General features: G+C 34.3%; 6 protein-coding genes and 1 long non-coding RNA gene across 8 annotated transcripts; 1 reads left to right on the top strand and 6 right to left on the bottom strand.

Moving 5' to 3' along the window:
- Positions 1 to 30,225: 30,225 nt before the first annotated feature.
- On the bottom strand, positions 30,226 to 31,767 carry fam181b (family with sequence similarity 181 member B). The gene has a single exon (XM_030152316.1). The coding sequence runs from the start codon at positions 31,299 to 31,301 to the stop codon at positions 30,333 to 30,335; it is 969 nt and encodes a 322-aa protein (XP_030008176.1). The 5' UTR covers positions 31,302 to 31,767; the 3' UTR covers positions 30,226 to 30,332.
- A 29,053-nt stretch (positions 31,768 to 60,820) lies between these two features.
- prcp (prolylcarboxypeptidase (angiotensinase C)) lies at positions 60,821 to 94,441 on the bottom strand. Its single transcript, XM_030153146.1, has 9 exons — positions 93,989 to 94,441; positions 82,833 to 82,973; positions 82,648 to 82,749; positions 81,498 to 81,679; positions 76,818 to 76,975; positions 72,544 to 72,716; positions 68,726 to 68,893; positions 68,420 to 68,607; positions 60,821 to 61,158 (listed from the first exon to the last, which is right to left on the bottom strand). The coding sequence occupies exons 1-9, from the start codon at positions 94,148 to 94,150 to the stop codon at positions 60,954 to 60,956; spliced, it is 1,479 nt and encodes a 492-aa protein (XP_030009006.1). The 5' UTR covers positions 94,151 to 94,441; the 3' UTR covers positions 60,821 to 60,953.
- A 1,762-nt stretch (positions 94,442 to 96,203) lies between these two features.
- LOC115431510 (uncharacterized) lies at positions 96,204 to 99,915 on the bottom strand. The gene is made up of 2 exons (XR_003937109.1): positions 98,600 to 99,915; positions 96,204 to 98,343 (listed from the first exon to the last, which is right to left on the bottom strand). It is a non-coding gene; the product is annotated as an uncharacterized LOC115431510 (long non-coding RNA).
- A 269-nt stretch (positions 99,916 to 100,184) lies between these two features.
- On the bottom strand, positions 100,185 to 104,362 carry rab30 (RAB30, member RAS oncogene family). Of its 2 annotated transcripts, none has more exons than XM_030151913.1 (5): positions 104,209 to 104,362; positions 103,164 to 103,262; positions 102,997 to 103,080; positions 101,347 to 101,530; positions 100,185 to 100,910 (listed from the first exon to the last, which is right to left on the bottom strand). In XM_030151913.1, exons 1-5 carry the CDS (start codon positions 104,248 to 104,250, stop codon positions 100,660 to 100,662), a joined length of 660 nt encoding a protein of 219 aa, XP_030007773.1. In that variant the 5' UTR covers positions 104,251 to 104,362; the 3' UTR covers positions 100,185 to 100,659. The 2 variants fall into 2 exon arrangements, with proteins under 2 accessions (XP_030007773.1, XP_030007774.1); XM_030151914.1 differs by having other exon boundaries at positions 103,164 to 103,257; positions 104,209 to 104,341.
- A 1,339-nt stretch (positions 104,363 to 105,701) lies between these two features.
- Positions 105,702 to 107,893, top strand: ndufc2 (NADH:ubiquinone oxidoreductase subunit C2). Its single transcript, XM_030151916.1, has 3 exons — positions 105,702 to 105,951; positions 107,130 to 107,273; positions 107,699 to 107,893. Exons 1-3 carry the CDS (start codon positions 105,813 to 105,815, stop codon positions 107,746 to 107,748), a joined length of 333 nt encoding a protein of 110 aa, XP_030007776.1. The 5' UTR covers positions 105,702 to 105,812; the 3' UTR covers positions 107,749 to 107,893.
- A 1,287-nt stretch (positions 107,894 to 109,180) lies between these two features.
- Positions 109,181 to 110,028, bottom strand: thrsp (thyroid hormone responsive). The gene has a single exon (XM_030151915.1). It carries the CDS (start codon positions 109,832 to 109,834, stop codon positions 109,271 to 109,273), a length of 564 nt encoding a protein of 187 aa, XP_030007775.1. The 5' UTR covers positions 109,835 to 110,028; the 3' UTR covers positions 109,181 to 109,270.
- A 3,986-nt stretch (positions 110,029 to 114,014) lies between these two features.
- guca1c (guanylate cyclase activator 1C) lies at positions 114,015 to 121,831 on the bottom strand. Its single transcript, XM_030151912.1, has 4 exons — positions 121,486 to 121,831; positions 120,983 to 121,132; positions 118,798 to 118,885; positions 114,015 to 114,886 (listed from the first exon to the last, which is right to left on the bottom strand). Exons 1-4 carry the CDS (start codon positions 121,804 to 121,806, stop codon positions 114,753 to 114,755), a joined length of 693 nt encoding a protein of 230 aa, XP_030007772.1. The 5' UTR covers positions 121,807 to 121,831; the 3' UTR covers positions 114,015 to 114,752.
- Between the last annotated feature and the right edge of the window lie 22,348 nt (positions 121,832 to 144,179).

Here is a 144,179-nt window from a genome sequence, read left to right as displayed (position 1 = left end):
TACATTTAAACAATAAAAAACGTTTTATCAGATATATTACTCAGGTTTCAGGGAATACATTTTACAAAATATGGTGCCCCTTCTTGGTATTTTATGAGAAACCCACAACAACAGTCCCCCTTTTTTAAATAAATAAATAAATTTTTATGTATTATTAAATTTTTTATATTATTTATTTTCTTTTCCCTTGCTCTTTTTTTCTATTGTCTTTTTTTCTATTGTTCTTTTATACTACACTTATTAATGCTGTTTAAACATGGTTGTTGTTTTTTGGTTTTTTGATAATTTTCATTATGTCTTTTCATACATTTTTTCAGTGGTTGTTTGTATCTGTTCATGTCTGGGTAGGGTTCTGTGTTGTGTCACGGGTGGATGTTGTTTAGAAAATCAAAAATCACCGTCCTGTATCGTGAATGTCTTATTCATGTTCTGTTAATAATAAAAAAAAGACCTTTGAAAAAACAAACAAAAACAATAAAAATGTTTCCACAGTGCTGCACATCATAAAAACAATTGAACAACTAAAAGGAATACACCAAAAACAATAAATTAGTACATAAAACTACAACCATGCTCTAAATCCTTAAATACTTAAATATTTATTAAGTGAGGACTGCGGATGAAAATTAGCACTAACGCTAACTCCAGCGTATTTACATGTTTATACTGAAATTAAATGTGCACTGTCCCACCTAAATAAAGATATAATAATAATAATAATAACAACAACAACAACAACAACAATAATAATAATAATAATAAAATCAAAATAGTTAAAAGTAATAAAATAAATAAAAATAAATACATACATACATACATAAGTAAAAGACACAGTGGACCATATAACTCTTGTGGATTTATCACCATTTATTCTACTACTACCCTCTGTATTTTGCCTTTTTTTCAGTGAAAATCATGTATTTTCCTATATTTTATTCACTGATCATGTAGATGTTCGTTAAAGTTCACATGAAAGTTGAGGGTTATTCAATCAAAAACTGAGAAAACTGAAGAAAAAAAATGACTTTTTCTGCAAAATATATCATTAATTGAACATAAAATCAAGCGTCTCCATCCACTGTCATTGATCCAACTCCATGGGTCTTACTGGTGAATCAATGTTGTAGAAGATGACGGTGTTTCCACGGTAACTACGGAGTCTCTGAACATCCAAATGGGATGACCATGAAAAGATGACAAACTGTATTGATAGATTAATGGATCGACAGGTATTAAACAGTTTTGATCACTACATGGTTTTGGTCACCAGCGGCTGTTTGGGTCTTTATGGGTTAATACTAATACTAATAATAATAATAAAAGGACTTTTCTGAAATCAGTGCACAGTTGTTGTTTTTTTATTAGTGTCGTGCTGCAGAAGACATCCTTCATTTTCTACATGTTCTTTGCACAGTCTTCTGAAGTATATACCTAATTTCCAGCAGTACATGTTCTGTACGTGCGCATAAATATAAAAATATCCTGCCTGACAATAATAAATAAGTCATTAATAATTCACAACTGTTTCAGAGAGCAGGGTAGGCTTGCTTTTTCAGGTTCCACAGCAGCTGCTTGTTGAAAAAAAAACACCCACTATCAACCAAAATCATGTCATCTTTTACACGGAAACATAAGTCAGGAAGATTTTTTATTCAAACCCACAATAGCAAGAACATTATGGACTAGGAGGATTTCATTTATAACATTTAGAACCATCCAAAACAGGATTAGATATGGGTCAAATTTGACACGAATCAGCATCAGTGTACAAGAACTATTCGCACTGGTACAAAAAGTTTACCGTATTTCAATAAATTAAATTTCTTTGCATCAAATTTGAGGTTAAAATTCAATTTATGGTCTATTTATTAACATAGAATTCAGTCAAACTTCACCAAAATGTTACATATGCATTAATCATCACCTAAAACGTAACTGTTTTTGACAAGGGGTGTAAGAAAATATACTTTCTGCAATATATCACGATATTGAGATTCATGATACTGTGTCAATATTAAAAAGTACGGTATCAATATTTAAGGTATTTATTCAAATGCAGACAAGGTGGGGGTTCATTAGTGTTTTGGGAATCTTGTGAGCTCTTTTATTTCTATATTCCCATGGGTATTTTGCTCTTTTATTTCTATATTCCCATGGGTATTTTGCTTTTATATTTCTATATTCCCATGGATATTTTACTCAATTATTTCTATATTCCCATGGATATTATGCTGTTTTATTTCTATATTCCGGTGGGTATTTTACTCAATTATTTCTATATTCCCATGGATATTTTGCTCTTTTATTTCTATATTTCCATGGATATTTTCCTCAATAATTTCTATATTCCCATGGATATTTTGCCCTTTTATTTCTATATTCCCATGGATATTTTGCTCTTTTATTTCTATATTCCGATGGATATTTTGCCCTTTCATTTCTATATTCCAGTGGATATTTTGCCCTTTTGTTTCTATATTCCCATGGATATTTTGCTCTTTTATTTGTATATTCCGGTGGATATTTTGCCCTTTTATTTCTATATTCCCATGGATATTTTGCTCTTTTATTTCTATATTCCCATGGATATTTTGCCCTTTTATTTCTATATTCCCATGGATATTTTGCCCTTTTATTTCTATATTCCCATGGATATTTTGCTCTTTTATTTCTGTGATACAGCATTCGATCATGTTCTGATCACATACACATGTGTTTAGTATTTGTGCATGTTTCTGGTGTAATTCAATTTTTTCCAGGAAATAATCTTTTAAAAAAAGAAACAAAACAAACAAAAATATTGCCTGGTTAACAGTATCATGATATATTGCGATCTATCGTATCATGATCCTAGTGTTGTGATTTGTATCATACTGCCATCTCCGTACCAGTACACAGCCCTAGTTTGGACTGGTATGAACCTGGAGGAGCCCAGTGTAATCCTTTGGATTTACTGTCATAGTTCCATCCTGACCTTCACCTGTGGTCACATGCTTCTGACACTGACTGAGAGGCAGTGACCAATGGAAGAACACTGAAGGAAGAGGGGGGCGTCATTGATGAGAGATGACATTCCCATCCTAAAGCCCCCCCCCCCCCTTTGTCAAAGTGCATGGCTCTGAGACAACATTCGGTGGGAAGGACTCCCCAGTATTCAGTGCGCTTAAAAAATTTGTTTAGCTGTCGTCATGAGGCCCAAAAGTTGTAGCTGATGCTCTGATGGAGCAGAACCAACGATAAGCAGAGGAACCCGAGGAAGAGGCTGGTACAAAAACACGTCCTGGATACTGAGCTCCTCCAAGCATGACCCTGACTTGGATAGGCAGCAGAAAAAAGGATGGATGGACAGATGGGCTTCGGAAAGTGACAGAATTTGTGGTTTTTTTTTCCCCTCAGTAAGCACCCCATCCTCCATGAAGTGGTCAAAATTACAGTCATTAAATTACTTTGAACTGAACTGTTGGTTCTAGTGTGGAGGGTACAAATCACCCAGTGAGTGGCAGAACTTTTGAGTGACAGTGTGACGCCTCGAAGCTGTGAAAACACACACTAACCTGTTCAAATATGTGTCATGTGGCGGAAATTTCACATTTGCATTTCACCGTAACACTTCATACACACACTTTTTTTAAGTAGCAGTAAGCTAACAGCTAACACACACATACATACGGTGATTAATGTTTAGAGTTTGATGCCTTTTACCTCATATTCGATTACATTTAACCACATTAATGGAAATGAGAAGCATCAAAAGTCATGACATTACTTTCCCCAGATTTTACAGTGTGTTCTGTGAAATTTGTGTTGGAGTCTTTTTTCTAAAACCCTCATATTTAAATACATTTCATACCTAGTATTTTGTATTTCATATTTTGTAAGATTATACATAATTGTATTGTTATATATTATTATTATATTGGTATTATTGTTATGTATAGCCTATTTGCACTGCAAAAATCTAAATCTTACCAAGTGTATTTTTCTCATTTCTAGTCCAAATATCTCATCACACTTAAAATAAGACATAATCACCAAAAGAGTAACTTTTCAGTGAGATATAAGAACTGATTTTTAGACAATAGATCTGGAAAATCTTATCAAGATAATTTTCACTTCTTCTATATATATACATACATACACACACACACATATATATATATATATATATATATATATATATATATATATATATATGAGAATTTTTTTTTTTTTTTGCTTAATTCAAGCTTAATTCAAGATTTTTTTTTTTTGCTTAATTCAAGCTTTTTTTTATTTATTCAAACAAAAAAAAATCTTGAATTAAGAAAAAAAAAAAAAAATCTGCTAATGGAACAAATGTAAATTATCTTGGTAAGATTTCTTGAAATAAGATTTTCCAGATCTATTGTCTAAAAATAAGTTCTTATATCTCACTGAAAAGTTACTCTTTAGGTGATTATGTCTTATTTTAAGTGTGATGAGATATTTTAGCTGGAAATGAAAAAAATACACTTGGTAAGAGTTTGATTTTTTCAAGTGTGTATTATTATTATTATTATTGTTTTATTGTGTTCAACAGCCTATGTATACATTATATAGTTTTATTTTTGCCCTTTGCTGTGTTTTACATTTATTCTATGCTACACTCATCACCATTTAGCTGCTGTGACAAACTGAATTTCAATAAAATCTGAACTTAACTTAATTTTACTACTTTAGACCTTTTTCTCAGTTGCCTGGAGGAAAAACTCTCACAAACTCACAATTAGTTTTGCTTAATTCAAATCATTCCAGTAAAGTACTGTAGTGTGTAGAATCCCTAAAAAGGAGCTGCCAGGTCCATTTTTCTATTTCTTGTTTACAAATGATCTATTTCTTGTTTAGAAACACACTGTATTAATGATGTACGCAGATGATGCTACAGTATATGCATCTGCAGTAACATCTGCTGATCCACTGACTCGATTAAACATGGAGGTCGTATGTCTGAAAAATGGCAAAACAAACCCATACTTAATTCATTCAACACAACACATATTTGCCTCAAACTATTCCCTAAAGAATGAGCCAAATATTAAAGAGTTTATAAATAATACATCCATAAAGGAACTGAAAGGAATTAAGCTACTGGGCATCAGTGTTGATACTAAACTGTCCTGGCCAAAAACGCATCAACATAATCATGAATAAAACAGCTGTGTTAATGTTATGTAGAGAATATTTGACATATGAATTAATTAAACTTGTAATAACTAGCCTTATTATTTAAAAATTGGATTGTTGTCAAATAATATGGGTATACATGCCAAAAAGAAAGAATCTAAGCGGACTCCAGCTGGTACAGGGCAAAGCCGCACATCTTGCTCTCCATTATCCATATGACACTGTTAATAGCATGCGTTTTCATCTTGACAGGTTGAAAATTGAGGATAAGATGACTGCTGCACCGCTGCTTGGAGAAGTTTTACAATCTAGAACTGCATCACATCAGCAGAGTCAGTTCAAATAGAATATATAGTCCAATACATATGCCTTTAGACAAGAACTGAGGGTTGATTTTTATCCTAAAGCCAACATCAATGTCCTACATTTACATACAATTACGACATAAAACAATAAAAACATGTCATTTTTTAATTAAAAAATTAATCTATAATGTGAATTAGGAAATACAATGGTGCACTATGTTTCTAAAGTATGGGAATCTGTTGTGTAGGTGCCACTATTTCAGAATCAAAGTTTTATGCTTAACCCCTAAAGAACCAGCACGACTTGTGTATCAGTTCCCAAATCAAATTTTCTCTTTATCTAACCTTTCTTAAGTGATTTATCACCATTTATTATAATATTATCTTCTGTATTTTGCATTTTATCAGCGTAAATCAGGTATTTTCCTATATTTAATTCATTAATCATGTAGATTTTCATAAAAGCTCAGATTAAAGTTAAGGGATATTATATCAAAAACAGAGAAAACTGAAGAAAAGTGACTTTTTCAGAAAAATATATCATAAAATGAACATAAACCAAGCGTCTCCATCCACTGTCATTGATCCAACTCCATGGGTTTTACTGGTGAATCAGTGTTGTAGAAGATGACGGTGTTTCCACGGTAACTACAGAGCCTTTGAACGTCCAAATGGGTCATATCTGATGACCATGAAAAGACGAATAACTGTATTTTACAGCAATTATTTACATGTATTGACAGGATTAGTGGATCAACAGGTATTAAACAGTTTAGATCAGTAGATGGTTTTGGTCTGTGATGGACGTTTGGGTCTTTATGGGTTAAAATCTTCATGTATGTACTCACTGTAAAGTTTAATATTATCTCAAATGTATCGAGTTGTGGCAAATGTAGGATTTAATGAATTTATATGTGTTAACTTTAATTGGCTGTGTTAAGTAAACTGAAACAAAATTGATGTTTTTATAGACATTTGATATTTTGCCTATTATAAATAAATGGGAGGGGGGAAAAAGGATTTAAAAAAAAATAACTTTGACCTACTTTCCCCCAAAATATAGTCACAATTTCATATACACAAAAATAAATATACCAAAACCTTTCCAACTGAATTTGAAAAATGTATTAAATCAATGGAATTTGTCTTTAACAAAGAAAGCACTAACACTGGCAATTTATGAGGAATTCTTCAAAATGGACTGAACTTACTCTCTGATGTATTTATTTGTTTATTTTTCTTAGATCTGTATATTTTAAGTTTTTATCATTATTATTATTTGTCTATTCTTCTTTGTGTTTCTAAGTCTTTGCATTATTTGTATTTATTTGTTTAAATGCTTTTTTCCTTTTTGACATTTTGATGTTTTCCTTTTTGACATTTTGATGTTTGTTCACTATAAGAAAAAAAAGTGAACAGCCTAAAAAATTATCCACAATAAGAAAAAAAAGAGAACAGTCCCAAAAATATTCACTATAAGAAAAAAAGAGAAAAGGCCAAAACATTATCCACTATAAGAAAAAAAAGAGAAAAGGCCCAAAAATTATCCATTTGTTCAAAAAATTTCTCTTTTTTGTATACAAATATATTTTCAATAAAGTGTGAAAAAAGAAATCATACATACACACACACACATACACACACACACACATATATATATGTGTGTGTGTGTGTGTGTGTGTGTGTGTATATATATATATATATATATATATATATACATACATACATACATACATACACTATATTGCCGAAAGTATTCGCTCACCAAATAATCAGAATTAGGTGTTCCAATCCCTTCCATGGCCACAGGTGTATAAAATCCAGCACCTAGGCATGCAGACTGCTTTTACAAACATTTGTGAAAGAATGGGTCGCTCTCAGGAGCTCAGTGAATTCCAGCGTGGAACTGTGATAGGATGCCACCTGTGCAACAAATCCAGTCGTGAAATTTCCTGGCTCCTAAATATTCCACAGTCGACTGTCAGCTGTATTATAAGAAAGTGGAAGTGTTTGGGAACGACAGCAACTCAGCCACAAAGTGGTCGGCCACGTAAACTGACGGAGCGGGGTCAGCGGATGCTGAGGCGCAAAGTGCGAAGAGGTCGCCAACTTTCTGCAGAGTCAATCGTTACAGACCTCCAAACTTCATGTGGCCTTCAGATTAGCTCCAGAACAGTGCGCAGAGAGCTTCATGGAATGGGTTTCCATGGCCGAGCAGCTGCATCCAAGCCATACATCAGCAAGTGCAACGCAAAGCGCCGGATGCAGTGGTGTAAAGCACGCCGCCACTGGACTCTAGAGCAGTGGAGGCGCCTTCTCTGGAGTGACCAATCACGCTTCTCCATCTGGCAATCTGATGGACGGGTCTGGGTTTGGCGGTCGCCAGGAGAACGATACTTGTCGGACCGCATTGTGCCAAGTGTAAAGTTTGGTGGAGGGGGGATTATGGTGTGGGGTTGTTTTTCAGGAGCTGGGCTTGGCCCCTTAGTTCCAGTGAAAGGAACTGTGAATGCTTCAGCATACCAAGACATTTTGGACAATTCCATGCTCCCAACTTTGTGGGAACAGTTTGGAGCTGGCCCCTTCCTCTTCCAACATGACTGTGCACCAGTGCACAAAGCAAGGTCCATGAAGACATGGATGACAGAGTCTGGTGTGGATGAACTGGACTGGCCTGCACACAGTCCTGACCTCAACCCCATAGAACACCTTTGGATGAATTAGAGCGGAGACTGAGAGCCAGGCCTTCTGTCCAACATCAGTGTGTGACCTCACAAATGCGCTTCTGGAAGAATGGTCCAAAATTCCCATGAACACACTCCTAAACCTTGTGGACAGCCTTCCCAGAAGAGTTGAAGCTGTTATAGCTGCAAAGGGTGGACCGACGTCATATTGAACCCCATAGACTAGGAATGGGATGGCACTGAAATTCATATGTGAGTCAAGGCAGGTGAGCGAATACTTTTGGGACTATAGTGTATATATATATATATATATATATATATATATATATATATATATATATATATATATATATATATGTATACACGACTACTGTTAGCTTAGAAATGATGTAAGCTAATGTCAAAGTACAGATTCTTTGATCCTCACATATAAAACTTTTAATCACATGTTTGTCAGTTAGTGCTGGTACTAACACAGTCTAATTTAATATATTATGTTTTCTTTCAGTTATAATTACAAAAGCAACTGCCCCAATTAAAGCCTGTCATGTGAAGACAGAACTGCTTTTAGACAGACAGTTATTAAAGTGATTTTCATGCGAGAGCTGTTTCTGTCAATATGGTTAACATCTGCTGTGGATGAAAAATTCGAGGCAGTATTGTCTTTAATCTAGCCAGGACTTTTGTCAGCTGCACAGTTTGCAATTGTTATCACACTGACAAAAACACACAGATGTAAGCAAGCATACTCACAACAGCCCGAGGAGGAAAACAGTGCATCATAGCTGCTGAAAATGAATGCAGACTTAAATGGAAAGCGGTGAGACATGAAATGCACGCTGAAGAAAAAAAAAAAAATTCTGTGCTTTAAGCGAATTGTCTTTTTGGGTAATCTTACTTCCATAGACATGAAAGGATCAGGCAGGCATACATTATTAATTTAACATTAATGCTCACTGATACTAACAGCTATCAGTAGTCAGGGCCTTGCGATGCAGCATATGAGAAATCCAGGGTGTAGTGGGAAGTCCTATCTGTGCTCTGACCTTGTTTGCAGCCTTTTGGAAACTTGCAGTGGGAGGCCTTTGAAAGGTGGGAAGCATCAGCCTACAGCAGCCTTTATGATGAAGTTGGAGGAAGCCTGGTGCTGACAAAGGAGTCGAATACAAGGCAGGAGTGTTATTTTCAGGGTTGGCAAGTAACATGTTACATGTAACGCCTTTATATAAGGAAATTACAAAATAAAAGCAGATATACAGGGTGGGGAAGCAAAATTTACAATGAACATTTAGTTGTTTTTTCTCAGCAGGCACTACATCAGTTGTTTTGAAACCAAACATATATTGATGTCATAATCATACCTAACACTATTATCCATACCTTTTCAGAAACTTTTGCCCATATGAGTAATCAGGAAAGCAAACGTCAAAGAGTGTGTGATTTGCTGAATGCACTCGTCACACCAAAGGAGATTTCAAAAATAGTTGGAGTGTCCATAAAGACTCTTTGTAATGGAAAGAAGAGAATGACTATGAGCAAAAGTATTACGAGAAAGTCTGGAAGATACTATTAAAGAAGAATGGGAGAAGTTGTCACCCGAATATTTGAGGAACACTTGCGCAAGTTTCAGGAAGTGTGTGAAGGCAGTTATTAAGAAAGAAGGAGGACACATAGAATAAAAACATTTTCTATTATGTACATTTTCTTGTGGCAAATAAATTCTCATGACTTTCAATAAACTAATTGCTCATACACTGTCTTTCAATCTCTGCCTCAAAATATTGTAAATTTTGCTTCCCCACCCTGTAGAAGCTATGTTTACTGGTAAAAATGAGCCTTAACCCTGTAAAGCCTGAACAATTAAATGATTGACAGAAAATTCCAGTTCTTTGAAACTGGAGCCTTTATTGGTCCTTCTGAACAACCAAAAAAAAAATTTCTTTCAAATATCCATTTCCATGTATGACTTTGAATTTTGTGTCCTATTTGATACACCGGGTCTCAATGCTCAAATATAATAGTAATAATAACGCATCAGTTTTATATAGCGCTTTTCTAAGTACCCAAAGACGCTTTACACTAAACAGCCAAGGGACGAACACAAATCAAACGGGTATGGAGTTAATAGTAAATGGCAATCAAAGAACAAATACAGAGACAAATACGGAAAAAGAAAACACACGAGAGAAGGTCGATGAGGGTGGATGAGGTGGAACAGGCAGTCAGTTTTCGAATGATGATCTGCAGAAGTGAGATCTGAGTTGGCATTTGAATGAGGTGAATGTGTCGGGAGTTCCGGATATGAAGGGGTAGGGAGTTCCAGAGGGTTGGGGCGGTGATAGCAAAAGCTCTGTCACCCACGGTACGGAACTGAGCCTTGGTGATGGGGGTAAGAATGTTAGCATCAGCAGAGCGGAGGCGACAAGTAGGGGAGTGGCGGTGCAGTAAATCAGTCAGGTAAGAGGGGGCCAGGTTGTGTAGGGCTTTGTATTATTATTTTTGAACAAACAAAAACATAATATAACACAAACATGTCCAGAAAAGCACTCAGAGAGCGCCGATCACCATCAAAATTTCATCATTTGTTCCTTGTGCCAGTATCAGCATTTCCTGAAAATTTCATCTAAATCTGTCCATAACTTTTTGAGTTATCTTGCTAACAAACAAACAAACAAACAAACAAACCCTGATGAAAACATAACCTCCATCGTTCCTTGGCCGAGGTAACACATTGGTAATTCCTTTTCAAAATCAGCAAAGTTCTGCCTCCTTCCTCATTAATAACAATCTTAGTGTCACTGGAAAGGTTCTGGTGAATGAAGTCCTCCCCCCTGGTGGATTATCTGTGTATTACATGTATCTAATTGTATACATCAGGTTTTTCAAGAAAAAAAATATCACACTGATCATGTAGAGGGCTTCAAAACTCATGTATCAAATATGATACATTTGGCGTTATAGGGTTAAAGACCTAAACCAAAAATATCTACTGATCCAAAATGTTTAATAACTTGAGCCACTAATCCTAGAGAGCACATTTTGGCACCTACGGGGCTAATTTTTTACATTTTATCATTTTATCAGTACGTGCCAAATTTGGTGAGTTTTTGAGCATGTTTAGGGGGTAAAATTCCAGTTGAAAGTGGAGGCAGTATAATAATATAAAAACAAACGGCTCAGCTTTCAGGCTCAGTCCCTAAATATGCACATCAAGTAGTGATGGGAATCGAGAACCGGTTCTTTTTGAGAACTGGATCCCTGTAGCTCAATTCCTTGGAATTGTTTGCCTGCCTGCTTAACGATTCTGCTTATCGATTCTGCCTTCGTTGCGTATGCCGATGACGTCATGCGTATGTTGCATTGTTTTGGTCAGAACGTAGCCAACATGGCAATGAGGTGGAACGGTCTAAAAAGACGACACCAGGTCCACTGGAACACTGTCAAAGCTTCCCTGTCTTCAAAAGGGTGGAATCCCTCCAATCTGTTCAAACTTTTGTCCACAGCATGTGATTCATTTACAGGAATGTCACGTATTTGATACGCTACTTAGTGGCGCTTGTGAATGGAGCGGCTGAGTGAACACCAGGCCATCATCTGGACCCAGTTCCGGTTTGGGCAGCAAACGTCGAACCCCCTCAAATACAAGTTTCCGAAGGGAGAGGAAAGGAAATTAGGTGCACAACAACGGGAGACGGGCCGAGTCCAACCGGTTCCACATAGTAGAAATGCGGCAATAGATGAATTAGTAAAAAAGCGTCTTTAGTTTCACTTTCACTCTACCCCCCCCCCAACCCCCCCACCCCAAACCGGGCCCACCGTCATCTGTTATTATTATTTGTACATATTGTATATGTTATATTTTCTGTGCTGAGATGGAAATATAAAAGGCAGTTAATGCAAACACACCTGTTTGTACTCTTTTATTCCTTCACCCAGTGAGAATTGCTAAGGAATCGGATCAATAAGCAAATCGATAGTGGAATCGGAATTGTTATATTCTTATCGATTCCCATCCCTAGCATTAAGACTCGGTTCATCATATATAAGACAAAAGTGTAAAAACACAGTATGTACAGCACAGTAAAACAGTGTGTGCACTTTGAATGTAATTTGTGAGCAAATAAATAGCAGATGTCATCTTCCAACCTGAAAAAACTCCCCACCCCTCTAAGTTTGCATACAGGACTAATACATCTGTGGAGGATGTGATCAGTCTTGCCCATTGCAACATTTTTCAACACCTGGAATCCCCCAACATGCCTGGATTGCTACTGCTTTCAACACCATCAACCAGCCAACCTCTTCAATAAACCTACGGACATGGACATCAGTCTCTGCTACTGGATCCTTCATTTCCTGTCAGAGAGATGACAGAGAGTCAGGAGTAGCAGCCTCTTATTTCATCCACTGACCCTCCGCACAGGCGTCCCCCAGGGATGCATCCTTTCCCCCTGGCTCTTCTCCTTATACACAAATATCCTCACATCAGCCCAGAAGCCCAGTCCCCATCCTCCAGTACAGCGCAAAAAATTATTCATAGAAGAAAAAAAAAAAAAAAAGAACAGCCCAAAAAATTATGAACTACAAGAAAAAAAAAGAACAGCCCAAAAAATTATGAACTACAAGAAAAAAAAGAGAACAGCTCAAAAAATTATCCACTAGCCCAAAAAATGCGAATAAAGTGACTTTTTCAGCAAAGATATCATTAAGTGAATGTAAAGACAAGTGTCTCCATCCACTGTCATTGATCCAACTCCATGGGTTTTACTGGTGAATCAATGTTGTAGAAGATGATGGTGTTTCCATGGTAACTACGGAGCCTCTGAACATCCAAATGAATCATATCATACCATGAAAAGATGACAAACTTAATTTCACAACAATAATTTCAACGTAATAATAGTTTTAGTGGTTCAGAAGTTATTAAACATTCAGTAGATGTTTTAGTTGCCAGTGGCTGTTTGGGTCTTTTTGGTTAAAATTGAAATTTGGAATTTCAGAGTATTTCTATGAGTGCCCTGTAAAGCAGTGGTTCCAAACCTTTTTTGGCTCATGACCCCACTTTAACATCACAAATTTCTAGCAACCTCAGACATTCGAAACAGAGACTTTTTTTTCTCTTGGACGTGTCTTAAGAAAGAAATCTTTCCGTTCTCTGTTCAGTCGGGTTTTCTGACTGCGACTGTGTCCAGGCAGGTTGAAGCGTAGTTTCGCACACGGTCACATGATCGGGCCAATCAACATATGCTCTCTCAGATATTATATTCTGCATTTTATTTGAACTTGATTTTTATTAGGAAAAGTGTGTGGTGTTTTAATTATAGTGAAATATATATTGACTAACTAAAAAATCTTTTTTATTAGTAATTTTTTTTTTTTTTTTTTTTTTATCAACAACTAGACATTTCAGGTGACCCCATCTGAATTCTAGGCGACCCCTCACAGGGACCAAGGTTATAATAGTTTTGGATTTTTCATTATAGTTTAGTTTTATTTAGTCGTTACTTTTTTTCTTTAATTCAGTTAATTTTAATTTGTTTTTAGAGCAGGTTTGCTAGTTTTTATTAGTTTTCGTGTTTTTCTAAATGCTTAGTTTTAGTATTAGTTTTAGTTTTTTCTTATCTTTTATCTTCCTCGCTGTCGTATTCAAATAAATCCCAGACAGGACTCTGCTGCTTTCTCCCAACTTTAGTCTCCATGTTTCCAGGTAGAGTGGGAACGAGAAGACGACTCTAAACCACAAGTGATGAGAAGTGATGGACGGTGATGTGTCAATGGTGCTGCTAGCTAAAATTGCTTGAGTGAAATAAATCAACTTCACATCAATCCGACATTGACAAAGACGAAAACAAAGGGAATTTTATCCATAATTTTTATACGTTATAGTTAGTTTCGTAAGTACACAATACAGTTTCAGTTAGTTATCATTTTTTTCTTTTAATTATAGCTTTTATTTATTTCAGTTGATGAAAATGTTTTTTCAATTCTAGCTTTCATTATTTCATTAGTTTCCGTTAACGATAATAACCTTGGTGGGGACGCGACCCCAAGGTTGAAAAACACTGCTGTAAAGGGTTGATTAGAGAAAATAATATCATCCAATCCACTTTATTTCTATAGCACATTTATACAACAAGAACGTTCCCAAAGTGCTGCACATCATACCAACAATAGAACAATTAAGAGAAATACTAAAAACAATAAATAAGTACATAAAACTACAGGAATGCTCTAAATAACACAAAACCAAATAGTTAAAATGTAATAAAATCAATAAAAGTAAATAAATAAAGGACACAGAGGACCACACAACTCATGCAACTATAGTTTTAAAAGCCCACTCCTGCTGTCATAGATCCTGCCCTGTATAGAACCGAGTTAGAAAATAATATCCACAGACTTGAGCTGAGAGACAAAAGTTATATGTCACTGCGAAAGGCGAGACAGACTTGTGAATATCATGAAGCCGAGCGCTGCAAACCCGACGGTGTTAACAAGACATGAGGACTGGCTGTGAAAGGTCAGAAGGAGGGCAAGAATGGACGGATAGTCTTTTATTCCGGTGTACAGCCAAGAAAACAACTCAAAAATGCATAGCTTCTTTGCAGTGGAGTTCATTCCGGAGCTGGTTGTATTTTCCTCCTGTGTGTCTGCATATACAAGGCATTATAGACTCATGAGTGTTTACACCTATTTTCTTCGCATTACAGGCTTTCGTATGCCATTCCATGCATTATCTAGTTAAACTCGATATCTGGCGCTGGTTCTCCACGTCTGTGCCAACACAGAGCTAATGCTAATCGCTTGGACAAACACTGCATCTTCTGTACGCTATAAATCAAAGTCGGATACTGTTGTATCAGTAGGGCCTGATCTGGATACATCAACTGGTTTCATCCCACAGACATGAAAACATTCGCCTTCTGTGTCTCTACTTGGCATATTGTAGGTTGCCAGGTTGTTTTGGGTTGTGTTCGACAGAGGTTAGCGCTAAATAACAAGATAAGAACAGCTTGGCAGATGATACAAGCATCATATGCACTATTTTATAATACAGGAGGAAACATTTAACCATATAATACCTAACGCAGTGGTTCCCAACCTTTGTTGGCTCGTGACCCCATTTTAGCATCACACATTTCTGGCAAACCCAGACTTTTTTTGCTGAAATTAATTCAATTTTCCTTGGTCAGGATATGTACAGGGTGGGGAAGCCAAATTTACAATGAACATTTAGTTGTTTTTTCTCAGCAGGCACTACGTCAGTTGTTTTGAAACCAAACATATATTGATTTCATAATCATACCTAACACTATTATCCATACCTTTTCAGAAACTTTTGCCCATATGAGTAATCAGGAAAGCAAACGTCAAAGAGTGTGTGATTTGCTGAATGCACTCGTCACACCAAAGGAGATTTCAAAAATAGTTGGAGTGTCCATAAAGACTGTTTATAATGGAAAGAAGAGAATGACTATGAGCAAAACTATTACGAGAAAGTCTGGAAGATACTATTAAAGAAGAATGGGAGAAGTTGTCACCCCAATATTTGAGGAACACTTGCGCAAGTTTCAGGAAGCGTGTGAAGGCAGTTATTGAGAAAGAATTCAATTCAATTCAACTTTATTTGTATAGCCCAATATCACAACAAGGTTATCTCAAAGGGCTTTACAGAGTCAGTTAGAGTAAACAACAGTCAATTACAGAAGGAGGACACATAGAATAAAAACATTTTCTATTATGTCAATTTTCTTGTGGCAAATAAATTCTCATGACTTTTAATAAACTAATTGGTCATACACTGTCTTTCAATCCCTGCCTCAAAATATTGTAAATTTTGCTTCCCCACCCTGTACAGTCAGTCCAGCTTGTATTTACAAAGCTGACAATTAAAACTGAACAAACAAGAACTCAAAATGTGAATTATGAAAGAGCTGCAGCGTCTGAACCGTTAGGGGTCTGAGCCTATTTTGGCTGTTTTTGAGTTCTTTTGATTTTGCCTTTATATACTATATAAACAAATGTTCATCTATCTCATCTGCCTATTATTTTTTTCACTTTAACCTACTATATCAACACAAAAGGACAAGAAAAAATACACTAAAAATATAAAATCCGATTTGAAATGTATATAATTTATTGCATAAATAACACAAAGATGTTTAACAAACCTTTTCAAAGACTTTAAAAGTAAACATTGGTTCCAAATATTAAGTATATAAAAGCAAAATTGTAATAAATTAAAAATATGCTCAAATATTTGACCTAAAAGCGTATCTTTACATAGGCATTTTCTCTGGTTTTCTTAATAAATTACTAGAAATTTCAGGTGACCCCCATTTGAATTCCAGGCGACCCCATGTCAGGTCCCGACACCAAGGTTGAAAAACACTGACCTAACGTATACTATTTGATACATGAGTTTTGAAGCACTCTGCATGATAAGTGTGATATTTTTTGTCTTGAAAAACCTGATGTATACAATCAGATACATGCAGTACACAGATAATCCACCAGGGGGAGGAATTCGTTCACCAGAGGCCTTTCCAGTGACACCACAAGACTGTCATTAATGAGGAAGGAGGCAGAACTTTGGCGATTTTGAAAAGGAATTACCAATTTGTTAGACATATTTGTGTTATATTATTTAGTGATATATTCCGAACTTGCAATGAAATTTAACATATATGCAAACAAGCAAAACGTGAATCATGATACAAATATCAACAATCTTAGACAGATCTAAGACAGCACAATAGTTCCATTTACATGCCCGAAATCCCCATTTATCACCATTTATTACAATATTATCCTCTGTATTTTGTGTGTTTACAGTAAAAATCTGTCATTTTTCTGTATTTAATTCACTGATCATGTACATGTTCATGAAAGCTCAGGTTATAGTTGTGGGATTTTTATATCAGAAACAGAGAAAACTGAAGAAAAAGTGACTTTTTCTGCAAAATATATCACTAACTGAACATAAAACAAGTGTGTCCATCCACTGTCATTGATCCAACTCCATAGGTTTTACTGGTGAATCAGTGTTGTAGAAGATGACGGTATTTCAGTGTTCACTACGGAGCCCATATCTGATGACGATGACAAGCTGAGAAACTGCACTGAGCCCAAATTATTTACATGTATTGATAGGATTAATGGGTCAAGTCATTAAATGTTTTTGATCAGTAGATATTTTTGGTTTAGGTTTTTAACCCTATAACACCAAACGTATCATATTTGATACATGAGTTTTGAAGCTGTCTACATGATCAGTGTGTTAGTTTTTGTCTTGAAAATCCTGATGTATACAATTCGATACATGCAATACACAGATAATCCACCAGGGGGAGGAATTCATTCACCAGAAGCCTTTCCAGTGACACTACAAGACTGTCATTAATGAGGAAGGAGGCAGAACTTTGTCAATTTTGAAAAGGAATTACCAGTTTGTCAGACATGTTTGTGTTTTTGTTTGTTCAAAAATAATCATATTTCAGCATTGAGACCCAGTGTATCAAATTTGACACAAAATTGAAACTCATGCATGGAAAGTGATATTTGAAAAAACATTTTTTTTTTTTTTTGGTTGTTCAGAAGAACCAATAAAGGCTCCAATTTCAAAGAAGTGGAATTTTCTGTCAGTGATTTAATGGTTCAGGTTTTACAGGGTGAACTGCAAGTGGGTGGGAATTCATTTGTTGTTTTTCCTCTATATGTAACTTGTCTCAAATGATTTTGATTTTGAGTTAGTGATTTATTCTGAACATGCAACGGAATTTAACAGATTTTGCTGGAAATTATGAATACAACTTGTATGTGTATTTTAAATGATTTTTAAATAAAATGTGAACTAAATGAGAACTAAACTATTATGCCTGATGTCACAAATTTGCATCACACCCAAATTTCTTTTCAGTTTATGTGTTATCGTCAATTTATCTCCACTTGATTTAACATCGTGAAAATATTTTTGGGGTTGTTCAGAAGGACCAATAAAGGCTCCAGTTTCAAAGAATTTTACCATACCATACCATACCATACAGACGTTATTACCTCTGCCAGGAGGTATTGTGATCGCTTTGCTTTGTATGTTTGTTTGTTTGTTTGTTTGTTTGTTTGTTTGTTTGTTAGCAAGATACCTCAAAAAGTTATGGACGGATTTGCATGAAATTTTCAGGAAATGTTGATACTGGCACAAGGAAGAAATGATTAAATTTTGGTGGTGATTGGGGGGGGCACGGGGGCCCACTGATCTGCCTTGGCAGAGGTCTGCGCTCTCCAAGTGCTTTTCTTGTTTATAAAGCACTTTAAGAACATTACAGCTGGCCAAAGTGCCATACACAAATCATAAAACAAGGAATTAAATAAGTAAATACGTAAGTAAAAACCATGATACACAGGGTGCAAAGTGGGCAAAGAACAACAAAATGCAACCATCATAAAAACTAAGACAAATTAAAATCTGATAAAAAAAAAAAAAAACCCCAGCATAACAAATACAGGGTGGGGAAGCAAAATTTACAACATTTTGAGGCAGGGATTGAAAGACAGTGTATGACCAATTAGTTTATTGAAAGTCATGAGAATTTATTTGCCACAAGAAAATGGACATAATAGAAAATGTTTTTATTCTATGTGTCCTCCTTCTTTCTCAATAACTGCCTTCACACACTTCCTGAAACTTGCGCAAGTGTTCCTCAAATATTCGGGTGACAACTTCTCCCATTCTTCTTTAATAGTATCTTTAAGAACGTTGACATTGCTGTGTGATGTTCTATTGGTAGCATGCTCTAAAACGCCCCAAATAGCAGAATCCAGAGGGTTTAGATCTGGGCTAGAAGGCGGCCATAAACATGATTCCCAAAAATTGCTAAAGTTGGATTTGTTGCTGTTGTCAACAAGTGTTTTGGTGTTCTTGTGTAAGATTTTAACTTCAAATCATATTTTACTGCATTTCTAACGGTCTTGTTGTCTACCTCAAGTTCAATTGCCATTTTTCTCATGGATTTGGTTGGATCCTTTAGGATTTTGGATTTGAGAGCTTTAATAAAAGCTTTGGTACGTTTTTTGTTGCTTCCTCCACTTCCAGACTTTCTCGTAATAGTTTTGCTCATCGTCATTCTCTTCTTTACATTATAAACAGTCTTTATGGACACTCCAACTATTTTTGAAATCTCCTTTGGTGTGACGAGTGCATTCAGCAAATCACACACTCTTTGACGTTTGCTTTCCTGATTACTCATATGGGCAAAAGTTTCTGAAAAGGTATGGATAATAGTGTTAGGTATGATTATGACATCAATATATGTTTGGTTTCAAAACAATTGACGTAGTGCCTGCTGAGAAAAAACAACTAAATGTTCATTGTAAATTTTGCTTCCCCATCCTGTACAAAAAAGAAACATGTCACTCATTGATTAAAAGCCAATGAGAAAAAGTGCATTTTTAGATGTGATTTAAAGACAGGCACAGACTGAGCCTGCCCAACATCTAAGAGCAACTGGTTCCACCACAACTTTGGGGCAACAACAGAAAAAACACGGCCCCCACGAAGCTTCTTTTTTTAGTTTTTGGAACCTCAAGCTGCAGCTGATCTGCTGATCTGAGAGCATGGGGGGGGGGGATCAGGTCAGACAGGAAATAATAATAATAATAATAATAATAATAATAATAATAATAATAATAATAATAATAATAATAATAATAATAAACTTTATTTGTATTGCACCTTTCATACAGAAATTGTAGCCCAAAGTGCTTCACATTGATTGAAAAAATACAATATTAAAATACATTAAGATTTGATTATACATCAAGAAATACAATGAAATTTGAGAGAAATACAATAAAATAAAAAATAAAAACAGCGCACATTAAAATATTTGATTACAATAAAATAAAAATAAAACAGTGCACATTAAAATATTTGATTATGCATAGAATTTTTGAAGTGCAAGAAATAAGATGAAATTTGAAATACAATAAAATAAAAAAAATGAAAACAGAAATACAATAAATAAAATAAAAATAAAAACAGCGCACATTCCTGGTTCCTGAATTGTGACCCCATTTTTATCTCCTTTCAAAGGCTAATGAGAATAAAAATGTTTTTAATTTGGTTTTAAATATATTCAGTGAACTGGCTTCTCTAATGTCTTTTGGAATTGTATTCCATAACTTTGGTGCATAGTTAGTAAAGGCTGCGTCCCCCATTTTCTTTGTAATATTTCTGGGAGTCACTAGTAACCCTGCGTTTGATGACCTCAGTGTTCTAGTTTGTACATAATTGATCAGTGAGTTTGCAATGTAACTTGGTCCGGTAGGTAGGAGGGGGCAAGGCTATTCAAGCATTTAAAAGCAAATAGAAGAATTTTAAAATCAACTCTGGCAACCAATGGAGTGAAGCTAAACCCGTTAAGATACGTTCATGTTTCCGTGCCGAGCTGCACCATTTTGAACAAGCTGCAGTCGGCAAAGTGCATTTTCACTCAACCCGGCATAAAGTGCATTATAATAGTCAAGTCTAGCAGTGACAAAAGCATGGATCACAGTTTCAAACACATCCCTAGGCGAGGAAGGCAATGATTTAATGGTTCAGGCTTTACAGGGTTAACTACAAGTGGGTGGGAATTCATTTGTTGCGACCCCCCCCCCCCCCCCCCCCAAAGGATTGTACGCAACATAGTAAATTCACGACAGGTTTATTTTATGGAAAGTGCCACTCACAGGTTTTCCACTGTTTCATACATAATCTTCCATATTAGACTGGGATGACTTTGAGTTTTGATGGGAGTGGTGGAAATCAGGGTTTCAATAGAACATTACTGCCATCTAGTGTCGCCATTAAACAACTACCAATGGGTCGGACACATTTATGGTCCTCTGCCAGGTTTCTTTTTTTTTTTTTTTTTCCCCTTGATTGAAAATTGGACAGTAGATCACTAAATGGAAACAAGTGCAGAACAGCTCTCAATATCTTCTTGTCGGTTTCAACAAGGAATGGCACGACTGTCGTTAAGTGAATCTGAAGTGAAGCTGTGAACGAGTGTCGAGCGCTGAAACAGATGCCTTTCTAAAAATATGCACGTGAGGCTTTTTAAAGTGTGCGTCGCAGCATTGTTCAACAGCTGTGGTAGAGAATGCACAGTCAAAAAGTAAAGTAGGAAGAATTAATCAAATAAGAGTGATTAAAGCTCCTGATCTATATTAAAATAACTGGATATCACACCCAGTTTTAATGGAAGTCAGGGTTAAAGCATAGAATCCAAAAGGATCAAAGGTCATATGAAGATTTAACCACAGTTTAATGGAATGTCAGAATAAAACCACACTATTTATAAAATAAAAGTGGGGAAAAGAGTTGAATGCCACGATTTACAACGTGTGAAAACCTACAGACACCAACAAACTCACTTACATGGAGAGAAGTGTTTAGTATATGTTTATTATTCTCTTGGTTTTTAAAGTTATTTATTTAGGACTACCTCATTAGTATTTTATATCAGATGTTTTTGTTTTTTGTTTTTTTTTTTTTTGGTTTTGTTTTTAGTGTTGACCCTCCGTCCGTCCGTCCGTCCGTCCGTCCGTCCGTCCGTCCGTCCGTCCGTCCGTCCATCTATCTATCTATCTATCTATCTATCTATCTATCTATCTATCTATCTATCTATCTATCTATCTATCTATCTATCTATCTATCTATCTATCTATCTATCTCAACTGGAAAAATTTAACCTGTTTCTTTTTATTACACCAAATTCAAAAAGCAATTATTAAAAGACCAAACATGTTGGAGACAGTCTGGTCAAATAAATGCAAACCATACTCATATCTTCTGGTGTTTCCCCAAAATAAAATCAAAACTCTGTGTTAAATGAGGTACTAGGATATACAGTTACTAAGAATTGCTCCTCCTTATTTTATTTTTTATTTTTTTAGTTCAGTTTATTTCGAATATGCAACAAGACAAAGTAATCTTACTTAGTCCTTAGAAATAAAACAGGTGGTAAGAAATCATGGATGGAAGAAAACAAAACAAAAACAAAACTTATACATATACGTGACTTCATTTGCACATTCAAAAAGGAGTGGGAGGAAGTATAATGTATTTAATCCCACCCCTTCTCCACACAACAGTCTGTCCTTTAGCTTCCCATCAGCAGAATATATGAAAAGTCAAGTCCTTTATTTGGGAAATATAAGTACAGTTGTACTGAAAGAAGATAATTATTTGGTCAAAATTCTTCTCACGGCCGGCAGGAAGGCCTTAACAAGAAACTGGCTTACTACGGACCCCCCAGATACAAACAATGGTTATATATAGAACAGGAAATATGGGTGATGGGAAAAATGAGTTATACCTGAAGATTTAAAAAAAAAAAGTGAGTTTGATAGAAAACAGGACAAATGGATTGGATTAAAAACAAAGACATGTGCGCTGAAATGGTCATGTGATACCCTTGTTTTCCTCTTATTGCAGTGTTTTTCAACCTTGGGGTCAGGACTCCACATGGGGTCGCCTGAAATTTCTAGTAATTGATAAAAATTAAAACTTACTAATAAAAAATATATGGTAAATTGACAGAGACAATCCCAATGCTTAAAAGACATGACAAAACTGTGAAGCTGAAACTGAAGCACTGTGGTTCTGTTTATCTGTCAAATGTTCATTGTGGTCGGTTTCAGATGCTGCAGCTCTTTCATAATTCATAGTTTGAGTTCTTGTTTGTTCAGTATTAATTGTCAGCCTTGTAAATCCAAGCTGGACTGACTGTACATATCCTGACCAAGGAAAATCAAATTCTCACTTTGTGCAGTAATCTACACCTGGCTTTTCTGCCTCCGTCCAGAATAATATACATTATATAGACTAAATGTCGTCTAAAATTAACATTTATTTGCAACATAGTATAGCAAACTGTTAACTGATCAAAAACAAATTCATTTTAGCACAAAAAAAAGTTTCTGTTTTGAATGTCTGGGGTTGTTAGAAATTTGTGATGTTAAAATGGGGTCATGAACCAAAAAAAAATTGGGAACCACTGGTTTATTGTATTATTTATGGAAATCTTTTGTTGAATATTGTAACCCTCAAATGGCCTTGCTGTACTTTTTGTTGCATTTTATGTTCATGAACATGTGAAAAAGAAATAAAAATAAATAAATAAATAAATAATAATAATAATAATAATAATAATAATAATAATAATAATAATAATAATAATAATAATAATAATAATAATAATAACTGGATATCACAAGCCATAGGGCAAAAAAAAAAAGACAACATATATGATTATTGTTTAAAAATTCTCAATATGATAACCACCATCCCCCCTTTCAATGCAACAATACATCTAAAAAATTATATATTCAGCTTGAGTATGACTGTTCCGATGAGACGTTCCAGGCTCCAGTTAAACCCAGATACTTGACCATAATGAGATTTCAGTCCGTGTTAGAAGGTAAATGAATGACCCTTAAGCTGCCAGCAGAGGGAGATAATAATGTGTGCTCCTGGGGAGACCCTGGCCTTAAAATCTACAGAGAAATCTCATATGAGAAAGTTATATTATGGAGAAAAAAAAAATGGAGGCAGTGTAAAAGATGGTATGGAAAGTGTAAGATAAGGAATAAATTATGGATAATTACTAACATGGACAATATGTGAATGTACTTTTGGAGGTTAGGTTTTGTCTTCAGGGAGTCAAAAAGTCTCCAGTGTGTCTCTATTGTATGATGTTTTTGATTGTTATGTGTTTATTCAGGGACAAACTGCATAATAATAATAATAATAATAATAATAATAATAGCCAGACATTAACCCATACAGACCCAGTGCTACTTTCGTGGCAGGTCCAAAACAGTTTTTTTCTCTGTATTTAACTTTTCTTAATTGATAGATCACCATTTATTCCAAGATGATTTTCTGCATTTTGCGTTTTTTCAGTGAAAATCATGTATTTTCCTGTATTTAATTTATTGATCATGCAGATGTTCATAAATGCTCACATTAAAGTTGAGGAATATTAGATCAGAAATAGTACAAACTCAAGAAAAAGTAACTTTTTTAATAACTGAATGTACAAACATCCACTGTCATTTATTCAACTCCATAGGTTTTAATGATGAATCAATGCTGTAGAAGATGACGGTGTTTCCATGGTAACTACGGAGCCTCTGAACGTCCAAATGGGTCATATCTGATGACCGTGAAAAGATGACAAACTGTATTTTACACCAATTATTTACATGTATTGACAGAATTAGTGGATCAACAGGTATTAAACATTTTAGATCAGTAGATGCTTTTGGTCATCGGTGGATGTTTGGGTCTTTATGGGTTAAATTTGACAGTAAAACGTAGAAACAGAGAAACCAGACAGAACAGGAAGAACATACAAAGCAAGACAGTGTAAAGAACTGAAATGAAAATGTAATATTGTGGGGAAAAAAGTTAAATAAAGTCATTCACAAATGCAACTATGCAAGAAACTGATGCCTAAAGCTTAAAAGAGCCAAACACCATACAACGTAAAATAAAACAACAACTGATAAATGAGTTAATACATATATAAACAGAAAAAGTACATAATATGAATGACAAAGTGACTCCAAAAGACAAGTATAATGATGTGTGTGGTGACTTTTTAACCACATTTGAGATAAAAAAAAAATAAAAATAAAAAAAAAGAGATAAAAATCCATTGTACAGGGTGGGGAAGCCAAATTTACAATGAACATTTAGTTGTTTTTTCTCAGCAGGCACTACATCAGTTGTTTTGAAACCAAACATATATTGATGTCATAATCATACCTAACACTATTATCCATACCTTTTCAGAAACTTTTGCCCATATGAGTAATCAGGAAAGCAAACGTCAAAGAGTGTGTGATTTGCTGAATGCACTCGTCACACCAAAGGAGATTTCAAAAATAGTTGGAGTGTCCATAAAGACTGTTTATAATGGAAAGAAGAGAATGACTATGAGCAAAACTATTACGAGAAAGTCTGGAAGATACTATTAAAGAAGAATGGGAGAAGTTGTCACCCCAATATTTGAGGAACACTTGCGCAAGTTTCAGGAAGTGTGTGAAGGTAGTTATTGAGAAAGAAGGAGGACACATAGAATAAAAACATTTTCTATTATGTCAGTTTTCTTGTGGTAAATAAATTCTCATGACTTTCAATAAACTAATTGGTCATACACCGTCTTTCAATCCCTGCCTCAAAATATTGTAAATTTTGCTTCCCCACCCTGTATATTGTTATTGTATATCAATATTGTATATTATTGCTGTAAGCATGTATTTAATTAACATGACAGATGTTTGATCAAAGGATGTTCTCCTTGTTTTAACCTCCTGAGACTCAGCGATGCGTTTCTGTCCTCTGTAGGGGACAAAAGTTGGACAGTTTTACTTAAAAAATGCTGTCCATAGCGAAGTGCATTCCATTAACCTGTTTAACCCTGACCATATTTTCAGGGGAAAAAGGCCTAAAAAGACATACCCAAAGTAAATGAAGAATTACTTCACAATAATAAGGTTCATATGGATGTTCTTGGTGTCTATGGACATTTAGAGACCTCACAGAATCTATTCCCATTGTCTAAAATATTGTATCTGTTACTGAGCCAGAGTAAACTGTAACAAACTAAAAGAGAAATTAGAATTTTTTATCCTCGCCTGTTTTTTTTCCGGCTGGATTGACGATGATATGCATAAATTAATTGTTTGTGTCGGAGATTTTCAATAGCTTATATTTCACCCCACAAAGATTAAAAATCATGTTTGAACATTAAAGTTTGCACTAAAATGCACTTTTGATGTACTTTTATTAACATTAGGGTCTAAACTTTGAGCAAAAGTTGAAAAAAAAACATCCATTGTCCTGATTTATTATATTTTTATAGTAGATGAATATTAATATAATTTTTTCGGCCCACTGGCAGGCTGATAGGGCTAAAGGGGTTATTAAACAAACAAACAAACAAACAAACAAACAAATAAATAAATAAACATAATTTTAAAAATCTTTCTGAAAAAAACTGCTGCATTATGCAGTTTCCAAACAACACAATTGTTTAATGTAAAAAAGCTAAAACTTTCACTTTCCTGGGTCTCAGGAGGTAAAGACCATGTTAATCTACCAACAATTGTTTTTCTGAAATAGAAAAAGTGCTAAATGATGAAAAACACTATTAGACCACCCCTTGTTTTCTTCCATTTCTTGTTCATTTTAATGCCTGGTACAACTAAAGGTACATTTGTTTGGACAAATATAATGATAACAACAAAAGTAGCTCATAACAGTTTAATTTCAGAGCTGATATCTATCCATTTTCCATGTTTTTTTGATAATAACCAAAATCACTTCAGTTCTTACATCAATATCTATGGCATTGTACTGACAAAACCAGTGCTTTTAGGCATTCTATGTTTTCTTTTCTGTCTGTTTTAGTCACATGATACACACAGGAGTTAGTACTGGATTGCATAACCATTGTTTTTGATGACTTTTGAGGGTCTAATAATTTTTTCTGCAACTGTTATCCAGGATTGGTCCATTTCTAAGTATAACGCAGCAGTAGGAGGCCAATTAATATTGTTGGCCATTAGAAACATATGATGCATAGTGTATAAACAGGCCCTTAGGATACAACAATTAATTTTGCACAACTTGTTATCTTTGTGACATTGCAAAAACAGCAGTGATCCACCTCCTGCAGGATGTGAACAGTGAAGCAGTGTTAAGGTTGATGCATGTGGTGTCATTTTTTTCATGCAGTACATACAATTGCGGAAAAAATTATTAGACCTCTCTTGTTTTCTTCAATTTCTTGTTCATTTTAATGCCTGGCACAACTAAAGGTACATTTGTTTGGACATATATAATGATAACAACAAAAATAGCTCATAGTAGTTTAATTTCAGAGCTGATATCTATCCATTTTCCATGATTTTCTTGATAATAATCAAAATCACTTCAGTTCTTACATCAATATCTATGGCATTGTACTGACAAAAACAGTGCTTTTAGACATTCCATGTTTTCTTTTCTGTCTGTTTTAGTCACATGATACACACAGGAGTTAGTACTGGATTGCATAACCATTGTTTTTGATGACTTTTGATGGTCTAAGAATTTTTTCTGTGACTGTGTATGGACAAAAAATATATAATGTTCAATTCAGATGTTTGTTTTCTAACAGAGGTCTGGGCTAAAAAACAAAAATGAGAAATATCATAATATAGTTTTATATTTGGATAAATATCATTGCATTGGTTGGTTTTGTTTAAATTGTTATCTTTGCTTCCTAAACGCATCAGAGATGGTTTTACTTAATTTCTCTCAGTTAATGTAGAGCTGAACTTGTGAAAATCACAGGCAAAAAGTTTAGTTTTTTTATCGTTTTGTACATTGAAGATTTTTATGAAGTGTCCAGTGTTTTAACCAGTTCAGTCTGTTTGATCTTTGTACAGTTCACTCCTGTATATATGACATAATACATTCTAACATTGACTCATACTTCACTTATTTTCTGTGTTGTTAGATAGCGGAACAATTGTCAAATTGTAAATAATAATAATAATGATAATAATAATAATAATAATAATAATAATAATAATAATAATAATAATAATAATAATAATAATAATAATAATAAAGTTTCTTTTACTGAGTCAGAATGCTAGCACTTAGCATCCGCGACTGTAGCTTTGTATTTATTTACATGCACTGTGTCACCTTATGGAAGCAAATTCAACAAAACCCAACAGCCGTACAAATCAGTGTTGTCTTTTCAGTGCACAGTCTTGCATAATACTCTGACAAGAAACACCTTCATCATCTAATGCATTAATTATCCAGCAATGTAATCCAATTAATAGATAATATCCTACTTCAAATTCTACTTACTGCCTGTGTGTAAGCATTTATGTTATTATTATTATTATTATTATTATTATTATTATTATTATTATTATTATTATTATTATTATTATTATTACAGCAAGTGCATTAGATGGGATTTTTCTATTTAAATATTACTGGTTTTATGTGTTATGTGCAAGCAACACAGTTCCAAGTTTGTAGAGATAGCCCACAATTGTATTTAAAGGTTACGTCTCGCCACCGATAATAAGCAATGAATAGAAAAACACATGGACACTGCTGTCAGAATAATAAAGGCCAGCTTTATTTCATTGTCTTACAATGGCTAGATACATTATAGTCTTTTAAAAAAAAACAACAACATACAAATGCTAAAATACTCGTCTAAAAGTCTTTTCGGATGGTGGCGTCATGGCACATCGCATGTTTGTTTTCATAATTCCAGACAAATGAGATTTTCATTCATGCGTCTGAGCAGAAGTGAAATTGACCCATAAAGACCCCAATTTTTTTTTTGTCCATATGTAACCATTCTTAAGTGATTTATTACCATTTATTATACTATTATCTTCTGTATTTTGCATTTTTTTTCTGTGAAAATCATATATTTTCCTATATTTAATTCAGTGATTATGTAGATGTTCATTAAAAGTTCAGTTTAAAGTTGAGGATTATTGTATCAAAAACACAGAAAAACTGATGAAAAAGTGACTTTTTCATAAAAATATATCATAAACTGGACATAAACCAAACATTTCCATCCACTGTCATTGATCCAACTCCATGGGTTTTACTGGTGAATCAATGTTGTAGAAGATGACGGTGTTTCCACGGTAACTACGGAGCCTCTGAAGAATCTGATGACCATGAAAAGACGACAAACTGTATTTAACACCAATTATTTACGTGGATTGATAGGATTAGTGGATCAACAGGTATTAAACAGTTTAGATCTGTAGATAATTTTGGTCTGTGATGGCTGTTTGGGTCTTTATGGGTTAGTAAAAACGAAAGTAAAAATAAAGTACGTACTGACTGTAACATCTAATATTATCTCACATGAATGGAGTTGTGGCAAGTATAAGATTTAATGAATTTATATGCGTTAGCTTTAATTAGCTGTGTCAAGTAAATTGAAACAAAACTGATATTTTTATAGACATTTGATATTTTGCCCATTATAAGTAAATGGGAGGGGAAAAACAGATTTTTAAAAAAATTACTTTGACTTATTTTAATTTATAGTAAATTGAAACAAAATTGATGTTTTTACAGATGTGTAAAATCTCAGCCATTAAACGTAAATGGGAGAAAAAAAAGAAGTAAAAAATTTATTTAAAAAAATTTGAACTTTGACCTACTGTTCCCAAAATGTAACCACATCTATTCTGGGTCACTGCCAATCTATCTATAAACCCAATTTGGTATGAATTCAACCAGAAGTTTTGCTGCTACAGACATGTGAAATTTCACCTATTATAAGTAAATGAATTTTTTTTTTTTTTTTTTTAAATCATAAAAAGTGCATTTTACACCAATTATTTACATGTTTTGATTGGATTAGTGGCTCTAGAGTTATTAAACATTTTAGATCAGTAGATGGTTTTGGTTGCCAGTGGATTGTTTGGGTCTTTATGGGTTAAACAAGAAATAGGGGGACAAAAAAAGAAGTGCTGTTCTGGAAGACTATGAGCATGTGTTGTCAAATGTGGCAAAAAAAGATCTAGAATAACAGCTTCTAGCAATAACTGAACTGAACTGAACTGAACTGAACTGAACCGAAATGAAATGAAATGAAATGAACTGAACCGAAATGAACCGAACCAAACTGAACTGAACTGAACTGAACTGAACCGAAATGAAATGAAATGAAATGAACTGAACCGAAATGAACCAAACTGAACTGAACTGAACTGAACTGAACTGAACCGAACTGAACTGAACCGAAATGAAATGAACTGAACTGAACCGAAATGAACCAAACCAAACTGAACTGAACTGAACTGAACCGAACTGAACTGAACCGAACTGAACCAAACTAAACTGAACTGAACTGAACCGAACTGAACCGGCGACTATTTGTGCAGCTCGATGCCTCTGACATGAAAAAAATCAAACACAGTGGGATGTAGGAAAGTCCATGGGTTATCGCTGCACATTTTACGATATAAAACCTTCTTTTCTTCCGTACGCTGTCGAGAAGAGGCGATAGTCGACTTCGGCAAACACGCCGACGATACAAACAGCAACGTCAAACTCTCTTAGACTACAGTTAAAGTTCTAAACACCAGAAGAGTCAGTGTCTCATAGAGATGAATAATTAGCTCTGTTAAATCCACCACTTAAATCGTAAGTGACCTGAGGTATGGAACAGTCTGTGAAGAAGTTCGGGAAGGCCAAAGTGCACAGTGTGTTGTCCTCCACAGGCCCGGATGTAGCCTCAGAGTGACAGAAGACCGGGGGTTGGGGGGGCCCCGATCGGAGACCGTCCCCGTGTTTCTTCATAGCGGCTCCAGAGCAGTTACTCCAGGGTTCCGAGTACAGAACCCCCCCGACTAGATGGTGAGCGTCGTAGGAAACCGGGTCTAGGCCTCCCATGTCGGCGGGTTGCACTCGGACCGGCATGCTCTGGTACAGGTCCTGCTCCGTCACCATGTTGCTGTAATCGGGGCCCAAGAGCTCAAAGAAGTCTACGGCCTCGGGGTTACCTCGTTCCAAGTCCTTGAGGGTCATTCCCGATGTGGAGCTGACTTTGGAGCAGTTGGCAGGCTCGGTGAAGAAAGACGGAGGCAGATTTCGGTGCCTCAGGGGCGGTTTTTTGGCTTTTTCGCCCCTTACATCCTGCACCGGGCTGAAGAGGGCTGCCAAGCTTTTGCTCTGTAAGTTGGCGTGGACCCCGTCGCGCTTCGCCAGGGTTTTGCTCTGTAAAGGTCCGGGTTGAGCCAGGGGGGAGTTTTGTCTTTTCACCGGGGCTTCCGCTACATTCCCTGGCGTGATGATGCCGGTGCACCTTTTGATTTGTTTCTGCAGATACTTCCGGTGGTTGACTTTCCTCTTTGACTTCACCGGCTTGTCCAGAGCCAGTTTGATATTGCTAGAGGCCGAGTCTATGAAGCTCAGCAGGTCCCTGGTGGTCTCTTTGTAGTCCTCATCATTTTCTGCCTCACCCAGAAGACTTCCATCCAGACTTTTCTCTATGTCGTACTCCATCACAGAACCAGGGAAGCAGAAATTCATGAACTGAGGGTTCATGATTGCAGTCTGAACAGCCATTACTCTGTTGAGCCCAGAGGCTACACCTATGGCATCCGCTGTGATCCCCTGAAACCCCCCCCTCAAAAAAAAAAAAAAAAAAAGTTTCTTCAAAGCATGTCTTTTCCCTTCTCCTGACAAACACTCTCTGTCTTGACGCCGCTCACGAGGTTCCTGCTGTAAACATTTCAGAAGTAGAAAGTGACGGGCTCTGAGGAAGGAGAGGAGATCTTTCAGGGGGCCGGACTAATGATGTCAGAACATCAAAGAGGAGGAGCAAAGGGAGCGCAGGACTTAACTCTTTGCTTGTGCCCGACCACCTGCATCTAAGAGGGATTTGTCTGAAATTCCCTGCTGAGTTGAAGACAATAACCTCTGTCAAAACTCCCCCCTCTAGTTTAACTGTTTGTGTATGCACTCAGGGAAAAGCTCTTTCATGAAACAGGAGCAGATTACTGTAACACTGTGCAGACAAATGTGGAAAACCCACTTAGAGAGAGCATTTAGAAACATCTCTGCAAACCAGAGCTCGCAAAGTGTATTTTTAAAGGGTTAAAATGATCTTATTTGTATCATTAAATAAGTAAAAGACACAGCAACGACTGCACTAACTTAAAGAAAATAAACGAAAACTTTTCATAAATGAAGATGCAAAATGCTAAAATACAGTCAACAGTTAAGGTAAAATGAAGAAGATTTGTGTAAAATACTTAGATTACATTAGACTTTATTGATCCCATAGCGGGGAAATTTAACAGTCGAGGCTACAACAGAATAAAGTGCAAGAAAAAAGTGTACATGCATAAGGATAGTGCAAAAAAACAAGAGCCAACAATACAAAATAAAAGAAATAATAACAGTAATTCACTTTCTCACCTGCATGTATATAACGTACATTTGCATGTATATTTACTTCCATTTCCTGTAGATTTGTACAGATGCAAATGTTGTATTTTTTAGTGTATTTTATTTATTGCTTTTATCTCTTCACATTTATTTTCCTTGATAGATAGATAGATAGATAGATAGATAGATAGATAGATAGATAGATAGATAGATAGATAGATAGATAGATAGATAGATAGATAGATAGATAGATAGATAGATAGATAGATAGATAGATAGATAGATAGATAGATAGATAGATAGATAGATAGATATGTGTGTGTGCAACTGAGCTATTGTGACCAAGTAATTTCCATTGTGGATCAATAAAGTTTGTCAAATTCTAGTCATAAAAAACTATTACACTGCAAATATCTAAATCTTACCAAGTGTATTTTTCTCATTTCACTCATTTCTACTCAAAATATCTCATCACATTTAAAATAAGACATAATCACCTAAAGAGTAACTTTTCAGTGAGAAATAAGAACTCATTTTGAGACAATAGATCTGGAAAATCTGATTTCAAGAAATCTTACCAAGATAATTTCCACTTGTGCCATTGGCAGATTTGTTTTGCTTACTTCAAGATTGTTTTTTTTTTTTTTTTTTTGCTTAATTCAAGGTGTTTTTGTTTTGTTTTTGTTTGTTTGTTGGTTTTTTTTGCTTAATTCAGGATTTTTTGTTTAATTCAAGTTTTTTTTTTGCTTAATTCAAGATTCGTTTTGGCTTAATTCAAGACTTTTTTTTTTTGCTGAATTCCAGATTTTTTTTTTGTTTGTTTGTTTAATTCAAGATGTGTTTTTTTTTTTTTTTTTGCTTAATTCAAGAATTTTTTTTCCTTAATTCAAGATTTTGTTCTTTGCTTAATTCAAAATTTTTTGCTTAATTCAAGATTTTTTTTTGTTTAATTCAACTTTTTTTTTTTTGCTTAATTCAAGATTCGTTTTGGCTTAATTCAAGATTTTTATTTTTTTTTTTGCTGAATTCCAGATTTATTTATTTATTTATTTATTTATTTTTGTTTAATTCAAGACGGGTTTTTTTTTTTTTTGCTTAATTCAAGAATTTTTTTTTCCTCAATACAAGATTTTGTTCTTTGCTTAATTCAATTTTTTTTTGCTTAATTCACAATTTTTTTATTTTTTTTTTACTCAATTCAACATTTTTTTCCCCTTAATTCAAGCAAAAAAAAAATCTGCCAATGGAATAAGTGAAAATTATCCTCTTCTTTTTTTTGTTTTTTCTTTATGCGGACGCTTTTTTCCAAAGCGACTTACAGGGGAAAACCAATCAAATCACTCAATCAATCAAATTTTATTTATATAGCGCCAGATCACAACAAAAAAATTAAAAATTATCTTGGTAAGATTTCTTGAAATAAGATTTTCCAGATCTATTGTCTAAAAATGAGTTCTTATATCTCACTGAAAAGTTACTCTTTAGGTGATTATGTCTTATTTTAAGTGTGATGTAATATTTTGAGTAGAAATGAGAAAAATACACTTAGTAAGATTTCAATTTTTGCTGTGCATAGTTTTTTTAAGACTAATTTTATTGATCCACAATGGAAATTACTTGATCACAGTAGCTCAGTTATAGTGTGATTATTCTAAACATCTAATTATTTTACACAAATCTTTTTCATTTTTGCTTAATTGACTAGAAAGTAGAAAAATACACTTGGTAAGATTTGGATTTTGGCAGTTTACAGACTATATACAGATTTACAACATGAGGGAAATTGCAAAAACTGAGCTTCAAGATGAGTTTTGAAAGTGTGTAAAAAGGTATGAACCACAGGTCAGCTGCACAAAAAGCCAAATCAGCCTAAATAGAAGTGAACTTGTTATCTAATTACAGTTCATTTGAGCGGTGAAACAAACCCAGACGCCAAATCGAGCCCATACGGTGGAAAAAAAAAAAAAAAAAATGAGAAAAGCTTCATTCTGTGGGAAAATCTTTGTGCCCAAACAGATGCCACCATTTAGGAGAATCTTCCCAACTGCTTGCTTGTGTCTTAATCTGCTCATGGCAAAAGTTGATTTCTAGTGCATTCCCAGGCCAGTGGGAATTTCTGCCCTGGCCTGACAACTATTATGGGCTGCCTTTGACATAAAACCCTACAGGGTCTAAATAGCCTCTATTCTTCGGCCGGCAGTGAAAGGGAGCTTTGTGCCAGAGATTCATTAAATTGCACCTCACAGCCCCTTCGTAAAATGGGTCTCAATAATGAACAGTCGATTTAACTAGAAAAGCTGCCGGAGCTGTTAAATTAAAGGGGAATAAAGTGCAGTTCAGGCTCAGTGTGCCAGAAGAAATGTTGAACTTAAGAAATGCCGGGTATGAAACTTCTGTTGTAAACAATAACGCATTTACAGGAAGTTTCTGGGCCAGCAGTGAATACAATGGAGGATGTGTGCGGCCGCCAGACTGTGACGCTGCCAGCACTTACCACCATTTAAGTGGAATTTCAAGTGAATTTGAGCGATGGAAATGTTGGAAATTGTTAAACTAGACAAGAAAAATTGAAGTTACTGTGCATATTTTCTGTTTTTACCAGTATATGTTAGTGTCTATTTGTGTCAGATATATGTAAAACTTAAAATTAAAGGATAATATCTGTAAAAAAAAAAGTGTCTCTTCATGGTAGATATGATGCAGTGATTTATTTTGGTGTTTTTAATGCATGCTAAAGATATTTATTTGGTTAAAAAAAGAGGTGAGATGTGAATTTGAGTCATGGAAATGTAAGAAAATGTTAAACTACACAAGAAAAGTGGAACTCACTGTGTATATTTTCTGTTTTTACCAGTATATGTTTGTGTCTATTTGTCTCAAATACATGTAAAACTTAAAATTAATAGGTGAATAACTGAAAAAAGTGTCTCTTCATGCAAAAGTGCAGGAGATATGATGCAGTGATTTATTTTTGTCGTTTTAAATGCATGCAAAAGATATTTATTTGGTTAAAATAGAGGTGAGATGTGAATTTCAGTATTTGAAATGATAGAAAATGTTAAACTAGACCACAAAAGTAGAACTCAACCTGCATATTTTCTGTTTTTACCAGTACGTGTTAGTGTCTATTCATCTCAAATACATTTTCTGTAAATTTGATTTGATTTTGATTTGATTTGATAAAGTACTTTATGACTCTGTCTATGAAAAGTGCTCTATAAATAAAATTTACTTACTTACTATGTATAACTTAAAATTAATAGGTGAATATCTGTAAAAAAGTGTCTCCTCATGCAAAAGTGCAGGCAGATACGATGCAGTGATTTCTTCTGGTGTTTTAAATATGTCCTGAGCATATTTATTATATTAAATACAGAAGTGACACATGGATTTCAAGTGAAGGAAAAGTTAGAAACTGTTCAACTAGACAAGATATTATCTATTTTTATGAATGTATATCTGTCTGAAATACATTTATTATTTACCAATAACAGGTGAATAACTAAAAAAAAAAAAAAAAAAAAAAATATATATATATATATATATATATATATATATATATATATATATGTATATATAGTCATACAAAATGCAGATTAACATGAAGCTGTGATTCATTTTGATGGAATTTCTAGTGAATTTGAGTGGCAGAAAAGTTAGAAATTCTTAAACTAGATAAGATATTATCTGTTTTTATGAATGTATGTTTATATCTGTCTCAAATACATTTATTATTTACCAATAAGAGGTGAATAACGGAAAAAAAGAGTCTCTTCATACAAAAATACAGGTTAACATGAAGTTGAGATTCATTTTGATGGAATTTCTTGTGAATCTGAGCGGCAGAAAAGTTAGAAATTGTTAAACTAGAAAAGAAAAGTGGAGCTCATTGCACATATTTTCTGTTTTTACCAGTATATGTTAGTGTCTATTTGTCTCAAATACATTTAAATCTTAAAATTAATAGGTGAATATCTGAAAACAAGTGTCTCCTCATGCAAAAGTGCAGGCAGATACGATGCAGTGATTTCTTCTGGTGTTTTAAATACGTCCTGAGCATATTTATTATATTAAATACAGAGGTGACACATGGATTTCAAGTGAAGGAAAAGTTAGAAATTGTTCAACTAGACAAGATATTATCCGTTTTTATGAAAGTATGTTTATATCTGCCTCGAATACATTTATTATTTACCAATAAGAGGTGAATAACTGAAAAAAAAAAAAAAAATCATACAAAATGCAGATTAACATGAAGCTGTGATTCATTTTGATGGAATTTCTGGTGAATTTGAGTGGCAGAAAAGTTAGAAATTCTTAAACTAGATAAGATATTATCTGTTTTTATGAATGTATGTTTATATCTGTCTCAAATACATTAATTATTTACCAATAAGAGGTGACTAACGGAAAAAAAGTCTCTTCATACAAAAATACAGGTTAACATGAAGTTGAGATTCATTTTGATGGAATTTCTTGTGAATCTGAGCGGCAGAAAAGTTAGAAATTGTTAAACTAGACAAGAAACGCAGAACTCATTGTGCATATTTTCTATTTTTGTTCAAATTTAAGAGGCAAATAATTGAAAAACTAGCAAAATGTAGGCAGACATGAAACTGTGATTCATTTGGTGTTTTAAATAAGTCCGAAACATATTTATTTTGTTATAAAAAAGAGGTGACACCTGTATTTCAAGTGAATTTGAGTAATTGAAATGTTAGAAATTGATAAAATAGACAAGAAGAGTGGAACTCATAGCACATGTTTTCTGTTTTTACCAGTATATATGTTAGTGTCTATTTGTTCTCAAATACATATAAATCTTAAAATTAGTAGGTGAATATCTGTAAAAAAAAAAAAAAAAAAAAAAGTGTCTCCTCATGCAAAAGTGCAGGCAGATATGATGCAGTGATTTCTTCTGGTGTTTTAAATACGTCCTGAGCATATTTATTATATTAAATACAGAGGTGACACATGGATTTCAAGTGAAGGAAAAGTTAGAAATTGTTCAACTAGACAAGATATTATCCGTTTTTATGAAAGTATGTTTATATCTGCCTCGAATACATTTATTATTTACCAATAAGAGGTGAATAACTGAAAAAAAAAAAAAAAAATCATACAAAATGCAGATTAACATGAAGCTGTGATTCATTTTGATGGAATTTCTGGTGAATTTGAGTGGCAGAAAAGTTAGAAATTCTTAAACTAGATAAGATATTATCTGTTTTTATGAATGTATGTTTATATCTGTCTCAAATACATTAATTATTTACCAATAAGAGGTGACTAACGGAAAAAAGTCTCTTCATACAAAAATACAGGTTAACATGAAGTTGAGATTCATTTTGATGGAATTTCTTGTGAATCTGAGCGGCAGAAAAGTTAGAAATTGTTAAACTAGACAAGAAACGCAGAACTCATTGTGCATATTTTCTATTTTTGTTCAAATTTAAGAGGCAAATAATTGAAAAACTAGCAAAAATGTAGGCAGACATGAAACTGTGATTCATTTGGTGTTTTAAATAAGTCCGAAACATATTTATTTTGTTATAAAAAAGAGGTGACACCTGTATTTCAAGTGAATTTGAGTAATTGAAATGTTAGAAATTGATAAAATAGACAAGAAGAGTGGAACTCATAGCACATGTTTTCTGTTTTTACCAGTATATATGTTAGTGTCTATTTGTTCTCAAATACATATAAATCTTAAAATTAGTAGGTGAATATCTGTAAAAAAAAAAAAAAAAAAAAAGTGTCTCCTCATGCAAAAGTGCAGGCAGATATGATGCAGTGATTTCTTCTGGTGTTTTAAATACGTCCTGAGCATATTTATTATATTAAATACAGAGGTGACACATGGATTTCAAGTGAAGGAAAAGTTAGAAATTGTTCAACTAGACAAGATATTGTCTGTTTTCATAAATATATGTTTATATCTGTCTGAAATACATTTATTATTTACCAATAAGAGGTGAATAATGGAAAAAAAAAAAAAAAAAAAAATCATACAAAATGCAGATTAACATGAAGCTGTGATTCATTTTGATGGAATTTCTAGTGAATTTGAGTGGCAGAAAAGTTAGAAATTGTTAAACTAGATAAGATATTATCTGTTTTTATGAATGTATGTTTATATCTGTCTTAAATACATTTATTATTTACCAATAAGAGGTGAATAACTGAAAAAAGAGTCTCTTCATACAAAAATGCAGGTTAACATGAAGTTCTGATTTATTTAGATGGAATTTCTTGTGAATCTGAGCGGCAGAAAAGTTAGAAATTGTTAAACTAGACAAGAAAAGTGGAACTCATTGTGCATATTTTCTATTTTTGCTCAAATTTAAGAGGTGAATAATTGAAAAACTAGCAAAAATATCGGCAGACATGAAACTGTGATTTATTTGGTGTTTTAAATATGTCCCAAACAAATTTATTTTGTTATAAAAAGAGGTGACACCTGTATTTCAAGTGAATTTGAGTAATTGAAATGTTAGAAATGGATAAACTAGACAAGAAAAGTGGAACTCATTGCACATATTTTCTGTTTTTACCAGTATATGTTAGTGTCTACAGTATTTGTCTGAAACACGTTTGATATCCAAGATTAAGACATAAATAAATGGAAAAACACATTTCTTTTTGCAAAAGTGCAGGTTGACTTGAAGCAGTGATTTATTTTGCTTAAAGCAATAAAGAAACAAATCTACTTTCATAATTTTTCGTGGAGTTCCAAAAATGTCCAATCCGCTGGACACCATGTGTTTAATTTTTTGACACAGAGAATGTAATATCAGAAAATGATATACTGTGTGAAAAATATAAAATCAAAACATTTTTAATGCAGCTAATCTGATGTTTTCTAGCATTTTATTATAGTCCCAATTTTTATTAGCAATTGATTTACACTCAAACATATTACTGCAGATCAGGTTTATCAAGAACGGCAAAGTTACAGTGATGGTGTGAATGTCAGTGTATTATTATGGGATGGTGCATGAACATCCCACTGTGTCGGCTGATATGGAACTAAAACAACAAAACCCATGAATATACAAGAGAACAGATGTAGAATAGCTGTCCACAGGAGTGACCAGTATGCATGAAAGGGTTAAACTGTAATTAACAGGTTTTTTTTTTTTTTTTTGTTGCTTCTTTAAACAAAAAGTTGGGGTTTTTTGCATATCATCTCCATGAAGTGAGTCATAACTAGTATTAGAGTGTGTTAAAATGTGAGAAAACATCAGATTAGCAGAATTAAGTGTGTTTTTATTTCATAGTTTTCACACAGTATATCAGTAAATACATGTTTTTTTGTTTCTAAAATTAAACACATGGTGTCCAGGTGAGTGGACATTTTTGTAACTGCATGAAAAATTGGTTAATAAAAAAAATAAAAACTCTATTTTTTTTGTTTGTTTGTTTGTTTTTTGGGGGGGGTCATGCCCTAAGAGGAATAAAAATCACTCAGGGAAAAAAAAATCTTGATCAAGGTTCTCATAATTCATACATGAACGGGTTAAGTTACATTTTTAATTCTTGTATTTCCGTCACTCAAATTCACTTGAAATTCCACATAAATGAGTTACAGCTTCATCTCAACCTGCAATTCTGCATGAAAATCAATTATACACTCATTATTTTCAGAAATAAATGTGTTTAGGACAGATGGAAACTGCAGTGAAGTGGGAAAAAAAACCTGAATATATGAATAATTTTGCTTCCAGATGTAAAATTATACATGATTAAAGTCTAAAACAGAAACAATGTGCACAGAAAATATAATGAACATGATGACATAAGAGCAGTAAGGTACTTTTTTAAATATATAATATTATATTTTAGGAAGAGTATGTTGAACCGCATTATGTAATAAATTCCCATTATGTAATAAAAGTTCAAAATGTAATAAGAATGTCACAGCACCTTGTAATAAAGCCGCATTATGTAATAAACTGACGCATTTTGTAATAAACTGCCTCAATTCATTATATAGTACATTTTTTTTTACATTACGTAGTAAGTTATTAAATTTTGAGAAATTTATTACAAAATGCACTTGACACATTTTTATAAAAAAAAAAAAAAAAAAAGTAATAACATGGCTCATTATGTAATAACAATCCAAATTAATATAATTTCAGAGCAATTTAGAAGAAATTAGTCACAGGAGCTACAGGTAATGGAATCAGAACTTTAACCACACAGTTTAAAGATTAATTTAGCACATTACATTTTCCTGAAAATAAAAACGTGTCAGTGCATTTTGTAATAAATTTCTCAAATTGTAATAACTTAGTACATGATACGAAAAAATTTACTACATAATGCATTGATGTAGTTTTCTTGCTTTATTACAAGATGACGTGATATTCTTATTACATTTTGAACTTTTATTACATAATGGGAATTTATTACATAATGCGGCTCAACAAGAGTAACAAAAAAAACAACAAAACAAGTGGTTCCAAGTACAACAAACCCCGCCCCTCGCACATATCGTAGCTTATTTTAACATCGGTCCAGCTGCTGTCATCATGTTTGTGCATTTGCTGAAGTCAGCGTATCAGTTGCCTCTGTATATGTGCCAAGTTTGAAGTAAATTGAAACAAAATTGATGTTTTTAATAGACATTTGAAATTTCACCCATTATAAATGAATGGGAGAAAAAAAAAATATTTGAAAGATTCATAAAAAATGTAAACTTAGACCTACTTTTCCCAAAATGTTAACAAACAAACAAAAAACAATACCCCTTGCCTCCCTTTTGGGGGGGCGGGGTAAAAACCTACCTCATAAAGAAATGTACATAGATTTTAAGTAACTAAAACATTAGAATTCAGACTAAAAACACTAAAAATGTAGTAGTATTAGTTTTATTTCGAGCACATAGAATCATCAGATAACAAAGAATCATACAATGTGGTCAAAACAAATAAATACGATTTTTTTGCGCTCGAAAAGGAGTAGGAAGAAGTATAACTTATTGACTCTCACCCCCTTTTTACAAACTAATAATCAAACTAAATCCACTTCCTTTGCTTTGTTAACACACATTTTCCTCTGTATATTTTTTACAATAACACAAAACATCCATAAAAACCATTCATATACAGGGTGGGGAAGCAAAATTGACAATGAACATTTAGGTTTTTTTTCTCATGCAAAATGAAATGCGATTAATATAGATTAAAAAAGAATGATATTTAAATGTGATTAATTGAAATTAATCGCAACCCTGTGATTAATCTGATTAAAAATTTTAATCATTTGACAGCACTAATTTAAACATAAAACTACAGTGTTAGTGCATTACAGATGTATCCAGTGTTTGTAAAAGTGGATGGATGGTTTGGATCAAGGTAGTAAAATAACACTATTATGCGAGGAATCCTTAAACGTAAAGGTTCAAAATGTAAATGCTCATCTGATTATGTTATATTAAAGTCATTTGTACAGGGTGGGGAAGCAAAATTTACAATGAACATTTAGTTGTTTTTTCTCAGCTGGTACTACGTCAATTATTTTGAAACCAAACATATATTGATGTCATAATCATACCTAACACTATTATCCATACCTTTTCAGAAACTTTTGCCCATATGAGTAATCAGGAAAGCAAACGTCAAAGAGTGTGTGATTTGCTGAATGCACTCGTCACACCAAAGGAGATTTCAAAAATAGTTGGAGTGTCCATAAAGACTGTTTATAATGGAAAGAAGAGAATGACTATGAGCAAAACTATTACCAGAAAGTCTGGAAGTGGAGGAAGCAACAAAAAACGTACCAAAGCTTTTATTAAAGCTCTCAAATCCAAAATCCGAAAGGATCCAACCAAATCCATGAGAAAAATGGCAATTGAACTTGAGGTAGACAACAAGAGCGTTAGAAATGCAGTAAAATATGATTTGAAGTTAAAATCTTACACAAGAACACCAAAACACTTGTTGACAACAGCAACAAATCCAACTTTAGCAATTTTTGGGAATCATGTTTATGACCGCCTTCTAGCCCAGATCTAAACCCTCTGGATTCTGCTATTTGGGGCGTTTTAGAACATGCTACCAATAGAACATCACACAGCAATGTCGACTTTCTTAAAGATACTATTAAAGAAGAATGGGAGAAGTTGTCACCCGAATATTTGAGGAACACTTGTGCAAGTTTCAGGAAGCGTGTGAAGGCAGTTATTGAGAAAGAAGGAGGACACATAGAATAAAAACATGTTCTATTATGTAAATTTTCTTGTGGTAAATAAATTCTCATGACTTTCAATAAACTAATTGGTCATACACTGTTTTTCAATCCCTGCCTCAAAATATTGTAAATTTTGCTTCCCCACCCTGTAGGTCAAAGTTCAAATTTTTAATGAAATTTTTACATCTTTTTTTCTCCTTCCATTTACTTATACGCTCGAGTCCTCACTAAGACCAAGAGAGTGGACCACATCAGTCCAGTTCTGAGGTCTCTACACTGGCTCCCTGTCTCTCAGAGAATAGACTTTAAAATTCTCTTGCTAGCATATAAAGCACTGAATGGTTTAGGCCCAAAATAACATCAGAGACCTTCTAGTCCAGTATGAACCATCCAGACCACTCAGGTCATCTGGTGCAGGTCTGCTCTGTGTTCCCAAAGTCAGAACTAAACATGGAGAATCAGCGTTCAGTTTCTATGCTCCGTATATCTGGAACAAACTACCAGAAAATATCAGGTCTGCTGAGAGTCTGAGTTCTTTTAAGTCCAGGTTAAAGACTCAGCTGTTCACTGCTGCCTTTGACTAAAAGGATTTTGACTTTTTCAATTTTATATTCTCTTTTGAAACTCTGCACTGCAACTCTTACTTTAATATGTGTGTTTTTATTTATTTATTTATTTATTTATTTATTTTGGATTTTATGTGTTGTTTTCTTACTTGCTGTTTTTAATCACCTCTTACATGTTTCTTTTATAAAGTTTTAAATGTGTTTCTTTTTATTTCAATGTCCTGTGTGAAGCACCTTGAATTGCCTTGTTGCTGAAATGTGCTATATAAATAAAGTTGCCTTTCCTTGTAATGGCCATGATTTCACGCATCTATAAAAACATCAATTTAGATTAAATTTTCTTCAAACTTGGCACATATATACAGGGTGGGGAAGTAAAATTTACAATGAACATCTAGTTTTTTTTTCTCATGCAAAATGAAATGCGATTAATATAGATTAAAAAAGAATATTTAAATGTGATTAATTGAAATTAATCGCAACCCTGTGATTAATCTGATTAAAAATTTTAATCATTTGACAGCACTAATTTAAACATAAAACTACAGTGTTAGTGCATTACAGATGTATCCAGTGTTTGTAAAAGTGGATGGATGGTTTGGATCAAGGAAGTAAAATAACACTATTATGCGAGGAATCCTTAAACGTAAAGGTTCAAAATGTAAATGCTCATCTGATTATGTTATATTAGAGTCATTTGTACAGGGTAGGGAAGCAAAATTTACAATGAGCATTTAGTTGTTTTTTCTCAGCAGGCACTACGCCAATTGTTTTGAAACCAAACATATATTGATGTCATAATCATACCTAACACTATTATCCATACCTTTTCAGAAACTTTTGCCCATATGAGTAATCAGGAAAGCAAACGTCAAAGAGTGTGTGATTTGCTGAATGCACTCGTCACACCAAAGGAGATTTCAAAAATAGTTGGAGTGTCCATAAAGACTGTTTATAATGGAAAGAAGAGAATGACTATGAGCAAAACTATTACGAGAAAGTCTGGAAGATACTATTAAAGAAGAATGGGAGAAGTTGTCACCCCAATATTTGAGGAACACTTGCGCAAGTTTCAGGAAGCGTGTGAAGGCAGTTATTGAGAAAGAAGGAGGACACATAGAATAAAAACATATTCTATTATGTCAATTTTCTTGTGGCAAATAAATTCTCATGACTTTCAATAAACTAATTGGTCATACACTGTCTTTCAATCCCTGCCTCAAAATATTGTAAATTTTGCTTCCCCACCCTGTATTTTTCCCAAAATGTAATCACATTCAGTCTGGGTCACTGGCAATCTATAAGCCCAATTTGGTATGAATTTAACCAATAGTTTTGCTGTTACAGACATGAAATTTCACCCATTATAAGTAAATCAAGAAAAAAAAAAAAAATCCATTAAAAATGTTAAGTTTGACCTACTTTTCCTAAAATGTAATGAGCTCTATTCTGGGTCACTGGCAATATGTAAACCAAATTTGGTAAGAATTCAACCAGTAGTTTTACTGTTAGAATGTTAACAAACAAACAAACTGAACCAAAACCAATACCCCTTGCCTCCCCTTCGAAGGGTGGGTAATAAAGGAAATCAACTGTACACTGAATAAATCAGTAAAATAAAATAAAGTGAATACTTTGTGCAAAGGGTAAGTGTATCAGGTGCAAAACCAAAAAAAAAAAAAAAAAGATTGATTGTGCAAGATACAAAATGCTGCCACAGTGGTAAGACACTGAGTGCAAATATTAGAAAAGTTATTATTTCATATTCCAGGTATTCCTCAAAAAACATCTTAATGACATCATGCTATTTTAATTTTAAACTCACCTTTTATAGATTTTTATGAAATTGTAGTTTTTCTTTTACTGCCCCATACTTCCATAAGTGGGTCAAAATGACCCACATTCATTTTCAATGGAATTTAATCTGAACCTTTGATTCATTTTACAGCAAAAACAAAGAACTCACTCACTAAATGGATGTGGACATAATTCTATAGCTGTTATATACTATATATTATATATTACTTTGCTTTTCGAATTTTCACAATATTTAAAAAAAAATAATAATAATTTAAATATTAAAAATGTCTAACCCATAAAGACCTAAACAGCCACTGGTGATTAAAACCATCCTCTGATCTAAACTGTTTAATACCTGTAGATCCATTAATCCTACCAATACATGTAAATAATTCAGGTAAAATACAGTTATTCATCTTTTCATGGTCATCAGATATGGCCCATTTGGACATTCAGAGGCTCCGTAGTTACCATGGAAACACCGTCATTTTCTACAACATTGATTCACCAGTGAAACCCATGGAGTTGGATCAATGACAGTGGATGGAGAGACTTGGTTTATGTTCAGTTAGTGATAGATTTTGCCGGAAAAGTCACTTTTCCTTCAGTTTTCTTTGTTTCTGATGTAATATCCCTCAACTATAATCTGAGCTTTTATGGACAGCTACATGATCAGTGAACTAAATATAGAAAAATGATTGATTTTAACTGTAAACACACAAAATACAGAGGATAATATTATAATAAATGGTGATAAATCACTTAAGATAAGTTAAATATAGAGGATAAAACTGCCACATAAGAAGCACTGGGTCTTTATGGGTTAAGAAAGGAAAAATGAAACAAATTTCAAACAAGAAATCAGTCTTTTGTGGACCAAAATATAACAAATGATTATTCTTAACATGACAAAATGACAAAAATGGCATGAAAAGACAAAGAGTCATTTTTGACCCATTTGTGGAAGAGTGGAGGGTCCAAACACTTGTACATCTACAGGTTATGAATAGGTTATAAATAGTTATAAATAGGTTATGAATGGGTTATAAATAATTATAAATAGGTTATGAATAGGTTATAAATAGGTTATAATAGGTTATAAATAGTTATAAATAGGTTATGAATAGGTTATAAGTAGGTTATAAAGAGGTTATAATAGGTTATAAATTGGTTATGAATAGGTTATAAATAGGCTATAAATAGGTTCTGAACAGGTTATAAATAGTTATGAATAGGTTATAAATAGGTTATGAATAGGTTATAAATAGTTGTAAATAGGTTATAAATAGTTATAAACAGGTTATAAATAGGTATAAATAGTTATAAACAGGTTATGAATAGGTTACAAATAGTTATAAATAGGTTATAAATAGTTATAAATAGGTTATGAATAGGTCATAAATAGCTATAAATAGATTATAAATAGGTATAAATAGTTATAAATAGGTTATGAATAGGTTATAAATAGTTATAAATAGATTATAAATAGGTCATAAATAGGTATAAATAGATTATAAATAGGTATAAATAGTTATAAACAGGTTATAAATGCAAAGCTGTCATTTTATCTGTGGTGGAAACGCAGCCATATTTCTCGCTGCATCTCCTGGATCCGGCCTTTTAACGCCTGCCTGAGCTGATTTAGTCCCCTTCTCTTTCCTCCGATTTTGGCAAAGTGACATCATCACAGCCGTGGCAGCCATAATAGCCCCCCCCCCCTTTTTTTTTTCCCTTAGTCGAGGGGCTTTGGCTTTTGTGCTGGTGGGTCATTCACTTCACAGATCCTGACGCACGGAGCCCGGAAACAAGTTTCTATTGTTGCCTGAAGACTGAGAGGGCGAGAGGGGATGGGCGAGCTCGGAAAAAAATGAAGAAAAAAAAAAACTGAGGGGGTTTTGACTCATTTCTGCACTGAACACTATTGGTCACATATAGAAATACTCTGAAATTCATCATGTCTGCCTTAGTGTGTTACTGGAGGACTTAACAAGACTTTATTACTTGTGTGAATTTTTTTTTTTTAATTTAATGTCATGTAGAAAATCAAGGTTAATCAAGTTACCATATTTGGTTCCTTGCCTGCAAGTGGCAAATAATAATAATAATAATAATGATCCAAGAAGTATATATAAAACACACACACACACACAAAAAAACACATATGAAGTGGCATGTATTTTAGAACATTAGAACATCAGTTTGAGAACATTACAAGTGCTAATACCAGGGTTCCTACAAGTTAAATTTAAGACTTTTTAAGACTTTTTTTAAGACTACTTAGAACAGAATTTAATGCCTATTTTATGACCATACTGGAAAAAATTTGTGACTCCTAAAATTTAGGAAAATGTATTTATTTACTCCAACACCTTAATTCTCATGCAAAATGAAATGCGAGTAATATAGATTAAAAAAGAATGATATTTAATTATGATTAATTGAAATTAATCGCAACCCTGTGATTAATCTGATTAAAAATTTTCATCGTTTGACAGCACTAATTTAAACATAAAACTACAGTGTTTAGTGCATTACAGATGTATCCAGTGTTTGTAAAAGTGGATGGATGGTTTGGATCAAGGAAGTAAAATAACACTATTATGTGAGGAATCCTTAAACGTAAAGGTTCAAAATGTAAATGCTCATCTGATTATGTTATATTAGTCATTTCTACAGGGTGGGGAAGCAAAATTTACAATGAACATTTAGTTGTTTTTTCTCAGCAGGCACTATGTCAATTGTTTTGAAACCAAACATATACTGATGTCATAATCATACCTAACACTATTATCCATACCTTTTCAGAAACTTTTGCCCATATGAGTAATCAGGAAAGCAAACGTCAAAGAGTGTGTGATTTGCTGAATGCACTCGTCACACCAAAGGAGATTTCAAAAATAGTTGGAGTGTCCATAAAGACTGTTTATAATGTAAAGAAGAGAATGACTATGAGCAAAACTATTACGAGAAAGTCTGGAAGATACTATTAAAGAAGAATGGGAGAAGTTGTCACCCGAATATTTGAGGAACACTTGCGCAAGTTTCAGGAAGCGTGTGAAGGCAGTTATTGAGAAAGAAGGAGGACACATAGAATAAAAACATTTTCTATTATGTCAATTTTCTTGTGGCAAATAAATTCTCATGACTTTCAATAAACTAATTGGTCATACACTGTCTTTCAATCCCTGCCTCAAAATATTGTAAATTTTGCTTCCCCACCCTGTATATATCAGATAACTCTACTTCTAAACCAATCACTGCCTCGGTTGCCAACATCAGAGATGACAGCCTATAATCTGATTACTATGTAGAAGACTTAGGCTCATTTTCCCACAAAAATCCTGTGATTAATCAAAATTAATCCATACCAACCCCGTGATTAATCTGATTAAAAATTTTAATCCTTTGACAGCACTAATTAGAACGTAAGTGCTGATCCAGATCCCTGTCCACATCAACATTCTCCCTTTGAACATCATTCCTTACATTAGTACCATTACTTCATGGTACCGAACAAAGCAGGTACACTCACTGTTCTTGCAGAGGTGGACCTTACAGACCCTGTAGACCACATTGGACCTGAGACTGGTGACTCACTCTAAACCAGTGGTTTCCAACCTTTTTTGGTTTATGACTCCATTTTAACATCAAATTTCTGGCAACCCCAGACATTCAAAACAGACTTTTTTTTGCTAAAATTAATTTGTTTTTGATCATGTAATAGTTTGCTATACTATGTTGCAAATAAACGTTAATTTTAGACGACATTTAGTCTATATAATGTACAGGGTGGGGAAGCCAAATTTACAATGAACATTTAGTTGTTTTTTCTCAGCAGGCACTACGTCAGTTGTTTTGAAACCAAACGTATATTGGTGTCATAATCATACCTAACACTATTATCCATACCTTTTCAGAAACTTTTGCCCATATGAGTAATCAGGAAAGCAAACGTCAAAGAGTGTGTGATTTGCTGAATGCACTCGTCACACCAAAGGAGATTTCAAAAATAGTTGGAGTGTCCATAAAGACTGTTTATAATGGAAAGAAGAGAATGACTATGAGCAAAACTATTACGAGAAAGTCTGGAAGTGGAGGAAGCAACAAAAAACGTACCAAAGCTTTTATTAAAGCTCTCAAATCCAAAATCCTAAAGGATCCAAGCAAATCCATCCAGATACCAGGCACTGCCATGGCTTAAAGCAAACTACCCAGATGGAAATTATGTATGGACACAGGATGGTGCTCCAGCCCACACAGTTATTAAATACAAGATTTCTGCAAATCCAACTTAAGCAACTTTTGGGAATCATGTTTATGGCCGCCTTCTAGCCCAGATCTAAACCCTCTGGATTCTGCTATTTGGGGCGTTTTAGAACATGCTACCAATAGAACATCACACAGCAATGTCGACTTTCTTAAAAATACTATTAAAGAAGAATGGAAGAAGTTGTCACCCGAATATTTGAGGAACATTTGCGCAAGTTTCAGGAAGCGTGTGAAGGCAGTTATTGAGAAAGAAGGAGGACACATAGAATAAAAACATTTTCTATTATGTACATTTTCTTGTGGCAAATAAATTCTCATGACTTTCAATAAACTAATTGGTCATACACTGTCTTTCAATCCCTGCCTCAAAATATTGTAAATTTTGCTTCCCCACCCTGTATATTATTACTCTGGTCAATAACAGATTTATTGTTTAAGTTTTTTTGAGCTGATTTAGGATAATTTTGGTGTGCTGAATCCAAAAATCACATTAATTTTGCTCAATCAGGTCAACTTTCTGAACTATGCTACATATTGGCTTTTTAACATTTTTGCTTACATTTATGGGCATTTTCACATCATATGATACAAAATTCTTTCATATTTCTTGCAATAAACGAGTTCTGAAGATTTTACTTTTGCCAATTTATGATTAATGTTTTTTTTTAATATTACAGTTGAATGAAATGGCTTCGACTAGAAGATCTTGCAAAAATAAGCCTGACGTATTCTGCTACATCTGCGGTGAATACACCATTGTACCTAACAGGAATCAAGTCACAAGTTTCATAAAGTGTGCTTACCAATCTTATTTTGGTATTAATTATTATAATTGGTGAGAAGATTAAATTTTTCAAAATCAAATTAGCAAAAAAACCTGACCTGATTGAGAAAAACAGATGTCATTTTTGGATTTAGCGGTGCAAAATGGTCCTAATTCAGTTGAAAAAAACCTAGACAACTTGCAAAAAACATTTTTTTGTAACCCAGTGTTATTATGGACGGAGGCAGAAAAGCCAGGTGTAGATTACTGCACAAAGTGAGAATTTTATTTATTTTTTATGTACAGTCAGCCCAGCTTGTATTTCCAAGGCTGCAAATTAATACTGAACAAACAAGAACTCAAAACTATGAATTATGAAAGAGCTGCAGCATCTGAAACTGACCACAATGAACATTTGACAGATAAACAGAACCACAGTGCTTCAGTTTCAGCTTCAGAGTTTGTCTTATATGTGTTGTGATTGTCTCTGTCAACTCACCGTATATTTTTTATTAGTAAGTTTTTCGGGTTTTTTTTCAATTACTAGACATTTCAGGCGACCCCACGTGGGGTCCCGACCCTAAGGTTGAAAAACACAACTTCTAACTGTTACCGTCACTGTTTTGTAATGTGTGCAGAAATGACCAAAAATAGTCACTTGCCCGATAAAGTGTTCTTAATTGGGACGTTATGGGCTAAATTCTAGTGATGATCATGGTTTAAACTACAGTATGGATTGAATTTGAAAGAAGAAAAAAACCTCATTATGTTGGGACCTTGGGGAAAATGTTTAATTTAGAGAAAATCATTAGTAATCTGCTGAGTCTGTTCACACAACCAGCAAGTTGTAAAGTACACGGATCCATATTGTTGAGGTATTGTTAAACATTAGCAGCGCAGCATCCGTTCTGGAGAATTCACTTATTCAGCACGGCCCAACCCCGAGGGAAAGGGCTGCTCATTGCAACGTGATGTGACACACACAGGCTTAATCTCTTCCTACTGGTGTGTGGTCTCCTTCCGAGCAGAGACGTACCCAGAGTTTGGGGTCGAGCGAATACTAATAACACCTTTGATTGATGGCCGGTGTCAGAGACTTAGAAAAGGCCGGCAAAATTAATTACCCCTCAAAGTCCTGAGAAAAGTTTAAGGAGGGCATTTAGCCCAACACACCCCGTCCTCCCCCATGTTTAGCTGTGTGTTTCTTTCTACACAAGTGTCTGAAATTCACTCAAGCCTGTGACAAAATGTGGCGGAGTCGGAGGCTTTTGTGTCCGCCGGTCGAAAATCAACCCACATACCAGCGCAGGACATGTTCCCCATCTGCTTCACAAAGTCCTGTCATGTCACCAACTCTGGCTTCAAAAGACGAAGGGGGGGGGACGGAACTAGACGGAATAGTTGCAGAAGTCATTTTAGTTCAGGGGCCACATATGACGTCAAACGGACCAAGTGAAAAACAGATTAAATTTAGTATGGAAGTGTTTACGTTGACAAAGTTTCCTTAACCCTCCGGTATCCGGGTGTGCTTTTTAGGCACACTTTGCACTTCGTGTTAAAAAATTTCATATTATTTTTCACAATTTAAATAAGGTTAGAATTCAAAAGTTGTTCATTTTTGCATGGTCTTTAAAATTCTGGCCACCAACTAAAATTTGCACATTGTAAACAAAAGAAAATCACAAGACTAGCATCTGTCTCCCAAGTGTGCCTAAAACGCACTATTTCTTCCATTATAACCACTGTTTTTGATCCGAAAGGCATTAAGGCATAAATCCTGCTTTTACTGATATCTGGGCTTCATTTGAGAGGGGAGGGTCTAAATTAATTTTTTAACGTTGTTAATGTTGCTGTTAATCATTGACATATGCCAGGCTGCAAAAAATCAGATAATATGTGATCCAATTTTTATGTAGTATTTTGAAAAAAACAAACAAACATATTTTGTGTTTTTTGCATCAAAAATGGAGTGACATCATGGTGAAAAGAGATGGTTTCAAGGGTTAAAAAAAAAAAAAATTAAAAAATTAATGATTATTTGATATGTATGATTAGGGCTGACCTTGATTTACAAAAATAAAATAAAATTTCAGCAGAAAAATAAATCAATATATAATATTTAATAGTTTGATTTATAGGTGTGCATTTTACGCACACTTAGTGACAGATGCTAGTATTTTTGAACATTTGACCTAGCGCCAAAAATAATAATGCAAATTAACCAATGTTGGAGTTAATCATTGACGTATGCCAGGCTGCAAAAATCAAATAATATGTAATCCAATTTTTATGTAGTATTTTGGAAAAAAAACAACAACATATTTTGTGTTTTTTGCATCAAAAAATGTAGTGACATCATGATGAAAAGAGATGATTTAAAGGGTTAAAAAAAAAAAAAATCAAAAATGAATAATTATTTGATATGTATGATTAGGACTGACCTTGATTTACAAAAATAAAATAAAATTTCAGCAGAAAAATAAATCAATATATAATATTTAATAGTTTGATTTATAGGTGTGCATTTTACGCACACTTGGTGACAGATGCTAGTATTTTTGAACATTTGACCTAGCGCCAAAAATAATAATGCAAATTAACCAATGTTGGAGTTAATCATTGACATACGCCAGGATGAAAAAATCAAATATGTGATCCGCTTTTTATGTAGTTTATTGAAAAAATAATACTTTTTTGTGTTTTTTGCATCAAAAAAAAAAAAAAGGTTTGTTTACATTACAAACACGGCATTTAAAGGGTTAAAAAATGTGACAATTATTGAGTATTTGGTATTTTTATTTACGGCTCAAGTTGATGAAATAGACAAAAGTATAAAAGAATTAAAAAAAAACTGTATGAAAATTTTTTTGACATTATTCCACAAGTGTGCCAAAAAGGCACACTTGGTGCTCAGTAAGTGCCTTGCTGGACGGGATACCGGAGGGTTAAAAATCTGAATAACATCAACAACCTTAAATGTCTTAAGGAAAATAAACGTATTTTTAACAATATTACGCCTCAATTTATCATTTACATGTGTTTATTTCAACTGACAGATCACAGTGGATCTACAAATACACAAAATATTAACCCTTTGATGCATGAATTATGGGAACCTTAGTTAAGATTTTTTTTCCTGAGTGTTTTTATTCTTCTTTAGGCATGAAAAAAAACAATGAGGTTGAAATTTTTTTAATGAACCTATTTTTCATGGAGTTACAAAAATATCCACTCATTTGGACACCATGTGTTTAATTTACTGTTTAATTCCTGATTTAAGACGTGTTTGAGTTGATGAATAATTAGAAATGTTTTGGTGATGATGCTGATGATTTTGAATTGCTGATTTAAAATTGAGAAAATTAAGAAACCTTAATTTTATGCTGTTATCTGATGTCTTTTGTAGCAATGAAGTGAGCAGCTGTTTTTTTTTTGTTTTTTTTTTTTTGTTTCTTTCACATTTAAGTTAAATATGTAATAAATTTGACATGTTGAAGGTAATTTAACCCTTCTCCTGTCTGGTGCCCAACATTTTATTTTTGTTTATGTTTATTGATACTTCTACGCTACAACATCAACAACCTTAAATGTCTTAAGGAAGATAAATGTATTTTTTAACAATATTATGCCTCAATATATCATTTACATGTGTTTATTACAACTGACAGATCACAGTGGATCTACAAATACACAAAATATTAACCCTTTGATGCATGAATTATGGGAACCTTAGTCAAGATTTTTTTCCTGAGTGTTTTTATTCTTCTTTAGGCACGAAAAAAAACAATGAGGTTGAAATTTTTTTTAATGAACCTATTTTTCATGGAGTTACAAAAATGTCCACTCATTTGGACGCCACCTGTTTAATTTTTGAAGCGAAGAAACATGTATTTAAAACATAATATCAGAAAGTGATATACTGTGCGAAAACTATGAAACAAAAGCATTTTGATGCAGCTAATCTGATGTTTTCACACCTTTTATCATACTCTAATACTAGTTCTTACCCACTTCATGGAGATAATATTAAAAAAAAAAAAAATGTTTTGTTTCAGAAAACTTAATTACAGTCTAATAATAATAAGCAATTGATTTACACTCAAACATGTCACTGCAGATCAGGTTTATCAAGAACATAAAGTTACAGTAATGGTATCAATGTCAGTGTATTATGGGATGGTGCATAAGTATCCACTGTGTTGGCTGATATGGAACTAAAACAAAGAAACCCATGAATATACAAGAGAACAGTGCATGAAAGGGTTAAGTAACAGGCAGAATATTCTTAAAATTACACCCCTACGTCTTAAAACCAAGTGCTATTTTTGTGGCTAGATAGATAGATAGATAGATAGATAGATAGATAGATAGATAGATAGATAGATAGATAGATAGATAGATAGATAGATAGATAGATAGATAGATAGATAGATAGATAGATAGATAGATAGATAGATAGATAGATAGATAGATAGATAGATAGATAGATAGATAGATAGATAGATAGATAGATAGATAGATAGATGCAGCTGAGCTATTGTGACCAAGTAATTTCCATTGTGGATCAATAAAGTTTGTCAAAGTCTACTCATAAAAAACTATTACACTGCAAAAATCTAAATCTTACCAAGTGTATTTCTCTCATTTCTACTCAAAATATCTCATCACATTTAAAATCAGACATAATCACATAAAGAGTAACTTTTCAGGGAGATATAAGAACTGATTTTTAGACAACAGATCTGGAAAATCTGATTTCAAGAAATCTCACCAAGATAATTTCCACTTGTTCCACTGGCAGATTTGTTTTGCTTAATTAAAGATTTTTTTTTTTTTTTTTTTTTTTTTTTTTTTTTTTTGCTGAATTCATGATATATATACACCGGTATATGTTTTTTTTTTTGTTTTTTTTTTTTTGTTTTGGTTTTTTTTTGCTTAATTCAAGGTTTTTGCTTTGTTTTGTTTTTTTGTTTTGTTTTGTTTTGTTTTTTGGCTTAATTCAAGATTTGTTTTGGCTTAATTCCAGATTTTTTTTTTTTTTTTTTTGCTGAATTCCAGATTTTTTTTTTGTTTTTGTTTTTTTGCTTAATTCAAGATTTTTTTTTCCTTAATTTAAGATTTTGTTCTTTGCTTAATTCAAGATTTTTTTTATAGATAGATAGATAGATAGATAGATAGATAGATAGATAGATAGATAGATAGATAGATAGATAGATAGATAGATAGATAGATAGATAGATAGATAGATAGATAGATAGATAGATAGATAGATAGATAGATATCTTTACATAAATATTTTTTTTATCTATAGCTTTTCTATTTTTTAGGCACTGATATGTGGGATGTGCTGTAACCACCAATGCAAACTCCCCCCACCCTCCTGTGGAAGAATTTAAAAAATATATATATATATCAGCCATAAAATATGGATTTATGGTTGATTTTTGCATTACGATCAGCAAAACTAACCCTTTACTTAATGTAAACTTCCTGCTACAGTTGTTTAATGTATTTCACTTTAACCCATAAAGACCCAAACCTCCATCACCGACCAAAACCATCTACTGATCTAAACTGTTTAATACCTGTTGATCCATTTATCCTATTAATAAATGTAAATAATTGGTGTAAAATACAGTTTGTCGTCTTTTCATGGTCGTCAAATATGACTCATTTGGACGTTCAGAGGCTCTGTAGTTACCGTGGAAACACAGTCGTCATCTACAACATTGATTCACCAGTAAAACCCATGGAGTTGGATCAATGACAGATTATAAACGCTTGTTTTGACACTCAGTTAATGACATATTTTGCTGAAAAAGTAACTTTTTCTTCAATAAATATATAAAAATACTTGATTTTCCCTGTAAAAAACAAAATGTAAAGGATAATATTATAATAAATGGTGATGAAAAAGGTTAAAGGGAAAAGGGAAAAAAATCACCAAGGTAGTTGTAGGTGTTTAAACATTCAATAACTCAGGTAAAACGCAGTTATTCATCTTTTCATGGTCATCAGATATGACCCATTTGGACATTCAGAGGCTCTGTAGTTACCGTGGAAACACCATCATCTTCTACAACATTGATTCACCAGTAAAACCCATGGAGTTGGATCAATGACAGTGGATGGAGACACTTCAGTTAATGATAGATGTTATTGAAAAAGTCACTTTTTCATCAGTTTTTTCTGTTTTAGATTTAATAACCCTGAACTTTAATCTGAGTTTTTATGGACATCTACATGATCTATGAATTAAAGACAAGAAAAATACCTGATTTTAGGGATGTAACGATATGAAAATTTCATATCAGGGTTATTGTGATAAAATTATCATGGTTATCATTATTATCGCGGTATTGTTGAAATGTGCTCAAAATGTTCAAAAAGTACTAATACACACACTGAAATAATTTAACCAAGTTGTATTTTGAAAAACAACACCAACAACAACAACAAAAAACAAATAAAGTAACTGGTACAATGTACTTTCTGTTGCAGAAACATTCAAGTATTAACCCTTAGTGGTCTGAGCCTATTTTGTCCGTTTTACAGTACTTTTGATTTTGCCTTTATATACTATATAAACAAATGTTTACTATACCCATGTTTGGGATCTTTTTTTTTCAGCACAACTTCATTTATATCATTTGCATACTATTTTTTTCACTTTAACCTACTATATCAACACAAAAGGACAAAAAACACACAAAAAAAAATCTAAAATCCGATTTGAAAAATGTATATAATTTATTGCATAAATAACACACAGATGCTTAACGAACCTTTTCAAAGACTTTAAAAGTGAATATTGGTTCCAAATATTAGGTATATCCAATTAAAATTGTAATAAATTAAAACTATTCTCAAATATTTGACATAAAAGCAGATCTTTACATCGGCGTTTTCTCTGGAAAAGTGTGGTAATCAAACACGGTTATCATGAGAATTAGAATTTAAACGGTAATACTAACCATCTGCAATTTTACCGCGGTTTATCGTTATACCGGTAATCGTTACATCCCTGATTTTTACTGATAAAATACAAAATACAAAGGACAATATTATAAATACATGGTGATAAATCACTTAAGAAAGGTTAGATGTAGAGAAAATTTCATTTGGGAACTGACATAAAAGTGACACTGGGTGTTTATGGGTTAAAGTTTGACTGAAATCCACCTTCTTTTTTAATATATGTGATTAGAAATTTACAGTGTGAAATAAGTTCAGTTGTATTTAAGTGTAAAATTGTGGTATTAAACTACTGATTTTATGGGTTTCAAAGGTGAATTCTGACACAGCTGAAGATTTAGGATTTCTAACTGCACCTGAATAATATCTCAGAGAATTAATAAGCATCAGAAAATTAAAAATATACTGAAAAAGTACCAAAGACAGCACAGTTTGGCATCAAATAGGCCACTGGAAGAGTTAAAAAAAAAAAGAAAAAAAAGTGGTGCATCATTTTATTCATAAGTGTCGTGTCTTACTGTGTTTGTGACAAGGAGCCAAATTCTGTGACTCATAAAAAACTGTAATAATTGTGACATTTGTTTTTTATTTTTTGATCTCGGTGTTAAAGAAGTGAAACTAACCTCTGACTTCACGGTGAACTACAAAAGGCCTCTTCGCCGCCACCAAACCCTGCTTCACTTTTAACCTTCCATCAACCTTTGCGGCACCCCAGGAGTTGTATTAATAATATTACTGGCAGGGGGCAACAGACCGGGGTCTATGGGCTGCCCTGGTGCTGCAATTTAGAGCTTTAATGGCGGCCGGTGAATGAATGTGTGCCAGGGGGAATCCCACAGGTTAGTCCACAGGGGTGAGGTCAGCAGGCGCAGCTGCAATAACCTCCCACTACTCACTTTATTGGCCTCCTCCGATTGGGTTTTTATTAAATCTCAAGAACACGCAATTGTTCCTGCTAGACTTTGACTCACTTAAAAGCTTCAGACAAACTGCCAGGATTAAAAAGACCCAAAAAAAAAAAAAAAAGAATTATGTCCATTTATGATTAAAGCAGTGAGATAGATGACAAGACGGTATCATTTGCAGCTTTTTAATCAGTTTCGGTGGAAGAGTTATCACATGGAAATGACAGCGTGTAAATTAAAGAATAGAAAATGTGATAAAAAAAATAAAGAAAGGCACCGTTTTTCTGTGAACAGCAACAAATTGAGAGAACACTTGACAATCCAGGTAGACTATTTAATGAGTTAAGCAGTAATAAGCATTATTCAACGGTTAACTACTGTGTCTAGAACTGACTGAATTAACCCTTTCATGCACGAATTATGAGAACCTTAGTCAAGATTTTTTTCTTCAGTGTTTAGCCATGAAAAAAACAATACGATCGAGTTTTTTTTTTCTATGGAGTTACAAAAATATCCATGCATTTAATTTTTTGAAGTAAAGAAACGTGTTTAAAACCCAATATCAGAAAGTGATATGAAAACAATGAAATAAAAACATTTTTAATGCTGCTAATCTGATGTTTTCTCACATTTTAACATATTCTAATGCTAGTAATTACTCACTTCATGGAGATAATATGCAAAAAAAAACCCTTCTTGTCTAACAAATAACAATTGATTTACACTCAAACATGCTACTGCAGATCAGGTTTATGAAGAACAGTAAAGTTACAGTAATGATCTGAATTGCAGTGTATGTGATGGTGCATAAGCGTCCACTGTGTTGGCTGATATGGAACTAAAACAACAAAACCCATTAATATACAAGAGAACAGCAGGAGAAGAACTGTCCTCTGGAGTGGACAGTGCATGAAAGGGTTAAGTTCATAATATGTTTAAAGCGTTAGAAAATACTAATAAAAACTACATTTCACATGGTAGTTAACATGAACTGTAGTGGAGGATTAATAGATGAACTGCTCATTTTCTCTAATGCATTATTTAAAGAGAGAATAAATGCATTCGTGACCATGAACATCAGTAGTTAAAGGGGCTAAATATTAAAAGATGATCTAAAATTATCATGAGAGTTTAGAGTAAAAAAAGTTCTGCCAAAAATGCCAATGTATTGGATTGTAGAGATATGAACTGAATTTATTACCCCGCCCCCTGAAAGGAAGGCGAGGGGATTATTTTGGTTTGGTTTGTTTGTTTGTTAACACTCTAGCAGCAAAACTATTGGTTGAATTCAAACCAAATTGGGTTTATAGATTGCCAGTGACCCAGAATAGATGTGGTTGCATTTTGGGAAAAGTAAATCAAAGTTCAAATTTTTTATGAATTTTAAAAATTTTCCCATTTACTTATAATGGGTGAAATATATGCGAGAGGCGGGGTTTGTTGTGACTGACACCACTTGTTTAAGTTGCTTGGGAGCTGACATGGGACTTTAAGGTCAGTAGAAAAAGATGGGGTAAGGAGGCGTGAGTATATAAGTTGAACTTCATCCCGCTCCTTTTTCCGGAAAAAAAAAAATTCTTCTTTTTTGTATGTTTTTTTCTTGTTTTTCGTTTTAAATGTTGATATTCGAAATAAAAAAATGAACTATTTTTTTTTTAATTTTTGCCATTAGACTCTATCCGTCATTCTAACTTATTTGCATAATCTGTTTTAGCTTTCCTAACTGCTGACCTTAATTCATAATTGTACTGTATTGTATTGTATTGTATTTCTCCTATTTACTTATAATGGGCAAAATTTCACATGTGTATAAAAACATCAATTTTGTTTCAGTTTACTTCAAACTTGGCACGTATATAGAGGCAATTAATATGCTGACATCAGCACACACATAGACATGATGACATCAGCTGGATCGATGCCAAAATAAGCTACAATACATGTGAGGGGCGGGGTTTGTTGTACCTAGCACCACTTGTTTATACTCACCAGATTTATATGGCCACTAGAGGGAGTAGTGAGTCACACCACAGGGCCTTTTACAAAGTGCTAAAACCTAGAAGCACCGTTGTTGTTTTCTCCACTGGACACGGTTCTAAAATAAAAGAATAGAGTTTGATGCTGAAATGACAGCGTTTCCTCTACACAGGTGAGTTTGATTGTGAGGTTTATGAAGGTATAAAGTTATTATGGGGTGTTATTATATCTGGTAACCTGCCATTTGTTGAGCCACGGTTCAGAATAAACTGTGACAGTTCTGACTTTGTTTGTTCGATTCCAAACAGATCTTTAGTTCAGCTATTGACAACACAAACTGTATAGAAAACAGAGGTGATTTGTGGTTTTACTGTGGCTGTTTTCAGTCTGAAAACAGAGCTAAGCTAACAAGGCTATAATGTAAACTATCAGCAGATGCAGCACGTGAAGATTATTTATAAGACAGTGTTATTTCGAGTGGCGTCAAAATAAGCTTCTGAGTTTAAATTTGTAGAAGAAAACATGATGATCCCATAATACAGATGTGTGTAAACAATGAGCTTTATACTTTATTCAGTGACTAACACAGTCTGCGGAAACATAGCGTTGATTTGTTGGTATTTTTTTTTTCGTCCTAAGAATGTTCTGGTACATGACGTCCCCCTGGTGGTTAGAGTTTGGAACATTAATATTAAATAGAACCCCTTTAACTACTAAGTAACTGTCAGTTGATGCCTATTACTGCTTTAACTCATATTTATTCCTGTATACTTATTTTGATCAATTCTTAGTCGTAATAATACGGTCATTTTCTGTCTATTTTTGATGGTAATATAATAATATAATTTCCTCCTGAGACTTGAACTGAAATTACAAAGCAGGAACCTGATAGTAACAAGTACTTGGAGGTAGAGAGGTGTTGTACAAACTGGCAACGATACTGTTATTAAGTGAGTGAACAAAGATAGTCGTACTGTGACTCAGTTATGAACAGCTTTTACGTGACAAACAGATTTTATTTTTTGTTAATCATGCCAGTAACTTTCTGTCTCCAAGGCTGATTGTCTGGTGTGAAAGGATGGAGTGTGTCTAATAGGTCCAAGAGAAACATGAATATCAGATAACTCAGCACCAAAAATAAGAAGACAAAATAAAAACAGAAGTGAGTGGTGACATTATTATTAAAAATAAAGATTGGTGTAGAAAAAAATTAAATTAAAGACATATCGTGTAAAAAAAAAAAAATCCTTCAGCAAACAAAGATAGAACCTTTGGCGTAAAAAGAGCAACTGTGAGAACCACCGTGTCCAGTGAATTAAAGCTTCGTCATCCCCGTTACCCCGTGTGGCGCCGAGAAGCCGTTGGTTGAATGCGATCAGTTCACCTTTTTCGCCTGTTTGATCCATTCTCTAAAGTACTGCAGCTCCAACGCTCGCGCTGCACGAACTGAGGGCGGGTCTTTGTCGTTTCTGTAGCGCAGGTCCAGGTGATGAGCTCCATCAGGGATCAGGATGGAGACCACAGAGGCAGATATGTTAACAGTTACCCCCCCGGAAGACCACGGGTCCAGGCCTCCGTTACTGAAACAAAACAGCGACACACAAAATAAAGCATTAGGTGTATGGGTAAACCCACCTTAAATCACCACATTTCATTGAACCCTTGATCAGACAGGTGACTATTTTTGGTAATTTCCACATGCATAACAAGACTTTAGTGGCTTTTCAATTGGACTGTTACGGTTGGGGCCGTTAATTGTTTTTGTTTTTTTTTTTCCTTGTCTCCGCCTCCCATTTGGCCGACTGGGAACACCTGCCACTAATTCACCTGCCTATAAAAGCCCAGAGCTCCAACAAACAAGACCAGTGGCTCCATCGCTGCACTTTGCTTTTGTATTTGTTTGTTTCAGCTTATGTTAATTTTTAAGTAACTGTGGCTGTGTACAATTTTTCTTTTTGTATAATAAATTCAACGTCTTTTTGTTACAAGCGACCTGCTGTCCATGTTTTTCTTTGCTGTCTCCCGCAACATTCTTTTTCATTCTTTTAGTTTTTGTTACGTGTCGGCACCCTCGACCTCCTGGCACGTAACATGGACATATGCGCAAAACTTTACCGATAGTTACTCAATGTCGAAAAAACAGTTCGTAATGTTGGTTTTTCCACTAAATCAATCACAAATGCGATGATTTGTTTATTTATTATCGCCAGATGAAAGGAGAAGTCATTCCATAAACATAGCGACTAACGTAAATGTCATGTTGATTTACAGATATATTCATTATTATTATCATCATCATCATCATCATCATCATTATTATTATTATATATTACCCCTCTATCCTGTACTAAATTAAAAAATGATTTGGTTTCCCGCACCATGTTTCTTTTAAAACTCTTCTTCTTCACTTGTTGTAACATCCATTAACATTAAATCAATCACAAATGCGATGATTTGTTTCTTTATTATCACGAGATGAAACGAGAAGTCATTCCATAAACATAGCGACTAACGTAAATATCATGTTGATTTACAGATATATTCATTATTATTATTATTATTATTATTATTATTATCATCATTATTATTATATATTACCCCTCTATCCTGTACTAAATGCAAAAATGATTTGGTTTCCCGCACCATGTTTCTTTTAAAACTCTTCTTCTTCACTTGTTGTAACATCCATTAACATTAAATCAATCACAAATGCGATGATTTGTTTCTTTATTGTCACGAGATGAAACGAGAAGCCATTCCATAAACATAGCGACTAACGTAAATATCATGTTGATTTACAGATATATTCATTATTATTATTATGATTATTATGATTATTATGATTATTATTATTATATATTACCCCTCTATCCTGTACTAAATTAAAAAATGATTTGGTTTCCCGCACCATGTTTCTTTTAAAACTGTTCTTCTTCACTTGTTGTAACATCCATTAACACCTGTTTTTTTTAATTCATGTGACTCCAGTTGTAGAAAAAGGTCTTTCCATTGCAGTTTTGCGGATATACCCATTTCAATACAACCAAAAAAAAACACCTCTTGCCAGCGCAAAAACGTTTAATCAAAAAACAAGAATTTTAGCGAAATTGTCATTTTTTCATTAAGCAAATTTTTATGTGTAAGTTATATTTGTGCAATTTGAGGGTCAATGGAAAAGCGACTAATGACATCAACATTTACAGTGAGTCAACAACCTCAGGTCCAATGTGGTCTCCAGGGTCTGTAAGGTCCACCTCTGCATGAACAGTGAGTGTACCTGCTCTGTTAGGTACCATGAAGTAATGGTACTAATGTAAGGAATGATGTTCAAAGGGAGAATGTGGATGTGGACAGGGATCTGGATCAGCACTTACGTTCTAAAAGTGACATTCTAATGTTCTAAAATACATGTTCCTATCACCTTAGACGTGTTTTTTTTTTTTTTTTAATTTATACATACTTCTTGTATTTTTTTTTGTTGCTTTTGAGTAAGGAACCAAATAACTTCATTAACCTTGATTTTCTACATAACATTAAAAAAAATTATACATTCCCTAAAAATAATACAGCCTAATGTCCTCCAATAATACACTAAGATTGAAATTTTGAATTATATACAGGGTGGGGAATCAAAATTTGCAATATTTTGAGGCAGGGATTGAAAGACAGTGTATGACCAATTAGTTTATTGAAAGTCATGAGAATTTAAATCTTCAAATCATATTTTACTGCATTTCTAACGGTCTTGTTGTCTACCTCAAGTTCAATTGCCATTTTTCTCATGGATTTGCTTGGATCCTTTAGGATTTTGGATTTGAGAGCTTTAATAAAAGCTTTGGTACGTTTTTTGTTGCTTCCTCCACTTCCAGACTTTCTCATAATAGTTTTGCTCATAGTCATTCTCTTCTTTCCATTATAAACAGTCTTTATGGACACTCCAACTATTTTTGAAATCTCCTTTGGTGTGACGAGTGCATTCAGCAAATCACACACTCTTTGACGTTTGCTTTCCTGATTACTCATATGGGCCAAAGTTTCTGAAAAGGTATGGATAATAGTGTTACGTATGATTATGACATCAATATATGTTTGGTTTCAAAACAATTGACCTAGTGCCTGCTGAGAAAAAACATTGTCAATTTTGCTTCCCCACCCTGTACATTATATAGACTAAATGTCGTCTAAAATTAACGTTTATTTGCAACATAGTATAGCAAACTATTACATGATCAAAAACAAATTAATTTTAGCAAAAAAAAGTCTGAAAAAAGTGACGTTAAAATGGAGTCACAAACCAAAAAAGGTTGGAAACCACTGGTTTAGAGTGAGTTTCACAACAATTGACGTAGTGCCTGCTGAGAAAAAACAACTAAATGTTCATTGTAAATTTTGCTTCCCCACCCTGTATATATAAAGGGGTAACAGTAGGGGTGAAACGGTGCAGAAAAAATTTGGTTCGGTACATTTTCGGTACAGGGGTCTTCAGTTTGATACATTTTCAGTACAGTGAAGAAGACCGGTGAAGGGGGGGGGGTGTGTGTGCTCCGTAACTACCGAAAACCAAAAGTGAAACTTACACGCTTCAAACGTCCAACCCTTCTGTGCCTCTGTTATACTCTCTGTTGTCATGTTTACTCCCCCTTATTGGTGCCCCAGCTTCAGAATAAGTGGTCTTTGGGGTTTTTTTTTTGCAGTGGCGCTGCTACAGAATGTATATAGGGGAAACCCTGCACAGGGGTTCTGCTTGCGGTCACCCTGCTTCCCAAGTGTTTGTGTTCTACACATAGGCTACATTAATTTGTTTGGTACACCTTTGTATTGTATCGAAGGTTTTGTTTTTACAGCCACTGTTGTTTGGGTAAATTGTAGATGATATTCGTACAAAAAATACATATATTAATTCCCTGATACAGATTTGTGAAGTATCCTCTGTACAGTGCCTCTGTATTCTACAGGGTGGGGAAGCAAAATTTACAATGAACATTTAGTTGTTTTTTCTCAGCAGGCACTACGTCAATTGTTTTGAAACCAAACATATATTGATGTCATAATCATACCTAACACTATTATCCATACCTTTTCAGAAACTTTTGCCCATATGAGTAATCAGGAAAGCAAACGTCAAAGAGTGTGTGATTTGCTGAATGCACTCGTCACACCAAAGGAGATTTGAAAAATAGTTGGAGTGTCCATAAAGACTGTTTATAATGGAAAGAAGAGAATGACTATGAGCAAAACTATTACGAGAAAGTCTGGAAGATACTATTAAAGAAGAATGGGAGAAGTTGTCACCTGAATATTTGAGGAACACTTGGGCAAGTTTCAGGAAGCGTGTGAAGGCAGTTATTGAGAAAGAAGGAGGACACATAGAATAAAAACATTTTCTATTATGTCAATTTTCTTGTGGCAAATAAATTCTCATGACTTTCAATAAACTAATTGGTCATACACTGTCTTTCAATCCCTGCCTCAAAATATTGTAAATTTTGCTTCCCCACCCTGGACACTTCTATTTGCAAATGTATTTAATGCCATTATAACTGAAAGCGTGACCTCCTACAAGGACTTGGCGATATGGACTGATGAACAGCTCTCCTTTAAGTTCATATTTCTAATCTAGTTAAGAAACTCAAATTGACAGCTTTTATTCTAGAAATTAATCCTGTTTCACATTTTTCAGAAAGATAAAACTTCTGGAAGACACCTTTCTGTCTGTGATTGAATATGGTGATATACTGCAGAGAACGGGTGTCAAACATACAACCCGCAGGCCAAAACCGGCCCGCCAGAGGGTCCAATCCAACCCATGGGATAAATTTGTGAAATGTAAAAATTACACTGAAGATTTTAATCATTTTCATTCAGGGACCACATTCAGCCCAATTTGATCTCAGTGGGGTCAGAACAGTAAAATACTATCAGAATAACCTATAAATAATGACATCTCCAAATTTTTTCTCTTAATTTTAATGTAAAAAATGTCAAATTACATGAAAATATAAAATAAGTGTTTGCTCCTGGAGGATTCTGTTGGGTTTCTGTAAATTGGCTTAGAGTCTGGTTTTGACCAACTCTACAGGGTGTCCTATAAGTCTCCATACATAGGAAAAATAAACGTTTCTTGACATAAACCATTTTTATTTCTATAATATGCTCTATATGACTGCCATTTTGTCTGGAACACATTTCAATGCGCATCCTCCACTGCTGAAGAACTATAAAGAAGAAATATAAAGAAATACATGTTAGAACCATATGTATTATGTCTCCTATGTATGGAGACTTATGGGACACCCTGTATATATAAAGGGTCATGAGATAACTTTTTTGTTGTGATCTGGCACTATATAAATAAAATTTGATTAATTGAGTGATTTGATTGGTTTTTCCCTGTAAATCACTTTGGAAAAAAGCGTCTGCCAAATGCATAAACATAAACATAAAATATTTACATTTACAAACTATCTGGTCACAAAAAATGTGAATAACCTGAAATGTCTCAAAAGAAGTGCAATTTTAACCATATTCTGCCTGCTAATTGTTTTGTGTATTTGCAGATGCACTGTGATCTGTAAGTTATAATGCACATAAATGTGCAAATGAGAAACTGAGGCATAAAATTGTTAAAATTGCACTTTTTTTCTTAATTTCAGTTTGTTCATAGTTGTTCACATTATTCACATTTTTTTAAAGGATGATTTCTAGAGTAAACATTTTGATTGTGTAATTTTACTTTTTTCACTCTAAAACAGACAAAAGTTTAGAATTGACATTATTTCTATAGTATTATGTTTTTATTGAATTGGTCCCGCCCACTTCAGATCATGTTGAACTGAATCATGCTTCTTTATGTTTCATTTCAAAGGTAAAATCTCTCACTCACCACTGCATTCTCTATGGTTTAGTAAGTTGGACATCACTGACTATTCGTAGACGACGACACTGGTTTATGTTCATCTCTAAAGCTCTGCTGGGTAAACTCCCAGAGTACTCAACACCCTTTTTTCTGTTAGCTCTAGTAGTTACCATCTATGTGCCTTCGAGCTGTTGTTTTTGATCGTTCGCCAAGTTCTGACAGACTTTGGCAAAACGGCATTCTCCTACCATGCACCGTGGTCATGGAATAATCTTCCAAACCTCTTAAACATTCATCTCTGTTAATGATTTTTAAAGTATAACAGAGAATGCAGTGAAGGAGGAATATCACTGAACCAATGACAGGAGCCTGGGATTCGTAGCTAAATGACACATTTTTATTTTCCGTCACAGTTCATGAGGATTTAGTCACACTTTATTCTGTCTCATTTTTGTGTAAATTTATGACTTCCACCTCCCCTGTCTTGTAAATGACCTGTTTCTTTACTTAAATTATATGAATACACAATGATAAACCTGTGAGCTCCCAAAAAAACTTAATTAATTTTTTGGGAGCTCACAGGTTGTGCGGACCTTATCTAATTCTTTCATCCACTGTTTTTTTTGGGATCCTGCACACCTTTTAGCGGGTGGATGTGCATGTCACAACCTCTTTACAATGATAAACCTGCCCTTCTGTTGGACTAGATCAGACCTGAACCGTACATCTCCTGTGGCGTTACAATACAGGGCTCCTACAAGTTGAATTTAAGACTTTTTACGTCCGCCAAGGAGGTTATGTTTTTGCCGGCGTTGATTTGTCTGTCTGTCTGTCTGTCCGTCCGTGTGCAAGATAAAAAAATTCAAAAAAATATGGACGGATTTGGATGAAAATTTCAGGAAATGTTGATACTGGCACAAGGAACAAATGATTAAATTTTGGTGGTGATCGGGGGGGGGGGGGGGGCACTGATCTGCCTTGGCGGAGGTCTGTAATCTCCGAGTGCTTTTCTGGTTAAGACTTTTTTAAGACTACTTAGACCAGAATTTAATGCCCATTTCACAGCCATACAGACAAAAATTTGTGACTCCTAGAATTTAAGAAAATTACTTCAACCGTTTAGATTCCCACCGTTCTGGGTCATTTCTCACCGGGGGCTGCAAAGTTAGCAACAATTGGTTCATAATTACTATATAATTTGTCGGGTTGGACTAACGTTACTGTCTTCACGGCTTAGACATTTAACACACACATTTAAACACAATACAGCCAACAAGTTCATGGCAACAGAGCTTAAAGGGGTCATATTTAACTAAACCCACTTTTATTAGTCTTTGGTTCATTTATTTGTGTATTTGGACCCTAATAGTTCATACAGTTTGAATTTGAACCCTCCAGGTGCTGCAAAGCTATCTTTATATTCATTTCGGCAAAAATCAAGTGGATTTCTACAACCTGTTTTAATTCTTTCTTAATTTGTTACGTTTTATAACTAGTTACGTCACGACATTTGCACATATAAGGTCAAGACTTCCGACGAACATTTCTCCGAGGACGCCATAATTATTTATCAGCAGCAACAGTTGTAGTAAAAACTGAAAATATGTCCAAACTTGGAGCCGATTACCTAAAATGTTCAGTCGTTGGTTGTATTAATGAACTCAAGTGGCTGAACGGGACAGAGAGGACAGTCAACAACCTGGAAGGGGTGGGGTCATTTGCATTTAAAGGGCCAGCGCTCAAAACAACCTTTCTGGTGTCATTACTCAGAAATAGGGTTGAAGATGAACCTGTAGAGTTGAATTAATGAAGAATTCAGACCCAAGCAGAGCATTTACAGTTTATGTAGACCACAGGGAAATGTTTGAAAATGCATAATTCCATTTAAAAAAGCAAAATATCACTCCTTTAAGGTATTAAATGCAGATTTGTAAATTCAAGACTTTTTCGGACCCCCCGGACACTCTGATAATAACACTGTTTACCTGAAGATGATGTTGCTGTGGGAGGCGATGTCTTTCCCCCCGTACACCGTTCCTGCCCATTCAGCCCGAGGCCTGACACCGAACATAGCGCTGCACTCATCAGAGAAGGCCTGGAAGTTCCACTCATCTGCTTCAAACATGTCCTGCACGCCGTCTGTGCACATGGGCATCACCATCTCAGTGCAGGCCTGGGGATGAGGGATTAAACACACATTCAGTCTGACAGGTGAAGGTGGACGCCGACATGTCTGAGCGGCAATTTATTCAGCATGACAACACCGATCGTTGTGCTGGGTGTTAGCGTACCTGGTAAAACCAGCCGAGGGCACCCAGGCTGCCAGTCGCCGTCTGAGATATGTTAAGACAGGAGGTGCTTCCGGTGTAGTTGTAGTAGACTTTAGCTGCTTGGGAGACGCCGTGTAGCAGCTGGTAGTCCGACACCGGGGAATCAAAACTGAGGTACTTGCACACCACCTAAAAATATAAATACCACGCATTAGCCAAAAAAAACCCAAAACATGTTTGTGATTATTATGATTATTATGATTTTTATCATGATTTCTTGAATAGTCCAACAGTTGTTATAATATTTTTTTTTAAATTATTCATTATGTGATTATTATTCTGTCTATTAAATATATCATATATTGTTTTTACAGCACAGCTTCTGGTGGTTTAGTTTATCTGTCATTCAGTGAGAACACGATGTACACTACAGTCACGGAAAAAATTATTAGACCACCCCTTGTTTTCTTCAATTTCTTGTTCATTTTAATGCCTGGTACAACTAAATTTGTTTGGACAAATATAATGATAACAACAAAAATAGCTCACAGGAGTTTAATTTCAGAGCTGATATCTATCCATTTTCCATGGTTTTCTTGATAATAACCAAAACCACTTCAGTTCTTCCATCAATATCTATGGCATTGTACTGACAAAAACAGTGCTTTTAGGCATTCCATGTTTTCTTTTCTGTCTGTTTTAGTCACATGATACACACAGGAGTTAGTACTTGATTACATAACCATTGTTTCTGATGACTTTTGATGGTCTAATAATTTTTTCTGTGACTGTATATGGACAAAAGTATTCTGAGACGTTGAATTCAGGTGTTTGTTTTCTAAAAGGGGTCTAGGATACAAAACAACAATGAGAAATGTCATAATATAGTTTTCTATTGGGATAAATATCATTGCATTGTTCAGTTTCGTTTCAATTGTTATCTTTGCTTCCTAAATGCCTCAGAGATGGCTTTTACTTTTCTTTAAGTAAATGAAGAGCTGAACTTGTGAACATCACAGGCAACAAAGTTAAGCTTTTTCATTGTTTTGTACACTGCAGACATTTAGTCAGTGTCCAGTGTTTTGTATGTATGTATGTATGTATGTTTTATAGTACATGCTAACATTGACTTATCCTTCATTTATTTTTTGTGTTGTTAGATAGCTGAATGATTGTCAAATATTATTATTATTACTATTATTGTTTACTAAGTTTCTTTTACTGAGTCATAATTCTAGCACTTAGCATTATAGCTAACATCTTACCCCTCGGATTATCGTAGTTACATCTCATTTTGTCTAAATATGGTCATTTCTGGCACCAAAATGAGAAATCGCAAATTAGTGGCTTCAAAACTCATAGTTCAGAATCCAGTGGGTGACATCGCGCTTCCTTTGTCCACTTAAGACCATCTAATAAATGTTCCAGTGGTTATTTTGTAAAATATCCTTCTACTATTAACATTTTAGTACTAACAGAAGGCTTTGACATGATTTTAGTTGTGGTTAATATGTTACACTAACAAGATAAATGAATTTGATATGAAAGGTTTCATGAGGTTTACAGTTTTACCATGTTTCTACTTTAGTAGTTTAGCATTTAGCATTAGCTTAGCTTTTAGCATTAGCTTTGTCCATCTTTTTGTCCAAATACAGTCACTTCTAACTCCAAAAAGCCAGTATGGCAACAACCAAAAGACAAGGTTGAGGCATAAAAGTTGTAGTCTGTGAACTAACAGGTGATGTCATTGTGGCTATTTCAACCTTTAATTTAAATACAGTTTAACATAAGAACATAAACTTGTGTGTGTCATGAATGAACCTTTAACCAGTACAGATTATTCTCACTTAACCTTGAACGATCCACACACTCTGGCATCCAGGCATCTGCAGCTAATTTCCATGAACTTTCCAAAACTTTCTGGGTTGATTTATTTTCCCAAAGCCACGGTAACGTGTTTTAATCGTGTATGGGTGTATAGTCAAATTCCTTGCCTCTTCCAGGTTTCTCATGACTACACCTACTCTAAAGAAGTAAAGTGCTTCACACATTTTCTTTAATAACATTTAAAGTGAAAGATATAAATTTCCAATTCCCTAAACTTCTGAGCTGTTTACAAGACTTGCTTTCTCGCGGCCCATAAAGTGTTTTTCCACATAAAAAGTGGTGGCGCCTGATTTGCATATGAAATTGAATGAACTTGAATTTATTGCTCTGATCTTGGCATGAGACGAGAAAGCATCCATTTATTCCGAGCAACTTATCCAAATGAAAAATCTGAAGTTTTTTTTTTTCCTCGCTGCCAATTTGTTTGGTTGATTTCTCAGAAGCATTAGTGTGAATGATAAATATTTGAGTTTTAGCTTTTGTTTTATTTTCGCTGCATGTTGGGATGGTGGCAGCGGCGGAGTTGGCTGTTGTTCTGGACTCTTTGTGAGGCAGGAAAAAAAAAACAAAAAAAAAACTGGGCTTTCTTGTTTGGAGGTTGGAGGGGAGCTGCGCTAGTGTGGAGTCTGTTACTAAGGCCTTTGTGTGCAGACCGGGGAGGAGTTGGTGGTCGATGGATGAGGAGGGCCACAGACATGTCCAACCAAAGATTTATACCGTGAAAAAAAAACACTGCAATTGCTCCAAAGCATCTTCTCCTTACTTTTCAGATAGGATTAGGCTTATACATTCATCTCTGCCAACAGATTTCCCTCCTCTAAGCCCTCAATACCCCGTTCTCACACTCACTCAGATAATCACATTAGTTTTGTCATTAAAAAAGCTCCTCTTTGCACCCACTGCCTAAACCGCTTAAACCACCCATAGGGGTCGCATACATTACACACGAGTTGCCAAAAATCTTTAAATGGCCATTTAGTGTTTATTTCACCTAACACAATGCACCTGGATCTATTCAGTGGTTAAATAGAAAATAAATAAGCAAACAAAAAAATGTATCGCACAAGCAAAAAATGAAAAGAAAAAAAAGTTGGGGTATGACGCTGCTGCAGAGCGATGTTGAAATGGAGTCGAGGGTCAACAGCAGAGCTTGGTTTATGCACGTGACGCGCCGAGGTGACTGGTGAAATACACTGCTCCCAAGTCAATCAGCCTGTGCAAAACAGCCGCCGTACTGTCAAAGGCTCCTTTACATGAAAACAAAGGGCATCTGGAGTGTTGACAGCAAAATAGGTTCACGTTAAATTGCAGAAAAATGCATGCATGTTGTGTTTTTTTTTTCGTTTTTTTTGCAAGGCGAATGCCAGATTCTTTTTCGTATCAAGTGTCTGGTGAAGTATTTGTTACAGTCCCCTTGAAAGGAGAGTGGTGGAGCTTTGTTTAGAGGCCTCCGGAGCTACACTGGGCAAATGTCCTCTTTCTGTGGTGCCATGTGAGCGTCCTAAGAGGAACACCTCAGAGATCTGACGGAGTGTGCAAATGAAAAGACCATTGGGACGAGGGAGAAAAAAAAGAATAGTGGATTACTTGTAGCTGCTCATCTAAAGAATACTTAAAATGTAAAAAGAAACTAGATCCTTATGAATATTAATGAAGTTAATTGACAGCTGTTGTAAACAAAAGCTTGGAAGACCACAACAAACACTTGTAGCACAACTGGTTGAATCGCACATTCATTCCAATTAAGGCCAGGCTGTCAGGCCAAATCAGGCGCTTAACCAAAGATAAACAAGATTTAAAGTCGCAATAAAATAAAACTGACAGGAAACCATTGGTCTGAGTAGACCTCATTTTGGGAAATTATTTTAGGCCCATGTTAGGGATCAACCACTGTCACGTTTCGTTTACAAAACATGGTCTGAAATAGGATGCGGGTCTTCGTTAGCTCGTACCTGGATCGGCCATCGAGGAAGTGGCTCCAGAAAATTAGCCTCATATGGGTAATCGACCATCGCCAGATTCACCCATGTCTCCTGGAGCCAGGCCTTGAACGCCGCTGCATCTGCTTTGTTTTTAAGAGAAGTGCAGAGACTGAACACCTCCGACAGCCACTGAAGACCAGATGCTTGAAAAAAGGGAAAAGAGGAATAAATGTCAATTCATCACTAAAACTGTTCTATTGAGCACAATCAAACTATACTGAAATGTATGAGTCTTGTCATTTTCTGTAGGATATTACCAGTTAGATTAGCATTTACAGTCATGGAAAAAATTATTAGACCACCCCTTGTTTTCTTCAGTTTCCTGTTCATTTTAATGCCTGGTACAACTAAAGGTACATTTGTTTGGACAAATATAATGATAACAACAAAAATAGCTTATAATAGTTCCATTTCAGAGCTGATATCTATCCATTTTCCATGGTTTTCTTGATAATAACCAAAATCACTTCAGTTCTTACATCAATATCTATGGCATTGTACTGACAAAAACAGTGCTTTTAGGCATTCCATGTTTTCTTTTCTGTGTGTTTTAGTCACATGATACACACAGGAGTTAGTACTTGATTGCATAACCATTGTTTCTGATGACTTTTGATGGTCTATTAATTTTTTTCCCCGACTGTAAATGTGTGAGTCAGATTTGTGAAAAAGTACAATCTACATGTGTTGATTTCATCTAATTTAAATGACAGTAGCACTGTTTTAAAATCAGAGTAATGCTGAATGTCAAATAGTGTAAACATGAAACATCATTATCATTAAACCATCTTTAAATTGACTTGACTTAATATAATTTACTATTAAACAAATCTAATATAAGATTATCTAAAACCAAATAGCATGTTTAACTAAAAATGTCATCCCTTTTCAGGTTATCATCCACTGTTTACTATTATACCACACTGACATTTTTGGTGGTTTATGCATGAATTTAGGCATTCCATGTTTTCTTTTCTGTCTGTTTTAGCCACATGATAGACGCAGGAGTTAGTACTTGATTGCATAATCACTGTTTTTGATGACTTGATGGTCAAATAATTTTTTTCCATGACTGCATATTGAGCACAATCACACTATACCGAAATGTATGCGTGTTGTCATTTTCTCTAAGGTATTAAAGGTTTGATTAGCATTTGTGACCTCTACTCCAAAGGATCACAGGTTCAATACAAAAACAAACACTCATTTAGCTCAGAACCAGCATAAAACGGGCTGAGCTGGTGTATATAATGAGTTTCAGACGTGGGAAGTATCTACATGCAAATACAAATATCTATACAGAAGGATATAGGGAATAATATTGAGTATAGTATCTGTCTTTGATGCTAGTATTTACAAATTTTCACTTTAACTTTTTGTCTGTAATATACAAATATCTGCTTTCATTTTCAGGCTTTTTACTTAAATTTTAAAGTGGGTCTATATAGTATTAATATTCCAAACTCTCACCAGCAGGAGGAGTCACATACCAGAACACATTTATGACCAACACCACCAGTGAATCAATGCTATTTATCCACAGGCTGTGTCACTGACTGAATAAAGTACAAAGCTCATTGATTCCACACATCTGTATTATGGGATCAACTTTTCTTCTTCAAACTAAACCTCATGACATTCACTCAAAGTAACCCTGTGTCTTATAATCTTTAAGTGCTGCATCAGCTGATAGTTTACATAATAGCTCTGTTAGCTTAGCTCTCTTTTTAGAGTGAAAACAGCCACAGTAAAACCACTAATCACCTCCATTTTCTGTACGGTTTGTGTTGTCAATAGCTGAACTAAAGATCTGTTTGGAATCGAACAAACATTTAGCGCTGTGCCCAGTGGCAAAAACAACACCACTACTAACTTTCACAACTTGGTCACTTTTTCTTTGACTCTTCTATAAAGTAGTTTTTTGGTTCTCATTCCATCTGGTCACTTTCAGATGCTTTGGTCAAAGACTCCATGGTGTTAGTTTTTATAGTTGACAGACCAACAGAGTGACTCACTACTCCCTCTAGTGGTCACATAAATCCCCTGGCTGGTTGCTGTAAATAAATTCAGTTCATATCTCTATAATAATACAACCCCAGAGCTTTTATTCTAAACACTCTAGTGACCATTTTAGGTCATTTTCATATATTTTAACCCTATAACGCCAAAGTATCATATTTGATACATGAGTTTAGAAGCCCTCTACATCACAGGTGTCAAACATGCGGCCCGGGGGCCAAATCCAGCCCGCCAAAGGGTCCAGTCTGGCCCCTTGGATGAATTTGTGTAATGCAAAAATTACACTAAGATATGAACAATCCTTTTAGTTCAGGTTCCACATTCAGACCAATTCAATCTCAAGTGGGTCAGACCAGTAAAATACTATCATAAGAACATGTAAATAATGACAAATCCAATTTTTTCTCTTTATAAATGTAAATATTTTCATGTATACACACCAAAACAAAAAATGTGAATAACCTGAACAAATATGAACAACCTGAAATGTCTTAAGAGAAGTAAGTGCAATTTTAACAATATTCTGCCTGTTATTAAATGTTTTGTGTATTTGTAGATTCACTGTGATCTGTAAGTTATAATGTACATGTGGAAATGATAAACTGAGGCAGAATATTGTGAAAATTACACTTATTTTTTCAGTTTGTTCATGTTATTCACATCTTTTGAAAGGATAGTTTGTAGATGTAAACCTTTTCGGAATGCAGATTTACTTTTTTCGCTCTAAAATATAGAGAAAAGTTTGGAGTTGACATTATTTATATATTATTATGTTACTATTTCACTGGTTCGGCCCACTGCAGATCAACTTTAGCTGAATGTGGCCCCTGAACTAAAATGAGTTTGACACCCCTGCTCTACATGATCAGTGTGACATTGTTTTTCTGGAAAAACTTGATGTATACAATTAGATACATGCAATACACAGATAATCCACCAGGGGGGAGGAATTCGTTCACCAGAGGCCTTTCCAGTGACACTACAAGATTGTCATTAATGAAGAAGGAGGCAGAACTTTGGCAATTTTGAAAAGAATTTACCATTTTGTGTTACATTATATTTTTGTTAGTTCAAAACTAATAATATTTCAGCATTGAGACCCGATGTATCAAATATGATACAAAATTTAAACTCACACATAAAATTTGATATTTGAAAACATTTTTTTTTTTTTTTAGTTTTTCAGAAGTACCAATAAAAACCCCAGTTTCAAAGGACTGGAATTTTCTGTCAATGATTCAGGCTTTACAGGGTTAAAGTAGAAATATTACATTGAGCGCATTTACAGCATTTGAGGGGAATCATTGATTTTGTATATCACAGCTTATCACAGCATGATGAGATGGGCCAATAAGACACAAAACAGACCCTCTGGTGTATCCATCAGTGGAAATCATGTACTATAAATGCGACAAAATGAAAATAATGTGAAGGACAAAACAGACAAGAAAGAGGAACTGAATCCCAGAGAAAATATGTAGTAACGTTTCAAATTCTGTTGCTTCCGTTTGAAACTGATTTGAACCTTCATATTCTCTGCATTTAGAATACGTTCCTACATAAATATCTGATGGAAACTTTTATATTTCAAAGATATTTCAGAGTCTGTACTTTTTCACTTTTACTTGAGTACAGAAGCTGAATCGATACTACTTTCACACAAGTATCTGCACTCGTACTTCCACCTCAGTTCATGCACACTAATATTCAACATTTAACAACGTATGAAATACTATATTTATTCATTTTATTTGGTCATTATCACCCTGTATTTTAAGACTCACTTATAAACACAGAGACAGATTCATCCCTTGTGCCATTTTGCCCAGGATATCTTTCTTGGGCTGAAAGATGAAAAAGGTAGCAGGGATTCTTGTAAAGATTAAGTGCACACTCTCTTATTCTGCTCTGACTGGAATACTAAGCGCTTAAACTGTCGGACTTATGCAGGTTATAAATTTTATGGATGCACACATTCGGTCTTTCAATCTGTCCCCTTTGGATCGCCACCAGACTTAATCTCCAGTAGAACTGCATGTTTTAGAAGCAGCTGTCTAGTTTCAGGCTTTAGTCGGCAGCTGTGCCCATTATTAAATGTAGATCATAATCCAAAAGACTCTCTTGCAAAAATCGATGAGACGTCCTTAACTTATTGAAACACAGTCAGCAGTCTGAGTCACATTATGTCACATTTCTCATCCCTATAACAGATAACATCAACTTACCAGTAGAGGAAATATTATTAATTGCTTTCCATGACTTTCTGATGTTCGCATCACAGTTATGGCCGCTTTTGGCAAAGTCCTGTGTTACGATTTTGTAGAAGGCACCACATGGCACCATACCAGGGAACTGCCATATTGGAGCTGAGGATGCCAGAGCTCTGAAATGCAAAGAGAAGCAAAACCAGTTCCACTTTATTACTCAAAATGACACAAGCAGCATATCCATTACCCTGCGTAAAAGTCTGCTAATTATAAAAGCTGTATAGAAGTCAAAAGAATTTTAATTTAAATACAGAGACTGTGATATTTCTCAAGTGTCTCGGAGCAAAAAAACGAAACAAAAAGAGAAGGAACATCTCATGCCTCTAATTAAAAGCTGACAGATTTGTCCTCTTCTCCTATTCAAAGATGACTAGTCTTTATGTGGGTAATTCTGACTTAGAATTAGAACAATCATAACAACAAGTGGTGCCAGGCACAATAAACCCCACCCCTCGCACGAATTGTAACACGCACTTACTTTTCTTAATAAATGTCAATATTTTCAGGTTTATTCACATCTTTTTTCCTTGGACACTTTGTAAATGTAAATATTTGTAGAATTTAATGGGTTTTTTTGCTCTAAAATGAAGAGGAAAAGTTTGGAGTTGTCATTATTTATAGGTTATTATGTTATTTTACTGTTCCAGTCCATTTGAGAACAAACTAGACTGAATGTGGCCCCTGAAAAAAATGAGTTTGACACACCTGTTCTAAAAAATTTGTTCTAATGTTCTAAAATACATGTTCCTTTCACCTTACATGTGTTTTTCTTGTTTTTTATTTTTATACTTATTGGATTTTTATGGGCAAGGAACCAAATATTGTAACTTAATTGACCTTAATTTTCTACATAACAATGAAAAAATGTGAAAAATTTCACAAAAGTAATAAAGTCTTGTTCTCCATCAACACACTAAGGTTGAAAATTTGAATATCAGAGTATTTCAATGAGTGCCCTCTAAAGGGTTAAAGCATAATTTTACAGTTCAAGACAGCTGAAGTTTGTGGTAAAACTTCAGAAGTATCAGACTGTGAAAAGGTGTCAACTACACTTTCATCATGGAGGACACATCATTGTAATTGTCTCAGTCTATAATCTGTCTCTGCAGCTTCAACATGACCAGAGTTGTATTAATTTTCACATCTTTTAATACTTTTTCACTTCGCTCTCAAAAATTAAGACAAAATGTGTCATGGCAGCAGCTGTTTTAGTGTTGGCGACGTGTTAATGCATGTGATGAAATATACAGGCTATTCAGCTGTTTAACACAAAATTTAATATTTTTTACTATCTTTGCCATTAACTGCAACTTTCCTGGCTCATAAAAATCCCAAACTGACAACAATTATACCACCCTGCAAAGAACTAACACCATGTCCAGGGTGTACCCCACCTTTGCCCGTTGGTGGTCAAGATAGGCCCCACCACCCTCCTGAGGAATAACCTCTTAAATTCTGGGTCATTTGTTTCTAGTCGGAATCATTTCAATGTAACACAAACAGTGGGTCAGCCAAAAGCAGAAGCTTAATTCATATAAAACCAAGTTATGGTCAGCGAAGGTAAGACCAAATTCATAATGTGACCTTTGTTTTTTCTCTTTTTTGGCTCATTCAGTAAGTTTTAGGAGTAGAGAAATTATACATCTGCACAATATATTTAAATTTATTCAGAGTGTTGTGTTTTTCTAGTTTGCTGTTCTTATCTCTTTTACTTTGTTGTGTTGTTTTTCTATGTTTTCAGTGTCTTTGCTTGCGTCTTGTTTTATTTCAATTTCAGCTTAATTCTGTCCTCATGTTTGGCTCTCTTGTTATTTTGACTCCTGGGCATCCTGCTGTTCTGCCCTTCTGCTTTGTCTGTCAAAGCACTTTGTAAACTCAGTTTTTAAACAGTGCTATATAAATAAAGTTATTATTACTATTTGCTTAGCGCTGCAAAGTTTGTCACTTTGAACTTTTATGTTATTAAATTATTTATGATATACACTGGTGTCAGAATGTTTGTTTTGGATATTTTTCCATTTAAGTATTTGAGTTGTTTTCTGTTTTGTTGAACTTTTGGCTGATGTTCGTGGATGTAAAGCATGTGTACACTGCTACAAGAGCCACGTAGCATTACCACGGCAACACTGATGGAATGGTGGCTGCCCCCCTCCCCTACAAAGTTTGGAAAATGAATGGATCATTGAATGAATGAATGAATGAGTAGTCATATGTGAAAATGGTAGGACCATTCAACCAAGATCAAAAAACTATGTTTCTCACCATTGATTATATGTCATGTTTTTCCCCAAGTTAGGTCCTGCGGGACAAACAGGAAGGGGCGGGACTTAAGCTCTATACTATGTCCCAACGCCTTTTTCACTGTATCATTTCACAACAAATTATAAAACCCACAAAATCACTTTATAACCAGACAATAAAAAGTATGTACACAAAACACTGACCTATAATTTCTGTAACATCTTAGACACACAAAATAACCCTGAAGTGTTTAGTTAAAGACCCACACACAATACAACAATATTTCATTGGACCTCCTTCAGCTTTGATTACAGGACGCATTCACTACGGTATCGTTTATCACACAATGCTTATGCAGTGTCACAATAAATGTCACAACATTTATTTTCATCCAAGTTGCATTAATTTTTGTCTCAGATCTTGTATAGATGATGGAGAGTCAGACTAATACTGAAAGTTTTCTCCAGCTCATCCCAAAGACTCTCAATGGGGTTCTGGTCTGACAAATCCATGTGTCTTGAACAATCTGATCCTGATCAATCTCTATGCTCAACATCAAACTGAAGCTACTCACTAGATCAGTTAAGTTTAACCCATTAAAACCTACTGTTACTTTTGTGTCAGTTCCCAAATGAATTTTTCTATCTATTTAACCATTTTTAAATGAGTTACCACCATTTATTATATTCTATTCTGTATTTGTGGGGTTTTTTTCAATGAAAATCAGGTATTTTCCTATATTTAATTCTTAATTGTGTAGATGTTCATTAAAGCTCAGATTATAGTTGAGGGTTATTATATCAGAAGGAGAGAAAACTGAAGAAACAGTGACTTTTTCAGCCAAGATATCATTAACTGAATGGAAAAACAAGTGTGTCCATCCGCTGTCATTGATCCAACTCCATGGGTTTTACTGGTGAATCAATGTTCAAGATGATGGTGTTTCCACGGTAACTACAGAGCCTCTGAACGTCCAAATGGGTCATATGTGATGACCATGAAAAGATGACAAACTGTATTTTACACCAATTATTTACATGTATTGATAGGATTAGTTTGATCAACAGGTATTAAACAGTTTATATCAGTAGATGATTTTGGTCACCGGTGGATGTTTAGGTCTATGGGTTAAATGATCTACTGGAGCTGAAACATGTTAATGGCTGCAGTAATATTCTCATTTATTTACTCATTTAAATCCAGGTGGAGGACGTTCCTTTTGTCTCATCTGTTCCATATACGTGTTCCTTCTCTACTTGATGTATTTGTTTCCGGTGAAGTCAGTACACGGAACACAATAGAAGCTGTCACATTTCAATACCGAATCTTTAGATGATTTCTGTTATAGAAGCAAAACAATGGAGCCATTTAGCAGCCGAGTAAAAAGAACAACACAATTTGAATGTGTTAATAGAGCTGTTAAAATAAGACTAAAACAGAAACAACACTGGTTCTCACAACAAATCTGAATCAATTATAGTGTCTATTACCTGTACTGTATTAGTAAATTAGTTTGTTTTTCTTTTCATTTACTTTCTCTTTTCTCTTTTATAAACTCCTCCAACGGACAGGGCTTTTAAATTCACCACAAGTGTGTAATAAATTAGATCTGGTACATATTAGGGTTCATAGTGAAATCTGAACTGATGATTAATTATCATTCAAATAACTGGAATGTTTTTGTCTATCCTACTAACTTTACACGTCCATTCCAAAAGTCTAATAATAGTTTAATTATGCACATACACCTTATGAAGAAGAAGGAAAAGAAAAAGGAGAATTAGAAGAACAGCAAAAACAAGAAGAAGGAGAATAAGCAGAAGAGATGTTTGATTATTGATATAGTTTTGATACATTTAAAATTAATTACATTTTTGTTTTCCTTTTGTTAATAAAATTTGAGGCATAACATAACATAACATAACATAACATGATGATACAAAAAGCCCATCACTGAAATACTCAACTAGTTGCAAAATAAAGGTAAAAAATTTATAATGGCCAAAAAGGTCTTAAATAAAAAAAAAATTTAAAAAAAATTTGTGAAGATATGATATAACTTAAATACGGATAGCTCTAAATAAACATAAATAATGTTCGTGGAGAAAAAATGAGATGCAACAAGATACTGTCATTAAAAGAGCAACAGTCAGATGAGAACAAACTATGAGAAAATAATGATAAAATATGTTATTTCTATCACTAACTTAATATACAGGTGAATGAACACAATTAACTACAACTATGTAAAATAATCACTTATATTTCAAGTAAGTATGATATGATGACTGTGCAATAAGTGTGAGAAGAAGAAGAAGAAAAAAAAGAAAAAGAAAAAAAAGAAGAAGAAAAAGAAGAAGAAGAATCTAACTTATAGGTTTACAGAACTACACTTACCCAACTACTACACTGGGATACTTCATCCGGAACCAGGCTGCGAGCATCCCTCCATAGGAGCCTCCGACAGCGATGACAGGACTGTTCTGAGCTCCAGGTACCATGTTCTTCATGTTCTGAATCAGAACCGCAAAGTCCGCCAGGGCCTGTTCTGAGGTCAGGTAGTTCAGGTGTTTGCTGTCCTGAATGCGAAAGACAAACGTCAGAGGTTATTATTTAAGACAGCAGATAAGGATTAGTTTCATTCTTGATTAATTCCTTTTATTATGATTACTGTTTTAATGAATTGTTTGGTCCGTAAATGTCAGAAAATTGACAATCACTGTTTCTCAAAGCCCATCATGTCACCCTCAAATGTCTTGTTTGGCTCAAAACTTCAAATATATTTCGTTTAACCATCATAGAGGAGGACTGAGTCCAGGAAATATTCACATTTAAGAAGTCGGAATCAGTTTGTGTCAGTTCCAAAACACGTAATGTGTAAAACATACAATGGAAGGTGCTAGAATTTTTGGGTAATTTTTTAAGTTGAGTTTTTATGATAAAGCTGAAAAAACACACATCTTTTAATAATCAATCTGATAAGTGAGCAAATAGTAATGTTTGTAAATGTTGATTGAGTCACCAGTAAAACCCATGGAGTTGGATCAATGACAGTGGATGGGGACACTTGGTTTATGTTCAGTTTATTATATATTTTGCTGAAAAAGTCCCTTTTTCTTCAGTTTTAGATATCATAACAATCAACTTAAATCTGAGCTTTTATGAACAGCCACATAATTTGTAAAGTAAATATAGGAAAATACCTGATGTTCACTGAAGGAAAAAAAAAACACAAAATACAGAGGATAGTGTCATAATAATAAATGGCAATAAATCACATAAAAAAAGTTAAATATAGAGGAAAAAAATATTTTGGAACTGCCACTAAAATAGCACTGGGTCTTTATGGGTTAAATAAAAAACAAAATAAATTACTCAAATTGAGATAAATCACAATATTTCCCATGGTAAACTAGTATTATGTCACAAATAATACATGCAAAGTGATTTGTTGGTGCTGAATGATAAGCTTCATTTTGCTGAGCTGTTTTAACACCCAAACTGTGGCTACGATCTGCTCCATTTGTAACACTACTTATTCACTCACACTGTAAGACTCTTGCCCAAATGGCAGGGACTCTCCATAGTAACGATGTTCTGCAAAAACCAGCATGGCGCCCAACTCCTCTGCAATTTCCCACATGAAGCCCTGAAGAGAAGACAACAGCAGGTGTTGAACGAGTCTGAAGGATCATGAGTCATGGAAATACAAGGTAACAGCTTGGCATTTACAGTGTTGTTGCAGAACCAGGTAATGTCGCCTTCATTGCCGGTGTAGAACAGGATCGGACCACCGGACTGATGCCAGTGTTTGTCAGAGACGAGGTAGCGCTGCTTGAAAGTGCCATCCTCGAGGAATCCAAAATGATCAATCTGTAACAGAGAAAAACAACAAAACAGCAGAGATGAGTGAATATTATTCTGAATTCAAGGCATTCCAACACATCCAGTAATAAGTCAAATGTCTGTCCAGACTCAAATACAGCTTTGGGAAGAGACCAACTGGGATTTTATCTGTAGAAATTCAATACAGCAGTGATGATTTTGTGTGAAATTCATCACAGTGGTGAAATAATTACTGCAATTTACAACAGACATCATGAAATATGATAATAACCAAACATATTATGAATAAAACACAGAAATTTTGCACTGAATGACCAAAAAATTAAGACAATACAAAGTAGTTTACACCGATCAGCTATAAAATTCTGATCACTGACAAGTAAAGTGGTATTAATGTTGATTAAAGGAGTGATATTTTGCTTTTTTTTATGGAATTATGCATTTTAAAACATTTCCCTGTGGTCTACATAAACAAAACATGGAATGCCTAAAAGCACTGTTTTTGTCAGTACAATGCCATAGATATTGATGGAAGAACTGAAGTGATTTTGGTTATTATCAAGAAAACCATGGAAAATGGATAGATATCAGCTCTGAAATTAAACTATTATGAGCTATTTTTGTTGTTATCATTATATTTGTCCAAACAAATGTACCTTTAGTTGAACCAGGCATTAAAATGAACAAGAAATTGAAGAAAACAAGGGGTGGTCTAATCATTTTTTCGACAACTGTATATATATATATATATATATATATATATATATATACACACACACACACACACACACACACACACACACACACAGGGGTTGGACAAAATAATGGAAACACCTTAAAAAATCAACAAAATATAATTTAATATGGTGTAGGTCCGCCTTTTGCGGCAATTACAGCCTCAATTCTCTGAGGTATTGATTCATACAACTTGTGAATTGTTTCCAAAGGAATTTTAAGCCATTCTTCAGTTAGAATACCCTCCAACTCTTCTAGAGACGATGGCGGTGGAAATCGACGTCTTACCTGAATCTCTAAAACTGACCATAAATGCTCAATAATGTTGAGGTCTGGGGACTGTGCCGGCCATACGAGATGCTCAACTTCATTAGAATGTCCCTCATGCCATTCTTTAACAATTCTAGCTGTATGGATTGGGGCATTATCATCTTGAGGTGAAGGTGTTTCCATTATTTTGTCCAACCCCTGTAAATATATATATATATATATATATATATATATATATATATATATATATATATATATATATATATAAAGAAAGAGAGAGAGAGAGAGAGAGAGAGAGAGAGAGAGAAGCTGGTGTTTATTAAAACCTCCAGAAGATTTGTAGTCTGATTCCACTGAGATTCACACAGGAAGAGGCAGAAAATGTATTGCAACATCACAAGAGTGGTGGGATAATTATCTCCATAGCTCTAATATATAGTACGTATTGAAGAACCTGGAGGGGTTTAATGAAAGGTGTTTAGTGTGTGTTATGGTAACATGAAAGTTGTCACTACTAAAATGTGAGAAACATGCTGCGACATGACCATTTAAACAGAGAAGCGCAGAGTTGAATAACAGGTAGAACATCACACCACTGTGACATTCGATAACATATCAAATTTCATCACATCACCATTTTATCTCACAAACTGAAATAGAATATCTTGTTCCGTTGCAGCAGAATCACACAGGTGCTTTTCTCTTTTTGACTGATATTAGTTCCTTTCTAATGTCTTTGTTTTTATTTGTTGCTAATGTTAAACAACTTCTACTGATAGGAAGTCAAAGATAACTGTTCTTGATAGCAGCATCAGTGGGAAGCACTTAAATCAAAATCATGTGACAGGTGATGCAAATCATGTTAACAGTAACTTTTAACGTAGCTATGAACTTCCACAAACTTAAAGAGACTAGTTTATCTAATTGATATGCATTTAAAGTAACTTGATCATGGTAGTTAAATGAACTGGCATGAATTTAAACAAACTTGATCATTGTATTAGTATGAATTTGCTTTGATTTAGAGCGGCTTGATCGCTGTGTTTACGAGCTTGCATGAATTTGGAGTAATTTGATCATTGTGTTTGTATGCATTTGCATGAACTCAGTGTATTTATATTAATTTGAATTATGTATTTAAAGACATTTATTCTTATTTAAAAGGTACTGATAACATGATTTGCATCACCTGTCACATGATTTTGTAATTAGTACTCTATATAAACAGCTGTGTATCAGGATCTGTCTCATGTCTGATGAAGGGCTGTGGCCTGAAACGTCACTACTTATGGTGAATAAAACTTTTTTGGAGCTCACAGGTTGTGCGGACCTTATCTGATTCTTTCATCCACTGTTTCTTTGGGATCCTGCACACCTTTTAGTAACTGGATGTGCGTGTCTTGACCTCTTTTCAAGCACTTAATTAAACACTGATCAGAAAAGGCAATGAAAATGTCCATGATATGGCGATTCGTGATATGTTTCTATAAATCCGGGTAGCCACAAGATATTAAACTGTTATTTTGGGTCTGAGGGTGTGTTTTTGAGATGATGTATTCACAATAATATGAAGGATAGAAAACCCCCCAAAAAATATAATAACTACGGCTGGGCAGTGTCTGGAATTAATCGAGGTTTTGCCTTCGGAAAAAAATCCTAAATCACAAAATGGAGATTATACGTCTGGAGATATTTCTCACTCAACAAAACCTGGAAGCCATTTAGCAACTTATTCTATTATTGTTTTATTTCTATTGTCTTTGTTTTTGCTAATGTTGTAATGAGGTGAGATTAATTTTATAAGCCCCATGGGGTTTTCTGACCTCACCTGCACAATCTGTTTCTTTGCTTGTCCAAATGTTTGATTTGTTAATGTGTGCAAATAAATACATAAATAAATAAAAATAAAGCCTTTTTATTTCTTGTTATATATGAATTGTTTGTTTCTCCAATTGAATATCACATAGAGTTTTAATAAATACAGAATATTTGTGAATCGTGTTTTATCTTCAGCTCATGTAGATGCAAAACAATGGATACAAAACATAAATAATCTATATTTCCTTATGTCTTAACACTGCAGATAAATGTTGAATAGCGTTAATGTGATGTGTGTTTATAAATGTACATAAAACTGTACCTGACACTAAAGAGATATATACAGTACTGTGCGAAAGTCCTAGTCTAACATTTGGTTTGTTGGTTTAATAAAGTTTTAATGACCACACATAATGCATTTCTCAGTCTCTGTATTAAGATCCAATGTGGATAAATGTGAAGTATGTACTGCAGGAAAAACAAAAGTTTCAGGGAAAAAACTGCTTCTATAAACCAAAGTCATAGTATCTAGTGTGACCTCCCTTTGCACTTAACAAATCTTTAACCCTTTTGTTCAGACAATATGAGATTTACGTCATTAATGTGCTGATGTTTTATACCAGGTTTCCTTCAACACATGTCAGATGTTTCTAATTGTTTGTGCTGCTTCTTGTCATGGGGTCAGAGATCGCAATAAATAGCGACTTTAACCTTTACGACCCGTTTAGTTCAGTTTTTAGTAATGTCTTTTGAGGCTGTGCATGTATTTTCTTGTTGTATCTGAAGAAAAGAGGATGAGAAATATATGTGCATGACCATTTCAACCCTAAAAAAATCAACAAAGCTAAATGTGGAATAAGACAATTGCACAGTACTGTATATATGTCATAAGTTTATGCTTTACTAAAAATGTATGAACATGAGTTTGCCCTAAAAAGGATAAAATTCACTTGATATTATGGATATCATGTACTTAACTAAATGGTTTTCTAATATATCAATGCATATTTAGAAAAAAAAAAAAATCTGATTTAATTTTTGGCCCTATTGCCCAGCTGTTACAGTAACTAACTAAAATTTTGTTCTGTGTCATAAAACTATGTTCTGTGGAAACATAATGCATGGTAATGAGTATGTGATGTTAAAAACTGGTGGACACTGGTTGGTTCTGGTCTGGGCAGCAGATATCTGGCCCTGCGCCTGCTGTACTGTTGTGAGATGACAGTTCTGAGGCTGGATTTTAAGGTAATTAGCCCCAATTTGTATTTTTAAAAAAATGCTGGAGCCGGTTTAAGGGGTGCCGCATTAGTTCCACTTTAGATGAGTTCTCAGATATCCTTTCATCAAACCTCAGGGATTCTGGGGTATCTTCCCCTTTTAACCATATTTCCTGTATTCTTCATTAAACAAAGGCAAAAAAAGAAACCAGCATCTTCACAAAGAAGACGACCCATGAGGCCGAGCGCCGCGGCGGAGTTATCCGAGCCTTGAAACAGCCCCAGCTCTTAATACAAAATGTTTTTGTTTTGTTTTTTTTTTTCCCCCTCCTCCTTCTCCTCTTTGCTCACTACCCTCCTTGGTGGACACAAAGGAGGCAGCAATTTTATGAGCCAATGACAGCAAAAAGATTCGGGGGCCTCAATGTGTTCATTCAGCCCTCGACTCCTTAGTGCTTGGCAGCGCTTTAAAGTGTGAGGGGACCATGAGACAGTTTAAAAGGAGAGGTTTCAGAGTTTGGCAGCAGAACGAGCTTCAGTTGTATCGCTGCTGGTCATGAAAACTGTAAGGTTAGAATTCTGAGCAGTGTTTATGTTCCTTCACGTCCTATTTTGTTTAGATTTTGCCGTTACTTTTCATGTATTCCAGTGTGATTCCATGTTACATCTCTGTAGGATACAAAGCAGAGAGCTCCTGCAGTGCAAACAAAAACACCCCTAAGAATATCTCTGATCTAAACTATATATAAACTGCTTCACCAAAAGAGCCCCTGGTGAGTAGTGTATCACTTGCACCCACTCAGTATGCACGTCACAGAACCTGGTGGCTGGTTTCATAACTAATCTACACCCTGATAAGTAGTGCCACCATGTGGTTACTGCAGGCACAGCTTGAACACGGTCTGTTTCTATTAACATTCACTGCACGCACTGTTAACATCAACTGGACCAGAACTATTCCACAAGAAAGCAGCTTGCATCTGTTGCGTTACAGGCCGGCAAATTGAGACATGAGGGAAACACAACAAAGTGCAAGCTCCGGTAAACTGCAGCAGTTAGTGAGGAGGATGCTAAAGGACACTTCCATTCATTGTCTAGAGGCAAAGTGTACTCAGGAGGATTTCCTCTGGACAACTGCTAGATCACTTGCAGTTTTTGTCCCAGAGAGAGCGCATGAAAAAGGCTGTGTGATTGATGAGTCTTTTGGAAATACAGCAGAAATGCTACTGTTACCAAAAAAAAAAAAAAAAATAGATTACATGGGGTTTGTTTGGTGCACTTTGAAGAGAAGCATACAAATTCTAGATGATTGAGTGACAAAGAAAACACAGCAGACAAGACAATGGTGGCTTATGAGGGAGGAAACGGTCTTTATCTTCTTGTCAGCTTGTCTGATTAGGCAGGATGTCGTGGGTTGGACCAGGTGTGGGCATTGTCTCCAAATCCAAAAAACTGTTCAGTGTATGCACGCTATTATGTACAGTTACTTTGACCAGCAATGGATTAGAGAGTTGTTTTCTTCATTGATCATTTGCATGGGTTGTAAAACAAGTCCTGGTTTATGTGACAGGAAGCTCAAAACACTCAGACGTTAATCAACTATTGAATCAAATAAGATGCAGACGGAGAGTTAGGGAACAAATTTTTACTGAGACAAGTGAATAATGATTCCTGATCCACATCGCAGACCAGACCTGGGTAATACATCAAATTAATTTCATTAAAACATCAGTGTGTGACCAAAAACTCCTTAATTACCTTTCATTCAAGTGGTCTGAGATGAAACCAGACTGTATCTCCATGTACAGGCTGTAGATGGTTAATTGTTGGTGTTTTCAAACAGATATGGGGTAAACACATGATTGACAACTCCAACAACCAATCACTGTTAGCATTACGATCACACGTGACCGAGGTTATTATCGTTACCGAAAAGTAACAAAATGTTGAAAACTAGAATTGAAAAAACATTTTCGTCAACTGAAATAAATAAAAACTCTAATTAAAAGAAAAAACAATAACCAACTGAAACTGTACTGTGTGCTTACAAAACTAACTAAAACATGTAAAAATTATGGCTAAAATTCCCTTTGTTTTCATCTTTGTCAATGTCGGATTGATATAAAATCGATTCATTTTGCTCATTTTGTACCATACAGCACTCAATCACTTCTTGCCACTTGTCGTTTAGAGTCTGCTTCTCGTCCACACTCTACCTGGAAACTTGCAGACTAAAGTTGGGAGTTCTGTATGGGATTTCTTTGAATATGACATTGAGGAAGAGAAAAGATATGAAAAAACTAAAACTACACGATAACTAAGCATTTGGAAAAAAACCCAAAAACTAATAAAAACTAGCAAACCTGCTCTAAAAACTAATTAAAACCCACTGAATTAGAGAAAAAAAAAGTCAAAACTGCATAAAACTAAACTAGAATGAAAACTCCAAAACTATTAGAACCTTGCATGTGACTCTAATGCTGATACTCAATACAAAAGCAACTAAACAGTTCATGTAACTGATATTTTAGCTTAATTTTTCCACAACATCAGGTTCATCTGTGTATTTAGTCTTAAGCTCTGGACACAGAGGAGACCGCTGCAGAAAGAAGATATACAGGGTGGGGAAGCAAAATTTACAATGAACATGTAGTTTTTTTTTCTCAGCAGGCACTACGTCAATTGTTTTGAAACCAAACATATATTGATGTCATGATCATACCTAACACTATTATCCATACCTTTTCAGACACTTTTGCCCATATGAGTAATCAGGAAAGCAAACGTCAAAGAGTGTGTGATTTGCTGAATGCACTCGTCACACCAAAGGAGATTTCAAAAATAGTTGGAGTGTCCATAAAGACTGTTTATAATGGAAAGAAGAGAATGACTATGAGCAAAACTATTACGAGAAAGTCTGGAAGATACTATTAAAGAAGAATGGGAGAAGTTGTCACCCGAATATTTGAGGGACACTTGCGCAAGTTTCAGGAAACGTGTGAAGGCAGTTATTGAGAAAGAAGGAGGACACATAGAATAAAAACATTTTCTATTATGGAAATTTTCTTGTGGCAAATAAATTCTCATGACTTTCAATAAACTAATTGGTCATACACTGTCTTTCAATCCCTGCCTCAAAATATTGTAAATTTTGCTTCCCCACTCTGTATATATATTTTCCCCCCATGATTCCTTGCTTCTGCAGCTTAGAGTTTTTCTTTTTTAATGATGTGAAAACCAGCCAAGAACTTTCCTCCTCAACAAAAATATGAGCAACCTGTTTGTTTGTTGTATAATACTCATTTTCATCACTTCATTTGCAGCCTGAAAAGTGGGGCTTAATTCTTATGCTAATTTTTTTAATAAATAATGCAAACTGACACTGTTTGGAAGTTCTGTCTTTATTAGTTAGCCTATTGATATGATGTTATTGATACTCCACATTTTAGGCATGACTTTTTATACAGAAAACAATTCTGAATCATACTCTGCCTTGAGAATAAAATGTATTAAGTCATCCATAACAATAAAAAATAGGTTCGTTTATTTTTTTTTCTATATTAACCAGTCATGTGTATCTTATAATCAAAATCTCACTAAAGACAAGAGAATTTCCTCTTTATAGTCCAACTAAAGATGCTTTTCCTCTGAACGTAAGTAATTACAACCACTAAGTATCTACCTATAATAATTATAATAATAATAATAATATAGAAAATGTAATATAATAAAGGCTGTCATTTAATTAATTCATGTAAATATGCGAGATAATGCCAGGACTAATTTCCATCTTCAGTGTTATAGATTTGAGTAATGAGCGAAGATAAGTTAAAGGTGGGGTGGGAGATATGTTCCTGGAGCATTTTTTACTATATTGCTTAAAATCCCCTTCACACCCCGAGCCGGGTACCTTTAAGGTTTTGTAAATCATCTGTAGAAAGTAAGTACAAGTCATAACTCCTTAAGTCTGGATGAATCAGCACCATCCTGTGACTCCATGACTCATATTCACAAGTCAATAAACATGTGTTGCACACCGCTACACATACGCATGAGCATGCAATCTGATTCTCCATGAAGTTACAGTTGTTGGAAAATATAAAGGCAGCCTCTCAAACCCCCCCGAGGTGAAGTGCTTCAGATTCACTCGGCCCTGGAGATGTTTTTAGGCACCGAGCCAGGAGGGAGCTCTGCTGGCAGGAACACAGCCAGTTGTGATAGTTTTCCCTTCACTACATACAGGAAGTCGGAGGAAACCACCTATTGTCTGCGCGCAACACAGGAACAACTCCAGCAAAATTAAGTTCATTTAAATTTCAGAAAGAGCAAGTGGTTCAGAGATTAGTAAACAACAAACAATGCAACGGGAGCAAATCGCAAAGAGGGTAATAAAAAGATCAGTCAGTGATATAAGAGGATGATAATATAAAGATGGGTTTTAGTAATGGTCCGGTCTCGTCTCAGGGCACAGATACTTCCCGGTCGTTGAGTCGCAACAGTTTTAGAGAACGAGAAAGCATGTTTAATGTAACTGTGATATTTTTCTTATTTACATATTTCAATCACTGCTTTCAGATCAATATATGAACTAAACAGTGACTGCCAAATAAAAGCATCTACTGATATAAAATGTTTAATAACTCTTGAACCATTAATCACATTGATACATTGAAATAATTCAGATAAAATACAGTTTCTAAGCTTTTCAGCTGCATCAGATCAGTCTTATTTGATCATTCAGAGGTTCCATAGCGAACATGTAAACACTGTCATTGTCTGCTCCATTGATTCACCAGTAAAAACCATGTAATGTGACAAATGACAATGGCTGCAAACGCTTGGTTTTATGTTCAGTTAATTGTATAAGTAATGATATTTTTCCCCCCAATAACAATTATTCTTTTGGTATAAAACAACTAAAAACGACCATAAAGACACAGATCAGAGCAGTAGTGCCCAACCTTTTTTGGCTTGTGACCCCATTTTAACATCACAAATTTCTGGTGAAGGAGACATTTTTTTGCTGAAACTAATTTGTTTTGATCATGTAATAGTTTGCTATACTATGTTGCACATAAATGTTGATTTTAGATGATATTTAGTCTATATAATGTATATTATTATGGACAGAGGCAGAAAAGCCAGGTGTAGATTACTGCACAAAGTGAGAATTTTATTTTCCTTGGTCAGGATATGTACAGTCAGTCCAGCTTGGATTTACAAGGCTGACAATTAATACTGAACAAACAAGAACTCAAACTATGAATTATGAAAGAGCTGCAGCATCTGAAACTGACCACAATGAACATTTGAAAGATAAACAGTACCACAGTGCTTCAGTTTCAGCTTCAGAGTTTGTCATGTCTTTCAACCCTTTCATGCACGAATTATGAGAACCTTAATCAAGATTTTTTTCCTGAGTGTTTTTATTCCTCTTTAGGCATGAAAAAAACAATGCAACTGAAAATTTTCTTATGAAAAATAAATAAATAAATAAACAAAAAACATATAAAAAAAAAACAAAAAATAAAGTTAAAAAGACATACTACTACTACTACTACTACTAATAATAATAATAAAAAATGATCTTATGAACCTATTTTACATGAAGTTGCAAAAATGTCCATTCAGCTGGACACCTTGCATTTAATTTTTGAAACAAAGAAACATGTATTTACAGATAAATTGTGTAAAAACTGGGGGGGGGGGGGGGGGGGGGGGCCTTGTAGTTCTGGGGGTGAGAGTATGCTCAGGGGAGATCTACACAATGTTACCAATTCATGTCAGAAAAGATATGCAGTGTCTTAAAACTTTAATAAAGATATGTGCAAAAACAAACAAACAAAAAATCCATGCATATATAAGAGAACAGCTGTAGAATAGCTGTCCACTGTAGTTGACCAGTATACATGAAACGGTTAAGCATTGGGATTGTCTCTGTCAACTCACCATATATTTTTTATTAGAAAGTTTTTTTGTTTGTGTCTAAAAACACACTTTTTCTCGTTGGCTTTTAATCAGTGAGTGAGATGTTTTTTTATATTTGTTATGCTTTTTTTTTTTTTTTTTAAACAGATTTCAATTTGTTTTTATGATGGTTGTATTTTGTTGTTCTTTGCCTGCTTTGCACCCTGTGTTATCACTGTTTTTACTTATTTATTTCCTTGTTTTATGATTCATATACAGCACTTTGGCCAGCTGTAAAGTTCTTGTAGTGCTTTGTAAATAAAGTTAGTATGGTATGGTTTTTTATCAATTACTAGAAATTTAAGGCGACCCCAGTTGAATTCCAGTTGACCTCACACAGGGTCCCGACCCCAAGGTTGAAAAACACTGGATTAGAGCTTTAACCTTCAAACACCTAAACAGGCTCCAGCGACTAAAAGCATCTACAGATCTAAAATGCTTAATAAGTATTGATCCACTAATTCTATCAAAACATGTCAGTAATTCAGGTAAAATACAGTTTCTCAGCTCTTAATCATCATCAGATGTGACCCATTTGGACGTTCAGAGGCTCCGTAGTAAACATGGAAACACCATCATCTTCTACAACGTTGATTCACCAGTAAATCCCATGTAGTTTGATTAGTGACAGTGGTTGTAGATGTTTGTTTTTATGTTTTATGTTCAGTTTTTTTTAGTTTTGATACAATAGCCTTTGAATCTGCTCAACTTTTGTAAACATCTACATGACAAGTAAATTATTTATGGGAAAATACCTAATATTCACTGAAAAATGCAAAATATAGAGGACAATGGTGATATATCACTTCAGAACGGTTAAGGGAACAGAAAAATTAATATTGGACATAGTTTTTAGGTACTTAAGGGGTTAATAAAACTGAATGAACATTACATCTTACACAGAAAATAAAAATGCTCACTTTGAATTCAACCAAGTATAAAAAAGAGAAGTGAAACTGAGAGAGAAACCATAAAACGCAGCATGAAAACACTAAACTACAGGTTAAATGTTTAGAATTGGAGCTTCAGACTCACCTTCTGGTCGAAGTAGAATGTCTCATAGCTGATGGGGGTCTCACTCGGGGTCGACCGTTCCCCAAACCTGCTAAAAAGTTGAGATTTGAGGGCGAACACGTGGAACCATCCCAGACTGAGGGTCAGGATGCAGGTGAGGGCAGCTCTGTCCAGAAGCCCCATCCTCCGTCACTCACAGCCCGCAGCCTCAGTGCATGGTACGGGGGTCTCAGGGTGTCTGTCCCGGATCCGGACCCGGTCTCCTCTATCCGCTGAGGGGAAGATGAGCCACTGTCCCGTGAATTAAAGGAAGTGAGACTCGCTTGTCAGGATATCCACGGAGGTATTGACGAGCATGTGACCTAAACAACCCGTCTGCGGAACTGGAAGCACCAGCCTCAGCCTCTGCACAACATTCTGGACAACTTTTAATGAGCTGTAGCCGGGAAGCTAGCAGACAGCTCTGCACGAGCAGACGGTCCCCACTGTAAATACGCGCGCAAGGGTCGACGGGAGTTGGAGTCCTATATATGCACACACAGTTCCCTTTACTGATATATGTGAAAATATTAAGATTGTGATTGAACATGTTGGTAGTTTTATCCTCATGGTTATTAGTAGTAATATTCCCTACACTGGAGACAATATCACACACTATAAAACTTTATTACTAATATTTAAAGGTGTAACTGGTCATTGTGAAGATTTTTTTCCCACAATGTCAGTCTATTTAGAGGGATAGTCATGAGGGGGTTCTGGTGCCAACAAAAAACACAAAATTAAAAAATAAATTAATTAATAAATAAATATATACATAAGCAAGAGCTTATAAAATATAATTATCAGTACAATAAAAATGCAATACTTATGCAAAATAAAAAAAAAACAACCTTACAATTCAATTCAATTCAATTATGATGTTCGACAAGCAGAGTTTTCAAAAATAAAATGAGAAGAACAATACAGGTAAAATAGTACATTGTAAAAAATACGAAAAAAATTAATACAAGTAAAAAATACAAATAAAATATAACAAAAAAGATTTAAAAAAAAAATAAAATACAATAAAATTCAAATTAATAAATAAAATAAATATTATATATATATATATATATATATATATATATATATATATAGTATAATTTTATAAATATTATACTTAAATGTTATAATATTAAATAAAAAAATTATATAATACTTTTCTAATATTATATTTATAATATAGATAATAATATTTATAATATAATTTAAGTATAATACTTATATATAATTTTATAAATATTATACTTAAATATTTTATAAATATTATAATATTTAATAAAAAAATATATTTATCTAATATTATATTTATAATATAGATTATAATATTTCTAATAAATTTAAGTGTTATATATATATATATATATATATATATATATATATATATATATATATATATATATATATATATATATATGTATATATACACTAAAGTATTTACTTAAAAGGTGTTTACTAAATACTTAATAGTGATGTGGTGCTGAAGTGAAATGTAAACACCACTTAGAAATAGTTATAAACTGACTTAAGAGGAAAAATTTAAATAATTTCTAAATATTACAATTCAATTCAAGGTTCAAACTAAGTGTGGATGCAGTCATGTCAGTCGGTGGGTGAAGGTTTTCATACTCTGAGGTTAAGCTGCTTGAGGGCAGATCATGCACATGCAGCCTGTGTTACCATGGTGACCCACCCAGGATGAAAGTGATAACAGCTGTATGATACCTGGAAACCTGAGCCCAGGAAAATGTACGTAGCTATAGGAATATATTATGCTATGTATTATATTAGTTAATAGAGTCAAATAGCTGTATAGGCAGGCATGAGAATATCTATGTATGTTTGTGTTTTCTCACTATATAAAGGATTCAGTTTTCTATCTCTATTTGCCTTTGTCATAACTCAGCACAATTCACTTTTCCACCATGGATCTGTTACATTTTAAGTACTATGTGTGAACTTTGGTCATGGTTATCATACATTTTTAGTGCTTAAGATGAAGAAATATGTTTGCAGTTAATGACGAACAACTGAATAACATGGACGGTGAAGCAAAGATAGAGGGAAAATATAATATGCCTCCAAAGATGACTATAACCTTATTAATGTTAAATGTCCTCCATTTCCTGTTGCAGGGTGAACTTAACACAACCAACACACAAACTTCAACAACAAATAATAACATATGGCAAAGATATTTACTGTAATTATTTAATGTTATACAGAAGTCATTTCTTGGGACTGCTTTGTACACAGAAAGGAAAAGAAACACAACACCCATTAGTGTTTAACCTTTGCATTTCCCATATTTTGTTGACAAGATAAAAGAAATTATCAATAAGCAACAGGTGTTAAATCTAAGGTCGAAGGCAAAAACAAAATGCCGTCCAGTTTTAACCAACGGATTACTGAAAATAAAATATACATAAAAGCAAAGTGCCAAGATGTACTACGAGGTTGTACAACAAAAGACAAAATGTTACAAAACAATAAGTGTGCAGTATATGGCATTGTGCAATACAGTACGTTACAGTTATGGCAAATATATGAAAGATAAAGTTAGACACTACACATTATGGCAAAACATGCTGGACAATCAAGAGAATTCACAATAAAACCATATGAAATACAAGTCATACGAAAGTACATGAACATATCCCTTCAAACGAATAAGAAGTGATACAATTTCATGGCTAGACAGCAACAACGAAGGCAGGAATAGTCACGTCTATGGGTAAAAGAAACAGCCGACGGTCGAAGGAGATTTCATCTGATTAAACTGTTTCAGAGGCCTTTTCAACTGAGTCATATTATATCAACCAACTAGTCACAAACAATGCAAGTATGCTAAACAAAAAAATAATGGCATCACAGAATACTGTCTCAATGTAGCATTTATATGTGTTTTACTTTATGTTAACAAAAAAAAAAATCAAACATTTTAGCAGCAAGTACAAATGTTCTAAATCGGGAACCAATATTTCACAGTTTGTAAAGACAGGTGCAAAAAACTACTCAGAAATGAGATTATGGAGGTTAATATAATCAGCTTGTATGTAAATTCTCAGAGCAGTAACTGTAGTGGGATATAAATGATTGTGCAACAGACTTAAGGGAAAGTTTGAAAACCTTTTGTGTCTCAACCAGAAAGGTTCTGAATGTAAACATATTGTTACCATGAACCGATAACCTCCGATGTCAGCTTTGTGGAACCTGTAACAAAATACCCTTTTATTTTACTCACATAATACTGCTGGTGAATACTGATACTTAAAGCTGCGTATGACTTTCGTTGCCAGTTTTTCATCAAATCTATCACGAATCTGTAAGTCTTTCCGTGATTACGCATCTGAATCTCTTCCCTCACACTGAACCATTTCGAAGTGTACTCCACCATAAACAGTTTATTTGTTTAGGTAGGTCACTCAGGCATTTTCGGAAATTTGTCATGACTGCAAGAAGCGGAGGCAATGAAGCGATAGATTTTTGATAGATCTGATGAAAAACTGGCTACGTATGACTTTCGTCGCCAGTTTTTCGTCAAATCTATCACGAATCTGTAAGTCTTTCCGTGATTATGCGCCTGAATCCCTTCCCTCAATTTCCATCATAAACAGTCCATTTGTTTGCAAACAGAGGCGGTAGGTCACTCGGGCATTTTCGGAAATTTGTCACGATGTGCACTGTGAGAAAAGGAGTTCTACACAGCTGAAGTAGCGAGAGGCAATGAAGCGATAGATTTGTGATAAATTTGATGAAAAACTGGCTGCGTATGACTTCTGTCACCAGGTTTTCATCAAATCACGAATCCATAAGTCTTTCTGTGATTACACATTTGAATCTCTTCCCTCACACTGACAAATTTCGAGGTGTACTCCACCATCAACAGTCTATTTGTTTACAAACAGAGGCGGTAGGTCACTCAGGCATTTTTGGAAATTTGTCATGACGTGCATTGTGAGAAGCGGAGGTAATGAAGCGACAGATTTTTGATAGATCTGATGAAAAACTGGCTGCGTATGACTTTAGTCGCCAGTTTTTCGTCAAATCTATCACGGATCTGGAAGTCTTTCCGTGATTATGCACCTGAATCTCGTCCCTCACGGTGAACAATTTTGAAGTGTACTCCACCATAAAGAGTCTATTTGTTTACAAACAGAGGCGGTAGGTCACTCAGGCATTTTCGGAAATTTGTCATGACGTGCACTGCGAGAAGCGGAGGCAATGAAGCGATAGATTTTTGATAGATCTGATGAAAAACTGGCTACGTATGACTTTCGTCGCCAGTTTTTCGTCAAATCTATCACGAATCTGTAAGTCTTTCCGTGATTATGCGCCTGAATCCCTTCCCTCAATTTCCATCATAAACAGTCCATTTGTTTGCAAACAGAGGCGGTAGGTCACTCGGGCATTTTCGGAAATTTGTCATGATGTGCACTGTGAGAAGAGGAGTTCTACACAGCCGAAGTAGCGAGAGGCAATGAAGCGATAGCTTTGTGATAAATTTGATGAAAAACTGGCTGCGTATGACTTTCGTCGCCAGGTTTTCATCAAATCTATCACAAATCTTTAAGTCTTTCCGCGATTATGCACCTGAATCTCTTCCCTCACGGTGAACAATTTCGAAGTGTACTCAACCATAAACAATCCATCTGTAGCTGGGTCAAAACATGGTATTTGAAAGCTCTCTGATGGGACATTTTAGAGACAATTTGACAGATTAGTGTTGCTGAAGTTTTTGTTGTGTTGTAGTGTTGCTAAGTTTTCAGCCCAATAGCTTTTACTTGTACTTTTTTCTATGTCTGGTTTGCAATTGCACAATTAGCTTATTTATCTGTTTATTTGTTTATTCTTCTTGCTCTCTTTTTTTCCTTCTCTCTCTCTTCTTCTCTCCTTCTCATTCTATCTTTTATATCTTACTCTTGCTCTAGGTAAGTTAGTGTATTTTTAGAATGTAAGCTCCGTGTTTTGTATTTGGCTGAAGCCGTTCAATCTGAGCAGACTTTCCTGTACCTGTCATGTTTAACGGTCTTCTTCCACTATATTATGACTTTGCAATCTAAGTGATGTTTTGTTATGTTAGTCGTTTGTCCAGGACAACAGATGGAAATTAGCTTCTCTGCTAAATCTGGTGTATCCATCTTGTTCTCTGTAACTAATGCCAATACATACTGTCCTGTAACTAAATAAATAAATACAAAATACAAATAAATGACCCACATTTTTACTTTTAAATTCATTTTTGTGTTAGTTGGATTATGAGGGATTATCTAAAACAAGGAGCTACTTTATATTGAAATGAATGTTGGAATGGCAATCAATTAAATTTCGCTCTCTGACGGGACATGACTGTGTTTTGACCCATTCGCATTTGGCCGCAGCGGAAACGGCTTCATTGCCTCTTGCTACTGCGGCTGCACAGAACTCCGCTTCTCAAACTGCACATTGCGACAAATTTCCGAAAAGGCCTGCGTGAACTACCACCTCTATTCGTAACCAACTGGACTGTTTATGGTGAAGTACATTTCGAAACTGTTCACCGTGAGGGAAGACACTCAGGTGCGTAATCACAAAAAGACTTACGAATTTGTGATACTTAGGCAATGACTCAGGTTTTACAGATCTGATGACAGATTGGTGACGAAACAGCTTCATTGCCTCTTACTACAGTGGCTGCGTGGAACTCCGCTTCTCACAATGCATGTTGCGACAAATTTCCGAAAACGCCCGAGTGACCAACCAACTCTGTTCGTAACCAATTGGACTGTTTATGGTGAAGAGCGGCAACATGGTGGTACAGTGGTTAGCACTTGTACCTCACAGAAAGAAGGTCCTGGGTTCGATTCCAACACCAGTTGACGAGGGGTGGGACCTTTCTGTGTGGAGTTTGTATGTTCTCCCCGTGTCTGCGTGGGTTCTCTCCGGGTACTCCGGCTTCCTCCCACCATCCAAAGACATGCACCGATAGGTTAATTGGTTAATCTAAATTGCCCATAGGTGTGAATGTGAGAGTGATTGTTTGTCTCTATATGTTCAGCCCTGCGATGAACTGGCGACTTGTCCAGGGTGTACCCTACCTTCACCCCTATGTAGCTGGGATAGGCTCCAAGCGACCCCCATGACCCTAGTGAGGATAAAGCGGGTTCAGAAAATGAATGAATGGTGGAGAACACTTCGAAACTGTTCACCATGAGGGAAGAGATTCAAGTGCGTAATCACAAAAAGACTTACGGATTCATGATACTTAGGCTATGACTCAGGTTTTACAGATCTGATGGCAAACTGGTGACGAAAGTTATACGCAGCTTTAATGAAAATGGATGCTAAAATTCCCAAAGGAATAAATAGGACAAATCAGAGCCCTATTCAAGTTGCCTGGATGCATCAAGCGGACAAACTTTACGTTCTGTTGCATTGATGGCAATGTTCTCCATAATGGCAGCTTCTTAAAATGCTTGTTCCTGGAAGGCCAAAAAACTAAAGTTGATTAAAACTCCCTTGTATAGTTTTTAAAAAGGCATGGGACTAGAAATGACGGGGCTTAAGAGGAGGCAATCTTAGAAGGATGGACGGACGGACAGACAGAGGCGTTGGGGCTCAGCCATCTGCCCTCTCCAGTTCAATGGCTACTGATTTGTGACAGCCCGGAGGCTCTAATTGACGTTGCAGCAGCTCAAGTAACTGATGGTTTTACCCTCGCCGGGCATCGGGGCAGTATCACTGTTATCCAGCTTGTTCTGCTTGGCCTCTCGGATGAGCTCGCAGGCCAGATCGAGGAAAAGTTTCTCAACGTTATCGGACTCTTTGGCCGAGGTCTCCAGATACAACATGCTTTGAGCCTCAGCGAAGTCCTCAGCCCTCTGTCGGAGAACCTCCCTCTTCTCTGCCAGATCTATTTTATTACCTAAAACAGTAGATAAACAAAATTAATCGCTGACATCATTGATAAATAAATCAAAGACAGCACAAAATGAAGGATTTGGCTTCTAGCATCACAACACAGATTGTCTGTTTGAACAGTGGTGGGTGTAGCAGGGACAGATGGATGTGGAGGTGTCTGTGTGTGTGTGCATGATGTGTGGGATCTAGGCAAAGGCTGTGTGTGAGTGTGTGTATTCATTTCTGAGAGATATTATCCTTCCCTCAGAAATCACAAGAGTTTAACAGAAATCAAACTTAAAAATGAACAAGGACGCACCGACTTTTTGCATCTATTCAATCTATTTATCCATTCACAAACTGCCTCTGACTCAGTAATTCAATACTACACTGACGCAAGCTCATAGCGAGCCCTGACCTTGATGGTAAAAATAAAAAAGCTAAAGTACGGGTTTTCTCACCGACTAATATAGTCACCACTTGGTTGTTGGCATACTGCTCGATCTCCCTCAGCCACTCTGGAAGGCACCTGAAGGAGTCCTCACAGGTAATGTCATACGTAAGAATGAGGGCATTGGCACTGCGGTAATAACTCTGAGTAATGGACCGAAATCTCTCTTGTCCAGCTGTGTCCCATATTTGGAGCTGAAAGAGAATACTGGAAATCAGCGACTTTACACTCAAACAACTACCAAAAATAAACAAGTCAAAACACTGGTGTTTAGAGCCCATGTACAGTCGCCGAAAAAATTATTACACCATCAAAAGTCATCAAAAACAACGGTTATGCAATCAAGTACAAACTCCTGTGTGTATCATGTGACTAAAACAGACAGAAAAGAAAACATGGAATGCCGAAAAGCACTGTTTTTGTCAGTATAATGTCATTAACAACTGAAGTGATTTTGGTTATTATCAAGAAATTGTGGAAAATGGATAAATATCAGCTCTGAAATTAAACTGTTATGAGCTATTTTTGTTATCATTATATTTGTCCTAACAAATGTACCTTTAGTTGTGCCAGGCATTAAAATGAACAAGAAATTGAAAAATACAAGGGTGGTCTAATAATTTTTTCCGCAACTGTGGCTAATCACACCCACATATTCTAGCTACGTCCGAAGTTAAGTCTGTTTTGGACGGAGGTTTTCAATACCCTGAAGGAGGTTTTTAAAATGAACATCCAAGAAAACTTAACAGTGGCAATACTGGGAGTAATACCCAAAGGTCTGGATAGAAGGGCAGATAAATACCTCTTGAATATATCATTCATGGCTGCCTTAAAGTCTATAAATAATAAGAATTCTGTGCAATAAACCATGCAATAATCAATGCAATAGTCAGTGCAATAAACCGTATCCCTATCCAACCTGTGGCATGATCAGCATGTGCACAGCTGTAAACTGTATATAGCTTTTTTGATTCTTGATTTGTCTTTATTTTTGATTTTGCACTCCTTTTGCTCGTGTGCTTTTGTACTTTGCTGCTATAAACCTGGAATTTCACCCTGTGGGACCAGTCAAGGCATATCTTATCTTATCTTATCTTATCTTATCTTATCTTATCTTATCTTATAACATTGGATGGATGAAACTAAAACCTCCCTCATACAATACATGGATTCAAAAAGTCTGGGACATTTATCAAATGGAGCAGATCACGTTCTCACTAAGGGTTCAGAAAACCACCTTTACTAAAAGATGGGAACCTATGCTACCTTTATTGCTGCAATAATAATATTTATTAGTGATACAAAACCTCCTGTTGTATATCAAAATGCTGTCATCCTGCTTCTGACTAGGAATTATAACTATAACCTTATATTCTGGAGTGGACATTATCTATTTATTTGCTATGATTTTTATTCTTTTCTTTAATTTCCATCCTATATTGCCTATGGAGGGTTGTAAAAATACACATACAGCTGAGAAAAAAGAAAAGAAACTTACTGAACTGTATTTGATAATAATAATAATAATAATAATAATAATAATAATAATAATAATAATACATCGGCTTTATATATTGTACTTAAATGTATACATTGGATTGTAATGATAAAAAGAAAATTTAATAAAACTAAGTTATAAAAAAAAGAAATTTCAACATACCTTGACCTTCTCCCCTTTGATTTCCACCGTTTTAATCATGAAATCTACTCCAATAGTTGCCCCTTGTCCAGGTGGGAAAAGGCCCTACAAAACAGAAACAAATACACACTCTTAGCAACTTGTGAGTCTCTTAAATTATATGTACATGCACAGATTTCATCACAAACCTGAGTAAAGCGCCGGACAAGACATGTCTTCCCAACTCCAGCATTTCCAATCAGAACTATTTTGAACAGGTAGTCATAATCTTCCATGCTCATGCTAAACTGAGAAAAAGAAACAAAACAGTGGAAGAATTTTATAACAGTAAAGAGAGCTGTGTTCCTACTATTTCTTCATCCAATACAGTGTTATAAAATATGCTGTAAATATAGAATATCAATCAATTTTGCATTTAATATTAAGGCCTCATACACTGAGCACAAAGTAAACATATCTGATTTCTCAACCAGTCTTCTCCATGTTCTAGATCTGCATCATATGATATTTGCACAAGATCTACTTCCTAATATTTTTGCTTAGCTGCAGTTTTCGGGGGCCGTGCCCCATTTCGGAGTGATATACACCCACGGAGGCAGAAACTGTTGCTGACATACAGACTGGATAATAAGCCAAAGTAAATACAAATACTGTCTGAATAGTTTTGTTATGTGGCATACACACACTAGTATATGGAATTGATCTGAATAAGGAATATCAGATGAACTGTGCATATTTTCTGCAGAATGCTTTGCATCTCCATCGATACCAGGACTGTGAATGGGGCCTGTAGATGCGTGAGAACTAATGCCTCATTAAAAACATCTGAAAGAACTCAAAGAGCAGCCCCATAATCAGTGTAATCCCTGCATTTAAGCCAGGCTTGTAGAAATGAACAACATTTTACAGTTAATTCATTTGGGATCATTACAAAATCCATGCACATTTCCTTTTGCTATGTCGCATTTTTCCATCACCGCCCTTTTCTTGTATTTCGCAGTAAAATGCGGAGTAAAATTGCAGAATCTTCTGCAGATTCAACCGGAGAACACGTTGCGTTTGTGTCCTAGAATAGTGAATATTCGTCTAAACTGAGCTGGAAGAGCGCAGTTAGCAACAGTAGCAACTAGCGGCTACCGTGTGACTCTGGCCATTTTGGCACAATCTGCAGATGAAGGCTGCAAATATGAAAGTCAGCCCAAAGCACCGAGCCGGAAAAGAGTTTGCACTTACCAAAACCACGGGGATATCCCCGGACTTACAACTACTTGGCATGCATAGGTCACCTCATCAAACGGGTAAAGCCACTGCTGGGCAGGGCATAATTCCTGTGGCTGTGTCTCCTCAGCAGCTCAGCAGCCTGTCTGAAAGAAGAAGAGGAGGAGGAGGAGGAGGAGGAGGAGGAGGAGGAGGAGAAGAGAGAGAGAGCTGCACTTCAATGATGTCATCAGCTCTCATCAACACTAGAGTTTGTTAAAAGCAGCGCATAGTTGATTCAATATTATATTAATTTAGCTTCCTGCATTTCAGATTGAACAAACATATCCTGCAAATGTTCTGTAAGGTAATGGATCTGTTCAGAAAATGACTAATTAATCTCTTATATATGATCAAAGACTGTAATGCAGTAGCTCTGCTCAATACATATAATGATTAATATCTTCAATGACCTCTGACCTCGTAAACACAGGGATGCCCATGTCTTTACATGCACTTTTGCCTTTTTTCTGTTTCTTTTGTTTTTCACCATTGATTTATTTAACTTATTATTATTGTTGTTGTTGTTGTTATTATTATTATTATTATTATTATTATTATTATTATTATTATCTTCTCTGCAATATTTACGTCTGAAGTACCTCTACGTTTTGATACTCTGTGTGTCTTGTGCCTTGTTGTATACTACATTTCATGTTCTGTTTACATGTGCTAATTTGTTCTATACATTTAATGAATAATAATTTAAAAAAAACAAAAAAAACAAAACAAAACAAAAAAAAAAACAAAGTGAACCAACGAAAAAAGATCAAAGACTGTATATATTTTATACAGAGTATGATAAAAAATAAAAAAATAAAAAAATTAAAAAAACACCATTATTATTATTAAGGTGAACAGGATAAGCAATTAGCGTTTTGCCAAGTGTAAAAATGCACTTACATTTACATTTATGCATTTGGCAGACCCTTTTTCCAAAGCGATTTAGAGGGGAAAAACGAAAATAAAAGAATAAAATACAAATAAAAGAACAAAATACTTGTAAGCGCTTGACACTACTTAATTATAGTAACCCATTAGTTACTACCTCTACCACTCAATGTACTTAAAATACACATAACTCTTAATGAGTATAATACTAGTAATATATTAACATGCTAGGTTAGTTCATATTACTAAAGTACATTTATACAGGGTATCTGTATAAATAAAGTACATATAGCATATCATTAAAGTATATACAATGTAAGCTAACAGCGTTAGCTACTTCAAGCTGACTTTATTTGCAAGTTTTGCTGCTTTCAGCTAACGCTTGTTTCAGACAAATGTCTAATGTTATTTGTATGTTATTTTGTACCACGAAAAACAATTAATGCCATCTTAAACTTAATCATTTGTTACTAAAATGTAAAGTTTTACGTCCTCGCATCGGTTGCTAGGAAACAAATATCTAGCGGAACCTTCAATTCCGGAAACAAAGATGCGTTTGTTTTGACCGGACGTGTTTCTCAGTTGCACAGCGCGTCCTTGACTTCCTACGAGAGGTGATAGCTGATGAGCTGAAGAAGGCAGCGGGGAGGTCAGGGAAATATCCGAACTGAAGGGAGTTTTCTGTCGCAATGGGGTTGGTACCAGACGAGGGGAAGGTTCTCCCTCCTCCGGGCATCGTGAACAGGAATTCGGTGTGGCTGGGCGGTATGGGCTGGTGCAGTGCGATACTCCAGAACGCTATTAGGCACAGGCCGCCACTCAAATCAGGTTAGCATGTATGCTAGTCAGAGTCTTGAGTTTATGTTCTGTAGGAGGGGGCACGTCATTATCACACATAGGCAGCTTACAGCTTATTTCAAAGCTTTAGAAATCTGTCAATATTATGCATGTAAAGACGAGCAGGGTTTTTTTTTTTAGGGTTTTTTTTTAATGTGTGCTTTACTGTCAAAACATTAATAACAACGTCTCTTATGCACTAGTTAGTAGCACTTAATAGGTAGATATGTGTTAACCCTCTGGTATCCGGGTGCGCCTTTTAGGCACACTTTGCACTTCTTGTTAAAAAACTTCATATTATTTTTCACAATTTAAATAAGGTTAGAATTCAAAAGTTGTTCATTTGTGCATGGTCTTTAAAATTCTGGCCACCAACTAAAATTTGCACATTGTAAACAAAAGAAAATTACAAGACTAGCATCTGTCTCCTAAGTGTGCTTAAAACTATTTCACTATTTCTTCCATTTGATGTGTATGATTAGGGCTGACCTTGATTTACAAAAATAAAATCAAATTAGAGCAGAAAAATAAATCAATATACAATATTGAATAGTTTGATTTATAGGTGTGCCTTTTTGGCACACTTGGTGACAGATGCTAGTATTTTTGAACATTTGACCTAGCGCCAAAAATAATAATGCAAATTAACCAATGTTGGAGTTAATCATTGACGTATGCCAGGCTGCAAAAATCAAATAATATGTGATCCACTTTTTATGTAGTATATTGAAAAAAATATATTTTTTGTGTTTTTTGCATAAAAAAACAACAACAATGGTTTGTTTACATTACAAACAGCATTTAAAGGGTTAAAAAATGTGACAGTTATTGAGTATTTGGTATTTTTTCTTTGCAGGTCAAGTTGATGAAATAGAAAAACGTGTAAAAGAATTAAAAACAAACTGTATGAAAAATTTTTTGATATTATTCCACAAGTGTGCTAAAAAGGCACATTTGGTGCTTAGTAAGGGCCTTGCTGAACGGGATACCGGAGGGTTAAACAGTATGAGTGTGCTCTCCTCCAAGTTAACATCAATATTACCCATTACCATTAAAATTTATTGTGTTTTCCAGTTGAAATGTAAACTTTGCGTGTGCATGTATATATTGTGGTAAATCAGTGTCATCTAATTAAAACATAATATTTTCGTCTGTCTGAACCTTGTTAGGTGTTCATCGACAGTTCCTGCTGGCCACCATCGGTTGGTTTGTCGGCTACCATCTAACAAAATATGAAAATTACACTTATGCCAGACTCGATCGAGACATGAATGAGTATGTCAAACTCCATCCAGAGGAATTTGCAGCAAAGAGTAAGTTAATTTTCAGCATTCGGGGTGTTTTTTTTAAAGCCATATTTCACATCTGGGGGTGATATTGGTGGTTATCCATGCTTCATACTGCTGTCTGTTAAAACCAGATCACAGTACTAGGCATGAACGGATGGATATTTATTAAAAAGTAGGAATAATTATCAGAAACATAAGGAAGCACAATATTACTGTTATCACATGTATGTTAGAATCATGCTGTTCAACTGACTACATCACTATGTAAAAAAGTAAGTTTATGAATTTCTCTTTTCTGATTTGTGCCTTCATGCATTCCACTCTCACTAGAATCTTCAGTCATAACCGATAGCAGATTTTGAGTCATAATTTCTACCGTGTAAACTTGAAAACATGATGATTTCTTTGATTATATATAATTTTTCCTCTCTTCTTCTTTGTCTCATCAGAGAAGAAGACCTTTGCAGAGATTGTCGAGCCGTTTTACCCCGTGCGCTAAAGGTTGGCAGCTGGTTAGAGGGAGCAAACATGGAAGGAAGAACATGTTGAGTCCCATCTGTTGAGGATGGCCTTTTTGTGAGATCATTGTCATATTCTGTGTGAGATACAGCTATGTATATAATAAAGAAAAGCCAAATTAATTATTTCTGACTGAGTTTCTGTCATTTTTCAACATTACAGATTGATGAATTGTGGATGTTTAGAATTTTAAAGGTCAGTACAATGACATTACTTTCTAACAAAAAAATAATAGATGATTAATAGTCAGATAATGTTTGAAGAAAATAGACAACTACTGAACTGAACATGTACATCTACTATAATACTTAACCCATAAAGACCCAAACATCCACTATTGAACAAAATCGTCTACTGTAGTAAAATGTTTGATACCTGTTGATACATTAATCCTATCTATACATATAAATAATTGGTGTAAATACAGTTTGTCATCTTTTCACGGTCATCAAATATGACCCATTTGGACGTTCAGAGGCTCTGTAGTTACCATGGAAACACTGTTGTCTTCTATAACATTGATTCACCAGTAAAACCCATGGAGTTGGATCAATGACAGTAAATGGAGACACTTGTTTTATATTCAGTTAAGGATAGATTTTGATGAAAAAGTCACTTTTTTTCTTCAGTTTTCTCTGTTCTTGATGTAATAACAATCAATTTTGCTCTGAGCTTTAGTGAACATCTATATGATCAGTGAATTAAATATGGTAAAATATGTGATTTACACTGAAAAAAATGCAAAATACAGAGGATAATATTACAATAAATGGTGATAAATCACTTAAAGGTTAAATACAGAGAAAAATGTATTTGGGAACTGTCAAAAGTAGGTCTGGGTCTTTATGGGTTAAGTTAATGAAGAACTGGAACAGCACATTGTTCAATATAAAATCAGTCTAATTCTATGTATGACTTAAATTTTTTCCTATAATCAAGTAGAATTTAATTTGAGAAGCCTGATATTAATCATTAATCAAAATTGGTACCAAGTTATGCCAATATTGACAGTTTGTAATACTTAAAGATTTAACGCTTTTGTGCTAGTTATTTATTATTTGCTTTTGTCTTATGTTTTTATGCACATATGTAAATGTTAAAGAATGACACTGGTCAGCAAAATTCTTCCAGAATAAGTTTTTTGGGTCAAAATTTGATGAGAAAGTATTTATTGTCATTTTTCAGATTTCTTTCAGTGTAAGATTAATACATTATGTATAAATGTATATAAACCTGTATTAAACCCATATTTATCATTTAATCTTGAAACCATAAACCAATAAGTACATTTGTTTTCTAATTCATCTCATTAACGTAAGATCTTCAACAACATTTTTTATTTATTTTTTTCTCCTAAAAATCTAAATAAGGCTGTTAGAGTCATAAATAAAGATACACATAATCAGCTCCAATAATGCATGTTTATTGCATTTTCTTGACTGTAAACAGTTAAGATATGAGATGTCCAGGTGTTTTTCATGTCCACACATCTTACATCTGTTCTAATTTGATATTCCGATGATGTCCTTGTATTTCTCAGTGAGCGTCTGAGTCTTCTGGGTGAGGTCTCTCATCACAGAGAACAGTCCTGTCAGGTGAAAGTGGAAAAGGGCTTCAGCGTCCCGGTCCAACAGAGGCTCCAGAGTCTTGTGGAGAGCCGCGTTGTTCTTTGTCTTGTGGTCGTCCAGGGAGATGAGTCCGCTCTCCACTGCGTTCCTTATGGCCTTCAGTGTTAGGTAGTTGTCATAGAGGTCACCGCAGGACTCCTCTGCTGCCTCACAGTTCCACAGCTCATCAGAGGGCACGTCTCGTAGCAGGCTCGGCAGGAGAATGGTCTGCTCCATGTCACTGACGACGGTGCTGTAGCGTCTCAGAGCCAGGAGTAAGCTGCTTTTGTTGAATTTGGGTTCGGCGGACTGCATGATCCCGGTCGGATGTGGTGTCGGTAGTGGTAGTGGTGGTGGATAGTGGGAAGCCGTGTGCAGTGCAGAGACAGATGGGCTCAGAATTGAATTTATACATGTCAGGAGGGTGGGTTGAGCGCTCAAGTTACGCAAATGCATCATCCGATAGATTCAGAACACTGTGGGTGCTATTTGGAGTCAAACCCTTATCTATATTTGATTTACATAACCTGCCTTTACTCTCAGGTCAAAATAAAGTCTCTCCCACCAGTCTGCACCAAAATGACCCACTGATAAATCATTAAACATGCTGACAGTAAGACTTTTTTAATGACTTCTGTATGAAAAAGTAACACGGTTTGATGATTTCTAAGCATCACTTCTTACTTTTATGTCTTTTTTATTTATCCCTCTACTTCATGGAAGGTATGCAAATGACATCTTTTTATTTAATTTTAAACACAGCCAGGTCAAGGTGAGATCATTCTATAGGGGTTGGACAAAATAATGGAAACACCTTAAAAAATCAACAAAATATAATTTAATATGGTGTAGGTCCACCTTTTGCGGCAATTACAGCCTCAGTTCTCCGAGGTATTGATTCATACAACTTGTGAATTGTTTCCAAAGGAATTTTAAGCCATTCTTCAGTTAGAATACCCTCCAACTCTTTTAGAGACGATGGCGGTGGAAATCGACGTCTTACCTGAATCTCTAAAACTGACCATAAATGCTCAATAATGTTGAGGTCTGGGGACTGTGCCGGCCATACGAGATGCTCAACTTCATTAGAATGTTCCTCATGCCATTCTTGAACAATTCTAGCTGTATGGATTGGGGCATTATCATCTTGAGGTGAAGGTGTTTCCATTATTTTGTCCAACCCCTGTATAAGCCTTTCAGGTTTCTGACCTCACCTGCACATTTTTGTACCCTTCTCTCTACCAAGAGAGATATGCACATGTATTTGTCTTATTTTATATTTGTTCACTACCAGTCAAAAGTTTGGACTCACCTCCTCATTTAAATGGCATGAGATGGACCACAGATGGCCAACAAATGCTCAGCATCACTGGGAACTCCTTCAAGACCTTTGGAAAACATTTATGTTTATGTTTATGTCTATGTTTATGCATTTGGCAGACGCTTTTTTCCAAAGCGGCTTACAGGGGAAAACCAATCAAATCACTCAATCAATCAAATTTTACTTATATAGCGCCAGATCACAACAAAAAAAGTTATCTCATGACACTTTATATATACAGGGTGGGGAAGCAAAATTTACAATATTTTGAGGCAGGGATTGAAAGACAGTGTATGACCAATTAGTTTATTAAAAGTCATTAGAATTTATTTGCCACAAGAAAATTTCCATAATAGAAAATGTTTTTATTCTATGTGTCCTCCTTCTTTCTCAATAACTGCCTTCACACGCTTCCTGAAACTTGCGCAAGTGTTCCTCAAATATTGGGGTGACAACTTCTCCCATTCTTCTTTAATAGTATCTTCCACACTTTCTCGTAATAGTTTTGCTCATAGTCATTCTCTTCTTTCCATTATAAACAGTCTTTATGGACACTCCAACTATTTTTGAAATCTCCTTTGGTGTGACGAGTGCATTCAGCAAATCACACACTCTTTGACGTTTGCTTTCCTGATTACTCATATGGGCAAAAGTTTCTGAAAAGGTATGGATAATAGTGTTAGGTATGATTATGACATTAATATATGTTTGGTTTCAAAACAACTGACGTAGTGTCTGCTGAGAAAAAACAACTAAATGTTCATTGTAAATTTTGCTTCCCCACCCTGTAGAGTTGGTCAAAACCAGACTCTAAGCTAATTTACAGAAACCCAACAGAACATTTCAGGTGACTACCTCATGAAGCTCATTGAGAGAATGCCAAGAATGTGCAAAGCAGTAATAAAAGCAAAATATGGCTTTTTTGAAGAATCTAAAATATAAAAGATGCGAGTTATGTCACACTTTTTTTGACTACATAATTCCATATGTGTTCATTCATAGTTTTGATGCCTTCAGTGAGAATCTACAATGTAAATAGTCATGAAAATAAAGAAAAACCAGGTGAGTCCAAACTGTAGACTGGTAGTGTATGTGCAAATAAAAATATCAAATCAGTATTGATTAAATCCACAAACTGAGCATGTCACATGTCATGTTTCGATTTTATCTTCTATAACTGACCTCTTAGTTCTTCTGTCGACTGATGGAATATAATATTTCAAAGGGGTCATATTTTGCTAAACCCACTTTTATTAGTCTTTGGTTCATTTATTTGTGTATTTGGACCCTAATTGTTCATAAAGTTTGAATTTGAACCCTCTAGGTGCTGCAAAAGCTATCTTTATATTCATTTTGGCAAAAATCAAGTGGATTTTTACAACCTGTTTTAATTCCTGCTTAATTTGTTAGGTTTCATAACTAGTTACGACATTTGCACATGTAAGGTTAAGACTTCTGATGAATATTTCTCCGAGTACGACATAATTCTTTATCAGCAGCAGCGGTTGTAGTAAAAACTGAAAATATGTCCAAACTTCGAGCCAGTTAGCTGTAATGTTCAGTTGCTGGTTGAACGGGACAGAGCAGCACAGCCAACAACCTAGAGAGGGTGGGGCGTGAAGTGGCTCATTTGCATTTAAAGGGCCAGCGCTCAAAACAACCTTTCTGGTGTCATTACTCAGAAATAGGGTTGAAGATGGACCTGTGGAGTTGAATTAATGAAGAATTCAGAGCAAAGCATAGCATTTGCAGTTTATGTAGACCACAGGGAAATGTTTGAAAATGCAGAATTCCATTTTAAAACAGCAAAATATCACTCCTTTAAAAGAAATCTTACTGATATGATTAGTACCAAGTTTTTCCTTATTTGGCTTCTGCTCAAACTGACATGATTTTTGTAACAAGTTCTAGTATTTGTGTCACAGGAAAACTGAAAATCATCCCAAATGGATTGAAGAGAAGTGCCGATATAATCACAGAATGCACATTTCTATTACTTTGGAAATAATAAAAACCCATTTCTAGGCCTAAATATAGAATTTAGCTGCTGCAGTAGTGTATTTGAGCAGAAATATTCATCTGAATGGGGAGGGTTCTTGAAATATAAGGGTCTTCAGTGTGAATTACTGGATCCAGTGCAGTTCATTTGTCACCTATTGAAAGTGATGTTTTCCAGCGACGGACTGTCCAACAGTAGAGGATTAACTCAAGTGCAGTACTTAAGTATAATTTACTTGTACTTTATTTGAGTATTTCCATTTCATGCAAATTTATAGTTTGACTCCTGTACAGTTTCTGATTTTTTTTTTTTTACTGCACTGCATTTATTGCAAGTAACTGAAGTGCAAATTATTTTACGTATTTAATCAATTTATAAACCTTTAACATTAACCATGAACACATTAACATAATACTAATAGTCATATTCTGAATAGGTTATACATTGTTCTTATTATGTAAGGCTTTAAATGCATTATGTAATTTTCCTAAAGTATTTTTATACTGGTTTGCCAGTTTTACTGAAAAGATTTGAGTATTTCTTTCATCATTGGCATCTAAAGTACACATTCATCGTGTGATCCAATAATGCCGCTCCTAATGTGTTATTGGAAATGGAAAAATTTTGTGCAACATGGATATGTACCTAATAAACCCAACATTTTCTCCTGCATCTTAATGTCTTGAAAAAAGCAATAATTACCCCGCCCCCCCAAAGAGGAGGCAAGGGGTACCGTTTTTGGTTTGGTTTGTCTGTTAACACTCTAGCAACAACACTATTGGTTGAATTCACACCAAATTGCGTTTATAGATTGTCAGTGACCCAGATTAGATGTCATTACAATTTGGGAAAAGTAGGTCAAAGTTTCAAATTTTTATGAATTTTTAAAATCTTGTTTTTTCCCCCCCCCATTTACTTATAATGGGCGAAAATTCAAAATTCTATAGCAGCAAAACTGTTGGTTGAATTCATACCAAATCTGGTTTATAGATTGCCAGTGACCCAGACTAAATGTGATTATATTTTGGGAAAAGTAGGTCAAAGTTCAAATTTTATATGAATCTTTGAAAAATTTTTCTTCTCCCATTTACTTATAATGGGCAACATTTCACATGTCTATAAAAACATCAATTTTGTTTCAATTTACTTCAAACATGGCACCTATGTAGAGACAGTTGATATGCTGACATCAGCACACGCATTGACATGATGATATCAGCTGGATCGATGCCAAAATAAGATACAATAGGTGCGAGTGGTGGAGTTTTTTTGTACCTGTCACCACTTGCACTTTTTTTTAATGAGAAACAAAAAGGAGACAGTTTTAACCAAAATGTTGTATTGATTTTAAGGCAACATTGTAACCTTAAATCTAGTCATTTATACACAATTCAACACATGGATATTCACAACAGTTTTGTGTTTTATAAAACCAATCGTATTTTTTATGAAAATCTTACATGAAACAGATAAAATTACAGTTTGTGTGTAGTCATCTATTGGCAGAAGAAATGACAAAAATGCCTTTTTGTAAGAAATTCGCAGTGAATTTGGCAGCTGTTTTCATATCAAGTAATCTAATCAGGTAAATCCAAAATATTTTTAGACTGAAGATGAAACTGATCCCATATCTGACCAGGACATCTCGGACTGACGTAGCACGCTCTAACCTTCACTTCGTCCTCGACAGTTCTGCGAATCAAGAGACCCATGTGACACGTCCATTAACCTCAATTAAACTTTTAACTGAGCTCAACTCGATTAATTCAAAGTGCTTCCTCCATCGTCTTGCGCGCCATCATCTCAGTCCATGATGTGAACCTGTAAACTCTCCCAACGCACCGCCTGAGCTGCCAGCACAAGCAGAGGGAAGGGGATAGGATCGCTGCTTCCCTTGGCTGGATTTCAGAGAGACCACACCTCCACGGGGACCGTTCAACCAAACTGTCTCATCATCATCATGCACATAAAACACAGTTTCCTCATCACTGGTGCTGAAAATGCACCAAAAATCATCTCAAACAATGTCCACATAGTCCAGCATGTTGGCGTGTGCTTCAGTTTATGGCTTTCTTCTGACCCCTGAGGATGATTTCCAGGACGTGGGTGAGATCCATCATCTTGGTGAGCATGTCCATGATGTCAGGATGCTCTCTGGCTCCGGTGATGAACTCCTCCAGGGTCAGTTCACCTGAGGAGGAGAGGAGGAGAGATCTGAGTCACCTTTTACACATTTGGAGGATTCTCACAAAAGAACATCACATATAAACTGTTACCACAGGTCATTCATCCCCACCACTGTCAGACCTCCACCAGTGTAACCTCATCTGTACTGTCTGACTTTTTGTAATTCCACTCTGTTGTATATGTGCACATAGTCTGCACATGTGTTTTGTACGGTGGCCCAGAGGTGCAACAGGCCAAAAAATTATCCACTAGACGAAAAAAATGATCTGCTACAAGAAAAAAAAGGACAACAGCCTAAAAAAATTCTCCACTAGATGAAAAAAAATTATCTACTACAAGAAAAAAAAGAGAACAGCCTAAAAAAATTATCCACTATAAGAAAAAAAAAGAGAACAGCCTAAAAAAATTATCCACTAGATGAAAAAAAATTATCTACTACAAGAAAAAAAAGAGAACAGCCTAAAAAAATTATCCACTATAAGAAAAAAAAAGAGAACAGCCTAAAAAAATTATCCACTAGACGAAAAAAAAAAAATCCCCTATAAGAAAGAAAAGAGACCAGCCAAAAAATTATCCACTAAAAGAAAAAAAAAGAGAACAGGCGAAAAAAATTATCTACTAGCCCAAAAAAATTATTCACTATAAGAAAAAAAAAAAGAACAGGTGAAAAAAAATGATCTGCTATGAGAAAAAAAAAAAGAGAGCAGCCCAAAAAAATATCCACTATAAGAAAAAAAAAACATCATCCACCTTTTCAATTACAGGGGCGCTGTTTTCCCGAAAGGTGCTTTGCTTTAAAATTAAGGCCACCACAAAAAATAAAAGGATAGGCTGAAAATTTTTAAGGCTTTGGGCTAATGTGGCTAATGCTAAGGAAGTACCCCACCGGAAGTGGAGGTCGTGCGCTAAAAAATAAAGTTATTTTAAAATATAGATATTTCCATTAATATAGTTTGCAAAGCAGTTAAATGATTAAATACGATTCCAGTGTCTGCTCAAGGTTAGGCATGGGCGTTAAATGGTTAAGGTTAGGGTTAGGGTATGGTTGGGGTTAGTTTTCAGTGGTAAATGCCCCTTGTGTGGACTGTGTGAAGGTTCGTTGCTAAGCTAATGCTAACGTGAAAAGTTGACGGCAACTTTGTGAACTACCAGTGCGATATTACTAGTGGATATTTTTTTTTAGGCTGTTCTCTTTTTTTTCTTACAGTGGATAATTTTTTTGGGCTGTTCTCTTTTTTTTCTTGTAGTAGATAATTTTTTTCCTTTGTAGATCCACTGTGAGGTGTAAGTTGTAATTCACATGTGTAAATGATAAAATGAGGCATAATATTGTTAAAATTGTCTCAAAGAAAACATTTTTGAGTTATCTTGTTTGTAAATTACGCTTATTTTTCTTATGACATTGCAGGCTATATATGGTTTAGGGCTGAACGATATGGACAAAATTTCATATCTCGATATTCATGCCAAATATCTCGGTATCGATACGATATGACTACGGGTTCGGTGAAAACCAAGGCAAGGCAAGTTTATTTGTATAGCACATTTCAGCAACAAGGCAATTCAAGGTGCTTCACACAGGACATTGAAATAAAAGAAACAAAAAGAAACACATTAAAACATTATAAAAGAAACATGTAAAAGGTGATTAAAAACAGCGAGTAATAAAACAACACATAAAATAAAATAAAATAAATAAAATAGAAAAAAATAAAAATAAAAACACACACATATATTAAAGTAAGAGTTGCAGTGCAGAGTTTCAAAGAGAATATAAAGTTTAAAAAGTCAAAAGCCTTTTAGTCAAAGGCAGCAGTGAACAGGTGAGTCTTTAACCTTGACTTAAAAGAACTCAGACTCTCAGCAGACCTGATATTTTCTGGTAGTTTGTTCCAGATATATGGAGCATAGAAACTGAACGCTGATTCTCCATGTTTAGTTCTGACTTTGGGAACACAGAGCAGACCTGCACCAGATGACCTGACCAAGCATTTTTCAGAAAAATACAATACATCATAATACAAAAGAATGTGGAAAGTGCAGTTTTATTTATAAGAACTCATTGCCAGTCATCAACATTAACATAAAGTACGAATAAATCAAATTTGTTGTGACTTCCAGAGCTGTACATGCAGGGCGAGCGTGGGGGAAATCTTTATCGTTTATATCGTTGCTTTTTCGATATTAATATCTTGAATGTTTATATTTAGATATCGATACCATAACAATATATCTTTCAGCCCTAATATGGTTGTTGCAGTTATTCACATTTTTTTATGTAATCGTACTTTTTTCAGATCAAGACAAAAAAATATGGATCATTACCCTACTCCCTGAAGGGGAGGCAAGGGGTATTGTTTTTGGTTCGGTTTCTTTGTTTATTAACACTCTAGCAGCAAAACTATTTGTTGAATTCATACCAAACTGGGTTTATAGAGTGCCAGTGACCCAGAATAGATGTGATTACATTGTGAGAAAAGTAAGTCAAAGTTTAAATTTACTATGAATTTTTTAAATCTTTTTTTTTTTCTTCCCCATTTATTGATAATGGGCGAAATTTCACATGTCTGTAGCAGCAAAACTATTGGTTGAATTCAAACCAAATTGACTTTATAGATTACCAGTGACCCCGAATGGATCTCATTACATTTTGAGAACAGTAGGTCAAGGTTAAAATTTTTAATGAATTTTTAAAATCTTCCCATTTACTTAGAATGGGCAAAATATGTGGGAGGGGCCGGGTTTTATTTTCATTTTATTTTATATTGTTGGTTTTCTTGCACTATCTTTACGCATGCACACGTTTTTGTCACTTTATTCTGTATCTGCTTTGATAATTGAATTTCCCTGTTGTGGGATCAACAAAGTCTAATCAAATCCAATACAAGTGGTGCCAGGCACAACAAACCACGCCCCTCGCATGGATTTCACCCATTATAAGTAAATGGGAAGATTTTTAAAAGCTCAAAAAAATTCAACTTTGACCTACCTTTCCCAAAATGTAATGACATCTATTCTGGATCACTGGCAATCTATAAACCCAGTTTGGTACGAATTCAACCAATAGTTTTGCTGCTAGTGTTAACAAACAAACAAACTAACTGAACCAAAAACAATCTAAAGGACTGTATACAACTGGCTATGGAAGGGGTGTCAAACACATGGTCGGGATGAATTTGCAAAGTGCAAAAATTACACCAAATATATTAACGATCGCAGCTGTCAAACTCATTTTAAACCTCCAAAATTTTAACAATATTATGTTTGTTAAAATATGTTTTGTGCCATTGTAAATCCAATCTGTAATGCACATATATAAATAATAAGTTGAAACATAATATTTTTTATATTTTTCTAAAGAAATTTCAGGTTGTTCAGGTTATTCACAATTTCTTTTCTTTTTTTTTTTTTTTTTTTTTTTGGTGGAAGGATAGTTTGATAATCGTTAGCCTCCTAGCATAATTGCCTATGTCATATTTTTGGTCAAATTGTAATTTCTGCACGACTTTATTCCTCTAACACTGCTAGTTCATTTTATGCATACAATATAATGTGGCCAAAAACATGATTTAGGCAGTTATGCTATGAGGCTAACTGAATGCAAACATTTCCTGATTTAATTTGACCTTTTTGCAATAAACAAAGAAAAAAATTGGAGTTGTCATTATTTACAGACTGTTTTGTTATTATTTTTCTGGTCTAATACACTTGAACTTACATTACTACTGAGTGTCACCCTGAACTAAAATGAATTCAACATGTGTATTACAGCATTTTCTTTAATATTTTAGTGCATTTTTTATGTTTTTTAGTGTATTTTAGCAGATTTTTTTCTGTGGTTTATGGTAACATTATTCCCCGATAAGAGACACTGTCATTATAAAAAACTGAATAAACATTAAAATCTAGGATTACCTTCTCCGTGAACATCGACCTTCTCGTATATAAGATTCACAATCTCCTCCGGTGGGACGTCGTAAATCCTGGTGATGTCTTGAATAGCCTGGAGGGTTTACACAGTTACAGTTAGATTTTTCAGTTTAATTAATTTAACAGCATGTGTAGTGGCTATTTATCCTCACAATAAAATATAAATTAAAGTAATTAAAACTAAACAGCCACCGAGGCACCAAAACTGGAGTTTTAAGCAGTGAAATAAGTCAGTTTTCCTAGCAAACATGAAATTTTGTGAGCTTTATTTAACCCACATGAAGAAAGACAGAAAGGGACGATGGTATCAAAACCAAAACATTAACAGCTGCACAAACTGAAAATCCAGAGTAAATTCAACCAAATAACTGATAATAATAGCTCCAACTGTGAGCATTTCTGTGTTCAACTTTACTTATGTTATGGTAAAGCAACATCTAAAACTAGAATATTTTTTTGAGTGATTTTCAATGTAATTGCTTATATGGACAAAAGTATTGGGACATGCTGAATTAAGATGTTTCTTTCCTGGGCTATAAAACGATAAAGACAGATATTGTATGTGTAAACTCCGTTAGAATTAATTTTTTTTTTGGTCTTTAGGGTTAATTTTGTGTACATTGTCTTCCAAATGCTTCCAAGTTTGTTTGTTTTTTAACTTAATTTTCCTCAACATATAATTTTGTTAAATGTTCTTTCTCTAAATTTCTGCAATATTTGCCATGTTCTGACCGTAAATAACCATTTTAAACTGCAAGTTAGCTGATTTCTTCAACTGTTACTTTAGAAGAAAAATGACCCTCTGGCCTTAAAAGATGCTGATTCATACATTGATATTTATTGTAATAATTATTGACAACTGATGTGACCTTTTTTTTTTTTTTTTTACCATTTATTTTCATCAAATCCATGGGAACGGGTAATCATACAAAGTATAGGTGTCACATGTCCTGATATTTTTATCCATATAGTTTAGAATTTTAAGTTTTACTGATTTAACATGACTGATGTGAATGAAAATTTAGTTTTTTTTCCCCACAATGTTCTTTAATTGCTGATAATAGTCACAGTCTGATTGATATTCTTAATCCGATAAACTGTGTGATTTGAGGTGTAATTTGAAGAAAGTAAAAGTACATAGAGAAGAAACAGGAAACAGTAATATGCATGTTTCTATTTTGTTGCACAGCAGGAACACAAACCGCTAACATCGACACATTTACTTTCGCTTCATTTGATTTGTTTGTTTATTTCAAGCACTTACAGAATACATGCAAATTCAAAATTCTTTAAAGAACTTTAACCCTTTCATGCACGAATTATTAGAACCATAATCAAGTTTTTTTTTTTTTTCCTGAATGTTTTTATTTCTCTTTAGGCATGAAAAAAAAACAATGCAATGGATTTTTTTTTTTTTCATGAAGTTACAAAAATGTCCACTCAGCTGGACACCATGGGTTTAATGTTAGAAGCAAAGAAATATGTATTTACTGATATACTGTGTGAAAACTATTTATTTTATTTATTATTATTTATTATAATAAGTTATTACTCACTTCACGGAGATAATATGCAAATAAAAAAAAACAAAAAACTTTTTGTTTAGAAAAACAAAAAACCCAAAACTGTTAATTACAGTCTAATAACAATTAACGTTTTTTTTTTTACACTCAAACATGTTACTGCAGATCAGGCTTATCTAGAACAGCATAGTTACAGTAATAGTATGAATTGCAGTGTATGAGATGATGCATAAACGTTCACTGTGTTGGCTGATATGGAACTAAAACAACTAAATCCATGAATATATAAGAGAACAGCTTTGAACAGATGTCCACTGTAATGACCACTATGCATGAAAGGGTTAAAGCAACTTTGTGAATATTTTAGTGTTTTAGCCTTAATTAGGTCATAAAATAAGTTAAAAAATACCACTTAAAAAGTGAAAAAGTGTCACATAATATAGTGTGAGGATAACTGCTTTAGTGGATGAATTGGGTTATGACAGAGCCATATTTAGACCACAGGTTAGATAAGAAGACTCTGGATTATGGACCACGTCTAGTTCACGGCCAGTTAAACCCACCACTAATCTCAACAAGAAACCAGTTCACTAAGCTAAGACTTATTAAGAGTTATGAAATGCAGATTTAAAGAAAATGAACCATACCTTGAATATAGTCTCCATTTCATCTTTGTCGATTTTTCCGTTTCCATCTTGATCAAAAAGCTTGAAGTACCATTTTAGTTTCTGGTTAATTTCTCCTTTGAGTAGTAAACTTATCGCTGCGATGTATTCGACAAAGTCTATGTATCCATCCTGCAAAAGAAACAGAATATGTTAGAAAAAGAACTAGCTTTAACTTAGATTGTTAAAATCAGTTATGTATATTTGATGCAATCATATGGGGCTTCTAGGTCTGAAGGAACAGATATTAGCGTCTCTTAAATTACATGAAATCTTCAAAATATCTCATTATTTTCTTAAAAGTGTTGCATTTTTCCCCCCAAAAAAGAAAAAAACACACATTAGGATTCTGCAGCCACCCCATTGTCATTTAACACAATGCATCAAAAGCATCAAACCCAAAATGAATCTCACATCAGACTCTGCGGTGACAATCCCCGTCACCGCTGAGTCCGATATGAGATTCATTGCAGATATGTTCTTACCCCATCCATGTCAAAGGTGAAGAAGACCTGGTCTACGTAGCTGCTGGCCTCCTCGGTCATTCCGGTCATATCGAGCATAGCCTTCAGCTCAAAGAGCGTGATGAGCCCTGAAGGAGACTCCCTCATGAACTTGGTGTACCAGTGGTGCATGTCCTCCTCCAGGATATCGTCCAGATTGGAGCCGTGCGCGCCCATTATTCCTCCACAACCGGTTGCGTTTTGCCCAGAATCCTGCAGAGAGCGGCGTCCTGCGAGGCTGATGGGACAAATGGCAGAGTCCGTGTCGAGCGGCGGGCAGCTGAGGTCTGACTGAACCCTCATGCAAGGACAGACTTAATCTTTAAGGCTTGGAACAGCCAAAAGCAGAGATAACCCCTTAATGGGATAAGTGAAGAAGTCTTCCAAGAACCTCAAGACATTACAGATTCTGTGGACATGCAGTCCGGTGACAATACCCAAGAAAGTGGGATGTTCACGGTAAATGCCTCCTGATTGACCCACATTGATCGCAGATGTATTTATTCAAGGAAACTGCTCTTATAGCCTGTGACCCAAACAAGGTTATTATCGTTAATGAAAACTAACGAAATGATGAAAACTAGAATTGAAAAAACATTTTTGTTAACTGAAATAAATAAAAACTATAATTAAAAGAAAAAACGATAAGTAGCCATATATATATATGTGTGTGTGTGTGTGTGTGTGTGTGTGTGTAAATATATATATCCATATTAACCCTTTCATGCATGAATTATGAGAACCTTAGTTGAGGTTTTTTTTGAGTGTTTTTATTCCTCCTTTGGCATGAAAAAAAAACAATGAGATTGAGGTTGTTTTTTTTTTTTTTTCATAGATTTACAAAAATGTCCACTCAGCTACACCATGAATTTTATTCTTGAAGCAAAGAAACATGTATTTAAAACCCAATATCATAAAGTAATATGAAAACAGTGAAATGAAATCATGTTTAATGCAGCTAATCTGATGTTTTCTTGCATTTTTAACATACTCTAATACTAGTTATTACTCACTTCATGGAGATAATATGCAAAAAATAACAATTAACAATTGGTTTCCACTCAAGAACCAATCAAGAACAGCAAAGTTACAGTAATGGTATGAATTGCAGTTTATGAGATGATGCATAAGTGTCCACTGTGTTGGCTGATATGGAACTAAAACAACAAAACTCATAAATATACAAGAGAACAGCTGGAGAATAACTGTCCACTGTAGTGACCACTATGCATGAAAGGGTTAATTTGAGTCTGTTTGTATGACTGTACTGACATGAACATACTGTTGTGGATAATTCAGTTACTGCATTATGTATTGCTGCGGTTCAATGCTAAAATTAGGGAAATAGTATAGGCTGATTGTTGTATTAAGTTAATGATAAAGGTGTAAAAGCACTGAGGGGTAGGATTAAATAAGTTTATACTTCTTCCTACTCCTTTTCGACCATGCAATATTCAGACTTGTATGTGCTTGAAGATAGGTTCTGTCCATTTAAATGTTACTTTGTTTATGTCTTAATTTGCTTTGTCTTATTTTTCTTTACATGTTCGAAATAAAATAAATAAATAATAAATAATTAAAGTTAATTCATATAAACTCAAAACTGACAGTAACTGATACAAACACATCATTACAAATATTCAATTATTTAACTCATTGTTGTATTGTGACTGCCTCCGCCGCTACCACCACTACAATAATACTAGCAAATTAGGCTACTGGTATTATTATGTATTTTTGTATTATGACAACAATTATTATTTTCCCCCTCACTCCCCCCTCTCTCTTTCTCATTTTCATTCACCCCCCCCTTCCCCTTTTCCCCATCGCCCCTAACCAGTTGTCGTTGTTGTTTGTCAATACTCTGTCGTTGTTGTTTTTGGTTTGTTTGTTTATTTGTTTGATTTCCCCATTTGTGTTGTTGTTGTTCTTCTGTCCACATTGTCTTGTTAACTATCACTGATAAAAAAAAAAGAAAAAAAAAGAAGAAAAAACGATAACTGAAACTGTATTGAGTGCTTATAAAACTAACTAAAATTTATGAAAATTATGGATAAAATCCTTCGTTTTTGTCTTTGTCAATGTCGGATTGACAATCGATTTATTTCACTGAAGCAATTTTAGCTAGCGGCACCATACGACACTTCACGGTCTGTCCCTTGTCGTTTAGTCGGTTTCTCGTTCCCACTCTACCTGGAAACACGGACACTAAAGTTGGGAGAAAGCAGCAGAGTCCTGTATGGGATTTATGTGACTAAAAGATACGAAAAAACTAAAACTAAACTAAAACTAAGCATTTAGAAAAAAATGAAAACTAATAAAAACTAGCAACCCTGCTCCAAAAACTAATTAAAACTAACTATATTAGAGAAAAAAAAGTCAAAATTAAATAAAACTAAACTATAATGAAAAATCCAAAACTATTATAACCTTGGACCTAAAGAATAAACTGATATAAGATGTTAAATAACCTGTGAAGCACTAAAACTATCAGTACATTGAAATAATCCAGGTAAAATGCAGTTTTTCTAATCTAATCTTAAATTATTTTCATTTTTAACCCTTAAACACCTAAATATCCACCAGCTACTGAAAGCATCCACTGATATAAAATGTTTAATAACTTCAAAGTTACTAAACAGTTTCAAAATTCTGAACCATTAATCCTACCAATACTTCTAAATAATTCAGGTAAAATGCAGTTTTCAGCTTTTTGTTTCCATATTCAGAGGCTTCTTGGTGAACGTGAAAACATTCTACAACATCAATTCACATTAAAACCCATGTAGTTTCATAAATGACAGTAGCTGTAGATGATTGTTTTTAGGTCCGATTAATGGTATATTTGGCTGAAAAACCTCCCTTTTTCTTTAGTTTTCTCTGTTATGATGCAATAACCTTCAAATGTACTCTGAACTTTTATGAAGACATATTATCAGTGAATTAAATACAGGAAAAACACCTGGTTTTCATTTTTTGAAATGCAGAGGACAGAATAACAAATGATGACAAAAGTTAAATATAGAGAAAAATTAATTCGCGAAGTCTTAAAGGATTAAAATTCCCTTTAATGAAAGTATTTTCATATTCTCATGCTATTTTTTGTCGGTTTATTTACATAGCCTAATTTACTGAGAGATTTGCCTTAAAGGGTTTTACAGTCTGTACCATACATATCAACTTTGACCTTTGACCCCTGGTGTCAGCGTGGAAAAACATCTCAATACAACGATGATTCCACATCCAGAATAAACAGACTGAGGAATAGGTGCTGTACAGATATTTGAACAACTAATAAATACAGAGGATTTATAAAGATGACGCAGAATAGAAGTTTCACAGCAGAACTTCATACACACACATACAGTCGCAGAAAAAATTATTAGACCATCAAAGTCATCAAAAACAATGGTTATGTAATCAAGTACGAACTCCTGTGTGTATCATGTGACTAAAACAGACAGAAAACATGGAATGCCTAAAAGCACTGTTTTTGTCAGTACAATGCCATAGATATTTATGTAAGAACTGAAGTGATTTTGGTTATTATCAAGAAAACATGGAAAATGGATAGATATCAACCATTCACCCATATCACCCAAAAAAGACCCAGTGTGACTTTTGTGGCAGTTTCCAAAGTAGATTCAACCTTTCTTAAGTGATTTATCACCATTTATTATAATATTATCTTCTGTATTTTGCATTTTTTTCCAGTGTGAATCAGGTATTTTCTGATATTTAAATTACTGATCATGTAAAAGTTCATAAAAGCTCAGAGTAAATTTCATTCATTTTCATTTTATTCGTTCATTCCAATCTAAATGATTGGAAAGGAGCAGGATGAAGAAAACTTTTAATACCTGCCCCTTTCTTGAAACATTTGCTCACATTAGATATGTTGCCATTACAGTTATTACAGTAAACAGTTTACCTGATAGTCAATGCAAATAAAATATATCCAACATCCATAAGCTGAATTATATCATTACATGCTTTTATAAAGCTTCTCTATTCTTTCCCTATGCAACCTCTTAAACTGAAAAATATTTGTACGGCTCTTCTCTTCCACTGCCAAAGAATTCCACATCCTGACACCCACAACAGAAATACACATTTTCTTCACATTAGTCCGTACCCTTTGCTGTTTAAAATTAAACCTCCTTCTATGTTCTTCATCCTGTGATACTAAAACAAATAATCTCTGCAAATTTGCAGCAAAAGTCCGTTTCTTGCTCTAAACACAATCAGCAATGTCCTTAATTCAACCAACTCTTTAAACTTAAACAATCCTGATTTAATAAACCACTCATTTGTATGTTCCCTGAAATTAACATTATACATGATTCTTATCGCTGTTTTCTGTAATAAAAACAATGGTTCTGTGTTACTCATATATGTGTTGCCCCATACTTCAATACAATAACTCAAATACGGCAGAATAAGGGAACAATATAAAATTCTCATTGCTTTATAATCCAACACATATTTTGCTTTACTCAATACAGAAATATTTTTAGACACCTTTTTTTTAACATAAGCAAAATGTGACTTCCATGTTAGCTTGTCATCCACTATTACACCCACAAAACGAATTTCGAACGAAACGAATTTCTGAAACCTTCTCGATTGTAACCCCATTAATAGACAATGAAACATGTCAACATGAAATTCAAAGGCTATTAAGTCAGAGGCACAGGAAACTGAAGAAAAAGCGACTTTTTCAACAAATATATCAATAACTGAATGTAAACAAGTGTGTCCATCAAATGTCATTGATCCAACTCCATGGGTTTTACTGGTGAACCAATGTTGTAGAAGATGACGGTGTTTCTATGGTAACTACAGAGCATCTGAACGTCCAAATGGGTCATATCTGATCACCATGAAAAGATGATAAACTGTATTTTACACCAATTATTTACATGTATTGATAGGATTAGTAGATCAACAGGTATTAAACAGTTCACTGTAAGCCCGGAGAAGTAGAGTTTACTCAAAAAATTTGAGGCAAGTGATTGTACTTAAATGATTTGAGTAATGATCGACTGATCAGTTGGTTTAAGTAGCTGCAACTTTAATGCTCAAAGTATTGAACTTAAACTATTAAGTAGAAAACACTAAAAAACAAGTTATTTGTACTTTAAATCTGTTGTAAAATCAACCCCACTATCCAACCATTCAACTCAGCATTTTAGGTTACACTGACTAATTTTCTCAATGGCAGCCAGATTAATTTTTTATTGATTAAACAACTTTTTTTCTAAGTTAATCAAACTCAAAATCCTGTTCCTGACCAAAATAGTTACAAAATTATTCAACTTCATATATTGAAGCATATATGGAAGTTAAGTCAATGTCATTTTTTAATATAGAAAGTGCTTTTAATTTGGTAAGACATTAAAATTTCTAATGTACAATAATAGTCTTAGATGAACAGTAAAGCCATTGTTCTTCCTCTGGCTCTGACTCATGGTGCAACTCTACAAAAACACAAAAACAAACACAAAAAGGCCAATAAACACTGCCATACACACATTAAATCCAAATTAACACTAACACCACAACCCCACTGAACCCCTGCACAGAAAAAGAACACATTTTCAACAACATGCCCAATACCCACAATGCAATGCGAAAATAAAAAGGTGTGGTCATGACTAAAACTTAGTGATTTAATTCCATTCAACTTAAACTTTTTCGTACTTTCAACTATATGTACAAATTAGTAGAATATACTTAACATTTTATAGTAACATCATAAAACTTAAATTATTTAAGTGCATTATAATTAAAGCATTTTAGTAAACACAAATTCCGGGCTTACAGTGTTTAGATCTGTAGATGATTTTGGTCGACAGTGGATGTTTGGGTCTATATGAGTTAAATTAAACTGTTATGAGCTATTTTTGTTGTTATCATTATGTTTGTCCAAACAAATGTACCTGTAGTTGTACCAGGCATTAAAATGAACAAGAAATTGAAGAAAACAAGGGTGATCTAATGAGTTTTTTCCACGGCTGTAAATAATCTAACTGCCCAGAGACAGACTTGGCTGCCCTCTCACAAACATTATGACACTGGAATTCCTCTTAGACTTAACTAAGGGAATTCCTCCCTGGGCCGTCTTATCCTCAGACTATTCCTGTGCCAAACCATAAACACTGAGCCTCTTACCATATTACATATATATTACCTGAAAGTTATTATTATCTTCCATGATAAATATAGCCAGGCATGTTATACATATGTTACATAAAAAGCAAGAATAACTCAATGTTTATTAATAAAGTTATTAAATATAACATGGGTGACCTTTTATAAGTAGGTGATGGCAGAAATGTCACCTACTGCACACTCATTTATTTATTTATTGTTATTATTGTAATATTATTGATGTCATTTAGTCACTAACTTTTAAAAAATATTTTTATCTTTATTTTTCTGTTGTATCCTAGCACTTTCAAGCATTCCGTGTTCGAATGTATTATTATTTTTATTCCGTTGTTTTATTTGGTATTTGTTTGTTGTTTTTATTTTTGTTTTTAATTGTAGAGCTGTTGTCTGTCTTTTTAATCTATTCTTGTATTAAATTTTTTTTCATTTTGGTTTTTATGTATTCTTCTGTACAGCACTTTGGTCCACTGTGGTTGTTTTAAAGTGTTTTATAAACAAAGGGGAGAGAGAGAGAGGGAGAGGGAGAGAGAGAGAGACAGTGAGAGAGAGAGGGACAGAGAGACAAAGAGGGAGAGAGAGGGAGAGACTGAGAGGGAGAGATGGAGAGAGAGGGACAGAGAGGGAGAGAGAGGGAGAGATGGAGAGGGAGGAGAGAGAGAGAGTGAGTGAGTGAGAGAAAGAAAGACAGACAAAGAGAGAGGGACAGAGAAGGACAGAGAGACAGAGAGGGAGAGACGGAGAGGGAGAGAGACAGAGAGGGAGGGAGGGAGAGAGAGTGTGTGTGTGAGAGAGAGAGAGAGAGAGAGGGAGGGAGAGAGAGGGACAGAGAGACAGAGAGGGAGAGACGGAGAGGGAGAGAGACAGAGAGGGAGGGAGAGAGAGAGAGGGGGAGGGAGAGAGAGTGTGTGTGAGAGAGAGAGAGAGAGAGAGGGAGGGAGAGAGAGGGACAGAGAGACAGAGAGGGAGAGGGAGAGAGACAGAGAGGGAGGGGGGGGGGGGGAGTGTGTGAGAGAGAGAGAGAGACAGAGAGGGAGCGAGAGGAAGAGACGGAGAGGGAGGGAGAGAGAGACAGAGAGGGAGGGAAAGAGAGAGTGAGAGAGAGAGAGACAGACAAAGAGAGAGAGGGAGAGACAGTTTAATTGTTCATCTCTGTATACTTGTATGTGTACAGAAATAACAAACAGATATTTAAGTGTATTTTTTATTGTAGCATATTTAGTTGTATTTTAGCATATTTCTTTATGTATATTTTAGTGCATTTTTTTGTGTATTTTAGCAGATTTTTTACATATTTATCTCTGCTAAGGAGGTTATGTTTTCATCGGGGTTTGTCTGTCTGTCTTTTTGTTTGTTTGTTTGTTTGTTTGTTTGTTTGTCTGTTAGCATGATAACTCAAAAAGTTATGGACGGATTTGGATGAAATTTTCAGGAAATGTTGATACTGGCACAAGGAACAAATGATAAAATTTTGGTGGTAATGGTGGGGGGGGGGCTGATCTGCTTTGGTGGAGGTCTGCGCTCTCTGAGTGCTTTTCTACTTCAGTGCATATTTTCATGTTTTTTGTGTTAGCTGGATTGAAACATGGTTAAGACTGATTCAAGACAATAATGACACCTGTTGGGTTATTTATGTGAATGTAACGTCTGAAACTTGACCAAAGACGCCTTGAAAAATGTTAGATTAATATCTTGTTTTAGCCTACTGTATACCTTTAATTTTATGTACTTATTTATCATATATATCTTATTTGTTGTAGTTACTCCTATTTTATTGCTTGTTCTGTCCATTGCCTTTAATAGTTTTTAGGTTCTTCTTTCTTTTTATTGCTTTTATTGCTGTAACTATTAATACTGGTTAATATTATCGCTGTAGTATTAACCACTTTCACTATTTTTACGATGTAATGTCATGTCTTTTTCTTTTATTGCTCTTTTATCACAATTGGGTGTTGATCGTACTGATTTTTGGGTTTTTTTGTTAAACTTTTTGTTAGAAGAAAATTGGGTTATACATGTTGCTCTTCAGTACATGACAGTAAGTCATAACAAAGTAGATCATGAAAAGAAAGTAAAGAGTTAAAATAAAATAAATTGATTAAAAAAAAAAAAAAATACATACACACATATACACATATATATACACACACACCTCCAAACTTATGCACACATATACACATATATATGATTTTTGTTTTATGTTCTTTTAATTATTTAAGTTAAGTATTTGTATATTTGCCTGTAAACCTTACTCATTACCATTTGGTCGACTGTTTTTAAAAATGCAGTATAAATCATCCTCATTTTCATTATCATTACTATACATATTGTCCCAGTACTGTCTTGTATGTACATTTCATTTTACTTTTTTATTTATTCCCATTTTGTTGTGTTAGTTTTCATCAGCATGTCCACTGGTTTCTGCTGTTTGTATGTTATATGTTGTATATTGTATTGAAAAAGGTAACCAATAAAGTGTTGGAAAAAAGAGAAATAAAAAATAACTTCACGATGCCTTTTTAGATTAAGACACTGAAAAAAAACTAGATTAAAATTAAAGTTATTTGCTGTCTATTTAAAGCTTATTTTCCAACAGTGGTATTAGGTCAGGGGTAAGAACAGGGGAAACACGGGATTAAACCATCCGGGTCAAATACACTGTAGAACAGTGTAAGACGGTGAATGGGAGGGTTTCCTTTTAACATGAATGACAATAAATAACAAAAATATCCGAGATTTTAGTTTTTTGTCACTGAGGTCAAATAAAATTATAATGGATGTTTTAATTTACCTCTCTGATGGAGTTTTATAGTAATAAAGAAACATGACATGGGATAAAAACACACAAAAAATGCACAAAATATGCCTTAATTCTTAATATTTTATGTAATGATTTTAGGCTGTGTATTATCAGGAGTGAAAAATGTGATATAAACAATGACCTGTCAAAATCCCCCCCAATAACTGACTTTTCTTTTAGAATCTAAAAACTATAAATATCCATTGTTGCAGATTAGAGCTTGAACCTCCGAACACCTGAACAGGCTCCAGCCACCAAAAGCATCCACTGATATAAAATGTTTAATAACTTCGAAACCACTAATTCTATCAATATATGTAAATATTAGAGGTAAAATACAGTTTGTCAGCTGTTCATCGCTATCAGATAGGACCCATTTGGACGTTCAGAGGCTCCGTAGTTACCGTGGAAACATCATCATCCTCATCATTTTCTGGAACATTGATTCACCAGTAAAGCCCATGTATTTTGATAAATATCAGTGCTTCATTTTATGCTCAGTTAATAGTACATTTGCTAAAAAAACCCTCACTTTTTCTTCAGTTCATGTATTGATATAATGACATTTTGAATGTAATCTGAGTTTTTAATGAGTATTTACATGATAAAGTAAATTAAATAAAGGGAAATATGTGATTTTCATTAAAATTCCAAAATGCAGAGGATAATATTATAATGAATGGTGATGAATCAATAGGAAAAATTCCATTTTAAATGTACTATGTTTATTCTCTTGTTTTACTTCATTTTTATTTCACTGTTTTTAAATCGTACAGCTGTTTTTAGGTCTTTTTTTTTTTTTTATCTATTCTTGTATTTTAGTCCATCATTTTGCTTTTTTAAATTCTTCTGTACGACAGTTTTTAAATTGTACAGCTGTTTTTACGTTCTTTTTAATCTATTCTTGTATTTTCGTCTATTATTTTGCCGTTTTTTATTCTTCTGTATGACAGTTTTTAATTGTACAGCTGTTTTTATGTCTTTTTAATCTATTCTTGTATGTTCATCTATTATTTTGCTTTTTTTATTCTTCTGTACAACACTGTTTTTAATTGTACAGCTGTTTTTATGTCTTTCTTTTATCTATTCTTGCATTTTAGTCTATTATTTTGCTTTTTTTATTCTTCTGTACGACCCTTTTTTTTTTTTTTTTTTTTTTTTTTAAATTGTACAGATGTTTTTATGTCTTTCTTTTTTATCTATTCTTGTAGTTTAGTCCATCATTTTGCTTTTTTTATTCTTCTGTACGACACTGTTTTTAATTGTACAGCTGTTTTTATGTCTTTTTTTTTTTATCTATTCTTGCATTTTAGTCCATCATTTTGCTTTTTGTATTCTTCTGTACGACACTGTTTTTAATTGTACAGCTGTTTTTATGACTTTTTTTTTTTAACTATTCTTATATTTTAGTCCATCATTTTGCTTTTTTTATTCTTCTGTACAACACTGTTTTTAATTGTACAGCTGTTTTTATGTCTTTTTTTTTTTTTATCTATTCTTGTATTTTAGTCCATCATTTTGCTTTTTTTATTCTTCTGTACAACACTGTTTTTAATTGTACAGCTGTTTTTATGTCTTTCTTTTATCTATTCTTGCATTTTAGTCTATTATTTTGCTTTTTTTATTCTTCTGTACGACCCTTTTTTTTTTTTTTTTTTTTTTTTTTTTTAAATTGTACAGCTGTTTTTATGTCTTTTTTTTTTATCTATTCTTGCATTTTAGTCCATCATTTTGCTTTTTGTATTCTTCTGTACGACACTGTTTTTAATTGTACAGCTGTTTTTATGACTTTTTTTTTTAACTATTCTTATATTTTAGTCCATCATTTTGCTTTTTTTATTCTTCTGTACGACACTGTTTTTAATTGTACAGCTGTTTTTATGTCTTTTTTTTTTTATCTATTCTTGTATTTTAGTCCATCATTTTGCTTTTTTAAATTCTTCTGTACAACACTGTTTTTAATCTTACTGCTGTTTTTATGTCTTTAATAAATTCTTGTATTTTATTCTTTTATCTTAGTTTTTCACCTGCAAGTCGCTTTGGAAAAAAGCGTCTGCCAAATGCATAAATGTAAATGTAAAAAATTTGAAGTCGCTGCAAAAATAGCTGCAGGTCTTTAAGGCATAACAACAACCTTACGACATACCTCATTCACACCTGATACGCAGAAGGGCGGATTTATCTGGAATGAATAAATACCAGTTTGACCGGCGCTGCTGACCTATGACTGACCTAAGTACGGTTCTACATGCCAGGTCTCAAAGGATCATGGGTACTTGTGAGCACGAGCAGTAGCCTTGCCAGTAGTCAGGTGCAGGTTAAACCAACCAGGTTATCAAAGCTCAGGGCGCTTAGAATAGTAAATCTGGCTTTAGACGATTAACAGCTCTTAAAATAGGATTGAAGAGACGGACCACCAGTAATTAGTGAAGGCGCACGGGCAGCATTGATTAACCCAGAGGCATCAAACTCATTTTAGTTCAGGAGACACAATCAGCTCAATTTGATCTCAAACGACCTATAACCTATAAATAATAATCCAAAATTTGATCTCAGTCTGAGAAAAAGTAAAATTATATTATGAAAATGTGAGTAACCTGAACCTAACCTGAGATTTCACAAGAAAAATAAGTGCAATTTACAAAAATAACTATATAATTCCAGATTTTTCTGTTTTTGTGCAAAAAAATTAATATACATGTACCAATTTTAACAATATTATGCCTCAGTTTATCATATACACATTTGCATTACAACTTACACATCCCAGTGGATCTACAAAGACTGAAAAAATAGAATATCATTCAAATCTGACTTTAATAACTCTCAAGTTGTTCATGGTTTTAGTTCAGGGGTCACAATCAGCTCAATTTGATCTCAAGTGATCTATAACATGTAAATAATAATCCAAATATTTGTCTTAGTCTGAGAAAAAAAGTAAAATTACATTATGAACATGTGAATAACCTGAACAACCATATATACCCTGAAATTGTATAAGAAAAATAAGTGCAATTTACTAATAAAACTATATAATTCCAATTTTTTTCTTTGTTTTTGTGCAAAGAAATGAATATATATGTCACAATTTTAACAATGTTATGCCTCAGTTTATCATTTACACATTTGCATTACAACTTACACATCCCAGTAGATCTACAAAGACTGAAAAAATAGAATATCATTCAAATCTGACTTTAATAACTCTCAAGTTGCTCATGGTCTTAGTTCAAGGGCAACAATCAGCTTAATTTGATCTCAAGCGACCTATAACACATAAATAATAATCCAAATATTTGTCTTAGTCTGAGAAAAAAAGTAAAATTACATTATGAACATGTGAATAACTTGAACAACTATATGTACCCTGTAATTTCATAAGAAAAATGAGTGCAATTTACTAATATAACTATATAATTCCAAATTTTTCTTTGTTTTTGTGCAGAGAAATTAATATATGTCACAATTTTAACAATGTTATGCCTCAGTTTATCATTTACACATTTGCATTACAACTTACACATCCCAGTAGATCTACAAAGACTGAAAAAATAGAATATCATTCAAATCTGACTTTAATAACTCTCAAGTTGTTCATGGTTTTAGTTCAGGGGCAACAATCAGCTCAATTTGATCTCAAGTGATCTATAACACGTAAATAATAATCCAAATATTTGTCTTAGTCTGAGAAAAAAAGTAAAATTACATTATGAACATGTGAATAACCTGAACAACCATATATACCCTGAAATTGTATAAGAAAAATAAGTGCAATTTACTAATAAAACTATATAATTCCAATTTTTTTCTTTGTTTTTGTGCAAAGAAATGAATATATATGTCACAATTTTAACAATGTTATGCCTCAGTTTATCATTTACACATTTGCATTACAACTTACACATCCCAGTAGATCTACAAAGACTGAAAAAATAGAATATCATTCAAATCTGACTTTAATAACTCTCAAGTTGTTCATGGTTTTAGTTCAGGGGTCACAATCGGCTCAATTTGATCTCAAGTGATCTATAACACATAAATAATAATCCAAATATTTGTCTTAGTCTGAGAAAAAAAGTAAAATTACATTATGGACATGTGAATAACTTGAACAACTATATGTACCCTGTAATTTCATAAGAAAAATGAGTGCAATTTACTAATATAACTATATAATTCCAAATTTTTCTTTGTTTTTGTGCAAAGAAATTAATATATGTCACAATTTTAACAATGTTATGCCTCAGTTTATCATTTACACATTTGCATTACAACTTACACATCCCAGTAGATCTACAAAGACTGAAAAAATAGAATATCATTCAAATCTGACTTTAATAACTCTCAAGTTGTTCATGGTTTTAGTTCAGGGGTCACAATCAGCTCAATTTGATCTCAAGTGATCTATAACATGTAAATAATAATCCAAATATTTGTCTTAGTCTGAGAAAAAAAGTAAAATTACATTATGGACATGTGAATAACCTAAACAACTATATGTACCCTGTAATTTCATAAGAAAAATAAGTGCAATTTACTAACTATATAATTCCAAATTTTTCTTTGTTTTTGTGCAAAGAAATTAATATATGTCACAATTTTAACAGTGTTATGCCTCAGTTTATCATTTACACATGTGCATAACAACTCATAGATCACAGTGGATCTACAAAGACCAAAAAAAATGAAGATCAGGCAGAATATTATTAAAATCTGACTTGAATAACTCAAGTTTTTCATGGTTTTTAGTTCAGGTTCCACAATCAGCTCAATCTAATCACAAGCGACCTATAACCTATAAATAATAATCCAAGTATTTGTCTTAGTCTGAGAAAAAAAAAGCGAAATTAAATTATAAAAATGTGAATAAACTAAACTATAAAACCTGAAATTTCATTAAAAAAAAAACATAAGTGCAATTTTCTCATAATATAACTCAAAAATGTTTTCTTTGTAACAAGTTTAACAATATTACGCCTCATTTTATCATTTACACATGTGTATTAAAACTCACAGATCACAGTGGATCTACAAAGACCAAAAAAAATGAAGATCAGGCAGAATATTATTAAAATCTGACTTGAATAACTCAAGTTTTTCATGGTTTTTAGTTCAGGTTCCACAATCAGCTCAATCTAATCACAAGCGACCTATAACCTATAAATAATAATCCAAGTATTTGTCTTAGTCTGAGAAAAAAAAAAGCGAAATTAAATTATAAAAATGTGAATAAACTGACCCCTATAAAACCTGAAATTTCATTTTCAAAAAAAATAAGTGCAATTTTCTAATAATATAACTCAAAAATGTTTTCTTTGTAACAAGTTTAACAATATTACGCCTCATTTTATCATTTACACATGTGCATTAGAACTTACACATCACAGTGGATCTACAACAACAAAAAACATTTAGTAAAAGGCAGACTATTATTAAAATTTTATTTAATAACTCTTAGGTTGGTCATGATTTTGGATTATTCACCATTTTTGTGAAAGGATAGTTTGTAAATGTAAACAATTTTCATATGTAATTTTACTTTTTTACACTGAAACAAAGAGAAACATTTGTAATCGTCATCGTTTATTGTTTACCATAGTATTCTTTTACTGGTCCTGTCCACTTATCCATCAGATTGAGCTGTAGGTGACCCTTTGATTGGTCATATTTTCAATGTGATTTTTACATTTCACAAATTCATCCCGTGGCCCAACTTGAACCCTTTGGTTTTGGCCGTATGTTTGACACCTCTGGATTAACCCGTGGGCTGTTTACAATCCAAAATCTGGCACCCAGGACTGTGGCGCATGGTTTGGACAGTGCCAGCACATTAAGTAAAGTGTTTACTATAGTGATCAGGTGTTACACATGCTGGCAGGGGGACCGTCTGTAACCCCAAAAGAAGCTTAAGTCAACTAAAATGACCCCGTCTGAATCAGTAAATACTGTAAACAAACGAGCATGTTTACTCCTCTTCATCACACCATTTTTATTTATGGTTTAGTTTTATGTGCAGTAATAATGTGTGGAATAAGACATTATTTAAATAGTTAGCTTTTTTTTAATATTGTGGTTTTTTTTTTTTTTACTCAAGCACCATCTCCAAAAGCGCATCTGAATTTCATTGTGTATGCTCTGTGTATACAACGACAAAGGAATTTTTAATATTTAACCCATAAAGACTCAAACAACCACTGGAAACCAAAATCCTCTACCAGTTTTAAATGTTTAATAATTTCTGATCCATTAATCCGATCAATACATGTAAATAATTGGTGTAAAATACAGTTTGTCGTCTTTTCGTGGTCATCAGATATGACCCATTTGGACGTTCAGAGGCTCCGTAGTTACCATGGAAACACTGTCATCTTCTACAACATTGATTCACCAGTAAAACCCATGGATGGATGGAGAAAAAGTTGTTTTTCCATCAGTTTTTTTCTGTTTTTGACATAATAACAATCAACTTTAATCTGAGCTTTTATGAACATCTACATCAGGGGTGTCAAACTCATGTTAGTTCAGGGGCCACATAAAGCCCAATATGACCTGAAGTGGGCCGGATCATTAAAGTAATAACATAATAATACATAAATAATATCAATTCCAAAATTTTTATGTCGAACATCTATGTTTTAGAGTGAAAAAAGTAAGATTATATTATTAAATTTTTTTTACATCTACAAACTATCCTTTAAAAAAAATAAGGAAAAACATGAACAAACCATGACCAAAATGAAATTTATGAAGAAAGAAAGTGTAATTTTAACAATTGATGCCATTATTTGGCCTCAGCTTCTCATTTTTACATGTTCATTACAACGTACAGCTCACAGTGGATCTACAAATGCACAAAACATTTAATAACAGACAGAATATTGGTACAATTACTCTTAAATCTCTTAAGACATTTCAGATTGTTCATATTTGTTCAGGTTTTTCACATTTTTTTGTAAAAAGCTAGTCTGTAATTTTAACATTTTTGTGTAATTTTACTGTTTTTACACTAAAACAAAGAGAAAAATATGTGATTTTCATTATTTATAGTTTATTATGATAGTATTTTACTGGTCTGACCCAGTTTAGATGGAATTGAACTAAATTTATTTTGACATCCTTAATTGTTAATATCTTCAGTGTAATTTTTTTTACTTCAGTAATTCATCCCGCTGGCCAGATTGGACCCTTTGGTGGGCCAGTTTTGGCCCCCAGGCCGCATGTTTGACACCCCTGATCTGCATAATCAGTAAATCAAATATTTGACAATACCTGATGTTTACTGAAAAAACACAAAATACAGAGGATAATGTCATAATAAGTGGTGATAAATCACTTAAGAAAAGTTAAATTCAGAACTAAACATGGAGAATCAGCGTTCAGTTTCTATGCTCCGTATATCTGGAACAAACTACCAGAAAATATCAGGTCTGCTGAGAGTCTGAGTTCTTTTAAGTCCAGGTTAGACTCACCTGTTCACTGCTGCCTTTGACTTTTTACATTTTATATCCTCCTTCAAAACTCTGCACTGCAACTCTTACTTTAACCCTTTCATGCATGAATTACGAGAACCTTAATCAAGATTTTTTGTTTTCCTGAGTGTTTTTATTCCTCTTTAAGCATGAAAAAAAAACCAATAGGATTGAAATTTTTCTTCTGAACCTATTTTAAATGGACTTCCAAAAATGTCCATTCAGTTGGAAATTTTTGAAGCAAAGAAACATATATTTACTGATATATTGTGTGAAAACTATGAAATAAAAACATTTTTAATGCTGCTATTCTGATGTTTTTACACATTTTAACATAATCTAATACGAGTCACTTCATGGAGATAATATGCAAAAAAACTCTTTTTGTTAAAAAAAAAATGTTAATTGCAGTCGAACAATAATAAGCAGTTGATTTACAGTCAAACATGTTAGTACAGATCAGATTATCAAGAACAGCAAAGTTACGGTAATGAATGAATGTATGGGATGATTCATAAGCGTTTATTGTGTTAGCTGATATGGAACTAAAACAACAAAAATCCATGAATATATAACAGAACACCTTTGAACAGCTGTCCACTGTAGTGACCACTATGCATGAAAGGGTTAATATATTTTTGGGTTTTATGTGTTGTTTTCTTACTTGCTGTTTTTAATCACCTTTTACGTGTTTCTTTTATAATGTTTTAAATGTGTTTCTTTTTCCCTGTCATTGTATTTCAATGTCCTGTGTGAAGCACCTTGAGTTGCCTTGTTGCTGAAATGTGCTATACAAATAAACGCCTTTCCTTGCCTTGCCTAAATATAGAGAAAAAATATATTTTGGAGCTGCAACAAAAGTAACAATTAACCCCTTTAGCCCTATCAGTCCGCCGACGGGCTGGTAGGGCTAAAAAATTATAATAGGGCTAAAAGATTATATTAATATTCATCTACTATAAAAATATAATAAATCAGGACAATGGATGTTTTTTTTTTCAACTTTTGCTCAAAGTTTAGACCCTAATGTTAACAAAAGTACATCAAAAGTGTATTTTAGTGCAAACTTTAATGTTCAAACATGATTTTTAATCTTTGTGGGGTGAAATATACGCTATTAAAAATCTCCGACACAAACAATTAATTTATGCATATCATCGTCAATCCAGCTGAAAAAAAAAAACAGGCGAGGATAAAAAATTTTAATTTCTCTTTTAGTTTGTTACAGTTTACTCAGGCATAGTAATAGATACAATATTTTAGACAATGGGAATAGATTCTGTGAGGTCTCTAAATGTCCATAGACACCAAGAACATCCATATGAACCTTATTATTGTGAAGTAATTCTTCATTTACTTTGGGTATGTCTTTTTAGGCCTTTTTCCCCTGAAAATATGGTCAGGGTTAAACAGGTTTAAATGTTTTGCTGGAATATTGGAACCTTAATCACAGATAGAACGATAATGGCAAAAATCAAAGTAGTATCAATATCATAATAACAGTATATAAGTATAATAACCCTCAATTTTAATCGGATCTTTTATCAACATCTACATGATCAGTAAAATTAGACAAATAAAAATACCTGATTTGCGCTTAATAAATGCATAATGCAGAGTAAGATATATACAATAAATGGTGATAAAAAAAAATCAAGAAATATTAACCCATAAAGACCCAGTGTGACATTTGTGTCAGTTTCCAAATAAATTTTTCTCTCTATTTAACCTTTCCTAAATGATATATCACCATTTTATTATAATATTATCCTCTGCACTTTGCATTTTTGCAGTGAAAATCATCTATTTTCCTATATTTAATTCACTGATCATGCAGGTGTTCATTAAAGCTCAGATTAAAGTTGAGGGTTATTATATAAAAAACGGAAAGAATTGAAGAAAAAGGGACTTTTTCAGCAAAATACATCATAAACTGAACACAAACCCAGTGTATCCAACCACTGCCATTGAACCAACTTCATGGGTTTTACGGATGAATCAATTTTGTTGAAGATGACAGTGTTTCCATATTCCCTACAGAGCCTCTGAACGTCCAAATGGGTCATATCTGATGACCATGAAAAGATGAATAACTATATTTTACAGCAATTATTTAAATGGATTGATAGGATTAATGGATGAACAGTTATTAAAGAGTTTAGCTCAGTAGATAATTTGGTCTCCGGTGGATGTTTGGGTCTTTATGGGTTAAATAGGGACAAAAAGTCATTTTTATAATTGCCACAAAAGTAACACTGGGTCTTTATGGGTTAAATCTATTGAATAACAGATTTCAACACCAGGATGTCGCTGTAAAGCAGGAATGATGTTTATGTCCATGTAAATGTATCCCACTCCTTGGAAAAACAGCAAAGATCTCCTTGAAAAAAGGCTCAGCATGTCCTTCCTGTTGTCATTAAGTCGCACCAAAGCAGATTAAACCGACTGCAGTTACATTCCAGCCTATTACATCTAACATCTTAAAGCAAAACAGGCAAAGTTTTAAAGATGACAAGTACAAGGTGGGGAAGCAAAATTTACAATGAACATTTAGTTATTTTTTCTCAGCAGGCACTACGTCAATTGTTTTGAAACCAAACATATATTGATGTCATAATCATACCTAACACTATTATCCATACCTTTTCAGAAACTTTTGCCCATATGAGTAATGAGGAAAGCAAACGTCAAAGAGTGTGTGATTTGCTGAATGCACTCGTCACACCAAAGGAGATTTCAAAAATAGTTGGAGTGTCCATAAAGACTGTTTATAATGGAAAGAAGAGAATGACTATGAGCAAAACTATTACGAGAAAGTCTGGAAGATACTATTAAAGAAGAATGGGAAAAGTTGTCACCCGAATATTTGAGGAACACTTGCGCAAGTTTCAGGAAGCGTGTGAAGGCAGTTATTGAGAAAGAAGGAGGACACATAGAATAAAAACATTTTCTATTATGTACATTTTCTTGTGGTAAATAAATTCTCATGACTTTCAGTAAACTAATTGGTCATACACTGTCTTTCAATCCCTGCCTCAAAATATTGTAAATTTTGCTTCCCCACCCTGTACATGAGGAACTGCAAGTGATTTTATCCCAACCATCACCATGGATCCTCATGTAATTCTTACAGTAAACAAGACAAATGCTGTATAATCTATATGGTAATTAGTGTTTCGTGGGTTTCCTGTGTTTCCATGAAGTGTGAAGTGTGTTCAGAGCACAGTGAGTTAAAGTGAGGATTTTTTAAAACCATCTGGTGGTAGGAGACAGTTTGGTCTGAACATAATCAAGGCTGTAATTGTATTAGAACAGTCATGTCAAGATGTCAGCGCCGCCAGGAAACAGACCGACACACTGACACACTTCTAATTAAACCATAAAGACCCAGTACTGCTGTTTTGGTCACTCCCTCAGGTAATCAGATTACAAACTTTTGGAATGTAATTCATTCAGAGATCAGGAAAATCTTACGGGTGCAGACAATTTTCACCTGGGATGAGTTACTCTTTGGTTATTGTAAGTGCCAGATAATATTTTTTTTGTCACTTCCGGGGTGTGAGGGTGGTACTTTTGCCACTGACGTAGTAAAATCAGCTGTTTTACCTGTTAGAATGAATGAACTGAGGAGGTGAGGGAGGAAGGTCATACTTTTGCTGACCGCCACCAAAGTATACTGTCTTGGGTGTTTTTTAAATATTACTGGATTTTTTCACTGTTTGTTTTTTACCTTTAATAAACGTATGGACATTACTCTGGAGCTCACTTCCCCTTTTTTATTGTTTAGCAGCACGTCCGGCAAATAAAGATTTTTTCCCTCGCATAGCCTCTTGGCAACATTGTTTTTTAAAAGGTCGCCCCAACAGTTATACACTGTAAAAATCCAAATCTTACCAAGTGTATTTTTCTCATTTCTAGTCCAAATATCTCATCACACTTAAAATAAGACATAATCACCTAAAGAGTAACTTTTCAGAGAAATATAAGAACTTATTTTTAAACAATAGATCTTACCAAGACATTTTTCACTTGTTCCAGTGGCAGATTTTTTTTGCTTAATTCAAGATTGTTTTGCTTAAAGTGAAAATTATCTTGGTAAGATTTCTTGAAATAAGATTTTCAAGTTGTTTTGTCTAAAACTAAGTTCTTATATCTGACTGAAAAGTTACTCTTTAACAAGGTTATAATAGTTTTGGATTTTTCATTATAGTTTAGTTTTATTTAGTTTTGACTTTTTTTCAATTATTCAGTTAGTTTTAATTTGTTTTTACAGCAGGTTTGCTAGTTTTTATTAGTTTTTGTTATTTTCTAAATGCTTACTTTTAGTTTAGTTTTAGTTTTTTCATATCTTTTATTCAAATAAATCCCAGACAGGACTCTGCTGCTTTCTCCCAACTTTAGTCTCCATGTTTCCAGGTAGAGTGTGGACCAGAAGATGCCTAAACGGCATGTGACAAGAAGTGACGGACCGTTAAATATCATATGGTGCCACGAGCTAAAATTGCTTGGGGGAAATAAATCGATTTATTATCAATCTGACATTGACAAAGATGAAAACAAAGGGAATTTTATCTAGAATTTTTATACATTTTAGTTAGTTTTGTACACACAGAATACAGTTTCAGTTAGTTATCATTTTTTTCTTTTAATTATAGTTTTTTTTTATTTATTTCAGTTAATGAAAATGTGTTTACAATTCTAGTTTTCATCATTTTGTTTATTTTCGTTAATGATAATAACCTTGCTCTTTATGTATGTCATTATGTCTTATTTTAAGTGTGATGAGATATTTGGATTAGAAATGAGAAAAATACATTTGATAAAATTTAGATTTTTGCAATGTATTTACTCACTGGACACAAATTCGGACACTAAATGTTTGTTTGGAATGTAGAGAATAGATGCTTGGAAAGCTATTACCAAAAAACATAGTTAAATGTAAAAGCCCCAAGCCTGGAAGACTGGCATCAAACTGTTTACTCTGTTTTTGTGATGGAGCGAATCATATTTTACAACAGATTCCAAAATGATAGATTTGATCAAATATGAAGAAATGGAGGATGTATTTTATTAAGACGACCAAATTTTGCGTAATTTTTTTCTTTAAATAATGTATGTATTCTGTTTTCTTTATGAAACTGTACTTCCCTGTATGTTATTGTATTTTATTTGATTGTTTACACCCCTCTTTAAGTGTTGTTGTTATTGTACTTTTTTCTGTGCAAAACCTTCTTGAAAAATAAAATAAACAATAAACAATAAAAAAAAGACCAAGTGCTACTTTTATGGCAGTTCCCAAATGAATTTTTTCTCTCTATTTAACCTTTCTTAAGGGATTTATCTCCTTTTAATAATATCCTCTGTATTTTGCATTCTTTCAGTGAAAATCATGTAATTTTTTATATTTAATTCACTGATCTTGTAGATGTTTATACACTATGCTGTGGCCAGAACACTTTGGCAGTGACTGTCATTTATTGTCTATATATTTATTATATTGCTTATTGTATGCGTATGAACATGTTTTTTATTTATTTTAAGCTAATTTGTACTCTGTGCAGTACTTTGGAGATTTTGTGTTTGTAAAATACGCTACACAAATAAAAGTGAATTGGATTGGACAAAAATTCAGATTATAGTTGAGGGCTATTATATTAGAAAGAGACTTTACAGTAAAATATCTCATTAATTGAACATAAACCAAGCGTCTCCATCCACTGTCATTGATCCAACTCCATGGGTTTTACTGGTCAATCAGATGACAGTGTTTCCATGGTAACTACGGAGCCTCTGAACGTCCAAATGGGTCATATCTGATGACTGTGAAAAGACGACAAACTGTATTTTACACCAATTATTTACATGTATTGATAGGATTAGTGCATCAACAGGTATTAAACAGTTTAGATCTGTCGATGGTTTTGGTCATTGGTGGATGTTTGGGTCTTTATGGGTTAATGAACAAATGATGATAAATGGTACCCCCAGCACTTTAACTACTGCAGCTTGATATGTATATACCAGTGGTTCCCAACCTTTTTTGGCTCGTGACCCCATTTTAATATCACAAATTTCTGGCGACCCCAGACATTCAGAACAGTGACTTTTTTTGGCTAAACTTGTTTTTGATCATGTAATAGTTTGCTATACTATGTTGCAAATAAACATTAATTTTAGACAACATTTAGTCTATATAATGTATATTATTCTGGACGGAGGCAGAAAAGCCAGGTGTA

Source organism: Sphaeramia orbicularis, chromosome 13 (genome assembly GCF_902148855.1).
Source record: "Sphaeramia orbicularis chromosome 13, fSphaOr1.1, whole genome shotgun sequence".
NCBI lineage: Eukaryota > Metazoa > Chordata > Actinopteri > Kurtiformes > Apogonidae > Sphaeramia > Sphaeramia orbicularis.
Note: the sequence above shows the minus strand (reverse complement) of the source record. Positions and strands in the feature narration are given on the sequence as shown.

Bases quoted from the DNA above. Each gene is read 5' to 3' on its own strand.
- rab30 (XM_030151913.1), bottom strand. From the start codon at position 104,250: ATGCCAAGTAGTTGTAAGTCCGGGGATATCCCCGTGGTTTTG. The intron at 103,263-104,208 runs GTAAGTGCAAAC...TCTTTTTCTCAG, and splicing joins GGGATATCCCCGTGGTTTTG to TTTAGCATGAGCATGGAAGA. The intron at 100,911-101,346 runs GTGAGAAAACCC...CTACTGTTTTAG, and splicing joins AGTGGTGACTATATTAGTCG to GTAATAAAATAGATCTGGCA.
- thrsp (XM_030151915.1), bottom strand. From the start codon at position 109,834: ATGATGCATTTGCGTAACTTGAGCGCTCAACCCACCCTCCTGACATGT.
- ndufc2 (XM_030151916.1), top strand. From the start codon at position 105,813: ATGGGGTTGGTACCAGACGAGGGGAAGGTTCTCCCTCCTCCGGGCATC. The intron at 105,952-107,129 runs GTTAGCATGTAT...GAACCTTGTTAG, and splicing joins CAGGCCGCCACTCAAATCAG to GTGTTCATCGACAGTTCCTG. The intron at 107,274-107,698 runs GTAAGTTAATTT...TTGTCTCATCAG, and splicing joins AGAGGAATTTGCAGCAAAGA to AGAAGAAGACCTTTGCAGAG.
- prcp (XM_030153146.1), bottom strand. From the start codon at position 94,150: ATGGGGCTTCTGGACAGAGCTGCCCTCACCTGCATCCTGACCCTCAGT. The intron at 76,976-81,497 runs GTAAGTGTAGTT...TTTGCATTTCAG, and splicing joins TATCCCAGTGTAGTAGTTGG to AGCTCTGGCATCCTCAGCTC. The intron at 68,608-68,725 runs GTACGCTAACAC...CCTCATCCCCAG, and splicing joins CCCTCGGCTGGTTTTACCAG to GCCTGCACTGAGATGGTGAT.
- guca1c (XM_030151912.1), bottom strand. From the start codon at position 121,806: ATGAGGGTTCAGTCAGACCTCAGCTGCCCGCCGCTCGACACGGACTCT. The intron at 118,886-120,982 runs GTATGGTTCATT...TAAACCCTCCAG, and splicing joins AAATGGAGACTATATTCAAG to GCTATTCAAGACATCACCAG. The intron at 114,887-118,797 runs GTAATCCTAGAT...TCTCCTCCTCAG, and splicing joins GGTCGATGTTCACGGAGAAG to GTGAACTGACCCTGGAGGAG.
- fam181b (XM_030152316.1), bottom strand. From the start codon at position 31,301: ATGGCTGTTCAGACTGCAATCATGAACCCTCAGTTCATGAATTTCTGC.